This window comes from Marmota flaviventris, chromosome 10, assembly GCF_047511675.1.
Source record: "Marmota flaviventris isolate mMarFla1 chromosome 10, mMarFla1.hap1, whole genome shotgun sequence".
Lineage (NCBI taxonomy): Eukaryota > Metazoa > Chordata > Mammalia > Rodentia > Sciuridae > Marmota > Marmota flaviventris.
This window is the reverse complement of record NC_092507.1, coordinates 110,250,637-110,394,815: the sequence shown is the minus strand read 5'-3', so window position 1 is coordinate 110,394,815 and position 144,179 is coordinate 110,250,637. Positions and strand designations below refer to the sequence as shown.

Here is a 144,179-nt window from a genome sequence, read left to right as displayed (position 1 = left end):
AAGCCCATCACTATCTAGTTGAGAAACTCGCCCTCTGCTGGCTCTCCAGAAAATAACAGGAACCGGCTTTCCCGTGGTTTATTAATTGCCTTCTCCATTTAGACTATTAAATTGTGCAGACTGCTGTAGTTAGGTCTCAGGCACTGGTCCAGAATGCCTTGCAAGAAAGAACAAAATCGTTTAAATTAAGTTCTCCTATCTCTACATTAACTTGATATTCTCTTCATTGCAAAATCTGGATTTCACCAGAAAAATATTATTTTCCTCCATTAAATTCCTAGGTCCTTTAAATTGGTGCAAATGTGTTCTGATTGCAGATCTAGGAAAATATAGGAGTTGCAAAGAAAAACTAATTAGGACTCTGAGATTCTTGGAGTTGAAGTATCGAAAGTACTGTCCTCAGGGGAAAAGGAAGATGGCATCCAGAAGTATGCGACTGCTCCTGCTGCTGAGCTGTGTGCTCAGCCCTGAAGTCCTAGGTGGTGAGTAAGGCCATTGAGTGGGACCTGAGCCCATGGTTGATCCCACAATGTTCATGATACAGTCATGGACTTTCCCTCTCCTGACCCCACCTCCAAAAAATGTCATTTGAGCACTGCAGGAAATACATGTTAAAGGTGCAAATGAACAACAATGTGGTAAAAAGTTCAAGGGCTCTCAAATCAAACTAAAGCCAACCCTAGGTGGTTGTAAGTCAGACTTAAATAGAATACGTTTTGAAAGTTCATTGTGAAGGATATAGAAACTGTTGAAAACACCATACACCTAGCAGACAGCCAATAAATGATAGCTATCTTCAGAACTTTGAAATATTTAGGCACTGTTTTCCTAGAGTTCCACTGAGCAGGAACTCCAGTTTGCAAGAAATCCGCAACCTAATCAGAGAGATGACTCTTCCACACTTATAGGCCAAGAGTCAAGTACAAAGTAGCATGTCAACAAAATGGGAAGCAATGCTACAGAATCTACCAATGGAGAAAGTGGGGGATGGGGAACTGAGTGTGCTAAGAATAAACATCATGGAATATCTGAAATCTTCTATTTCCATAAATGTGGGTTTATGTGATGTATCTATTTTGTTCTATTTATGAGAAAAATGAGGCCCAGAGAAAGGTGGAGACTTGCCCAAGATCACACAACAAGATGATGTTTTCCTCTGGCTCGTTCCTGGCCCTAAGTGTCTGGTGTAATCCCATGTGGCCTTCTGGGAGTTGTATGTAGAAGAGTGAAGAATCCTGACTTGAGCATCACTTCTGTTGAGAAGAAGGGCCTCTAAGGGATCCTTAACTTAGCATTGCTGTCCATAACTTAGCATTGTTCCCACTTACCCTTAGAAGGAAATCTGAAGGAAAGCAGCATTCTTGGGTACCATGTTGGCCCCCACGGTTGAAATCTGTGGACCTTGCTATCTTCTACTCTTTATACATCCTTGTACTATGTGGCTCTCTGTCCTCAACCCCACAACTATTTCTAGCTACTAATTCTTTCAACCATTTATGGGTGTTCAGATTCTGGGAACTCAGTCATCTTTTCTTTCCTTTCTTCTTTTTTTTTTTTTTTTTAGAGAGAGAGAGAGAGAATTCTTTAATATTTATTTTTTTAGTTTTCGGTGGACACAACATCTTTATTTTATTTTTATGTGGTGTTGAGGATCGAACCCAGCGCCCTGCGCATGCCAGGCAAGTGTGTTACTGCTTGAGCCACATCCCCAGCCCTTCCTAATATTTCTTATTGGTGCATTATAATTATACAGAATGGTGGAATTCATTGTTAAATATTTGTATATGCACATGATACATCAGTATAATTTGGCCAATAGCGTTCCTTATTATTTTCCCTTTTCCTCCCCTCTTTCCTCCTCCTAATCCTTTCCCTCTACTCCACTGATATCCCTTTAATTTTCATAAGATTCCCCCACCCCCCACTACCTTTCCTTTCCTTTTTCCTCTGTGGCTTCCACAAGTGACAGAAACATACAACCCTTAACTTTACAAGTTTGGCTTATTTCACTTAACACAATGTTTTCAACTTCCATTCCTTTTCTTGCAAATGGCATAATTCTGTTCTTCTTTATGGTTGAATAAAACTCCATTGTGTACAGATACCACATTTTCTTCGTCCGTTCATCCATTGATGGACATCAGCCACCTTTTCTGAACTGGGCAAGAGTATGCAAGACTGCCCTGAACTCCCCTGCACGGTTACCTTCGTGGCCATTTCTACATAGCCTGGTAGTTTCTTGCTGCTCTGGTGCTGGGTTGACCTCAGGCTGGGGCTGGCATTTGCTTCTGCTCTATCCTGGGGAATAATAAGCAAACCCGTATTTCAGATTTCACCAACCTCTCCAGTTTCCCTCTTTAGGAGCATATGTTGTAAATATGTCATATAGAGAATCTGTATATTCTCTGTGCTATGGCTTACGGGAAAAGTCTGATCTTGCACTTAAAGGAAGTATGGAAAACTTAGAAATGAATTTTCTCTCTCAACAGGACCTATGGTCATGATTGTAACTCTTATTGTTTCTGCAATGATTTCTTTGTTCTGGCCTGTGTCTGTCCTTCACCTTGGAGCAATGCATAAGACTAATTCAATGGTTAGAGAGCCATAGAGCATCATGATTCAGAGACAACAAAAAAAGGCTTCATCTGGTTAATATTTTCAATAATATTATACTGACTATGGTAATAATGATGATTTTAATAGCAATGATTCTATCAGCTAGTATTTATTGAACAATTACAATATACTAGGCTCTGTGCTAATCACCGTATATTCGTTAAACTAATTAATCCTCCCAGGAACTCTCTGAAGAAGATATATATTGTGAACCCCACTCTGCAGACAAGAAAACAAGACCAGAGGAGGTTAAACAGTGTTCCTGACATTGCTCCTCTGGCAAGAGAAGCAGTGCCTCAGCATAACACTTCTGGTAAAGAAGTTGGTCTCTGATGGAGAAAGACGGTCAGAGAAGTACAGACCAGATGTCAACAGCTGAGACTTCTTGTCACTGCATGCATATAATGGGGAGCTCTAGCATCATGAGAGGTGGGATCTAGGGTCTAGGGCTGCTGGAAAAACATTGATCCCTTCCTGAGGGTCCACTACACTCCCCATCTGGTGACCTCAGAGGGTCTTCCGAAAGAGATCTCTTCCTCTAAACAATGAGATACCCATCCCTATGTCTCAGGGAGGGTCTGGTACTTAGGGCATTCTGAAAATAATGTGGTTGGTTTTTAAAACAAATAGCTTCAGAATAGTGACTAAGATGGCAGGAGCTTCTCCTTGGAGTCAGACTCTCTGGGGTGAAATCTTGTCTCTGTCTTTGCTATGTGATCCTAGGACATGACCATTTGATTTTCTCATCTGGATCAAGGGGATGAGTATCTAACTAATAGGGTTATTGTGGGGATGATTAGAATATATGTAAATCCATGAATGTGTGGAGCAGTAGGAGACACAGCAGTGCCTCAGCAGAGCAGCAGTTGGTTGCATTTCCAGGAGCTGAAATGTCTCCACCAGGGGGCACATGGCCAGAGCTGCACTCCTGCGGGGCCGAGCGGAGAGCAGAGGAAGATGGAGAAAGAACAGAAGGCGAACACAGAATTGCAGATAAAGAGAGACATACAAGCCCTTGTCATCAGGAGAAAAAGTAGCTAAGTCATCTTTAAAGAATCTTGCTTTAAAAAAAAAAAAAAAAGAGTGACACACAGATCACAGAGACCAAAGAGAAAGAGAGAGACAGAGAGACATGGAGACAAAGAAAGAGAAACCAACACTTAGAAAGACCTGGAGATGCACAGAGACAGATTGGGGAAAATAACCAAGATGGTCAGAGATGGAGAGAAACCCTCAAAGAAACAGACACAGAGGAAGGAATGAGGGGAGAAGAGATTACTGATTGTCTGACCTGAAATGTAAATTAGGTCTCCTTTTCCCGACCCCCCCTACCCACTCTGGATCCTCTGCCTGTGCCCCTGGGATCTCTGCTGTCACTACCCAGAGTCAGGAGAAGGAAAGGCCACCGCGATGGAGGATCTGTCCTGACGCATTTGCCCACAGAACACCAAGGATTCTGGCATTTCAGGATTAATGAGGAATTCTGATCCAACTGCACCAAGAATATTGGGTGTGAGGTCAGGGCTCTTTGTCCTCAGACTTAGGCTGGAAGACTTGGGCTCTTCTTGACCCTTCTTTCAGAATATCCCCACCAATAGTAAGTCAGAAGCTTTGCTTCTGAATGTATCTTCAGGCTGCCCCTTTCAGACATCGGAGCCAGTTCATCAGCTCTGTCTTTACGGATGATGATCAATGGTCAGCCTCCTTCTTAAGAAGATCAGCTTTAACTTTAAGGGTCAAGGATCTTCTTTGCTTTCTTTCCTCCTGATATCGTAAGTGAGGCATCCCAACCTGCTGATCATTTCTGTTGCTAAACTCCTAATTTCTAATTATTTCATATTTATTGAAGGTTGCGAGAGTTAGTGGCGGGAACATGGAATTTTAAGTCTTAGAACTGAATCTAAAAAGCAGCTTTTCCATGTTACTGTGTGACCTTGAGCAGGTGACCACTCCGCCTGTTTCCTCATCTCCCTAAATTATTCTGATAAAAACATAATATGGATAAGCCCCTTTGCCTAGTACCTGGCACCAAGTAAATGATTCCTATGTAGAATTTGGTGATAGTGGTGACAGCATTAGGAGCAGCAGTGGTATAAATTTTTTCTTTTTCACGTAACATAAAATTTTGTCCAATTTTCTAGAGGTAGTTGAACCCAAGGCATTTAAATAAATGAATTTTTATTTAAATGAGTGTTTACTTAAATGAGTATAGTGACAGCTGCTTGGTCTCAGTGTATTTCTGGTACCCCTCAGCACTTTTCCTTCTTAGCTGGGTGATCATTAGCCATCATTCATAGACACAACAGCACATGGGAAGGATCTAAATCTATAATGAGCATCTTGTTCCAAGCCACAGCTGGGACTGCAGTACAGGAAGATGTGGCTGGATACTAGATTGAGAAAGTCCTTAAATGCTAATGAACAAGAGCTTATGTGAAAGCAGTGGGGAGCACCTGGAGATGAAACAGATCAGAAGGGCAGAGCAAACCAATGACAACAGTGTCAACTGATTGGGAAGAGAAGAATGTTACTATGATAACTAGTCTGTGGACAGCCACTGTGGGAGGAAACACCCTTGTACCCATCCAGGGCGTCAGAGTGTAGCCACATTATCACAAAGCCCAGACTGCTAGCTTGACATTCCCTTTGTCACCTAGCCCCTCTGCACTTCCATCCATATCCCCTTCATAAACTTCCAAATCAAGTGATGTGGCCCATTCACCAGTTGGTGAGCAGAAAGAGTGTGAGTTGCCCTGAATCATGACTTTCTTTGCCTCTTCTGCCCAACCCATCCCCTTTTCTTAACATGTCCCCTCCCCTTGCAACAGAAGCACAGCCCACCTGTGCTCTGCTTCCAGCCAAGTTGCCTTTGAACCTGTTCCATGTATCTCCACCTAACGGATTCTTTCCTCTCACTGATACCTAAACCCACCACTTTACACCCCTCCTCCAGTCCTGTGCTGCCTGAATCATAGTTGTTTGGTCTCAGATGCCAATGTGGTTTTCTGCCAGATGCTGAGTATGTTTACCCAGTTATGCATTTTAGATCTGAGGAAATGGCCACAGTTGCTTAACCACAGTTGGTTAGGGGACCCACTGTGAGACAGACCTGAACCAAAATTCCATTGTTCACCTGACCTCTATAAGCCCCACTCTTGACTGCTAGGCCACAGTATCATTTGGGGTCTCCTAGAATTAGTGTCAGTTCAGAGTCAGTGTCCAGCAGTCCCAGAAAGCTCTGACTATTTTCTTTTCTCCACTGCACAGCTCTTCTAGTAAAAGGCCACAGGTCCCTTTGAGGAAGGCTGAGGGAAAGATTAACAGTGTACATTTTTAGCAATGCAGCAGGGTCCTTCTGAAGAAAGGACTCTTCTATCTTTTCATTCAAAGGGTTCTCAATCTATAAGCTGCATCAAATCTGGGATTGATTGTTTTTGCTGTCATAACTTTTAATTTTTCTTGCTTTTGTTTTTGAACAGATATCCTCATGAGACCCAGCTGTGCTACCGGATGGTTTTACTACAGGTCCAATTGCTATGGATACTTCCGGAAGCTGAGAAACTGGTCTGATGCTGAGGTAAGGGATTTGACCATTTGGCTTCTCTCAAGCAAGGGGCCATCCAGAGCCCCAGGTCTCATTTGATTCAGAATGAAGAGATCCCCCTTGGCATTTTGAGGAGAAGCCACCTGGATGGTGAAATATAGAGAAGAGGGTTGCTGTGTTCAACTCATTCCATATTGTAAGCACTGATAAAGCAGATACGATATACTCAGCCCTGGATGGGCTGCAAGGACACAAGAATGAATAGGAAACAGCCCCTGCCCTCAACATAGAACAAAGGAGAATGAAAAGACCAGAAGCTTGCAGGAAAAATTAGTTGAATTCTTGAGTGAGATTTACCAGAAAGAGAGTAATATGTAGAAAGGCGTGGAACAGAGGCCTCGGAACTGCCTAAAGAAATGGAAGTGATCCCAACAAATGGGAGGTTTCATTGCTCTACACAACCCCAAAATGTACTGATGTTGTTTCATGGAGACTTTGTGTGCAGCATCCCCAAATAGCCAGTCTCAGTAAGTGGAGATTCACTGTTGTCTCTGAATGTGGTTTATCGAAGCGACTGGCTGGGGAGGCCATGGGGGTATGATGTGGCATGATCTGGTCTCAGAGGCCCTGCACATAACTTAAAAGAAATAAAGCAAGGGTGGAGCACCTACCACGTGATAGCTACTGAGGACTCTAAAAATAATCTATGGCTTTAAAAAGTACAGGATGAGTGAGGATTGTGACATTTGAACAGAAAATGCCAACACAGCATGAGCATAGATGACTTTTCGAAGATTATACCAAAAATGACTAATAAGGAAAACCCAGGGAGGTCTGCAGTAATGCAGTGCTTTCCTGAGCTGAGTCCTGAATAACCAGAGAGAGAGAGAGAGAGAGAGAGCGCACGCGCGTGCAATGGAGGGAAGGAGGGAGAGAAAGAGTGTGTGAGAGAGCATTAAGCAAAGGAATTTCCCAAACTGCAATTTTGAGTAAACTGAACCTCAGAGAGGTGAAGTGACTTGTCAAGGTCACAAGTACTAACAAAAGGCAAGACCAGGTCATCAGGCACTTTCTCTGACCCTAAATCTCTTGCCTTCACCTTGTCCTGCCTGTTCCTCACAGACCTGACTCTGTGGCATTGTTTTTTCCCGTGGTGACAGGAGTCTGCTGTGGGATTTAAGTCTTAGTTGCTTGAGGAGTAAGAGGGGGCTATGTGAGTCCCTTCTGCTTGGCACACTAAGGTTCCAAGGAGAGGGCTGTGCTTTGGAACATCAAGGCATCATTAATGGGACCTCTCCTTGTGTGCAGCTTGAGTGTCAGTCTTATGGAAACGGAGCCCACTTGGCATCTATCCTGAATCTAAAGGAAGCCAGCGTCATAGCAGAGTACATAAGTGGCTATCAAAGAACCCAGCCTGTATGGATTGGCCTGCATGATCCACAGAAGGTAACCCCAGACATGGCTCACAAATGCCTTTTGAAAAAGCCAGGAAGATAGCCCCTTTCTGGGAAATGCCTTGTGGCCCACTAATAGGGGCACAGGTAGTAGCTCTTCTGTCAGGTGCCTCTAACAGATAAAAGCCAAGACATCAGGGTCAGGAACCCAGATCTGGCCTACAGTGGAGGATATAATTTAAATAGTACCATTTTACAAACTTCTACCATTTTACAAACTTCTTGAATCTTAGAATGTGAAATTACCAGCTTTCTAGACCCTTTCAAAAAAGAAATTAGGTTGGTGTCAGTATGTGTGTGTCTGTCTGTGTGTTTGTATGTGTGTGCAGGGAGACTTATCATGAAACTCAGATTTATTACATCTTCATTAGATCTTTAATGGAAATTGAAAACTTTTTGCTGATCTTTTTCTCAGATGCTGTTATTTCTTTTCATTATCCTTGAGTTTTTTCCCACTGAACTCTGACTGTACCTTCCATCAATACTTCATTGTAAGGCATGCCATGTGAGGTCTCCGAAAGGTTGCTGAGGTCTGCAGTTTATAGATATTTTGTGGAGCTTTGGTTCTTAACTCATAGGGACACAGGAGAAAACCCCAAAGCTTTGTTTCTTGGTCACACTGCAAGAGATACCACAGACATTCATATCACATCTGTCGTGAACGCATATTTATCCTTTAGAATGTACCATAAATATCTTCCTGTTTTTTTCTCCTCTTGAATAGTATGAGAAAACCAGTAACCTTTGGTCATAGTTGCTACAAATATTTTATGCAGTTACTCATCCTTTAATGATGTTTATTTGATTATCATAAATTTTACATTTTTATCTATTCATAATTGCTGTGAAATAGAATTCTGCTCTTCAGAGATAGGATAAATATTTACATCTATTTCTAGAAGAGCTTTGTAGTTTAATGTTTTATATTTGTGACCAAGAAAAATAAGTGACAAATAAATATTTTAAAAATTGAGTAATGTCTCTTGCAGTCAAATAATGTAAATTAAGATAATATAATTTGACTTGTTAGATTGTCTAATTTTTGCTTTGTCTTGATGAATATTTTTAAGTATATTGAGAAATTGTTCTTATGCCCAGTTTGTAAGCATGTAACTTCTACAACTGAACTATTTTGAAACATACTTTTGGCAATTCATATCAATAATCTCAAAATATTCATACCCTTTAACCCATTAATTCTACTTCTGAAATTCTATCATAAGGAAATATGATAGAATATGAAACAGCTTTATGAACTATTCATAAAGTATTCAGAGCAGTTTTCTTTATAATAATTGTAATTTGGAAATAATATAAATGTCAATAGAAGAAAATAAAGGGAAATTATTGTACATTTTTCCATTAAAAATAATTGGAAAACAAGTTACAAATTGAATATATATTTTAAAGATTACAACATTGGGGAAATACTTCAAAACATTGATATGGGAAAAGTTGTTTGTTTGGTTTTTTTGTTTGTTTGTTTGTTTGATAGGACCCAAAAAGTAAAGGCAAAAATAGAGAAATAATCTCTGAAGAGTAAAGTTCTGTTTAATAGTAATTGTGAATAGATAAGAATACAAAATTTATGATAGTTAAATAATCATCAAACTAAGAAGCTTCCCTGTAGCAAAAGAAACATCAACAGAATGAAGAGACAGCCTGTAGAATGGGAGGACATATTTACAAACTATTCATCTGACAAGGGATTAGTATTCAGAATATAGGAGGAACTCAACAAACTTAACAAAAAAAATCTAATTAAAAAATGGACTAAAAATGTGAATAGGTGTTTTTCAAAGAAAGACATGCAAATGGTCGATGAGTGCTGGAAAATGTTCGACATCACAAATCATCAGGGAAATGCAAATCAAAACCACCTGTCACCTCACCTCGGTGAGAATGGACATTATCAAGTAGAACCAATAATAAAGGCGGTTAGGATCTGGGGGAAGAGGGAACCCTGGCACACTGTTGATGGGAATACAAATTAGTACAGCCATTATGGAAAACAGTATGGGGGTTCCTTTGAAATTAAAAATTGAGTTATGATGGGGCCCAGAAATCCCACTATTGGGTATTTAGCCAAAGGAAAAGAAACTATTATGTCAAGGAGATACCTGTACTCTCAAGTTTATTGCAGCACTATTCATAGTAGTCAAGTTATGGAATCAACCTAAGGATCAATAGATAAGGAAAACGTGGCCTTGTATACAATGGAATTTTATTTATTCATAAAAAAATAAAATCCTCCTGTGTGCAGCAACATAGTTAGAACTGGAGATTGCTAGGTTAAGTGAAATAAGCCAGACACAGAAAAATGCCACATCTTCTCACTCCTCTGTAGAAACTGTGAAGAATGGAGTGGAACAGTGGTCACTAGAGACAGGAAAAAGCAAGTCTTCCTGCCCTCCAGGAGAGGGAAATGATTGAAAATTGGGCGCCAAAACACAGATTAGAGGAATTTTTTTCTGTCTTTCCATAGTACAATTGGGTGACTCTTGTCTACAGCAATCCCTGATATATTTCAAAATAACTTGAAGATTATGAACATTCTGAACACATAGAGATGATTAATATTTGAAGAGATGGAAGTGCCTTTACTCTAACCGATTATTACCCATTATATATGTATGTATTTGATTATCACATTATAAGTATATACAAATATTATTTCTTTATGAGTAAACAGAGAAATGTAATGATCCATGAAAATATTCACTTCAGAAGTAAGTTTGCTGAAATAGCAGCAATTTTCTCCTCTCAGTGTTTGAGGGTAGTAACTTTTCTGTTTTTCATCCTGTACATATTCCTGTACTTCCCAGTTTTTACAGTGAAAACTACTTTAAAAATGCCTACAGGGGTTCGGGCTTGGGAAGGTAGGCTGTCTAACTTCTGTCTCCTATCATTGCAGAAGCAGCAGTGGCAGTGGATTGATGGGGCCTCATACCTGTACAGACCCTGGAGCAGCAGGTCCCTGGGTGGGAACAAGCACTGCACCGAGATGGGCTACAGGAACAGTAAGTGTACCTGCATTCTGTACCTCTTCCCAAAGCACGGCTCCTTCCCTTGATCTGTTGAGAGCAAAGATGGACATTGTCACATTTTCCCTGTCACACCAACAATTTTCTCCTACAGGACAATGGCATTGCCAAAGCAAATGCTTACCAAACTTCAGTCGTCTGTGACCACTGAATAATCTTTGCCATGCCAATATACAAGCTGTTCAACAATTTACTCTGTATTTTCTTTAGATCAATTCTTACATATTTTCTTAAATATATTTATTTTAAAATCATACTGTATACCCTGAAGGGGACACATTTCCCCCTTTGGTAAATCCAGGCTGAATCTCAGCTGCAAACTGCATGCACTCAGTCACTTGGGGTTCAGGCTTACCTTTGCTTGCTTTCATTCTTCTCTCTTTATGATACTAAGTTATATTTTCCAACCTTGATACCAAGGACCAATGATGTGGAATGGAAATTCATTGTGGGCAGGGGGGCGGGGGGGGGGCGGGTTATCCTGTATAATCTAGGAAGTTTAGCAGCATCCCTGGTCTCTCTAGTCCATAGATCCCATAAGCACCACTCTCCTTCCCAGGATGTGCCTACCAAAAAATCTCTCCAGATATTGCTAACTGTCCTCCCTGGGGTCAGATTCACTGGGCATTGAGAACCACAGCCAGTAAGTGAATGGAAGTTTTCAGTGGCAAAATAAGAACACAGAGTTTTAAAGGTGAAAGAATATGTATATTTGAGAACATCTTTGTGAGTCTAAAAGACCACCATAAGTGACACCAGACCCCGCTCTTAGCCAAAAAGTGGACTGGTGCAGGGACTGGGTCAAGTACTCAGGAACTGGGTCTAGGATAGAAAAGGGACCAGGTGCTTTGGCTTACTACTAACCGAGGGATAAAGCCCATAAGAACAACAACAAAAAAGAGTGAGGGAACTTTCTAACAACAAAGGGGGGAGGGTGAACATGAGGAGACAGACTTGAGGAAGACTCTCAGAGACAGAAAGCTGGAGAGGGGATTTTTCACTGACCATCAGAGTCCATACTACTGTACAAGGCATCTGTCAGCTCAGCTGAAAGAAACACAGTCAGGACCCATCAGCAGAAGCTACCAAAATGTGGATGCCTACCCAAATGAAGGAGGAAGCTGAGCTTTCGGCACCATCCAAACACACCACAGGCTCGCCCAGGAAGTTGTGATAAACCCATTGCTAGAGCCAACTAAGCAAAAGGTGGACATCATAGTTTTCATTGTAGTTGAAACATTCAGAGTGTTTGACGAGAAGCTCAATGACACACAAAAGATCCACTGAGGAGCATGTTAAATTATAAATTCCAGGTATTCATTTCAGATCTACAACATAAGATTCTCTGAAGCTGGAAGATGGACCAGCTTTGGGAAAGTGGTATACCAGATGCCTCCCAGAGTCCCTCGAAGACTCAGGTTTCTGAGGTTTCCACTGGTCAAAGTTCTGAAACAAAAAAGTCTTTTCCCTGTCAGCTCTTGATCAGATGAGCCAAAAAAAAAATTCCATAGTGATGTCACCTGTGTGGTAATGCTGGGAACCAAGAACCTCAGGTTCTCGGGAACATCTGGTCTGTTGCATCTCCTTCTTTCACTGTATTTACTTACCTCAACTTGACTCTTAGAGAACAGGCTCCCAGAAAGAAACCACAAGCAAGGAACCAAGGCTGAGTGAAAACCAGGTGGAAGGTAGAATTGGAAAGGACATGGTCTTCAACCCCATCAGTGTCATTTCCTATGTGGAAAATGGATTTTTGCCCCCAGATTCCCTTTCTACTTTTTAATTTTAAAATTTAAAGTGTGTAATATTAATTCCCCAACTCATAGTGACGTACATATTCTCCTCTCTCAGTGACAAGGCTCATTCCTTTTCTGATTTCTATTTAGAAAAAAAAACAACAACAGAAAAAAAAAATAGGATATTTTATTCTGTGTGTCCTTTGGTCACCCTCTGGGACCTTCTGCTTTATTCCACAGTGTAACTGTTTTGTGACTCCCTGGTGGTGTTGTGTTTCCTGACTTATCTTTGGTTCACTTTGAGACATTTAATAATGGTAACTACATTTTGCAGTTTATAAAGAAATTTCACATTCAATCTGGTTTGTGGTCAAGAGCAGGGGTTCTGTATTCTGAGTGCCCAGGTAGAATTCCAGCCTTCCCATTCCTTTGTGCCTCAGATGCCTAAAGGAAACAACAGTACCAACCATGTGAAGTGCTTCCACTGCAGTGCAGGCTGGGCTCATGACTCCTGTGCCCCAAAGTGAAGGAGTTTTATGTTTACTCCCCCTTCCCTACACTTTCCCTCCCATGATGGAGAAGGGAAGAAGAAAGAGAAAACAAATATCTCTCTAGGTGGGTGCCTGGGGTGAGCTGGCTACTCTTGGTTGCTTGAAGCTTCAGTTACAGTTTATTTATGGAATCTGTGGGTATCAACTCAAAAGCACACAGTAAGAACATCCCCCAGCTTAAGCAGCACCCAAAGCATTTATGCTCCAAACCAGACTCAACCAGACCAGACCCCCTTGTAAATTCCATGCTAGTGATCTCATGGCACCATCTTTTTGCCCTGCACTGTGAAAATGCCCAATAAGCCTGCCATCCCCATTGCATTTACACTGTGTGTCTCCAACTTTGGGTTCCATGGATGTGAACGTGGGCAGTCCCTTCTCTGTGCTTCCTGAGATCTTGGAATGGGAGAGGGAATGGAGCAACATCCCTCCCTCCTAGGCTTTCTCACACCCATGAAACACACTGCCAACAAGATCATGTCTGCTGGCCACAGCCCAAGCAGACACCAAATTGAGGAAAGATGCATCACTCTGTAGCAGAACACCCTGGGATGACAGGGGACTCTGAAGAACTTGATTTGGGGGGAGTGAAATAGTTGAGCCTCTCTTCAAAAACATCTCAAGTCCTTCAAAAGGCTACCCACTCCTGGCTCCATTCATCTTTATAAATGGGTAGCCTGGTGGGATGTGACTGGCTTCATCAACTTCCAGTCCTTTGAGAAGAAGCTTCTTACAGATCAACTATGGACTTTAAGAAGGAGCACCCCCAAGTCCTCACTGTACCCTTTGTCAAATATGAGACATTTTCAGTAGATTAATGTCAAGCCTTGCCTTCCTCCAAAAGGGAGCTTTTGCAAGTGCGTGTAACCTTTAAATGGTTCTTCTTTCCGTTAGTATTTGCATTAGTAAGGGATCTCCAGAGAAACACAAATAAAAGGATGTATGTATATAGAGAGATTTATTTAAAGGAAGTGGCACATGCAATTGTGAGGACTGGTCAGTCTGAAGCATGCAGGGCAGGTTGGCAGACTGAAAATTCCTGCAAGAGTCAACGCTTCATTCTCAAGCCTAATGACAGTCCAGAGGCAGAATTCCTTTTGCTTTAGGGGACCTTAGTCTTTCTTCTTAAAACCTTCAACTTATTAGACAAGGTTCACCTACATTATGGAGGGTAACTTGCTTTACTCAAAGTCTACTAATTTAAATGTCCATTGTAACTAAAAAAAAAAATACTGTCACCACAGCATCTAGACTGCTAGACAACTAGCAAACTGCTAGACATCTGGACCAAAAAACTGGACCTCATAGCCCGGCCAAGTTGATACATAAAATAGACATAATTAACCAGGTGCAGTGGCATATGCCTATAATCCCAGTGGCTTGGGGGACTGAGGCAGGAAGATCACAAGTTCAAAGCCAGTCTCAACAACTTAATGAAACCCTGTCTATAAATAAAATGCAAAAAGGGGGGGGGGGGGGGCTTGGGAATGAGGCTGTTTGGTTAAGTGCTCTGGTACCAAAAATACAAAAACAGAAAAATAGCCATCACTGAGCTTTCCCCATGACTAAAAGCAAAACAACAAGACAACATGGGTAAGCTCAGTACTGAACTGGATTGATGATTGATTTAAATGCCTGTTTATTCTCTTACAGACTTTGTAACTTGGAACAAAAATGAATGCAGCAAGCGCCAACACTTCTTGTGCAAGTACCGACCATAGAGCAAGAATCAAGATTCTGCGAGCCCTTGCACAAACTTCTTGCTCTTCCTTCTCTGCCCTGCTGTCGAAATCTGATCATTGTCTCAGACAGTAGACATAGCCACTAAGGTGGATAAGGTCTCTAGTGCACGGATTTTATTACGCCTAGAGACAGAGATCTCAGGATTGGTATGCTAGTGGCTTCTAGCACTAAATGCTCACCCCACAATCTCTTTCCATTGTACTCTTTTTTCCTCCTCCCCTCTCTCTGATTGTCTCAAGCAGGCTAGGGGTGTGCATCCCCAACTGAGGAAACAGCTAGGTCTTTGGCTGTAAGTGTAAAGATTCAAAGACAGCAGAAAGACAAGAAGGAGCTTCTACCCAATTCAGCTTCTCCACCCTCTCCATAGCTCATGCCCACTCCATCAGCCACTCGCATTTTCTTCCTTTTACCGTGGAAACATTCATCACTAGAGTCCCTGGTAGACTGAGCTGGGCTATGAATTCTTTTAATAAATAGTTATATATATAGGAGGATTCTGTGTTCCAATCCAGTGAGTGGAAAGGTAATATTAGACTCAGAAATACTCCTAAGCATTTCTTCATTTTCCTCCTTTGAGTCTCTGCCTCTCACCTGCTCAGCAGTAGCCCTGGCTGGAATAGGGGAGAAAAGGAGGTGACATGCCTGCCAACCGCAGAACAGGGATGAGTGGTTGGGGGGGGTCGTTGGATTATGCGTACTTCAGATCTGGGAGCTGGGAAGACAATCACAGATAGTGCAGCCTAGTGGGCCGAGGAGTCACCTACATGACCTTTCTCAATTCTCTTTTGCTTTGACAGTTGAAATTGTTGTGTGGTTACTTCAATTATGAGGAAATAATTGTACCCTCAAACAGACTACGTCCCCTAGATCATAAATCTGCATAGCAATCTAAGAAGAAATAAAAAGGACTTGATTATAGAAAGTTTTTCTTTGGCAGGATCACATTCCTATTTCTTAGAGGCAAAAGCAATGGGAAGGTCTTGGAGCCCCACCTTGCAGTCAGGCTGGGAGAAGGCAGCTGCTTCTTCCACTGGCACAGCAGCCAGTAAACATGCAGACTCTGCTACCCTAATTTGAAAACACTCCTTATCACCTCAGCAGTCCAAGACCACCCGCTGAGTGCTGGCTGAAAGAAGGGTTCAGGGAAGAAAGGACCATACTCTTCCTTGTCAAAGAAGAAAACATCAAAAGCAATGAATTATTCCTCTGAAGCATTAGAAAGGATTGTCCATATAAAAGATAAATCTGTTAATAGTGAGATTTCAGATGAGATGATAGGCAAGTGGCAAAGGGTCATCTTTTGGAAGAATAGAGTTAGTTTTGGCAAAATAGCACTACCAGTTCCTAAAAGGTCCCGAGTAGGTTGCCGCTGGGGAAAGAAAAGTACCAGATTCTTGGATAAAGAAAATAGATAAATCAGATTGCCAGACTGATGTGAGCCAGAGAAGGCTGCTGAGTTAAATGCCAAATATGTCAAGGATACATGGATGAAAATATCCCCTCAAAGTGGGTCTCATTTTTTTTTCTAAGACAAATACCAAGAGATAAAAGAAAATATGGCCCACCTTCCCTTCTTAATTCATTTACATTTCCAGGAGGAATAATGCTTCATGATAGTAAAAGTAAGGATGAGCAACATGAAAAGCCAAAAAATAATAGACAGTAGATACATCAAAATAAAGTAAAATCTGTCATTCTGTAAATATACTAAAAATATTTAAAATACATTTTACACCAATGAAAACTCAAAACCCAAGAAAGCTAATAAAATAAAATTGAAAAAGAAATATTTTAAAGTAATTCCAATTGAAAAGCATGGCCACCTTAACAGTCTTGGTGATGTAATAATAATACAGCACTCTTCTGGAATTGCTGAAATGCCAAAGATCTGCATGTACACATTGGGATCCTCATGACATTGCTAAGAATTGACAAGTAGTCACCTTTCTTACTACAAGGAGGCTTGGGCTGGAGGTATAGCTCAGTGGTAGAACATTTGCCTAGAATATGTGAGGCCCTGGGTTCAATCCCTAGTACCACAAAAAAAGAAAAAGAGAAAGAGCACTAGGCTAGTCCATGGTTAACTCTAGAACTGTGATGATTTTCACGTATGCATTTGAATTTCAGTTATCCTTAGTGATTCACTGAGTAATTACATCATTCAGCAAAACTTTATTTAATACAAATTGTGTACAAGAACTTGTTTTCGGGGCTGAGAATCCAGCACTGAACAAACATCACTGAACAAACAAAACATGGAGCATGCATTTCAGCAGGAGTGGGGAGTAGAAGCAGACAAGTACTAAACTAAATAAAAAATACAGTATGAGAAGATGGAAGGTTCTGTAGTGAAAATATAAGGCCAAGAAGGGTGCAGGAAATAGAAATGTGTTGGGGTGTGTATGGAATAGCTTATGACAACCAAATGAGAAGAGAATTTATTTGTTTATGCTATTTCACATTCTATAAATAGATGGGAGATTCAGGTATAACTTGACCAATGGCTCAATAGAATCACCAGGATAGGTTTTCTTTTTTGTTTTTCAAAGAAAGTAAAATTTTGGGTGGGGGGGCTAATTAGGATTGTAAATGGAAAAAAACAGATTCAAGTAGTTTGAAAATGTGCTGAGGTTTCATAAAATAGCAGATGTATATATAGCTTTAAACCACAGGAGCATTGGAAATTACATCTCTTAAATGTTTTTTTTTTTTCCTGGTGCATTATAATTATACATAATAGTGGGATGCATTGTGACATATTTTACATGCACATAACATAATTTGGCCAATTCCATTCCCCAGTACCTCTCCTTTCCTTCACCTCCTCCCTTCCCTGGTCTGTTTCCTCTATTCAACTAGTTTTCCTTCTGTTTTCAAAAGATTCCTTCATACCCTCTTCCCTCTTTGTTCTCCCTAGCTTCCACATAATGAGAAAAAACATACAACACCCAACTTTCTGAGTCTGGTTACTTTTTAAAAATTTTATTTTTATTTACTTATATGTTTTTTATTCAAATTTGTTATACATGACAGCAGAATGCATTACAATTCATATTAATATAGACAGCACAAATTTTCATATCTCTGGTTGTGTACAAAGTATATTCACACCATTTGTGTCTTCATACATGTGCTTAGAGTAATGCTGTCCATCTCATTCTACCATCTTTTTTACTCCCATGCCTCCTTCCTTCCCCTCCCACCCCTCTGCCCTATCTAGAGTTCGTCTGGCTACTTTTTCTTAACATAATGCTGTTGTTCAAGGTTAAGGTTTTCTCTGTTCATTTTTTGGTCATTTTTGCTGGGAATTAGCTTCATTATCAGGCTCCATCTAGTTGCAAGATGGCTATAGCAGCTCCAGCACTCATCCCTACCAGAAGAGAGGTCCTCATCCCTCACACAAAAGCCTCCAAATGAAGTCTCATTAGCCAGGAATAGCCTGACCTGAGTTATATATCATTCCCCCAAACCAATCACCACAGCCAGGAGGATAGAATGTGATGATTAAGTTGGCCAAGTTATACCACATGTAACTCCTCTACAGCTCAGGAATTTACTCCGCTTTCCTGGAAAGAGAGGACCACTCCTAGCCCACATGATGACTTGGTAGAAATTGAAAAGGGATCACTCCTTATTTTAATGGGAAAAAACAAACCCATGGGCTCATAGGACCAAAGCAGACTGGATTTTAGCCACCATTTGCCCTCTTAGCTGTGTATCCTTGTATTGTGCACAAACTCCACAGCCCTATTCTGGGACTTTGCTGACATACATGGGCTGAGAGTGGGTCGAAGTGATTCTTTACCCAAATAGCCAAGAGTCTTTTGAGAAATTCTATCCTAGGTTTCCACTACAAGACCTGAGAGACTTGGGAGTCTAAACTAAAACTGGAGAAGCACCTGATGTGAGAAAGAGAAAATTCAGGTAGGTGTTATTTCATGAGATGGGTCCAGTTACGTAAGATTCCCATCTCAACCCATGGCAATGAATTACAGTAAGAACAGAGGATCTGTCTGGATCTGTCTGACATTCCCAAACTGGTTGTGTGACATAGAGCTTCATTTCTCAATATTTGTCTTCTTTTCTCAGGGATTTGTGCATTAAATTAGTTAAGATATGAGAAGAGTTTGGAATGAGGACAAACATTATTGTCCTCTATGGAAGTCACAGGAGCAGTCATAATTAGCTGCTAGACCACAGTAGCTGCCAAACTATAATCTAGCCCCCTCTACTGGAGTATGGGAGGACTGCAACAGGAAAACTGTGGGTTCCCTCAGGTTCTGTGGACGGAGGGGGCAGTATAGACACAAGATGGCCAAGAAAGGGCAGACTGAGCATTATCTCAAAAGTACAATGAGCACTTCCACCAGATTTATTTATGTGAAGTCTTTGTAGCCATTGAATCAATAAGTACAAAGTAACCTGATCACATCAAGACAGTCACAAACCATTGATTTTTAGATTAAAAATGGGTGAAAATTTGTGTGTGAACTCAGGTGACATTTCTTAGGACACAAAAAACACAAGGCATAAAAGAAAAAAAAAACATTGATAAATTTGGCTTCGAAATGTAAATCTTTGCTCTTAAAATACACTGTAAAAAATCTGAAAGACAAGCTGGAGAATGGGTGGAAACAGTTGTACCACACATGTCTGGTAAAGGAATGTGACCAACAAGGGAAAACAAAAACAAAAACAAAAAAAACTTCAGTTTTAAATCTATCTATTGACAAAAGCCCACCCTGATTATGTTGCGTACCTCTCATCCTCATCCCTTGTCAGAATAATTGTTTTGTTTTTATTAGTGCATTACAGTTACACATAATTTGGGGGATTGTTTTGGCACAATCATATCTGCATGGGATAAAATTTGTTCTACATCAATCCTCAGGACTTCCCTCATCAGAACTCATTATTTTCCATCCAAGCCCTGCCCTCCTGTGTACACTCTAGATAGGAGTTACTTCCTGAGAAGAGCCCGCTTAGGTAAGACAGGTAAGCCAGGTAAGCCAGGTAGGCTTAGGTAAGCCAGGGCCTACTGCAGTTTATTACAGTAGGAGGAGCAAAGGGTTTGGAGTTAAGCTGTTCTGGATCTGACAGCCCCAGACTAGCTGAGTGACCCTGTACCTACTTTCTTAACCAAAATACCAAGGCACTTAACCCTGGCAACTTCTCAAAGAGCCCCCGTGAAGTGAAGTGAGAAACCCGTGGATTAATCACTCTTCCTCCTTTAAAACACATCATGACTTATAGCGGAAATCCCCAGAACTCCTCCAACTGCTATTGGCGATGAAGTGTCCCTCCACCTCTAGGCACCTATCCTGCTTCTGCTAGCCTCTTTCTCCTAGCTGCTAGAGCACACGGCCTCTGCCTATTTAATTGCCTTTTCTGATATATGACTCTTTCCCAAACCTCAGTTTCATTATCTGTAAAATGAGGTCCTTGATCTAAACTCCAGCACTTACAGGGTCTTAGGTGTGAATAAGTGCAGTGCTCTGGTGTCAGGTAATTAGGATTGGGAAGCTAGCATTAAAATTTATTTCTTTCAACTAGGTGTGATCCAAACAAAGTGGGTGTGTAGCACTTTGCCCCGAGGGTAAGTTGATAACCCTGGAATGAACAATCCCTCCATCTCCAATGCTCTCTTGTTCATTTGTATCATGAACATGTCATAGTATTCCCTATCCAGGATCAGTCTCTGAAGTCATCGGGAACTTTTATAAAAGTAACCGTGACCATAAAATAAAAGAACATACACCTTAATGAAGGATTGATATGTTTTATTAAAGTCAGTCAATCCGGGCTATGTTGCAAACAACACAGCACAGGTGAACAGATTATGAAAGTAGAAGTTTATGACCAGGCTTAAGGCCCTACCCTGCAGCCTGAGGGCCCCATGCAGGCAATTGGAAAGGAAGATTTAGGGATAAAGTTCAGGCAAAGAGGAAGCTGAGGTGGAAGCCTAGATTTGAGAGTATTGCTTTGAATTTAAGGCTGTTTAAGATTCTAGAATATAGTGCTACACCACAGTAAATACATAGTAAATACCTGATTGATTGCATCTAATTAAAACCATTATTGCTTCAAAAATTTCTGAGGATCACACTTAGACAAGGGACAGGTCTAGAATCTAATAACCTAGAATGGTATGTTATAGGCAATGCATAGATTTTCTTTGAAACACAATTTTTTTCTACATTAATAATTAAAATGAAATCATCACAACACCTATGAGTAATTATTGCAAAAGAAAAGAGGAAGGCTGGGGATATAATTCAGTTGATAGAGTGTTTGTCCTGCATGCACAAAGCCCTGGATTCAATCCCCAGCACCACAAAAAAAAAAAAAAAAAAAAAAGTGAAGAAGAGATTATTAACCTAGAAGATAAAAAAAAAAAAAAAAAAATCTATCCCAAGAGGAATTGCTTAAGGAGGAAACAAGGAGAAATCAGAAAAATAATTCCACATTTATTCAAATAAATTACAGATAATATGGTAAGCACTCCATGACTAACTCTCCAAAAGAAATGGAAAGAGAAATACAAGAGAATTCTAGGAAAAAAAGAAAGAAAGAAAGTGCTATAGTTTGGTCCTTAAATGTTCCCCAAAGGCTCATGTGTTTGGAAGCTTGATCCTTAGTGTGATCCTTTTTGGAAGATGATATAACATTTAAAAGGTGAGGCCTAGTGGGAAATCTTCAGTTTATTGAGGGTATGCCTTCCAAGGGGATTATGGGTCCTCAGTCTCTTCTTCTTTCTCTTTTCTTTTTGCTACCCAACCATGAGGTAAACAGTTTTACCCTGCCTTATGCTCCTACCATGATATGCCACCAAAGGCTCAAAGCTTTGGGGGTTCAATCAATCATGCACTAAAACCTCTAAAACTGTGAATCAAAGTAAACCTTTTCTCTTTGTAAATTTTTTTTCTTAAATATTTGTTATAGTAATGGAAAGTTGACTCACACAGAATGAATGCAGCACTAAGATGAGAGCTAGAATAGCAACGATTAAAAGGAGAAAAATATTTCTAAGAAAATGACGTAGCATGGTGACTTGGCTGGAGGAAATCACATAAAGAAAAGAAAAATATCCTCACATATTTAAGTGTTAGAGAAAAGGTGACAGGTATGGAAAACATAAAAGAATAAATGTGTGATTTTTTTGTTCCTAAAGAAGAGACCAGAACATACAGAACAGAAAAAAAAATTTCAAAGATAAAGTATAAGAAAATCTGAACTCCAGAATAGAATCTGCTCACTGAAAAGACACAAATGTTCCCTTGAAAAGATGATCCAATTTTTACTTCTCAGATCTGAGGATTAAAAAAAAAATCCCAGTGGATATGCAGGCAAAAATAAAGTCAAATGTATAAAATATATTGCTAATCTCCAACTTCTTGACAGCAATGCTCAATGTCAAAATTCAGTGAAGTAAAAATAATGTCCAGACATTCAGGAGGCGAAGTCAGCAGGATCACTTGAGCCCAGGAGTTGGAGTCCAGTCTGGGCAAGGTAGTGAGACCCTATATCAAAAAAATCAGTGAAGTAACACTTAAAAACTTGTGAAGGACAGAAATATAGCCAATAGTTGTATACACAAAGTAAAAAGGTACTAAACACTGAAGCATGCAAGATCTCAGGAGATCCAGACCCTATGAGCCTCTTTCCTGGAAAGAATATCCAGTGATGAAATATAAACAATCAAAAGAGAAAACAAAATAAAGAGCTCAGCAATGGAAAAAACATAATTCAAAATAACAGTGGTGATTAATTAAAATCAAGATTGTCACTCTTGATACTCGTTGACTCCATAAAACTAGGACTGAGCAACTATGTGAATTATGGTAATGGAATGGTATGCAAGTGTTTTTAACCTCAACAACATGAAAAACATTAATATAATATTAGAAATATGAAGGGGAAGAAATGAAGTACAAATGTATGAATTATCTCATTTTTTTTTTAGTAAGGAGCTAATAGGTACTCTCTAGAATTGAAATGTGCATTTCTTACAATAAAAGTTGTTAGGGTTCTCAAGATTGTTTTTAAATGATTCTTCAGATAGTAATATTTTCTATCAGAAAGAACATTTATTCAAACTTGAATTCCTTTAATTTCACTGCGCAGTTATTTCTTTTCTATAAAATCCAAACTTGACACTTTTGTTTAAAATGTTGTATCTGGTATAATCTCATATCTGTAAAATTATTTCCCTCCCCTTCCATTTGCATGTATGTAGAGAGATATTTAAAACCATGCTCATCATTAGCAATGTTTATTTTTGCAGTAGTGGGATTGAAGTACACTTTTAAAAATTTACTTTCTTTGTATTTTTTTTAGAATTCATTTTTATGACATGCTCATCTTTTTTTCCTAAAAAGGTAAAGCTTTTGGACTTTTATTTTAAAACATTTTAAAACTTGAATTATGTTCAGATTTTATAGAGAGAAAGAATTTTGTAGATCTCCAGTATATGAGAAAATCATCTTCTTATGTTAAAAATAGACAATCATGAAACTAAGAAATATATCCTTGAAGCTTGTGGCTCTTATAAAACCAAAAAATGACATAGTAAGTAGAAATAAACTACATTTCTAGTAAATTTCAAACTCACATCAATTTGACTTAGAGGATGTGAGTTTGCTGTAACTAAACTTGGCTTATGAAAGGAGCCTGGAATGTCTTGCTGTGGTTCAGGTTCTCTTGGAGTTCAACAATCACTCTGGCTCAAACATCAGTTTATTTTTCTCTATCCAGACCACGTGGGGTTTTCATTCTCCATGACCTCTACATCACGACACTTGGGAAGTGAGCTCATAATTCAAGTAGGTACATCACTTGGCGCCAGGGAATCTTATCATAAATGCAAAACAGCATGAAAATCTCTGGAAATTACTCAGAAAGTAATCAAAGTAACCAAAGTAATCTAGAAATTTCCTTTGTTTTCCCCCACACATTATCAGCAAAATGAAAATAGACTTAAAAAAGGGCAGAGGGGGCACATTGGGAGACAATGCACAACTTTGTTACATTGAGTAGCATGATGGTTTTCTTTAAACACATCAAGTTGTACATATAAAAAATATATAGTATTTTATGTCAATAATACCTCAAGCACTTTTTAAGTATAATTTTTAAAGATTATTTTTCCCCAGAAAATTGGCAGCAAACACAAAATATTCCTACAGAACACAAGGTTTTGCAAAACACCATTTGGTGTTTTAGGTTCGGAAGACAAGTCTCCATAATTCTCTTCTTTCATGTCCATAGACAAGGAAAAAGAATGAATTTTGTAGTCAAACATACTTGGGTCCCAATCTCAGCTTTACCAACTCATGTCTGTGTGACTTTAAACAATCTTTCCTATCTGGAAAATGCAAAAATATATGACTTTGTAAGGGGTCATCAAATAGATTTAATGAAATTGTTTGTCAAGGCAGGTATTCAATGGGAACACGGTGACACCAACTGTGCCAGTTCAAGAGAACAAATCTGAAGGCTGTCCTCAATGGTATGCTGCTCCAGGCAGTCTTTGTTCTAGGATAAGAATTTAACAGAAAGTTCTGAGACTTGATTAAAATTCCTGAGTCTCATTATGAAAAGTTGTTGCAGGAAAGAAGTGACTCTGCATCAGCAGCTCCAGTGCAGGGATAGTAGCTGTGCTCCAGAGAGTGGAGAATGGCCTCAGCCCAGCTTGTGACTGAGTCAGCCAGCTCCAGGAAAGTCGCTCTCTCAACACAGTGGTTGGGCTTTGGGTTCCTGGTAGAGCATGAGTAGGGAACCTGAGAGAGTGGTGAGCTTAGAGCCCACCCACGAGCCACCCTTGGCCAAGTCGCCTTCCCCAGAGGTGAACCCAATACGTCAACTGAATATGCCTAGCCATCCTCTTATAGGCTGAACAATAGTGAGACCAAGAGCAATGGCAGCAATCATCCAGAATTTAGCAGAGAGCTGCCCTGGGAAGGATTCACATGCAGGGGTGATGTGGAGGCTCAGAACTACTGCACATCTGGGAAAAAAACCTGTGGACTGTGATGAGATGGAGTTTAAAGGAACCTACTGGGAGACCATTTTAAAGTGGGACAAATATAAAATGGTTTGCAAAATCATTCACAGAAAAGGCTACTAAAACTTTATTAGGATATTTGTTTATTTATTTATTTTGATTTCTGGTGTGGTAATAGAGGTGAAAAATAACTAGAAGATGACTTTTTAAGATCCTAACTTCATCCATTTTTTTTTTAAAGATGGATCCTCTTCTTGGGACATGAATACATATAATTGTGGCCTGAGTTGCAAAAGCATGCCTTTTGCCCAAACTGGGGACAACCAACAGACATGGGAGCTGGCAGGTGGACAGACAGGATAAAAATTCACTCAGCTGAATGGAAATGCTGAGATGATAAGAAGAATGACCCCATCATCCCACCAACCCCCAGGAAAGAAATCCTTGCAACTTGACTGGAAAGAGCGCTGAAATGTTAGAGAAAGCAGATATCAGGGAGAAGTAGAAGAGACAAACACAGTTCAGCCTCCGCAGCTGGAGGGCAGTTTTTGGAAACCCATCATGCAGAGCTGCCAAATAATTCTGTTAAACTTCTCATAGCTGAGATGAGAACCTCTCTGCCTTACAGTATTTTGGAGGATTGCCTGAATTCATGATATAAATCTTTGACATACATGTTCAGTAAGGAAAGAAATTCATGTCCTCTATTCCAACACAGCTGACTTTTGCAGTGAGAACCTGGAACCAGATCTTGTGAACCTTGACCTGGTCATGTCAATGGGAAAATCGGGCTCTGCTGGATCAAGCCCTCCAGAAGGAATTTATGGAGGCATTATCGAAGAAACTTGCCTTCACCAGAGAATTGTTGGGCCATCTGAATATTCACTTTTAGTGAAAACAATTCAAGAGGAATAAGAAAGCACAGCAGTATTGGCTGTCCTCAGATGATAAAAATCAGACTAAAGTGGAACTGGAGATGCCTTTGATGCCAGATCCTTGCCAGCAAGGTCCTAGGGAGTAAGGAGAAATAAGTCCTCATCTCTGGTCCAAAGGTTGCATGGAGAATTATATCGTTGTTAACAAATTACCACCAATTTATAGTGATTTCATTAGCTTCACATTTATTAATCTCAGGATTTCTGTGGGTCCAGAACCCACAGAAATGGCTTGCCTGGGTCCTCTTGCTCGAGGTCTCATGAGGCTGCAACCATGGTGTTAGCAGGGCTGCGTTCTCATCTGGAGCTTTGACACAAAAAGAATCCACTTCCAGAATTACTCTGGTTGTTGCCAGAATTTCTTTCCTTGTGGTTGCAGGCTTGAGGTCCCTGTTTTCTTGCTGGAGATCAGACCCAACTTCTAGAGGACAACGGCAGTTTTGTCCTATGATCTTCTCAGGTGTCTCAAACATGGCAGTCTGCTTCTTTCCAAGCAGCAGTAGTCTTTCCCTGGTCTACTATATGGAACGTAATCCTAGGAGTGACCAGCTTATCAATTCTGCCATATTCAATTGGATAGAAGGAAGTCACAAGTTCCATACATACATACATACTCAGGGGAGGATTTATGCAAAGGCCATGACTCCTTGGGAGTCACCTCAGGGGATATCTGTCACACACTAATATACTTTATTGTATGTGTGTGTGTGTGTGTGTGTGCACATTGGCATGTGTGTGTTATAGGTGAGGTAGTTCACCACTTTTGTTTCTAGTTCCCAGATTTGATTCGGACTCTGTAACAGAGAGGTTCAAGGGGAGCAGTTCTATTTGGGAGATGATCTAGGAGACATCTTCAAGGGATATAGGGGGTTGGAGAATTGAGATCGGGAAAGAAGGGCAACCCATAAAGGATTTCAACAAATTACAAATGATGGGCAACTTGAGCTTGAATTCCTCTGGGGAGCTCAGGAGCCCACATAATACAAGTTCCCTAGAGTATTATCCAAGGGCAAAGGAGCGGAGGTATTCACTGGCTTTTTGACTTTTTATTGAGGCAGGACTGAGAGGATCCAAAGCCCAGACAGATACTTCACACTCATGTCATAGATGTTATCACTAGACATGCACCCTTCATGCACCCTTTGGACTTAATGTCTAACTTCCCTGAGAGAAGGAAAGGAGGGAGCAGGAGGAAGTTTGGACTATAAATTAGTGGAATCTTGTCTAATCCATACCCTGAGGAGAGGATTCGTGAATCCAAATTATGAATGTTTGCAAACGTGCTTTTCAGGTGAGGATGTGATGAGATGAAGAACATTTTGTTCATGAAAACTATGAAAAAGCATAGGACAGAAGGTCAGGCAAGGTTGTTGTCTAAGAGACAATCAGAAGACCAGCCCCCTCTGGGGAGCTACACAGGACAGGGCTGGTGGTGTGTGTGTAGCAGGAGCAGAGAAGCCAGAGAAGGCTTCTGAGTACAAGGTAGGAGAGATGCTCAGGGAGCTCGGGAGGGACTTTAGGAAGGGCAATAATGTCTGATAAAGTTTCTTTGATTTTTTTTTTGTGTGTGTGTGTGGGGGGAGGGTTACACTGGGCACTTGACCACTGAGCCACATCCCCAGCCCTAGTTTGTATTTTATTTAGAGACAGTGTCTCACTGAGTTGCTTAGCGCCTCCCTTTTGTCCAGGCTGGCTTTCAACTCACCATCCTCCTGCCTCAGCCTCCTGAGCCTCTTGGTATTACAGGCATGTGCCACCACGCCTGGCTTTTTGACTTTTTATTGAGGTATATAATATACAAACAAAAGTGCAATTGTACAAAAAAATTCACCCCTGGTACATTTTCACCAATAGAACACACCCATAGAATTAGAGCCCTAGAAGCTGTCCTCTTGTCCTCTTGCACTCAGGACCCCTCCCATAGGGTAACCAGCATTGTGGCTTAGAACAACATGGGTTAGTTTTGCCTGTTCTGTATTCCACGTAGAACCATAGAGTAGGTGTTTGTTTTTGCCCAACTTCTTTGACTCAGTGTTGTTTGTGAGATCACCCATGCTGTTGTGCAATTGTACATCACTCACTCTCAGGCTGTGTAGCAATTCCATTCTGCACTTACACTTATTTTGCTTGTTCATTTTACAGATGATGGGTATTGGGGTCATTTCTTAGCGGTATTTTAGTTTGTTTACTATGGGCATGCAATAGTTTTCTTCTCTGTCTCAGTGCAGCATCTTTCTTTAAAGATGTGATATGTGAGGGAGTTCTGCAAGGGAATGTGAAGCAGTGTCAAGTCCAGTCCTGGGTTGGTGTGGGACAGAAGAGAAGCCATGTGAAAACCAGCCACATCAGGTTGAAATTTTTTGTTCTAATGTTTTTAAGTTACTTATTAGATGGCTTTCAACAAAAGTGCATTGAATCTTAGGATGACAGGAAGTGGGCAGATCTGGAGAAAGTCTGGTGGATGTCTTGTGGTTTTTCTTCTTTGTTTCTCTTTTTGAGAAACTCTGCACAGTCTGTAGCTGCTGATTATAAAATCTCACTTATTTCTCAATAGAATGGACATTTTTTCTTTTTTAACAGATCCTGCCTCTGGATTTATTTGTACAAAAGCACAGGAGGACACCAGTCCTATGTAGACAGGGGCCCAGGGGTCACACCAGTCCTTCTGTCCTCACATTCACAGACAGAGGCTTTTATCATGGAGCCTTTCAGGGACCTGGGCACCCTTGGGGGCCTGGGAACCTTTGGAGCTGGAGCCAGAGCTGATACTGGAGCTGGAGTTACAGCCTGAGGCTTGGCTTGGACTTGGGCTTGGGCTTTGGCCTTTAGCCGGCAGAGTCTATAACCCCTGGCCATGTGGGCACAAGCACACTTCCCAAGCTTAAGGTGGGCAAGGAAGGCAAGGCGATGGAGCTTTCTGCTGGTACCCTTTGTTATCTTGGGCTTAATCTCCTTGGGCTTTACCAGGGTATGTGCACGCATCACCTTGGTTTGCCTGCATCTTTTTCAGGGCTTTCTTGTTATGCTTCTTAGCAAAACGTATATTTCTCAGGAACTTGGGGTCTACCCCCTTAGGAGCGGTGGTACACACCTGTAATCCCAACAGCTTGTGGCGGAGGGGAGGGTGCAGGGGGACTTAGGCAGGAGTGCAAAACCAGCCTCAGCAACAGTGAGGCACTAAGCAGCTCAGTGAGAAATTGTCTCTAAATAAAATATAAACTAGGGCTGGGGAGGTGGCTCAGTGGTCGAGTGCCCCTAAATTCAATCCCCAATACTCTCCCTCCCCAAAATTTTATATCTTTGTGATCAGGGTTTCTTGATGCCATTTCTGTGCCATTTGGGGACTGGTTGTGTGTGGTGTGGTTCTTGGACTTGGCCATGTCTGCACCGGAAGCTGCTTCCTTCCCAGGGATTTGAATATTTAGAATCAAAATGTGTTTGGAACTGTGTTACCTAATGTGCACCCTAAACAGATGGTTCTTGAACCCTGTTTCTACAATTCCCTTTGGGTCCCTGGCTCCTACCCTTCCTAAGTCATGAACAGCCCTTTCTTCTAGTCTGCTTAGAGTTTAATTTGCCACCAAAGACCTGAATGGTTAAAGCATCTCTGACCAAAAACCTCCCCCACCACACCCAGCCTGAAACCTTTTGAAATTCCCATATTAGTGATTCCTTAAGGAAGTGACACAGTGAAAATCAATGAAATATGAAAAATCAGCTGTCATATGCAAGCACTGAGAAAGGGAACTCTGTTAAGCTAAAATCAATTACTAAGTCATGAGTTGTCAAAGCTTTATCATCTTTCATTTAGGGCCATGGAGGAATAGAGAGTGGAAGGAGATGCAGAAGACAAACACCCTTAACATCACAGCTTGCCTTAGTTCTCTGTAACTCCTGGCAGGTGGTCATGAGTGTGATCTCCTATCCAGAATAAATGGCTCAGGAAGAGCATTTTCTGGCTTTGCTCGATTCTGGTGGATGCTCATGTGCAGCAGGTTTGGAATCCAAAGAGTTAACATGACTTCTTATAATAACATTGGGTGGGATATTGCTCTGTGCTTTCTATTGCTCATTTTATGTAACAGTTTTCCTGAATTTTTGGAAGGTGGTATGATTTAAAGTAGCTGTTGGAAGTTTTGCAGAGCAGAGCTCCTTCTTCTTTTTGTTTTTGTAGAGTATTCAAAATACAGTGGATGGTTCTCTGTGATTTCCTGGCTCTGTTCCATCCCTCTGAGATTTCCTGGCTCTGGCCCATTTCTTTTTCCTTCTCTGTTTCATTCCCCAATAAGTAGAAAAGAAGGTTGAGATTCCTTTCCTTTGTTGCGGTTGTCCTTATTCTGCTTTTTCGTCCTTCACTCTCCGTGGTTTCTGTGGCCAGTCATGGAAGAAAGCCCTGGTTCTTTCCATTGTTCACAGTGGGCTCCCACTTTACAAGAATCGATTGTATACAGCTCTTTCCAACTTTATGTTCATGTTGATAGCTGGCAGTTTACTATGATGACAGTGTTTACTCCATAGAAATCAGCCAATGCTACCAATCAGACTATTAAACAATAACCCGCACACCAGGTGGTGGTGCTGTTCCAGTCTGCAGGGCGTGGAGCGTCATTAGCACTGGGTGGGTCAGATCACTCCTGTTGGGGCTGCAGCTCCTCAGTGTGTCTCTCCAGTGGGCTCTCATGGGCTCTTGAGAGGTTCTCCAGTTCTCAGATGCCTCAGACATACCATAGTGTCCTGTGCTTTCTCCCTCACAGATGCCACCGCAGCTTTCGTGGCTGTTGGTTTATGCTCACCCACTTGCATTTGGGGGATCATGGGGATATGCTGTCAATCACATTATTGCAAACATTTTTGAAATTCTGACATTCCTCTATTTATTTCTAAATGGGGATTCAAAGATTCAAAAAATGATGCTGCGGTCATCTTCCCAGAATCTATTAGTTGGATAACTTCTCAGATTCATTCCAGTTCTGAAATCAACTGGGTTCAGATCACTGAAATCTCTTTTGTCAAATAGTGACTTGGACTTAGAGCTATCATTGGCCTCCCCTGTGGCCCCTGCAGGCCTCCCGGGGGCAAGGACTAAAGTACTACTGGCCTGTTAGAGGAAAGGTCTTCTGTTAAACATTTTTTTTTAAGTGGGGGCGGGAGGGGAGAGGACCGGCGGGTTCTAGGGATTCAACTCAAGGGCACTCAACCACTGAGCCACATCCCCAGCCCTATTTTGTACTTTATTTCGAGACAGGGTCTTACTGAGTTGCTTAGTGCCTTGCCATTGCTGAGGCTGGTTTTGAACTCTCAATCCTCCTGTCTCAGCCTCCCGAGCTAAGTGGGATTACAGGCATGCACCACCGCACCCACCGGGTTAAACTTTTATAGAATGTACTTCCGCTTTTCTACCAGCTGTTGGGGTCTGGAGCTTTCTCCTTTGAACTTGTCAAACTTTTGCCTACTCCATACAGCCTCTGATTTCCCCCTGACTTTCTGGTCACTGTTTAACTCATCAGATACCAAAGCAATTATAATAAAAATTTAAAAACAGGGTGTGAAGCCATCACCTCCAAATAAATAGCCACTTTTCTGGAAATGTTCCCCCACTGTTGTAGGGACAAACGAGGCAAGGCACCGAGATAGCAGGAAACAGTTTTATTTGACTGCAGCCAGGTCCAGAGGGCACAGCTCTTGCTGTAATCAATCAATCCCCTGAACCCCGAGTTCAGGGAGTTTCAGAGTTTTATACCCAGTGTGTAAGGGGAGGGGCTCAGAAGTTCACAGTCTGCAGAAATTCACGTAAAGCATATTTTTCTTTCACTGTTATGGGCAAGTTAACCCTTCAAGGACAACACCTGAGAAGGGGAGAGCTTCTTCTCCCCTTTCTTTCCTCCCCTGCCAGCTGTTACCATGGAGCCCATTTGTAACTTATCTTAAAAATGTAGACATCTCTGTGAAGCCCCAGCTCAAGGCCAGAGGCTTTGTTTGCACATTTCTACAAAGTACTATACTGGATACGTTTGTGAAAAACTAGTAAGGAGGTGTCCAGCACCTGGAGTGCTGGTATCTTCTCGGCCAGTGGCCAAGTAAACAGGGTGACAGGAAAATAGGAAGTTTATCTACATTGGACTCTTTTGCTGACAGTCCTAAAATCAGCCATGGTGAAGAGGGCTTTTCTGTGGAGAAAGCAGGTGCCACTTCACCACCAGAAAAAAATAAAGGTTCTAGGACTGAGGTTTCAGGAGATTTCTGTTAGAAGACTTAATGTCAGTTTCTTACTTTGCAAATAAAATAATTTTCCACAGGACTGAATGAGACAGGGAGTGAAGATATCTTGAATACAACAGAAAGGCATCAAGATATAATTTTTAAATAATGATATAAATTACTGTACTAGTCAGGGCTTTCCAGAGAAACAAAACCAACAGGGCGTGTGTGTGTGTGTAGTTTTATTTTAAGGAACTGGCTTACACAATTATTGAGATTCACAAGCCAAAAGGTCTGCAAATAGCAAACTGGAGACTCGGGGGAGATAGTACTATAGTTCTGGTTGGCATCTGAAGGCCTGAGAACCAGGGGAGCTGTTAAGATGGCTCTAGTCCAAAGGTAGTAAGCTTGAAACCTAGAAAGAGATTACTTCTCTGTTTGAGTTCAAAAGCAAGGAAAGGCTGATGTTCCAGCATGACGGTTGTCAGGTAGGAGGAGTTCCCTCTCACTCAATAGAACTTTTAGTTCTGCTCAAATCTTCAATTGATTGGATGAGGCTCACCATGTTAAATAGGTCAATCTGCGTTATTTATCTATTGATTAAAATGTTAAACATGCTGGATTCTGTGATACATCCTGTTAATCCCAGTGACTCAGGAGACTGAGCCAAGACGACTGCAAGCTGGAGACCAACCTGGGCGACTTAGCAAGACCCCGTCTCAAAATGAAAAATAAAAAGCACTGGAAATGTGGCTCAGTGATGGAGTGCTTGCTCAGCAGGCACAGGCCTTGGGTTCAGTTTCTAATACTGAAAAAAAGTTAAACTCATCCAAAAAAATATCCTCACAGAAATATTCATAATACTATTTGGTCATATGTTTGGGAACCTCATAGTCCAGTGCACATAAAATTAACCATCACAGTTAACCAGTACTTGTTGAATATTTTTCAACTATGTTACTTTTAAATTAACTCATTTAACCCTCACAACAAATTTAAAGATTTTAATTTTATTATTCCAGTTTTATAGATGAGGAAGTTAAAGCTTGGGAGGTTAAATAAATCAACTGAGATGGTACAGCCTCAGCAATTTAGCGAGACCCTAAACAATTTAGTGAGACCCTGTGTCAGAAAGGGGCGGGGAAACAGGGGATCTGGGGATGTAGCTCAGTGGTTAAGTGTCCCTGGGTTCAATGCCTGGTACCCAAACAAAAACAAAACAAAACCCCAAAACAGCAGCAACAAAACACCCTGTACTGCAAAGAGGGGTATCTGATATCTGATATAAATTCTGCAGCCCCCTATCAGCTTCAAATTTTCTGCATTGATGTTACATTTTTTTCAACTTTAATATATCTGTTCAGGAACCATCCATAAACACATGAAAGTGTTAATCACATCCTTATAGAATCATGGTATGTTTTTTGTTTGCTTGTTTGCGTTTTGCTGAAATGAGTGTTTTGTCTTTTTTTATATGGAGAAGAGAACAACTGAGGAAACTGACTTTGGGGGGAAATATTACATTTGTTCATGTTTTTATTAGGAAATACAAGTATTTAATCATAATTTGCAGGCTGCAGAGTTTTCGCAGGAGTAGGAGTCCAAAGTCCAGGCAACACCACTGCCCCAGCAGTGAACACATGAGCAAAGCATTTGTTTTCTGAGTATTCTGTCCAAAGGCTTTAACACTGACATTTCCTCTACATCCTGCCCACCCCCATACCCAAACACGGACTGATTTCAAAAGGAAGGAGGGAAAATGAATTCAAGTTTTAAAAGTTTTTCTGTAGAAGTCTTGCACAGATCTTGGTCAAACTAATGTCTCGATGCTTTACATTTTGTTTCCATCGTTCATTCACGTTCATCTTATTTCCTAATCGGTGAATGCTCACACAGGGAAACCCAATTGACATTGTCTCTGGCAAGTCTGATGAATCATCTTTCCCTTTTTTGCTCTTACATATTGATGTTTTTTGTTATCACTCCTCAAAAATATTCCTACTCACGAATGATTTTTAGTTCTGTCCATCCTATAATATTCCTCATCTAGCATATATTTTATTTCAACATTATGCCTAATTAGTTACATACATAATTCTTAGTTATGATTTCTTTTTTCGGTTGAAAAAAAGTTTTGAAAGTTTGAAAGTTTTCTTTGTCTTCTAAAGTACACCTAGAATGATTTTCCTGAATTCCTGTTTTGTCTGTTTCAAGACTTCTGTTTCAGAGGGTACACGCTCTCTCACTCCTCTAGTCCTCAGGCATTGTTATTTTGGCATGAGAGTTTGTGTTTGGGGCCAGGAGTAACGGCTCTTCTCCCCAGTGCTGTGTTGGGGAAGCATTGGAGTCCTGCCGGGTCTGTGTTCCTCAGGGTGTATTTACACGGGGGGCGGTGGGAGTGGGTGGGGAAGGGGGTGGGGATAAGCACTTCCCTGGTGATGAGCTCCAGACCCTGCAGAACCATGTGGACAATCGGTTTGCTGCTACCTCACCAGGAGATGCCCAGGTTTAGCATTTAAGGTGCTAGGAAGCAACAGTACTGGGAGAAGATACCAGCGTGAGGATTTAGAAATGAAAGTGACATTTTTGGAGTAGATTAGTGGATCTGTAGCTCTTTTTATCCACTGGGCACCACAATGGGGTTTTTATGATGTTTCCTCTCCTACACCCCTCCCCAGCCATCCTCCACCCCAAGCTCCAGCTATTTCCCCTCCCCAGCCCTGCCTCTGCCCTGATATATTTATACTGGGCATCCTGCAGATGCTTCAAGAATTGTTTAAGAAATTTTTTTTTTTTTCTTTTAGTATGGGGTATTGAACTCAGGAGCACTTAACCACTGAGCCACATCCCCAGCCCTTTTTTGTATTTTGTTTAGAGACAGGGTCTCATTGAGTTGTGTAGGCCCTCACTAATTGCTGAGTCTGTCTTTGAACTCATGATCCTCCTGCGTCAGCTTGCCGAGCTGCTGAGATTACAGGCATGTGCCACTGTGCCCAGCTCATGAATTTTTAAAGTTACCTTTTCTTCAAATTTATACTTTCCCCCTGTTCAGGTGCTTTTCAGGTAGATTTAGGAAGAAGCATTCAACACCCTATGGCAATTACCATATTGCCAGGCAGTAAGTTTGACATGATCAAATCTATGCAAATGTCAGTTGTGATGATAACTAGAACAAATACTGCTAATTATCTATGAATAAAACTCCAAAAACTTTAAAGAGAGAGAGAAAGAAAGAAAAGGGGAAAGGAAGAAAAAGAAATTACTCTTGCCAATTGGGTATTTTTGTGATTTATGTTTTGTTATTGACATAAAATGGTTGTGAAAACAGAAAAACATTTTTTTTTTTCAAACTGTTTAAAGGTATGTGGAGGTGAATGCTTGACAATAGATGCTGGAGAAAAGATGACACAGGACACCCTTACTGATGATCACGGGCAACTTCACCACCTCTAACTAGGTTCCCCCCACCCCATGCAGATGCCAAGTCACTCCCACTTGAGACCCCATATCATCTTGCTAGGTCTGTCCCCTGGAGGGTGTATTACATACACAAGGACACACCTGGCACAGAGAAGCAGATCCAGACACTAGCACTCCTTGTGATTCTGAGAAACTTCCTCCCAGCCCATGCCCTTTCCCCTACTTTTCTCGGCAACTCTGACTCAATGAGATAGGAATCTAAGCACACTACCCACAGGGCTCAACACTCCTTCCTCACCAAACTCTGCAGGGTTTGGAATCAAAGGTCTGTATTTCACCCCAGGCGTCATAAAAAGTAAGACGTGGCAAATAAGAGATTGGCCTAACAAGCAGCAAAATCACAAATATTGTTGGCTTTCTCCTTTCCACAACAGAACCCATATGTGGGTAAAAATAAAAGAGCCCTAGATTTGCAGCTGTGGCAGTTTAGATCCATTTTCAGCCACTGTCACTCTTCACACATCCCATAGACAGGTTATTTAATCTCTCAAAGTCTCAATGTTTGTGTCTCCTGAAAGGGACATTTGTAATTCAGGTCAACTTCACAGAACTGTTGTAAGTACAGACCATGTGCATTTGGAAACTGAAAGAGCACCAGGTATACTTGCTCTGGATTAGTATCATTATGAAATAAACAATTAATATCCAAAAATATAACATTAAAATATAACACCAAACATATAACATCTCCCTAGGTCTACACTTGCTATAGATATAGCTTTTGTACCCACTTTCTGATACCTAGAATTCCAAAAGCTTTTTTTTCCCTTTTGGCTGAAGTTAAAAGTGCCAATCTGCATAGAGGAGATTACTTCGATTGATCAGTCATGGGAACCTAGGGAAAGTGCATTTTCAGTGCCTTTGTTAAAAGGACTATGGCTTTCTGAGGTACAAGAAACACAGAACTTTTGTGGGCAAAAAAAAAAGAAAAATCTAGATGCTTGGGAACTCTGTTTATAATTTTGCTCTCCTAAACCAATTTTCTTAGCAGCATTGCTTAAAAAACAAACACTGGTTTTGCAATATTTTGCCCTAGATGTCTAAACTTTTTAATCCCTATAATCAATTTCTCTGACTCTTAATGTTTATAAAATACCTAACACATATTTTTGATTAATCCTACTTTTCATTAAATAGGAATTGAAGGAGCTCAAAATCTCAAAGCAAAAATGAAAAGTCTTTTCCTTTAAGAAGTATCAAAATAAATGTGGATTCATTTAGGGATTGGAGAGGTGGTGTCTTCTTTAGATGAAACAATTATGATGCGTTCTCTTCAAAAGTGCATATCACAGTGCTTGGTGGCACATGCATGTAAACTCAGCAGCTTGGGAGGCTGAGGCAGGAGGATTGCAGGTTCAAAACTAAGCTTCAGCAACTTAGCAAGATCCTGTCTCAAAATTAAAAGTAAAAAGGGCTGGGGATGTGACTTAGTGGTTGAGTGCCCCTGAGTTCAATCCCTAGTACAACAAAAAAAAAGGGGGGAGGGCCTATCAAAGTGCCTAAATTATAATATACACTAAGTAAAGTTTGTATTAGAGTGGATGATTTTGATCTTCAAATTGACTCATTCTGTGCCCATAATCCTACGTGAATATTTGTGTAAGAGCCTAATGTTTCTAACCAGTTCTATCTATCACCTTAGTGAAAAAAAGAGCATGTGAGTATTACCTGGAAGGCAGCTTCAAGGATCGATCAGTGATTTAGAGGAAGACCATGGAACTGTAAGGTCTTGTGGGCTAAGTGAAAAAAAAAAAAAAAGTGCTTTGAGGCGAAGGGAGCACAGCTTTGCTCCTGAGAGGTGTGAGAAACTGAATGTTCAGGACCAACCATTGGATTTGGTGTAAAGGTAATCATTGTTGACTTTGATAAGAGGTATTTCAATGGAGCACTGGGAAACAAAGTCTAACTGGTTGTTTAAAGACAGGAATGAGAGGTAAGGATATGAAATAAGGACAGATTTTTTTTTTTTTTTTTTTTTTTTGTACTTGGGGCTGAACCCAGAAACACTTTACCACTGAGCTACATCCCCAGTCTTTTTTATTTTTTAATTTGATAGAGAGTCTTGCTAAGTTGCTGAGGATCTCACTAAGTTGCCCAGGCTGGACTGGAACTTGTAATCCTCTGGCCTCAGTCTCCCAAGTTGCTGGGATTACATGCATGTGGCCACCAGCTGAGGACAGACATTTTAATAAATTTTGCTATACAAGGGGACATAAAGTTGGTGGTACACTCAATAAGACATATAGGGCCAAGAGAGTTTTTAAAGATGGGGTGATGTAAGAACAATAAGATAAAAATAACCTAGTAGAAAGGGAAAATTGAACACAAGAAAGAGGGAGGATAACTGTAGGACCGTCCTTATGCAGAAAAGAGGCAAGTAATCACTGTATAAGTGTGACTTTGGCCCTGCACCAAAACGGGGCTGGTTCCTCTCTGTAGGAACAGAGAGAAGGTAGAGTAGGGACTGCAAATAAAGGCAGGTTGCTGAACTTGTTAATGGGAATTGGAGTAGCCCTTTTCTGATTGCTGCTATGTTCTCAATGAAACAAAGGTCAAAGTGATCAGCTGAGAACAAGCAGAGAGGGGATCAAGACAAAAGGAACATTGTTACTAGCCCTCTTGGGATTGAAAAAATGCAGTAGAATGATCAGGCCATGCTAAGGGTCTGTCCACTTGACGAGCATGTTTGTAAATTCAAAGCTTAGCAGTCAATATGACATTGTGTTCTAATTCGCCCGTGTTAGGTGCTCAGCTGCAAGTTTAGAATAGATCAGGAGCTGGGTTTATACACAGAAGAAGGTTTGCTGGGTCAAAGAGAATTAATGGCAAAATGTATCCAAGGAATTATTTATGATATGCACCATGGCTAACCTGAGCTGAGTAAGGAAAGAAAAGATGTCATGAGCTATGATAAAGGGTGCAAAACTAGGAGAATCAATGGTGGTCCCAGGGGAAGCAAAGATGAAGGTATTTTAAAAGTGAGCTGGAAAAAATAGAAGTTGTTAGAAATTGGGATACATGAAAATGAAATTTTGGAGGTGGTATGGGTACTGTAATAATAAGTCAAGCTTATCACCAAGGAGAGAGAAGCTGAAGTCATGGCAGGATAAGAACATGGAAAGGAGAGCTTTACCAAATGGCCAAGGTGGATGAGAGGACTGATGGTGGAGAGGAAGGCTTGATCCATGTGCTTAACTCTTTATGAATGGGGGAAGTAGAGTAAGACTCTTAGTGGACTATAAGAACAAAGGTGCCCTCGGTTGCCAGACTGATGGTGTGTGCTTTAAGTCAGTGGGGATTTTTGAGAACATGGAGAGCAAAAATATTCTGGAGTATCAACAGAGAGCAAAGAGGATACATGCCTTTTTCTAAGCGCTGAAATGCACTGAGTGTTTGTGGCCAGGGTGTGGGGCTTGGGAGGAAACAAAGCACACACCATTTGAAAGAGCTTCAGGTTGACATAGACAAGAAACAATGGGCATTTCAGAGAAGGGATGGGTAATAAAGTAGTTTCTTGATGATAGAACTTTGCAAAAGACTCATTGGAGTGACAGAATGAGGTGGGAGACTGAGTTAGAATAGTAATGAACCAAGATGCATGGAGACAAGAACCTAAAGATGATAGAAGACCTAGGGGTCTCAGACTTTTGGGGACGCCTAGAAGTTCTCTGTTTTCAGGAAACTCTGTCTCCCCAATATAAAAATCACTTTCGATCTTCTGTGTCCTCCCTAGTGTTATATTAGAGAAGAGTGGTTAGCTGAATGAACTAATAAGTGAATACATGACCCTCATAAAAGATAGAGGAAGGGCTGGTGATGTAGCTAAGTGGTAGAACACTTGGTTAGTATGCATAAGACCCTGAGTTTGATTCCCAGTACTGCAAGAGGGGGAGAGGGAGATTGATGCTATGAGAGATTCACTTAGAATATCAGCAGGAAATTTTCTATTGAGAAGTAGAAGAACATGGAAAGACTAGAATCTAAAGTCAAAAGATAAGTTTGGGCCCTACTCTGCAACTCACTAGCTGTAAGTTTTGGGGAGGAAAAAAATCACATCTTTCTACATATTTCTGATATCATTTTCTAAAAATATTTTTATAGTAGATGAACACAATACCTATATTTTATTTTTATGTGGTGCTGAGGATTGAACCCAGTGCCTCACATATGCTAGGCAAGCACTCTAACAACCAGCTATATCATTTTTAAAATAAATCTTTTTCCTTAGGAGAGCTTGAACATCAAATGACAGTAACCTCTTTTGGGAGTTCTATACATCTACTACAGCACTAATCACACCCCAAATGGAAATTGTGTTAGAGCTATACAAACAAAATGATGGCAATAAAGGTAGAAGAAATGTAACTAGTTCAATATAATTTTACACACAGTTCTTTGCCTCTGTGCCAATACCCACTCCCAACTACTTGAAGAACTACTATTTTTTGAGAGAGAGAGAGAGAGAATTTTTTAATATTTATTTTTCAGTTTTCGGTGGACACAACATCTTTATTTTTATTTTATTTTTTTATGTGGTGCTGAGGATCGAACCCAGCACCCCGCGCATGCCAGGTGAGCGTGATACCGCTTGAGCCACATCCCCAGCCCTTGAAGAGCTACTATAAAAAGATTAATTTCCTTTAGTTTTGAAAGATTTTTCTTTTCTTTGTTTTCTTTTTGTTTGTTTGTTTGTTTTTTTGTCTTTGTTTTAGTACTGGAGATTAACTCCAGGGATGCTCTAATATTGAGCTGTGTCCCCAGACCTTTTTTTTTTTTCTTTTTTGAGACAGGAACTCATTAAGTTGTCAAGTTCAGCCTTGAACTTGCAACCCTCCTGTCTCAGTCACCTGAGTTGCTGGGATTGCAAGCTCCATGCCTGAAAAACCTTTTAGTCACTGTACTTTATTTAAAAATTTTCTTATAATGCATAATACATGAAACCAGTAATAACTAACACCACCAAGAGGATTATGGACAATATATATATCTCATCACTCAGATGAGGAGTCAGGGTCCAAGAAAGGCCAGTTGGGGTTTCCATAGATGTGTTAGAAGAAACATCAAAACCTCCCTATTAGGTAGCTGGACAAAAACAAAGCTCCCAGGAGAGACTGAGAAAGGAAGAACCATTCCCACACACACCCAGGAATAGGGCAACTGTGTACATGTTGGACAGATGATGTTTTTCTTTGACTCACCCATGTTCTGAGGGAGACCTTTGGCCCAGTTTTAGAAGCAGGCTGAGCCAAGCTGAGGCGGGGCTTCCTGAGGCAGAAGTTCTAGGGCTCTATAAAGCCCAACCAATCTTTGCTGGGCATCTCTCCCAAGGACTGTGAACTGTTAGCTTGTCTGCTTGCTTCTCTGGAAATGCAGCGGCTGTTGACTCCAGTGAGGCGGGTCTTGCAGGTGGGAAGAGTGATGCAGGAGGCTTCCCTCACACCTGCTCGCCTGCTCCCAGCAGCCCACCAAAGGTGAGTCGCCTTCTCCCCAGGGTCTGAACAGATTACTGTTTGAGAAGTAATCTGTCAAAAGATTACTAGAATCCCAGTCAAAAGTTGGCAAGATTTGTGCACAGCCTTAGAGAAGCAGCTTATCAGCGTCTCAGTTACCTCATCCTTAAACAGACAGGTCCATTTCTACTCTAGAATTGGAGGACCCCAAACCCCTGACACATGCTGTTTGGGGACAATAGCATCGTTTACCCTGCCAGCTGCAACAAACAGCAAAATTATCAGTATCAGGATCCACGTCTCTCTCTCCTCTCCTCTACTCTTTGACTACTACCCCTGTCCTGCTCCTGACAAGCCCCTCAGGATTATGCAACTACCATATTAGTAAGACCACTGAATTTAAGTTGCTTCAGCAAAATGCAAAGTGGACTGAGGATAAGAAGCTGTGCTTCTTGGTGCTCTAATTTTATACAAGGGGGAAATGAAATGTAAAGATAAAGCATGTAACTTGTTTACGTGTGTGCATGCATGTGCTTGGGCAAGAAGAATACACATATTTCTTTTCTTTGTAGATATCTACTCAGTCTCTTCTAAGTGTCTGCAATCTCCCAGTGATGATGGTAACAGCTGTAATTAGTGCCTTGGGCTTCCAGCCAACTGTGTGTTATTATCGAGTCCCCAAATCATCAACTACATCTCAGGACTAGCCCTATCTTTTCTTGAATTTTTACTCAGCACTCCATACATACTGAAGACGTAGAAAAAAGATTTTGTGCTAGTGTCTTCTCTTACCTGACACTGGGAACCTGCATACATGGATATGGTGGGGGGAGAGGCTAATGCTCATTAGCCCCCTTATTTTCCTCATGACTTCATCATCATTTACATCCCTCCTATCCCACCCACCTTTGCCAAACCATTACATACCCCAGCTCAGAATTTAACTTGTCTCTGTATTTGTAGAGAAGCAATTAGCATGGGTTTGCCTATTTAAATAAGCAACAGTTGGCCAGTAACCAAAAGACAAACCTCAGTCCTCAGTGTTCAGATATCTTTGACTCAAACTCTTAGAATCCTCATTTGCATCTAACTCCATTATCTGTGGTCTGAACTAATACCAAGAATGCTCATAATGGGTCACATTTTCTCCAAATATCTAGCTCCTCTAATCCAACCTGTTCAGTTTTAAGTCCAACCCAAGAACTATTCCTGCCTTAGTATCTGCTTCTCTGCTTCTAAAGAAGTTAAGCAAGGTCATGGCCCCAACTGTCTTATGTTTCTCACTATTGTTCCCTCCTCCCCTACCCACCCTCCTCTCCAGGTTCTGTCTGTTCCATCGCCCCTGCTGTGACAACGACCCTTTCATCTCCTTCCAATTCTTCATCAGCAGAAACTTCCCCATCCACCAGGGCTGATCTCAAATGCAGCCTCTCTCATGAAGCCTTTCCTTATCTTCCCACACATGCAAATCTCTGCTTCCTTTGAACTGCAGGATTTTGCCCATATCTTTTTTTGTGGTCCTCACCACATTCCACCTGGTAGTTGGGTTATGCACCTGCTCATCTCATTTCTTGCCGGATAAAGGACATCATCATGAACCTTGTCCTCTTTTTTATACAACCCCTTTACCCCCAGGCCAGCAGAGTGCCTGGCCTGTAATAGTTCATTTTGAAGGAGGCAAGATGGAGTAAAGGAAGAAAGGTTTGGTGCACGTTCTTGAAGGAAGTGAAACCAGAACAAACAGATTTTAAATTAGAGTGATTATTTCGCAGAGAAAATGCAAGATTAGAAGGACACTCTTCACTCCAATGTCCTGATGCTTCCGGAAACCTTGAAATAATCTTTGTTTTCAAGCCTCTGAAATCCATGTCCAGAAATTGTCCTACTAAGACAATTACAAAGATACCAAATGACTGGTTCTTGGAAACTCTCCTTGAGCCACAGATTGCTAGTTGGGAAAAGAGGAAGGAAGTCAGCCTAGGAGAGGCAGAGTGAGAAGGAAGCTGGGGAAAGCCAGCCATGTTGGCAGCTTCAAGGACTGGCTAACCATTAGCTCCTAGGTACTGGGAAGCTCCTCCATAAATATTTGAAAGTACAAATTCCATTTATTTGGGGGGCACCAAATAAATAGGGCAGATAAATGAACTGCAAACCTGTCCTGACAGATATTGATGAGCATGTTATCACTTTGCCTGCTGTCTTGTGATCACAGGATCCAGCTTTGCCTCCCAGCAGTCCCTCAAAGTGACCTTCCTGAATCTGGTGCTTCCAGAGGCACAGAATCCTGAAATGAGGAATAGAACCATTTAATATAAGCTACAGCTCTTATGGCATAGAGATAATGTTATAAGTCAGGAACCCAAGGAAGTGAAGGGATGGAATATTTCTAACACATGAAAAACTATGATGTTCCCCTGAGCACATGATTTCACCAAGGTGTGCCCTGATTTCACCATCTGTACAGTAAAGAGTGTCACTGAAGTGTCCAGTGCTCAAGTGCTTTCCCCACGGGAGCCTGTGGGAAGTGGACTTGGTGAGCTCTACACTTGCAGCTGGGAGGAGAAACTTCAAATTTTTCACCAAGAGAATTGGAGAGTCAGGCTGAAGAGAAATGTATTGGGTCCAGAAAGGAAACAGATTCTCTTCCCTCTTCTACTGACCCCCATTTTTCTCTCTGCCCTCTGTGATCTTGCAGGTGGCTTGCTCCACTATGTGTTGATCTGTGACAATGTCTGCCTCTTCCTGGGCACACAGGATGTCTGGTTCACTATTGTCTGTCAGCCCTGGGTTGAGTGTCCCCAAAAGCAGACAGGATGGAATAAGCAGAAAATGTCCTTAAAGAGCAGGAAAATGGTGATTATGTTCTTGAGTGGGAAAAAGAAAAAAGGAGGAAAGGGGGAAGTAATAAGAGTGACATTTTAAAAACTGAGTGACATTGTTCTCTTTTGGAGTTTTGATAAAATTTAATGGTGAAGCCAAGTATGGCTTTTTTATTTGTTGGGAGACTTTTTACTACTTATTCATCCTTATTACTTGAAACTGGTTTCTTCAGGTTTTCTTTGTCCACATGGTTCAATTTTAGTAGGTTGTATGTGTCCAGAAATTTGTCAGTTTGTTCTAGGTTTTCCAGTTTGTTGACCTGTAGATGTTCATAATAATCCCTAATGATCCTTTGTATTCCTGTGGTGTTCGATGATGTGATATCTTCTTTTCCATCTCTGATTTTATTTATTTGGGTCTTCTCTATTTTTTCTTGGTTAGTCTAGCTAAAGGTTTGTGAATCTTATTTTTCTTTTCAAAAAACCAACTCTATGTTTTATTCATCTTTTGTATTTTTTTAAGTCTTTATTTCACTTATTTCTGCTCTCGATATCTAATTTGGGGTTTGGTTTGTTATTGCCTCCCCAATTTCTTCAGTTGTGTCATTGGATTGTTCATTTGGAATATTTCTGTTGGTTTGATGTAGGCATTTATTGCTGTAAACGTTATCCTTAGTACCACTCTTGCTGTATATTTTCATTTTCATTTGTTTCAAGAAATTTTAAAATTTCCCTTTTGATTTCTCCATTGACCTACTGCTCATTCAAGAGGATGTTGTTTAATTTCCATGTAGTTGTACAATTTCTAAGGAGCCTCCTACTGTTGATTTCTAGTATGATTCCATGTAGTTTTACAATTTCTAAGGAGCCTCCTGCTGTTGATTTCTAGTATTATTCCATGTGGTTAGAGAAGATACGTGCTATGATTTCAAGTTTTTTGAATTCATTAAAACTGATTTTGTTTGCTTATAATAAAGGTCTACCCTGGAGAATGTGCCAGATACTGATGTGAAGAATGTGTATTCTGCAGCCAAAATATCCTATAAATGTCTCTTAAATTTATTTGGGCCATAGTCTAGTTTTAACTGTGTTGTTTCTTTGTTCCCTTTTTTTTTGTCTGGGTCATTTGTCCATGGATGAATGTGGGGAGGTGAAGTTGCCCATTATTGTTGTGTTATAGTCGATTTCTCCTTTTTGATCTAATAGTGTTTGCTTTATACAACTGAGTGCTCCTGAATTGGGTTCATATATATTCAAAATTATCTCCTCTTATTGAATTGATTCCCTTATTGTATAGTGAGCCTCGATAGCACTTTCTACAAATTTTGACTTATAGTCAGTTCCATCTGGTAATTTTGGTTTCCTGATTAGTTTTGGTTTCCATTTACATTGTACATCTTTTTCTATGCTTTCACAGTCAGTTGATTTGTGTATTTCCTGGTGAAGAGAGTTTCTTTTACAGAGCATATCATTGAATTTTGTTTTTGTTAAATCTATTCAGCCCGTCTATATCTTTTAATTTAGAAATTAAATATTTCCATTCAAGGTTACCGTTGATAAGCAAAAGCATTTTGTTAATTTTTTCTGGTCATTTTGTCTATTGTTTGATGTTTTTCCATATTGATAGGGTTTTATTCTCTTTTGTGTATCTGCTCTACTATGAAGTTTTGTACTTCTGGATATTTTCATAGTAGTGGTTATCACTTCACTTCTAGTGTAGGACTCTCTTCAGCATTCTTTATGGGGCTAATCTGGTGGTGATAAATACACTCAAGTTTTGTTGTTGTTTGGAAAGACTTTATTTTTTTTCCCTTTTGAAGGATACCTTTGCTGGTTATAGTACACTTGGTTGGCAATTTATCAGATTTCTCTAGCTCATGTTTCTGCTGAGAAATATGTTTTTGGTCTAATGGAGACTTCCTTATATGTAACTTGACACATTTCTCTTGCTGTTTGTGTGTGTGTGTTTGTCCAATCCACTAGGGGTGCTTTGAGTTTTCTGAATCTGAACATTCACATGTTTTCCAAGATTTTGTCAGTTTCATTTTATAGAATAGATTTCCTGGGTCATTTCTTGTCTCTTATCCTGGAACACCCATAATGCAAAAGTTTGCTGGCATATACATCACATAAGTCTCAAAGGCTTTCTTCATTAATTTTTGTTTCTCTTCCTCCTCCTTCTCCTCCTCCTCATCCTTCTTCTTCCTCTCATCCTCCTCCTCTTCCTCCCCCTCCTTCTTCTTCTCTGTGTTATTTTAAAAGACCTGTATTTTCAGGTTCAGAAATTATTACATTATTTCTTCTCACTATTATGCTGTTGAGGCTCTCAATTATATTTTTATATTTTTAGCTCCAATATTCTCCTTTGGGTTTTTTAAAACGATCTTACCTCTTTGTTGGATTTCTCATTTATGTCATGAATTATCTCTCTAATTTCATTGAATTGTCTATATTCTTTTGTATCTCATAAAGTTTCCTTAAAAATCATTGTTTTTTATTCTTTTTCAGGCAATTCATTATTTTCCTTTTCTTTGGGGTTTGTTTCCAGAGTTATTTTGTTCCTTTACACATGTCACATTACCTTGGTTTTCATGCTTCCAGTGTCCCTACATTGGTATTTGTGCATCTGGTGGATCAAGAAACTGTGACTTTCATGGTAAAAGACTTATCTCCTCATTGTGTGTCACATGGTATTGGTTAGATATGCTGAACTGGGTTGGTTCTAGGTGGGCACTTTAATGTAGTGACTATTGTAGCTTCATCAGCTGTAATTAATGTCAGTGATATCATTGGGCTATAGCAGTTACAGGATCATATCATTAGATGGTAAGGAGCAGTTCTAGGTTTGGTGCTCTGTGTGTGTGTGGTGGTGTGGGGGGCTTCTGTTAGTTTCCACAGATGATGTGGGGACAAGTTCACTCTGCAGGGCCGAGGCATGTGTGGCACTGCATGTTCAGAAGTGAGGTGGGTTGCTTGCCAATATCTGATGACTACACAAGACCTGAGCAGTACCAGTGAGCCCAGACAGGGCACCTGTAAGGGCTAAAGGCTATGGATGTCATTATGTGATCTCCAGTCTGCTTATCTGCTTCTCAGGGTTTTAGTGAGCTCAGCTGAACTTCTCAACTATTTCTTGAGGGCTTCAGGAAGATAGGTAGGGCCACCTGGCTGCTTCCCAGGGCCTTTGTGAGATGAGCCACTTAGGGATGACTATTTACCCATCTGCTTCCTAGGGCTGAAAGTGGGTAAACAGGGCCACACAGCTGTTTAACTGGATTGGGCTGGCCAAGCTGATGGGGGCAGTTGCCCAGCAGTTTCATAGAACCTGAATTGGGCAGGATCTCAAGGTAACACTATGCAGCAGGAGCATGGGTGAGGGAAGGCACTGTGTGAATGGGGCTCTTTCTTTGGGGCAGTATAGGAGTGTAATAAACCAGCAATGCTATACACTTGGCTAAGAGTCTGCAAGGGCTACAGACTTTTCCAATAGCAAATATCATAAGATAAGTTAGGATTTCTGGTTGCCTCCTGCTTACCCTTTCCCCACTGAGTAAAAGCCCTCTTTGTTCAGGGTGGATAGAAAGATAGGTGCTATTGTTTAGTTCCCCTCTTCATAAGGTTATCATGTATCTCCATGCTCTGCAATGTCTTTGCCACATTCCCATTTCACACTAGCATTCTTCTATCTAAAATATGCCCATAAAATTGCTAGTTTTTCCTTGTAGAGGGAAGCACCCATGTACTCCTAGTCAACCATCTTGATGATGTCACCTCCCTAGTAGAAGTATTAATTCAACAGAAAATACTAAACTTTTACTTATTTGATAACATAGCTTCAAAACATACTAAAACATGAATTTAATGGTTGCTATAATACTGTTTCTTGAGGAAATTGGCTGCAGACTATTAGAGGAATTATGATTGCTGTCTTCACCACAGGTTTTCCAGTCTCTCTGCCGTCCCCCTGGCCAAAACAGATACTTGGCCAAAAGATGTGGGCATCCTTGCCATGGAGGTCTACTTCCCAGCCCAATACGTGGACCAGACTGACTTGGAGAAGTACAACAATGTGGAGGCAGGGAAGTACACAGTGGGCTTGGGCCAAACTCATATGGGCTTTTGCTCAGTCCAGGAGGACATCAACTCCCTCTGTCTGACAGTGGTACAACGGCTGATGGAGCGCACACAGCTCCCATGGGATGCTGTGGGCCGGCTGGAAGTGGGCACGGAGACCATCATTGACAAGTCCAAGGCTGTCAAGACAGTGCTCATGGAACTCTTCCAGGATTCTGGCAACACTGACATTGAGGGCATAGATACCACCAATGCATGCTATGGTGGCACTGCCTCCCTCTTCAATGCTGCCAACTGGATGGAGTCCAGCTACTGGGATGGTAAGTGCCTTCCAGGGGCATTATGTAAGAAAGGAGCTTGGGTTGGAGGCTGAATCTGATTTGTTCTTAATTCCTCAGGGGGCTTCATCTCAGGAGGGAAAGATAACTCATTCACATAGCTGCTGTTATCATCCAACAGCCACAGTGTAAATAACCACTTAGACGTGGATAGCTTTATACAGTTAGTCAGGTAGCGAGTTCACATAGCTGTTCATTTACTCCTTACAGCAGAGGAGGATGTGGGTGTTACATCTCAGACAATAAAATGAAAGATCTGATAGCTAACCTGCAGGGAGAGCAGAGGCAAGACACAAATCCAATCCAATATATTTCTCCCTTTACTGTACCTATTTCTCTTAAATATTTCCTAAGTCTCTGAGAGATTGGTGATGGTGAAAGGTTCATACAAATTTATATAGTAGAGAAAAAAATTCTATGGCAGAGAATCACAGGAAAAACTGTTAGCATAATATTTTGCTCTTTCTCTCTTGCTTGACTCCTAGGATATTGATTTTGCTTAATTTATTAACAATACCTTGTGTCTTATTTATATCTTCCCTCAAAGCTAAACTGGAGGAATACCACCAGTTGTGATAGGACAAAAATCACAAAGGGAAACAGTACAAGATGAAAGCTGGAAACCCTAGCTCTCTCAGTAATTGCTGACAAATCCCTTCACCTCTTGGAACCTCAGGGTTCTTATTTGCCTATCTGCCTTGCAGGGCTGGTAAGAAACTTTGAATAAAATAATCCACATGTATATGAAACACAGTAACTTGCCCATCAAGGTACTCTGTTTGCTGAGCTTAAAACTAGGACTAAAAACCTTGAGAACCATTGTCAACGTTAATTATTATAAGAATAATCATAAAATTTTGATGTTGATGGGAGTTTAGAAGTTTCTTTCTTTTTTGAAGCGGGGGTGGGGGGGGCGGTTACTGGGGACTAAACTCAGGGGCACTGGACCACTGAGCCACATCCCCAGCCCTATTTTGTATTTTATTTAGAGACAGGGTCTCACTGAGTTGCTTAGTGCCTCACTGTTGCTGAGGCTGGCTTTGAACTCGCCATCCTCCTGCCTCAGCCTCACAAGCTGCTGGGATTACAGGCATACACCACTGTGCCTGGCTGCATCATTTTTAAAAAAGCTACATAGTATATTCTATTGATGGATATGGCAAACTTTATTTAATTCATTTTATACTGATGGCTATTTAGATTTTTATAATTAAAGTTTTATAATTAAAGTTTTTTTAACACTTTACAATAGCTTTACATGCAGAAGTATGGTATAAAAATAGAATTCCAAAAGTTGAATTGTGGGATATATCTATTTAAAGATTTGTTTAAAATGTACCAAATTGATCTACAAAATATTGGGTTAAACTGCATTTCTACAATACATGTTTTCAAGCCTTTTCAACTTTGTCAATTTAATAATTAAAATCATAGTGATTTCTATTTGCTTTTCTTGTATTATAAGATACCTTGAATATTTTTTACAGTATTACAGGCCATTGTTATAAGACCTTTATAAATGAAGGAAAATAGGTATTGTTGTTTGTAAATCTTGTAAATATTTTACAAGTTATTTTCTTTTTACTTTGTTTCTGATAGAAGTATTGCTTTTTAGGTAGTCAGATTCTAGTGTTTTTCTGAATTGTTTCTAAGATTTTTCCTATAGTTTCTCAATTTTGCATAATGTATGTGGAAATATATATATATACATGAATACATATGTGTGTGTAAACACATATACACACACATGTACACACACCACTCGGGGGAAAAAGCAAAACTTTTTGTTGGGATTGTTTTGATTCTTAAGAGAAGGTCCTTGGACTTCACGAATGTGGGTAGGTATCCTCACTCTGAATCTTTATCTTACCATTTAGCTATGTGGTTTTGGACAAGTGACTGAAGTTCTTAGGGCCTCAGTTTCTTCACCTATAAAGAGGAGTTTATTATATCTGCTATATAGGATTATCGTGAGGTTTAAATTATATGAAAATCTTGTTTCCAACACAGGATTGGGGTGAATGTTGGGGGCTTACTCATGGGTTAGATAGAACACTAAAATCCCTAACATGTCTGTCCTATAGTTTTGATATTTTTTTTTTTTTTTTTGTGGTGCTGGGGATTGAACCCACAGCTTTGTGCATGCAAGGCAAGCACTCTTATCAACTGAGCTATATTCCCAGCCCTAGATTTGACTTTTGATGACAGTACTTCTATTGGATAAGAGTGGAATGAATAATATTCTGTCACAGAGTTAGGTACTGTGAATCATTTGCAGGAATTGTGGTTATTCAACATAAACTCTTCAGGGTACATGGTTTTAGGATCCAGTCAGAACTTGGTTTGACTCTTGAATTCTATATATGTCGACCTGAGACAAATTACTTAATGTTTTTGGAGGGCAACATCTTCATCCATGAGTGTAGATATTAACCGCCTCATTAGGCATTTTGAAGAACTGTTTAAAGGTAACTTTTGTCTAGCTGGTATTTTAAATGTTAGTTTCCCTCCCTATTTCTTGGCCTTCCTTCTATGATTTGGGAGATAGTTCAGGATTGTGGAGGGTTATAAGGTGATTGATATGAATGTAAGTTGTCTCCACAAGTGCCAGTAAATAATTTTTTTATTAAATTCAGGAGCAGAATTCTGAATAAATGAGCATTCAGCAGCTAGAATGCAAGGCCACTGAGTTTTGACTTTGCATTTCAAATCCATCATGAGTTTTGCTACAGTATAAACTTCATAGGATTGGGAATTTTTTGTTTTGTTTTGTTTTGTTTCCTCTATTTCCAGTTCCTAAATTTGTGCCTGGCACATGGTAGGCACTCAGTCTATTCTAGATTTGTCAGTGATAAAATGACTTCTTGCCTGTCTTTGCAGGTCGCTATGCACTAGTGGTCTGTGGAGACATCGCCGTCTATCCCAATGGTAATGCTCGCCCCACAGGTGGGGCTGGAGCTGTGGCAATGCTGATTGGGCCCAAGGCCCCGCTAGCCCTGGAGCAAGGTTTGTAGTAATCTGTAACCAAGAGATTGTGCATGGCATAGCCAAACCCATAGATCCTAATCCCAAATTGCTACTCAGGGAAGTGGTATGGGTTTGAGGATGGTGTCGCCTGCCTCCAAAATTCTGTTCTTGGGAGCAGAAGGTGGGGAGGAAGAGAAAAGGGGAATCAGAGAGGTTTCTTCTTCTACATCATCGTGCGTTAGGATAATGATGCATGCAATGAGTGGTGCAGATGCTGATGAAGAAAACCTAGGGAACTAAACTGGGTATTGGCAAGAAAGAAGAGAACTGGATACGAAGTAAATCTTCCTTTGAGAATTCTGACTTCTATTCCAGGTTTTCATAAGCCCACATAGATGGAGTGAGGGAACTGTAAACCTCATTTATGTAAAGACAACCGTCTTTCAGCTCCTTTGGAATATGTAAGAGATTTGAGTAGGCATGGTCTTGGCAGGGGAGACGAATAAAACACAGGGAGATCCTTTCACACGGTTCTCCCATCCTTTCTGTGTAAGGTGACCTGCACTGTGTGGTCTCTGAAGCCCTCTGTGTGCCTTTACAGGGCTTAGGGGAACCCATATGGAGAATGCATATGACTTCTACAAGCCGAATTTGGCCTCAGAGTACCCGATGGTGGACGGGAAACTGTCCATCCAGTGCTACTTGAGGGCCTTGGATCGATGTTACACATCATACCGCCAGAAAATCCAAAAACAGTGGAAGCAAGGTAAGGGATTCAGAGAGCAGAAAGCGAGGGGCTCTATTTCCATGAGCCAAGAGTGTGTAAAAAGCTTAAGATTAGGTTTCTTTTCTCCTTCCCTGAAAATGATGTCAAGAAAAATATTTTAAATCCCCTTCTAGACTCTTCCTGGGTCTGTGCAAAAATCCATTTGAAGGTCATTCAAATTCAAGTACAAAATTGCCTATAACTTAAGGTTAAAAAAATTAATAAAATAAGCAATCCAGGGCTAAAGCCACAAATATGAAACCAGTGCGTCCCCTATCTGGGAAGATACTCGTAAGAAAGAGTGGCCACATCCTTCTGGGATTGGGATTTATTTCTGTTTAAGTCAGGTGTGATTTGATTCTTGGTTTGTAGTTTTCTGTTTGTTTGCTGAACCCAGAGGTACTTAACCACTGAGCCACATACCCAGAACATTTTATTTTTTTATTTTGGGATATTTAGCCCATCCAGTGTAAAATTGCTGCTGACTAATTGCTCTCACCTCTTTTAAGTTGCTCAGGGCCTTACTAAGTTGCTGAGGCTGGCTTTGAATTTATAATCCTCCTGCCTCAGCCTCCTGAGCTGCTGGGATTATAGACGTGCGCCACTGTGCCTGGTTTGGTTTCTAGTTTGTAGTTTGATTGATGTTGAAAAGTCTTACTTACATTTTAAAAATATTAAGTGTTACCAGTGATTTTTCTCTGGAGGATGACATTACAGGTTGATTTTTTTTATATTCACCTGAATACTTTCTGAATTTTCCTGTTAAAAATATGCACTTGCTTTGATACTCAGAAGATGAGTATTTTTTTAAATGCAGAAAAATCCACTTTTTGGAAAAGTATTATTACCAGTTTAGTTATAGCTAAATGGGCGTTGGTAAAAACAGGTTTAAGGTGAGAGAAGACATGAACTTAAGCATCAGAGTGCAACTTCTTTTTTGCTCCTTTCCACTGACCTGGATGGGTACTGCCTACCACAGGTGATACCCATGGGTAAGGAGTTGACTCGTCTTTACCTTTGCCCATCCACTATAAAATTGCTGTTGACTAATTGCTCTCATCTCTTTTAGATTCTTATGGCATTTTAATTTTGCTCCTTGTTCTTATAAGAAGTTTGAATGGATGCTGCTTTGAATCATAGCACTGAACTTTAAACTTCCTTAAGGGCAGAAGTTGCATTATCCTCCTATTTAGAATAAGAGGGACAGACTGTAGTATACAAGCTGAGATACCTGAGCCAGAATTCAAAACCAACCTTTTTCCAGTGGAATGGCCCTGGACATATCACTTAATAACTTAGAGATTGTTTCTCTGGAAAATGATACAACACAATGTTGATTTAGTGACAGCATCTGCCATAGAGGTTAGCAATGGTAGACACAAAGACCTTTCTTTCCCTTCTTTCACATAATAATACATGTAAGATAAGCGAATAGCTGAATGCAGTGGTGCACACCTATAATCCCAGTGACTCAGGGGCTGAGGCAAGAAGATTGCAAGTTTGAGGCCAGCCTAAGCAATTTAGAGAGACCCTGTTTCAAAAATAAAAAAATAAAAAGGGCTGGGGATGTGGCTGAGTGGTAAAGCAGCCCTGGTTTCAATCCCTGGTAACAAAATAATAATAATAATAATAATAATAATAATAATAATAATAATAATAATAATAATAGAACAAGCTTCATGTGCATATGCTGGAGGTAGGAGCTAGTTCCCTGGGAGGCTTAGAGTCCTTTGGACAGTTAGAGCTCAGAGAGTAGATCTATGTGGTGCATCATCATGTCACCTCCTTGCTGTCACACTTACTTTTCCAGCTGGCATCGACCGGCCTTTCACCCTGGATGATTTACAGTATATGATCTTTCACACACCCTTTTGCAAGATGGTCCAGAAATCTCTGGCTCGCCTGATGTTCAATGACTTCCGATCATCCAGTGGTGACACCCAGGCTTTATATCAGGGGCTGGAGGCCTTTAGGTAAGCCCTTTATGGGGAGCCAGGAGGCTGGCAAGGGGTGAGCCAAGGGGAGGACTCCCCACTCCCTGAGTCTGGACTACAGGCATTATTGTGGGGGAGCAAATGGCAATCCTACAGTGCAACAGAGAGGCTGTCAGGCTCTGACGTGGAGAGAGAGGTGGGCTAAATCTGCATGGGGCCCTCCTTGGGTTATCTGAGGGGAGCATGCAGGGTTTACCTGCACCTCTGCATCTAGTGACTAAAAGAAGCCAAAGAGAATAAGAAAAGGGGATGGGGAAACGGAGTGTGGCCATTTATTCAATTGATAGATATTTTCTGAACATGTGATATGTGCTAGACATTGTACTTACTGTGACTCCATGATGCTTTCCTAGGAGGGATCTCATAGTCTACATAGACACAGATGCACAGAAGCAAATAATCATAGAACAGGATGGTAACCCAGGTGTAAGGTCCCATTCTCACTTGTCTTAATGTCTTGCTTGTGCCTCAATTTCTCATCTACAAAATGAACATAATTCAGCTCACCCCCTAGATGTCAAAAAGCAAGAAAAATGCTATTTATCGGCACTCTACTCTATGGTATTTAGAAAAGACGTATCTGTGGTATGAGAATTCTCACTGAGGAGGGAATCTTTCTCTTCTTGGTGTCTGTTTATGTCAAGTTTTGAAATACCCACATCTTCCTCGATTGCTTACTACTACAAAACCTGACACTAAAACATCAGAATTAGCACAAGCACAGCTTCTGAGACCAGTCCTATCAAAACAAAGTGTCACATATACAAAAGAGAATGGCTTAATATCTTTAATATATAAAGATCTCATCAATAATAATGAACAAAAGATATGAACAAAACATTTCCTCAAAGAAGAAATGCATATCATCATATTTTAAAATGTCTATGCTTAATAGTAAAAAAAAATGTAAGCAGGTTACCATGGTCTTTAAAAAATCTGAATACCTAGAACTGATGAGGCTATGGGAAAACGAATAACAGTGAATTGAAAGCTGATACAATATTTTGAGGAGTAATGGAGAACATGGAGCAAAAAGTCTTATAGATGTGCATAGTTGTTGTCTTATTAATTCCATATGTTAAAAGAGCATGTAGCTATCACTGTAATATTTTAACTAGTGAGGAACAGGAGTAGGGAGATTGGTTAAAGTAGGATATACCTTGTCATGGACCCTGCAATGCTTAAAAATAATGTTATAGGACTGGAGGTATAGTTCAGTGTGCTTAGCATATGCAAGGCCCTTTGTTCAATCTCCAGCTCCAAATAATAGCAACAAGAATAATAATGATAATGTTATAGAAGGTGATTTAATGCCATGGAGATACACACACACACACACACACGCACACACATATAAATAAATTAAATCTATCTATATCTCTCTATATATATCAATCCATACCTGTCTATATGTATATATCTATATTATAAATATCTAAATCTATATAACAATTTCCTCCCCTGGAAAATGATACAACACAGATTGATTTAGAGAATGCATCTGTCATAGAGGTTGGCCATAGTATATATAAAGATGTTCTTTCCCTTCTTTCCCTGTATATGAAGATACTTAGTAAATGTACAAAAATGAATGGACAAAGCTTATGATTGTTTGCTAACTATATATCCTGAGTTAAGAAGGCTTGCTAAACAGAATGTGTCATATGATTTTATTCCTGATTTTCTAATAGACTTTTATGAAAGGAGAAATTGATTCCACAAGAAAAATAAGCCATAAATTCTATGAATAGTAGAACTGTTAGTGCTGTGTTTTCTTTGAGATTTTCTGTATGTCTGAGTATTGCAATAAAAATACGTACCCCAAAGCCTCCTTTCCAGGCGCTGTTTCTTTCCCCCTTGTACCCTCTCCCCTCCTGTGACCTCTGAACTGCTACCTCTGCTCCCTCCAGGGAGCTAAAGCTGGAAGACACCTACACCAACAAGGACCTGGACAAAGCACTTCTAAAGGCCTCTCTGGACACGTTCAACAAAAAAACCAAGGCCTCCCTTTACCTTTCCACACACAACGGGAACATGTACACCTCGTCCCTATACGGGTGCCTGGCCTCACTTCTGTCCCAGTGAGTACTTCTTCTGGCCCACCTCACACTCTCCTATCCCCTGGTCTGAGGAGACAACCAAATCCGGTTCCTCTTCTGGTTCAGACTTAAAAGGAAGGAAGGGAGAGAAGTGGGAGGAAAGGAAGAAGGAAAGAAGATGAAAGAAACTTGCTTTGAAGGAGTCTGTATAGGCAGACTTACTATTTGTGTTAAATAGTGATCTCCAAAGTGTATTGCAAGGGATTGCTATATAAGATCACCTTGGGCATAGCACAAAAATAGAAGTTGGGTACATATTTTCATTTCATTTACTTATATACTCTATATTTAGGAGAAATTATGGGTTAATAGGCTCTAGCTTTAGAGCCCACAACCTGGATTCAAATCTAGAAACTTCGACCTTGAAAACAATACTTAACCTGGGTCAGGCATGGTGACTTATTCCTATAGTTCCAGCTACTTGCAATACTGAGGCAGGAGGATTGCTTGAGCCCAGGAGTTCAAGGTCAGGGGACCTGGGCAACGTAGAGACCTTGTTTCAAAAAAAGCAGCAAAAACAACCAAAAAAGTAATACTGTATGTGTCTCACTTTCCATACCTGTGAAATATGTATAACAATACCTGCTTTTAAAGTTTGAATGAGAATAAAAACTACATTTTGGGGGGCGTCTAAAAACAAAACTACAATTCTCAGCAGACTCAAATGTTAGCTGTTTTTCTTTTCTATTTTATGAGGTTTATAGGAAAACATTGCATATGACATAGAAAAAAATATTTATGGGGGAGCTTGATTAAATTTTTACTGATGGGGGTGATCAAAAATCTGAGTCCATTACCAGTCAACTGGGAGCCTTAAGGGTGAGTCCAGGGGCCTGCTTCCACCTGGATGCACCTTCACTGAATCCTGCTTGTCATCATGAGAGGGGAGTAGTTCCTTTTACACCTGAAATTCTGTTGTGCTCCTTGTGCCTTATATGTTTTGGATTTTGCTGGCTCTCCTTTTGGCAAGGTTTCCTACATCTGGGCCTGTCCCCAGGATCTACCAAAAGGCCCTCTTTGTGTGCAGCTCTAGGAGAGCATTTCTAGTTGCATGAGGTACACGGGGACAAGATTGGGCTGATAGGCAGATCGTTTTTTTTATTTGAAGTGTCAAATATAATGCTGGCGTGTCATTTGTTTTAATTTCTTTCCCCTGCAGTCACTCTGCTCAGGACTTGGCTGGCTCCAGGATTGGTGCCTTCTCCTATGGCTCTGGCTTAGCAGCAAGTTTTTTTTCATTTCGAGTGTCCCAAGATGCTTCTCCAGGTGAGTCTTCCATCTTCATCAGCCACTCCTGACAAGATTCATCTCGTGAAAGAAGCCATCTTCTGCCTCACCCCTGCTGGAGGCTGTTATGTTTTGATTAAAACCAAATAAAAGACCATTGAAGATATTTAAGCAAGGGAGTAAGTTTGTGTTATTTATGTATTTACAGCACTTCCCTAGCTACTATTTAGAGACTAGGTGAGAAAGAATAAAGGTGAGTATAGGGAGACCAGTTAGAGTATTCCTGTGTGATAGTCTAGGCGAGAGTTAATAGTGGTTTAGTTGCAACTAGCTAGAGACAAGTTGCTGGATTTGAGATTTCCAGTAAGTGTTTGTTGATTACTTTATGATTGGTATAATCCAGGACGCACATCCAAGCACATCTAAGATCTAACCTAAACTAAGTGAGTTTGTCTGCCTGTGTGTTGTTTATCATTTCCTGATAGTCAAAGGGACACTAAGACACTTCCCCCAGGGTGCAAGCTACCACAGAACCTAGCACTGTTCTAGCGTATGATGACAGTAAAGAAGGCCTAACAATCTTTCTTTGGCTCCCCAGGTTCCCCACTAGACACACTGGTGAATAGCATATCAGACCTGCCAAAACGCCTTGCCTCTCGGAAACGCATGTCTCCCGAGGAATTCACAGAAATTATGAACCAAAGAGAGCAATTCTTCCACAAGGGTAAGGAAGAGGGCAGAAGAGAGGAGGAGGAGGAGAGGCAAGTCCTCTCGTGTTCCAGGCCAGTAGCTTGGGATCCAGGATTCACCAGAAATCTAGCTTATTCCTGGGCCACAGTCCAGACTTTTGTGACATATGATTAGGACAAAATATGTTGTTAAAAGGAGTAAAAACTCCCACCCAGGGGAAGCAGAAGACAGAGTTGGAAAGAAGAAGGAGGCAGCATGGTGCTTCTCAGCACGGATTATAGCTATGCACACTTCACATACCAGACAATATTTTCCCAGGAAAGCTATGATAGTCTTTGAAAATGTTCCTGTTTAAATGTTGCAAGATCCCAGACTTTAAAGCAAGATATCTAAATCTAAACTTGAGCTGTGTCATTTACTATCTCTTTGTCTTTGGGGAAAAATTATTGAACTTTTCTCAGATGTCACATTTCTAAAATCACACTAACTGCAGGATTTTCAAAGAGATTCAATAAATTAATGGACTTAAATAAATTATCAACAAATATCAACAAATATTATTATCTCCTCCCAATGGACCCCTTTCTCCATCAAACATAAAAACCAAAAAAAAAAAAAAAAAGCTCCCCAAAAGCAATAGATGAAAAGGAACAAAAAAAACTGGAGAGATTAGATGGATATTTTCAAACAATGGTAACTAGATATTATCAAGCAAAACTTGAAGCATATGATTTTCAGAGTGGTCTAAAAAGGAGAAAGAATATATGGAACTGGGAATGTTCCAAAGACCTTGACCCAGTGATCATTGATCTCATCTGGAACAGGGACATACTAGAGTGAAGAAAAACAATAAAAATAAAAATTGGCCCCTCTGAGATGCCCATTAATGGAAAAAGCACTAAAGCACTATAATGAACCAGAGCCAGAGATCTTACAACCAGGAAGGTAGTATTTATTAGGGAATAGGATGTTCTGAGATACACATCAACCTACATCCCACTGGCAAAGGGATGGATATGTGAAGATTTTAGTGGATTAAGGGCATGTTTATTGTGGCAAAATGTTAAACTCATATGATGAAATTGTGAATAGCTGGGTAGCCTGAAGTACCTGATCCAAGATGACGCTTCTTTGGTTCTGTGTTCTTTTCTTTTTTGGTACTAGGGATTGAACCCAGAAGGGCTTTATGGCTAAGCTACATCTCCAGGCCTTTTTATTTTTTATTTTGAGATAAGAGTCTTACTAACTTGCTGAGGGTCTTGCTACATCTCTGAGGCTTGCCTTGAATTTGTGATCCTCCTTTCTCAGCCTCCCAAGACCTTGGGATTACAAGAGTGACCACCTTGCCAGGCTGGTCCAGTGTTCTATTTGCTGTATTGAAGGTGACCCTGAGTCGGGATCACTTAATTGTGAACCTGTAGACATTCCTATTAATATTCCTATTAATATTTTCTCTTCCTCTTTGTGAGTCTTGTCCCTTTTCTTCATTCCACAGTAAATTTCTCACCACCTGGAGATACAAACAACCTTTTCCCAGGTACTTGGTACCTAGAGCGAGTGGATGAAATGCATCGCCGAAAGTATGCCCGGCGTCCCATCTAAAGGTGATGAGTGAGAGCTTGCAGGGTTGGTGGTGATGCCTTCCTCTGGTGACATATGAAGTTCTGTTACCAGGAGAGAGAAGATTCATAGCTTCTGATATTATGGGTGGGGGGGGTGGGTTGTACTAGTTGGGAAAATGAAAACTCTAGGAGCTCTTTGCCTTGGAAAGGCAAAAGAGAGGGACATGTTCTGAAATCTTGAATATGAGGAAAAACATCAGACTTGTTTAACTAAAAAAAGAGCCTGAGATAGAGCCTCCTCTAGAGCCTTGATAGAAACAAACTTAGCATCTGTAAGAGGAAGTTGGCAGTGACACTGAACCTAAGGAACTCATTGCTCCAAGGAGACGAAATCAGGGACAAAGATGATGGCTTCAGAAAGGCAATCCATTAATGTGTTGGGGACAGTCACTAAGGAGCTGGGGGATTGTGAGGTTCTCTAGAGCCAGAAGCCTTGGTGGGAGGGAGCTTTAGATTAAAACTATGTGACAATTCTTGGGTTTTACAAGATTCTTTCTGGAGAGAATAAATGAGGCTTGGGACATTAGTGGGATGAGTGTAGGGAGAGAAGAGAGTTTAATAGAAGAGGACTGAGGTGAGAGGAAAAGTGAAAGAATTATTTATTTATGGCATTCAAGTACTCAAAATTGCAATCCTGTAATCCATGTACCCAGTGTATCTGCTTCGGTGTATCTATCAAATAGATACACAGAATGAAAGAACAAGAAGCAATTTCTTTTACAACCCCAAATCTCAATGAATATAATCGCCATACCCAAGTTTTAAAATTATTTTTTTCTGTTCCTTTGGTAAATGAAGTGGGAAGAATAAGAAGTTATGTCAAGGGCAGAGCAGGGAGCAGGAGGAGGAAAGGAAGAAGTCGGTGGATAAGGGAGAGGCACAGATAAGCTTCATGAGAAGAGGCAAGAAAAGTGCAGGACAAGGTCCCGTCAGTTTGACCCTAACCACTGGAGCATTCTCTTGCTTAACCTCCTTAGCTAGGCTGCTGAGGTTCTGTAGCTCAGATGTTAGGGACTGGGCAAAGTGGACAGGGGGACTGACAGGCCAGGGCTGCAGGATGAGGCTGAGAATCAGCTCAGAAGACTTCGGTATAACCAGAGAGTTTGAAATAGAGTTCTTTGGGGACAAATCAATCAGTGGCACAGAGGCAGCTATTAAATGTGTTTAACTAGTTCAGTAGCCAAGAGACAAGAGACAGAGAGAAATTGCTCGTCCCTCTTCCTTTCTGCTTATCTATTGGGATTTTCAAAGGAGAATTTCTTTTTTTTTTTAATTTGTTCTTATTAGTTTAACATGACAGTAGAATGCATGATATATACATGTACATACATCATACATAAATGAAGTGCAACTTCTCCTTTTTCAGATTGTACATGATGTAGATTCACAAAGGGTTGTGTAGTCCCATATGCACATAGGGTAATAATGTCTGATTCATTCTACTGTCATTTCTACCCCCATACCCCCTCCCCTTTCTTCTCTCCCCTCTGCCTAATGCAAAGTACCTCCAAGGAGAATTTCTAAATCAGGCTCCTTACTTCACATGTGTCTAGATGGCCTTGTGCCTATAAAGAGAAAACTGGGGCTCTTGTACTTTTCTCCTGCTGATTATTCACATGAGCAATGAACTCACTGTAATGAGATTTTAGCTAAAATGAAGGTCTTACGTCAGTGTGGAGCTCTGTGGATTTTTTCCTGCACTGTTCCAGCCTGCCTAGGCTGTTCTCCTATCACAAGCAGAGCTTATAAGGGGGACCCCCCCCCTCCAGACTTGGCTATGGATGCTAGGTCCCTCAGGCATTTAGGATTGAAGCTAAACTGGCAGTTAGAGCACCCTAGAACTCAGGATACTGTTAGGGGAGCACCTTTGCACAGCTGTGCCTCAGCCAAGGCATAGGTTCAGGGAGTCAGGGTGCTTAGGATGAGACTCACAATTGAATCATTTTTTTGTTTCTACAGAATCATGGACTGGTTCCTGGGGAAAGTATGCTGGCAGCGCTTCTGCCCACGAATCATATATTTCAAATTCCACCCTTAGCTGGTAAATAAATCAGAAACGACACAGTAGCCCCCATAAGCATTGACCCTGTAGTGAGGGACCATCCTTGGCAGGTTCTTCTACCTTGACTTCCTGCTGCAGTCACTATCACAGGTTCATGGTGCTATGGACCTGGGCCCCTTTTTGAAAGAGGGAGATGGAGGAAAGGGGAGGAGGCCTCTTCCTGAATCCCCGGTCTCCAGAAATGTGGCAGATCAGTTGTCTCCTTCAAGATCCAGATCAAGCTCATTTGTTACAGCTTTGTTATTATTATTATTATTAAACCTCTGTGCTGTTATATTTTTGCTCATTTCTTAAGGTTTCCCATGAATTTCTCAATTTTGTATCTTGTTCTGAGCTAATATATGGCAAATAAAAAAAGTAAGAAGGAGGAAGTGATTCTTGTGTTTTCTGGAACCTAAAACACAAAACACAAACAAGCCAATAGGTACGTCAGCCCACCGGAATAGTCTCGTCCCCTCTATTTCCTTTCCAATGTCCATTTAATTCTGTCATGTGTTGAGTACCATGGAAAATACAAGGTAGATAAATATGGTGACACATAGCTTCCCCCAATTCTCTGCTCTACAATCGTCATCCAGGCAGGGGCCCGCTGGAGCTGTGGATCAGACCTCCATGCCACACCTGGCCAGTGTTAGCTACCATGATCAAAAAAAGAAAATGAAAAAATTTTTATAGGTTTGATGCTTAGCAGGAAAATTTCTATTAAAACAATTTTCCCCTCTTGGATGAGGACACTCCTTTTTCTAGGGTCTTCATAACAAAGGTTCAGGGAGGCGGGGGTTGAACTGAGTAGGGGAAAGAGAGGGACAGGAAGGGGGAGAACAGGGGTTGCAGCCTTTTTTTAAAAAAAAAAAAAAAAAAAAGGCTGTGGAAGAGACAGGTTCTGTTGGTGCAAAGTCAGCTGTCTAGGGAGTCCAAGGGGTACACATGGAAATGAGATGCTGGGCCTTTGCTGTTTTGCTCAAGACTGGTCATGTCACAGTCACCGGCAAATCCATGATAGACATGTTTGAGCAGCTAATCCAGCCTCAACTGTTACTGCCCAGGCCTTGTCAGGTGTTGTTGGAAGACTCCTTAACCAGCTCAGCTGATTAACAGCAGCTCCTCATACTCCCTACTGCCTGTATCCCCTCAGAAAGTTGCTCAGGGGCCCTCAATCCTTGGGCCATCTCTGGCAGAACAATTACCGCCCTTCCTAAGATCTCTGAAGTAGTGTCTGTCTTCAAGGGAGAAAAGTCCATGTTACCCGAGTTCTGAGATGGACAAAATTTAGCCTGACCTTCCATCCAGGCTGGGGCTCTCTGTAAGTTGTTGGTGTTTGGAAAGGCCTCCCTAGTTCTTAGCAACAGGACTTCCCCATTACTCAGTGCGAGGGCCAGGCCTGCCTCCCCTAGGGATCATTTGAACACAACCAAAAATGATCTTAAGAATATTTAGGAACCAGAATATCAGGGCACTGGCCCATCAGGGCACAGAATATCAGTGGACACTGCCTTGGTACACCAGATGAATATCAGCCTTAGATCACATGCAGAGCACTCAGGATGGCCTTGGTCATCACTGTTGGTCACCACCATTGTACCACACATATCTTTGGTCCCCCTCCACTCACCTTTCTAACCATCTTTTATACTGAGCCCTAAGTCTTCCTCCAACAATTCTAGGATCCATTTCATTAAAACTGGCACCTGCCGGGTGTGGTGGCATACACTTGTAATCCCAGCTACTCCAGAAACTCAGGAAAGAGGATCACAAGTTCAAGGTCAGCCTGTCTAAAAATAAGATAAAAATATGTCTGAGTTTTATTTCATGAGTTTCCGATTGTCCTGTCACCATGTGCACCCAAAGATCTGCTGATACCAGGCAGACAAAAGAACTTGCCTGTGTGGGCAAAGCATCACTCAGGAGTGACCTACAGTGAGATGTACAAGAGGATGGAGTATTAGACTAGAATGCTCACCTCAAATGAAAATGCTCAAATGTTATATGTAGACAGATGTGAAGACTGGGCCCAATCCAGTGTCCATGAGGCAACTTCAGGTCTCTAAGGGGACGCACTGTGCACACACATAGCTATTTCTGAATCTCAGAGCCTCAGGAGTCAGTTATTTTGAAACCAGTTCCCTTGTGTCCTTCCAGCATTTGCTCTACCTCCATTATTGAACTTCTGGAAACTTCTGCTTTCCAGCCAACATATACAAGAGTGAAACTCCACTCTAAAGTTAGGTGGTACAGAGATGCCACAAGCCAGAGTAACACAAAAGAGTTAATGGCATCCTCCATGTAGCACCAGCTGCATTTCAAAATTAATCCTGGTGCTTGGCATAGGGCTCCACAATAGGGTGTTTGCCCAACATGCATAAGACCCTGGGTTTCATTCTAGCATGGTGGACAGGGGGGATAAACCAATGTCTTTTAAATGTAGGAGAGGTTATGTGAACAGCCAGGTGATGCAATGAAATTGCCCATGCACTCTTGTGTGAATCATGTCCCAGAAGACATTTTGAGATGCTTAAGTCATTTGGATTTCTAGAATTGTCCTGACCACCTTAGTGTGCACTGTGGTTTTATCTAGGGATTTTCAGCAAGGAGACTAAGGGGTTGAAAATTTAGCTCAATTTAACTGAATGATGATCTTGACCATCTTAGCCTGTTTTTCCAGTTATCAGTGAGAGTGTGTGGCCTTGACAGATGCCATGTGAAGCACAGATATTTTTCCAATAGGAGGAAATGGTTTGACTGATGTTAGGACACCCATTGTCTAAGATGTGGCCAGATGCCATCACCATGAGGGCCTATGGAAGGCTCTTTGGTCTTTGGGGTTCCATGTAAGATTGAGACCTGCTTGTCTACTGTCAGGAAGGCATAGGAATGAAGATACCAATGTTTACCATGTGTCCCAGGCACCCACATACCACTTCTTAACCCATCAATCTGTCACTGCAGCTTTGAAAGCCTTGTTATGCCTCCGACAGATAAAGAAAGAGGCTTGGGAGAATTAACACTGTGTTCCAGGTCAAGGAGCTGCACAGAGTTGACCTTCTGTTCTTGTGTGGGCCCATCACTTCAAGGTTTGCTGCATTAAGGCCACAGTGTACACTCCAAGCTCACTGAAGATGCCGGCAGCGCCTTTGTGGTTGGTATTCAACCCTGTGGAACTAAGGAGGCTAAAGTGGTGAATTTGCTTCCTTTGAACCCAGGCAGGTGCCCAGTGCCAGGCCTTCTCAGCAGGCAGCCTGGGAATGAACGACTGGGGCAGAAAAGCTCTCAAGAGGAAAATTTTTGCATCAAGAAGCCCGTACTTTCCGTGAACAACACTTTAAGTTTGCTTTTTTGTGAGCTTGCCAAATATCCACATGCCCCCAAACCTTTACACACGCTTTGTTCCCCTTGTGGAATTCTTCCAAACACCTGCCCTGAGACACCAACAGCCTCCAAAGTGCTTTCTTCTTGGGACTCAAGGTCATCTCCCACACAACTGCATGGGTCCAGTGAACGGCAGGCTGTGCCCCTCCCACCAGAAGATTTCTATGGGGGACTTGATTTCTCTTAAAGCAAAGCTGGGTTAGGAACTAATCCAGTTCCTAGCACATAGTGCGACATTTGTTTGATGAATTTTATTTATTAATGTGCACAGATATTTCCAGAAGGAAGGGATCTGAAATACCATAGGAATCTGAAATATCCTGAGCTTTGTTTCTGTGGAAACACCTTTGAATAACCTTAAATAGGAGAGGGATACATTCAGAATACCACAGTAATGCATTTGTCCACTGCAAACTTCTTCCACACCCGCTCCTCTTTGGCAGCCCAAACCAAGCCCTATGGCTAGCCACGGATGCCCTCTGGTGGCTCTTAAGAATAACAACACCAAAAAGAGACATGGAGAACTTGGGGAAGGCTCTTTATTAGATGCTACATTGCAGGGGTCAGAGGATTGCAGCAATGTCAGCCCTAGGAATGTGGATCTCCCTTCCTAATGGTTCACAGTGGGTAGTTTTCTTCAGAGAAGCCTCAGAGGCCAGAACCAGGGAGCCCCAGGGTTAGAAGTAGAACTGGAAAGCCTCAGACACATGCTGCTTCCACGGTTCCAGGCTGGGCAGCAGGGAGGAGATGCCCATGACGTGCCAGGTCTCCCCATCAGATACCATCGAGGTCTGGTAGGACAGCAGCTGCACACCTGCCTCCGCCAGGAGGCCTAGAAGTAAAAGAAACCCTTGTTGGCATAGAGCGTTGGGGAAAGTGAGGAACTGGGAGCAGTCAGAAGTCAGGCTTCTATGATCAGAGTTGCAATGGGAGGATGCTGGTCTCAGTACTGAGGAGCCTAGATGGAAGGAGCAACAGAACATCTGCCCAGCCTCCCTTGATTATTTCGGAGATTCTTCAGGCACACTCTGACCACCAGGCATATCAGCAAAGAACTATATAGCTCCTGACTTGCTGTTTGCCAGGCCAACAGCAAGGGAGAAAAACAGGGAAAGTTCCTCTGGGCAGTTGGCAAGAATGATGAAATTAGGAACCCCTGGACATGCTCAAAACCCCAGGAGTATAGGCCCCAGGAGACTGGGGTAGGTCTAAGATGCCCCAAGTATAGGACGGGATGTCCAGATAGGTTTTGCTGTGGCTAGGCTGGCCACCAGGGCTTACAGGCAAGAAGGAAATCTCTACTCAATGGCCCTGAACTCATGGGACATGGCTCTGCAGGCAGGTGCAAGCAGGGTGCTTAATATGGCAATCTTGGGACTCATGGCCAGGATGGTGATGGACATTCTGGTCCCAACCCTGCCACACTGCTCTGAGGCTTAGATAAAGCATTTTTTCTCTCTGAACTTGGTATCTGCCCTAACTGTTCTATAAATTGGCAAGACAGATCCTCTGTATGGTAGAGAGCCAGACATTCCCTAATGCATGGAGAAGGATCAAAGGAAGAAGATCTGCAGGGCCTAATCACAGGGCAGACCTCACCTCTGCCTTAAGAACCCTGGCCAACCCCACCACCCAAATCCCTCCTCACCAATCATGGTAGGCAGCATTGCAGGGTTGGAGGGCTGAGCCCGGAACATGAGCAGGGGCAGGCCCCGGCGGAGAGGCACTTCTGGTTTAAAGACTGCGCCATTGAGCACCTGCAGCACAGGTGTGGTGCCCTGGACGGAGCCCACAGCCTGATACGGAGCACCAGCCAGGGTTACGGTCAGGAGGCATTCTCCGCTGCCCTGCTCCCCAGGTGCAGCTGGGCTGTGGGAGGTGGTGACCTGCAGAGAGAATGCAAGGAGGCACAATTACTTTTCCTGATTGCATCATGCCCAACATTTCTCTTTCAATCTAATCACCCATTTGCAGGGCTCCAGCCTGGCCAAAAGGCTCAGCAATTTAGGGATAGGGGCAAATAGGGGTAAAGCTTGTGCCCCTGAGCATTAGCTTCCTAGAACAGTTAATGACCACTCCAAAGGAAGGGCAAAGAGATTTACCAGGTGCAGGATTATAGTAGAGGAATGGGAATTGGGGAGAGGGAGGAAGGCAGGGCTGTGAGGACCCAGCTGACCCAGGATGACTCTCCTGCTCTGACTCCTTCATTCCTGGGGTATAGAAGTGGAGGGAAGGAGCCAGGTGGGATCATGGGAGCTCTACTCCCTGCCAGCTCCCACCAGCTGAGAAACAGACTTTGATCTGAAAAGAGAAGCAGAGAGGAAGATGCCAAAGAGAAGTTGTGAGAGGCAGCAAACGATGCCTGCTCCAAGAATTTGCAAGCTAATCAAGAAATGGGTGCTATCCAATAACTCAAAACAAACCTATGAGTAAATCTAACCAAGAAGACAAAAGACCTCTATGATAAAAAAAAAATATAGAACACTGAAGAAGAAAAAAGGTAAAGACCTCAAAAGATGGAAAGACTTCCCATGTTCATGGATAGGCAGAATGAATATAAAAAAAATGGCCATGCTACGGAAAGCAATATACAGATTCACTGCAATCACCAATAACATTCTTTATAGAACTAGCAGGGAAAAAAAAGTCTTAAAAAGTCATTTGGAAGAATAAAAGACCCCCAGAATAGTCAAAGCAATTCTAAGCCAAAAAAGCAATGCTGTAGGCATCATAATACCTGACTTCAAATTATACTACAGAGCTATATTAACAGAAACTGCATGGGATTGGCATAAAACAGACACCTAGATCAATGGTACAGAATAAAAGACCCAGAGACAAACCCACACATCTAGTTATCTGATGTTTAACAAAGGTACCAAAAGCATACACTGAAGAAAAGACAGCCTTTTCAACAAATTGTGTTAGGACACCTGGTTATCTATATGTAGAAAAACGAAACTAGACCCTTATCTCTCACCCTGCACAAAAATCAACTCTAAGTGGATCAAAGACCTCAGTATTAGACCAGAAACTACGCAACTCCTAGAAGAGAATATAGGGTCAATACTCTAGCTTTTAAGCACAAGCAATGACATTCTCAATAGGACCCCTAAAGCTCAGAAAATAATGCCAAGAACTAATAAATGGGATGGCATCAAATTAAAAAGCTTCTGCACAGCCAAGAAAATAAGTAGGGATGTGAAGAGAGAATCTACAGATAGGAGAAAATATTTGCTAGCTACTCTTCTGACAGAGGATTAGTATGTAAAGAACTCAAACAACTTTAAACTCAAAAAAAAAAAAAAAAATCAAAAAACCTAATTAATAAATGAGCAAACAAATTAAACAGACACTTCTCAAAAGAAAAACAAATGGCCAAAAAATATATGAAAAAAAATATTCATCATTAGTAATCGAGGAAATGCAAATCAAAACTACACGAGATTTCATCTCATACCAGTAAGAATGGTAGTCATCAAGAATACAAATAATAAATGCTGAAGAAGATGTGAAGAAAAAGGAATACTTTTACACAGCTGGTTGGATTATAAATTAGTGCAATCATTACGGAAATCAGTATGCAGGTTCCTCAAAAGACTAGGCATGGAACCACCATATGACCCAGCTATATACCACTCCTTGGTATTTATCCTAAAGAATTAAAGTCATCTAACTACAGTGATACATGCATGCCCATGTTAATAGCATAATTCACAACAGCCAAACTGTAGAGCCAGCCTAGGTGTCCAACAATGGATAAATGGATTAAAAAAACATGGCATGTATACACAGGGGAGTTTTATTCAGCCACAAACAAAAATATAATTACGTCATTAGCAGGAAAATGAATGGAACTAGAGACCATTATGTTAAGCAAAGTAAGTCAAACTCAGAAGGTCAAGGGGCATGTTTTCTTTCATATGCAGAAGCTAGAGGAGAAAAAGGAAAAGATATCATGAACATCAGGGAGATCAGTAAAGGAAAGGGACCAGGGTTGGGAGGGATGACAAGAGGAGGTTAGTGCTGGGGAATGATATTGGTCAAATTATATTGTTCTACTGTGTGCATTCACAAATATGTAACAACAAATCCATTATACACAACTGTACTGCACCAATACAAAAAAAAAAAAATGTGGGAGAAAAAAAAACAATGGGTTCTATGGTATAAGGTGCACCGGATGGAATCTGAGTTGGAGCTCACTGGACCATCTTTAAGCCTCCATTCAGATTCAGCCCAGCTCCTCATTTTCCTGAGCTGTGAAATAGGGGTAGCAAACTTTCTCCAATTCACAGAGCGCTTATATATTGATCCTGAGTCTCAGCTCCTTCAGCAATACTTAGAGGCAGATGGTAGCTCCTCCTAAGAGGCAGATAAAGGAATCATGGCCACCTCTCACAGGTAAGGGTGAAGGCAGCACTTCCACCCCATGAGTTCAGTTGTGAGTAAGTTCTAGAAAGGTGGGGTCGAAGAGCAGTGCTGGCAGGGAATGTGGGGAGAGGGGGACGCACATTGAGGCCGGCCTCTTTCACCAGCAGCTTGGCGTTCACCAAGTTCACATCCGCCTGCTTGGAAGCTTCTTTCAGGAGGCCAACAATGACTGCAGGGCTTAGGCAGTTCCCAGCATTCTTCAGAGATGTTCCTAGGGACAGAGAAAAGCGTCGCTAAGTCCTTGTTCGATAAGCATCACAGGAGGGAGCAGGAGGCCACAACAGGATCCTCATTGCCCTGAGGACCCCAAATGCAGCCTGCACTAGATAGTTCTGCCTCTCCTGCAGAGATCACTTAGAGCCGGCAAGGGAGACATACCTGGGTCCGAGCCAGGAAAGCAGGACTTTGGCCAGTCTGAGAAACTCCTCTCCAAAATACAGCCCAACTCCACGGGCCACCCTGGCCTGCCTATGGGTCTCCCAGAAGACTTGGAAAATTCCCGACTCCTACATAATTTGGCACTCAGACCCTCACAAGCCTCAAGAAATGAGCAGAAAGGGGCAACTACTTTGTTTCCTCTGGGGTCTGGGTGGAGATCCCCTGGCTCTCTTTCCCTGGTGTTTTTGCCAATGCTCTGGGTCTAACTCCCCCCACTCCACAATTTCTCCTTAAGTGTCAGGTGCCCAACAGTTAGTGAGGGAAAACAACCCTTTGCAGCGTCAAGGGAATTGGAGCCCTTCCTGGCCACTCAACCATATCTGTACAGCAGTGGAGCTGCTGGAAAGTCAGCCGGAGCCCGGGGGTGGGCAGACTGACAGCAGTGTTCTCATTCCCTCTCCACAGCTAAGCAAACACCCCGCCCAGGACTCTCAGACTGCACAAGAGCCCACCTTGGTAAGTCACAGCACACAAAATATCCCCATCGCCTCACGAGGCACAACCACCTGGACTCCCATTTGACTGTGGAAAAAAATCAAGGCTCAAAGGAAGGAGTCACCCAGCAGATAAGCAAAAGGTCAAAACCAGAACCAAATGGTACTGTTGCTTAATCTGGGACTCCTTGTACCAGGTCCCATATTTTCTCTTGCATTAAATCATCTCTGTGGAGGTCTCTCTTGTACCCAAAACATTTTCTGTCCTAAAATTACTACATAAACTTAAGTTATCAAAATTAAATGTATTTTCCCAATGAATTTTGGTACTGCCCACCCTTCTCCCCTACCCTTTATACTAAGTGACCTGTACTGAGAGGAGGGCCCAAGTCACCTGAGTCTCCCATCACCTCTGAGGCTAGCGGCAGATATACCCAATAGGGATGGGTCTGTGCCACTCCGTACCCATGCTTCTCCAGTGTCCCCAGATCCTGACTCACCCTGTGTTACCACCTGAATGGTCCCTTTGGGGGAGCCAGCCCAGGCTCGCATCAGTGTCCCTAGAGCTTCTGCCAGACCAATCCAAGGCTTTGTGTGCGGAGAGAAGGCACTGGTAAGAGCCTGTGCATTTATCTGCAGAGAAAGGGGGTACAGGGGAAGTCAGGAAGAGGCGGGTTAGGCACTTCTACCCGACTCCGATACAAAATCGAGATTTTGTTGACTAGAGCCAGCTCTGCAGGGAGAAGAGGCATAGGGTCATCCATGTTTGGATGGCTGGTGGGTGACAACTTCCATCAGCCACCAACTAGAAGACAATGACTTAACCCTATAGGTGAGGAGAGCTGTAGAACTAGAAATGGAAACAAAAGGCTAAGACCCCACACAATGGACAGATCAGGAAAAGAGGCCCCTCTGCCTTCACCGAGTAGTTGGCCCTGTCCCTCTCCAGGGGAGACTTGTTTGTCCTATTCTGGGGAAGGATCTGGGCAGCACAATAAAGGTGGATTTTTGACATAAAACATATGGAATGGGCTGGGATTGTGGCTCAGTGGCAGAGCGGTTGCCTTGCACGTCTGAGGCCCTGGGTTCAATCCTCAGCACCACATAAAAATAAATAAATAAAATAAAGGTATTGTGTCCAACTACACCTAAAAAATTATTAAACAAAATATATGGAGTCACAGATGACTTGAAAGTAGAATGGTGGTTCTCTCTGGAATGGCATTTCTAATTTGTCTTCCATTTAAAATTTTTCTGTCTTGATTTTTCTTTAAAATGTCTATTTTTGTCACTAAATACCATGATAAATTATACCAATTTATAAAGCTAGATTCATATTGTTGTGAGATCCTATCATGCTTTGAAAATTAGTGTGTGTCAAGCGCATACTGCACAGTTGCGGGAGCCAGCCACAGAGTTCCAAATTGAGGGTCAGCCAGGTTGGGTCCCCAGCAGGGGCCTGATAACAAAGCCAGTTTGTCCTTGGAAGAAATTTCTATTCCATTTAGTGGTTCAAGGTGCTGAAGTTAGGAGTTAGATAATTGCCACTTTTATGGAGGCAACCTGTGAAGAGAACCATCTGAGAAGGATTTTATGAGAAACGTGGAGTTTGATGCAAATTGAATAGGCAGCTACAAGATGTGAAGAGATGAAAACATCATAAAGATGTCACTGAAAGAGTAGCCAAGCACAGTGGTGCACACCTGCAATCCCAGTGACTCAGGATGCTGAAGCAGGAGGATGGCAAGTTCAAGGTCAGTCTTGGCAACTTAGTGAGACCTATTGGGGTAGCTCAATGGTAGAGTGATTCTGGGTCCCATTCCTAGTACACATGCACACACACATGCACACGATATATCATTAGAAGAGTGTGACAGTCTCAGGTTTGAATGTGACACTGGAGACCCATCTGGGTGGGAGGCAACCTGGTATGAGGGCTCCCTGCTACAGGACTTTTCTTTATCTTCTCTGCAGAGACACAGGAAGAGCAATGGGTGAGAAAGTGGAACCAGAGACTGAGCAGCTCCTGAAGAGGGCCAGAAAACTATGCAACAGTCAAGCTAGGAGCTCATGGCTGGAACAGGAACTGGATGCCGCCAAGAAGCCCCCCAAAACAGACACCATGCCTCATTCCTCTGTTCTCTATGTGGGGCCCACACAGCCCAGCCCTGGGAAGGTGCTCATTGCAGATCTATGAAATAACAGGACAGTCCTCAATCTCTAGAGAACGAGCAGGACACCAGGGAAGAGACAGGTGTCTCTGGACACCAACCTGACCCTAGCATTCATCTCTGCTAAGATGAGGGCAGAATTGAACTGGAGATGACACAGTGAAGAATTAGGGAGAAAATATCTCCTATGCAACAAAAATGTCTCTTTCCAAATGCCTAAATTGCTGAGGCTGGATTTGAACTTGTGATCCTCCTGTCTAAGTCTCCTGAGCTAAGCCACTACGCCTGGCTACAAATGCCTTCTTAAAACTAATCAGCCACTTTGGGTGGATAGTTAAATGTGCTGATGTTTAACTAGGTTTTAACTGCTAGGATAAGATGGAGACATCGTGTGGTTCCATTTGGTGGAGTTAAGGGAGTCCCAGGGAGGAAAAGCCATGGAATGTCCCCACTACACTGATAAGGTAAGTATTTCACATGGGCTGCAACAGGGAGGGCAGACAACTGCTTTATGAAAGATCTAAGAGGGTCAGGCCTCACCCAGATTGCCTGGCAAGGGACATGGGCCCATGCCTCAGCCTGTGTCCCAATCAGGGTCACCTGGGAAAAATGAACCTGCTCAGAAGCCTAGTAGGTAGGTAAGAAGGTGGGTAAGTGTGCTCCAGCCCGAGGAGCCAATACAATATGGGAGGAGACGGAACACGGGCAGGTCTAGTGTCTTAGTTGACCCCCATGCTGTGTCCACCACAGGCTTTCCAGCCTCCGCCATCACATCTGTGATAACTGGCCTAAGAATCCCTCCTGATTTCCACAGAACAAATGGGCAGGAGGTTTGCCAGATGGCAGAAGGTACCCTAATTCTCTCAGGACATAGAGGGCTGGGTGGCTTAGCGAGCCGGGCTACCTAGAAAAGAGGGTGCCCTTCCTACAGTCCTCACCAGCAAACATCACCAGGCTGAGGGTCAACCAGGAAGGCCAGGAACCCCTCACTCCCACCCACCCATACTAAGTCTCATCCACTGCCTTTTTCCAAGTTTTGTTATATGCTCTGGGCCCACCTATATAAGCTGCAGAGAAACTTAAGTCAGGTTTTTTTGGTCCTCAGGGAACTTCAAATTTATTAAAAGTAAAGATACAAGCTGGATGCCGTGGTGCATGCCTGTAATCCAGTGATTCGGGAGGCTAAGGAGGAGGATCACATGTTCACGGTCAGATTCAGCAACTTAGTGACATCCTCAGCAATTTAGAAAGACCCTGTCCCAAAATAAAAAAATAAAAGAGACTGGGGACGTTGCTCAGTGGTCAAGCACCCCTGGGTTCAATCCCCAGTATCCGCCCCACCAAAAATTAATTAACAAACAAACATAAACCCACAAATATATAAATTTGTGAAGCTTTAGAACAAAAGAGAATGTAATTAATGAAAGAATTGAGGTGGTGCTGGAAAGGCCAAGCAGGTTTGGGCGAAGGAGAGGTGAGCCCCTTGAAGGAGCTATGCTTTCCTCATTCAAGCGAGTCCTCCAAGGGCTATGGCAGTAGTTGGTACTCACCAGAACTGAAGGAATATCCAGACACACTTGCTATGAGCCAGGAGAGGCTTGGAGGAGAAATGTATGCCAGGAAAGGCCCGACTGAGCAAAAAAGTGGGGATGTTGTGCCACTATTTGGGGAAATCAAGGGACCAGCTGGCAGGGAGGGTTCCTACTGGTAGCTGAGGACAGCAATTGTCACAGCAGGGTGAGACTCTGGTCCTGGACACGATGCAGAGTGCTCTGGGGAGTTTACAGGGTGCCAGCTCCCTACAGGGACTTTCTGGGCAGGCTCCCCACCCCATCTCTCACCACCCACTGCGTACAGCTGTGTTACCCTAACAACACTGGTGTTCCCAAGGCATGTGGAGAACAAAGGCTCTTTCTCTGGAGGCTGAGCCCTGGGAAGGGCCACAATCTCTGCAGCAGGGCTACAATATAACAGAACTAACTAAGCTCCCTGCTCCAAGGTCTCAACTCTCAAGGTTGCAGATAGGCAGCTCCTGCCCACCCTGTCCCGATGAGAGCAGACTCAAGCGAATTCCCTCCTCTGCAGCCCCCAGGGACGAATCTGTTCACCCCCACCCCAACCCTGCTGTCACCCCCACCATGACTCTCTCCGGGTCTCCTCCCTCTGCCTCCAGGCCCCAGCCCCACACAGTGATACTTACAACCCCTGTGAGAGACTTCCCCTTCACCATGTCCACAAACTGGACAGCGATCTCCTCCCCACAGCGGCTCTGGGCCTCCTTGGTGCTGGCACCCAGGTGGGGGCAGCTGATGACGTTCTCATGGTCCACCAAGGCTCGGTCCCGTGGTGGCTCCTGCTCAGAAAGAGATGCCTCTAGATTGGCCACAATGGACTGACCCTACCCCTTGGGGCTGCTCCTGGGCACAAGGGAAGCCGTAGGAGAGGAAGGCAGGGGCTGTACCACCTTCTACTTGTTTTGCCAGTGGCCCCTGGAGTCTTTACCAGCTTCCTCATGAATGTTACATCATAGCAGAGTGGGCAGAGCAGAAACTGTGGGTTCCAATCTCACTTCCACCACTTCCCACCCAGGGGCCTTGGGGGAAAATCCTCCATCTCTTTACGCCTCAGTTTCCTTATCCATGAAATGGTTGAACACTCTCTAGATCACATTGTTGTGGGGACTGAACACTAGAGGTCCTGATATTGCCAACCAGTGGAAGCAATCATTACTATTGTTGCTGGGTTTTTCCCTGTAACTCACCCCTACCTGGCATCCTTATGGCATTTAACCATCTGTGTGTTTTGTAGGGCTCTTAGCACAATGTCCTGCTCTTCACAGGCACCTTACACACGTAAGAGCATTGGTACTCACCAGGACAGGCTGCCCACTGGTACCATCCCAACCACTCACTCCTGTGCCCCTTCCACCCTTTCTAGTCATTGAGCAGAATACTGCCCTTGGGAAAGTGACTTAGGGTTCTTCTTTTCTGGGCACTCTCCCCAGGGATCTGTTGTTTCCAGCCACCTAATAGCAGGTGGGACAAAGACATTGAAGACATCAGAGGTACTACATTAAAGAGGATGGCCATACAAAGAAGGCCGCCTCCTCCATGGAGCTCACAAAAGAGAGATGGATGGCCAGGAGTACAAATCCAAATGCACTGTGCACTCAAGGGTAGGAATAGACAGTGAGTGCTACAGGGATTCAGAGAGGGTCAGCAATTTGCCAAAGCCACACTGCTAGTAACCTGTACACCACAAATGCCTAATCCAAAGTACATGCTCTCTCTTGAGTCATAGTTAGGAGCCATGATACTATGGAAATGCACTCTTCTGCATCCGACCTGCTGAGGTTGAGCTTCTGCTTCTGGTGGGAGAGCAACCCATCACAGGCACCCTGAGGGAATACTGCCACTGTCCTTGGGCTTCTGTCCCTCTCTGGGAAAGAGGAAAGGAAGAGGAATGCTAATGGATACAGGGTGGACTGTTTTCTTGGCCACAGGACTGCACTTAAATCAGGGACCTGTAACAATATATTAAGCTGTTCTCTCCCTTCCCCAAATCCTCAACCTCACTGATTTGACATGGTCTTTCCTCCTAGTTATCAACATGGCAGCAGTCAAAGAAGTCTGAGACCAGGACTTGGGTCCTATTTAAAACAAGAGTTTTTGCTGGGTGGCACACGCCTGTAATCAAGTTTGAGGCCAGCCTCAGAAACTTAGAGAAACCCTAATTCAAAAATAAGAAATGAAAGGGCTGGAAACGTAGTTCAGTGGTAGAGTGACACGGGGTTCAGTACCTAGTACCAAAACAAAATAAAATCGAACAACAAAAAAACTAACACTGTGTTCTGCAGAAGACAGAATGGCTGCTCCTTAGCAAGTTCCTCAAACCAGACAGGTGTATTCTCTGGTGAAACAGTTTTTCTCATTTACCATTAATGCCAGACACTCTGTGCTAGACTTCCTGAAAAATGCTGGGCTCTCTCTGGCCCTGGCCTCTCGACTCCTTGTCTCGCTTCCTCCCGTGAGACCTGGGTTGCAAGCACTTACTTCTGTAAACACGTCCAGTGCGGCTCCCGCACACTGACCAGACTGCAGGGCCCGGAGCAGGGCACCTTCATCCACAATCCCTCCTCGAGCACAGTTCACCACACGCACACCCTTCTTGCACTGGGCGAAGGTACTGTCATTCAGCAAGCCTGGAAGAAAGAGAGGACCCTGCCTGCTGTGACGATGTTGGGTCTCATGTGAGGCACAACTCCAGAGGCCTTGGCTCCCCTGAACCAGCTCTTTCCCCAGAGGCCTCTCTTCCTTCTGGAAAGCTCCCTCTGTCTTCTCACCTCTTCCTAGACATAGAATCCCTGTCCTGGACCCAGTTTAGAAATATCCTAGGAGTTCTTGAGCTATTGGTGCTTCTAGTGTGTGTAAGAATCAGAATGGCCTGCAGGGGCCTTATCAGAAATCCACACGGGTCACTAGTTGCACATACAATCAGCTCACCCAGACACCTGTATACTTCCAGCTAGCTCACCCCTCCTTCATCTCATCAGGAGCAGCTGACAAATGCTCTGCATAACCATGTTCTGCAGGACCTGGTGGGCCCCTTCCCAAACCAGCTCAGCAGCATCTGCAGAAGGCCCAGACCAAAGGTCCACTCTATCTGGTGTGTGGCTTCTGTGGCCAACCCATAAGATAGAGGCATGCTACCTGTCGTGGAGGGTAGGAGAGGTGTGTGAACAGTGATGAAATCGCAGAGAGGCCAGATCTCCTCCAGGGGCAGCTGCTGGACACCGAAGGAGGCTGAGACTTCTGGAGAAATGATGGGATCGTACCCTATAGTCTGATCAGAAGTGAGAGAGATGAAGAAAGCGTCATTATCAACTCTGGATACTCACATTATTAATAATAGCTACCATTTATTGAGCATTTGCTACATACAAAACATCCTCCAGTTTAATTCTGATAACGAGCCTGGTGCTACTTTAGCACCGTGGGAAGCAGGACTGTGCAACCAGGAGGGGACACAGCCAGAGAAAAGCTCCAACTACAAGCAGTTACAAGAGCATTCCAGGTGTGGCTGGGCAAGGTGGAGCTTGGAAACCCTGAAACAGGAACCCTAAGTGAGGGACCACAATCATGTGGGGAGCAATAAGGTCATCACAGGGTAGACCAGGCAAGGAAAGGGCGGCTGCAGATGGAAGGCATACAGGTCCAGGAAACAGACAGGTGCACTAAAGATTCAGACAGTGAGGAAGAAGTGAGGGAGGAGGGCATCACTGGTGCAGACAGGATCAGGAATGACACCAAGATGTGTCACTGGGGACATGGTTGAAATATCAGAGCCGACAGCAGCAGAGAAAAAACAGTACATTTCTTTGAAATTTCTTTTAGTAGGGCTTTATGGCACAATTTGTATCACTTGGCATCTAAGACAACACGGAGGTATAAATGACTAATGGCAAGTTCTTTAACAGGGCTGGTTTGATTGGGATGGGGAGCAAGGACATCTGGGAGAAGAAAGTTTGAGACATAAAAGCACCAGGGATAGGGAAGCCTGAGACAACCTTGGTCTAGGCTGGCCAGGGAAGATGTGGAGCCCCCCAAAGAGGATCCTACCTGGGGCCACTGAAACGGAAGGTGGACTCCCAGGAAGTAGGGGCAGATAGGAAACTCAGGTGTAAACTACAGCAGCCTCATGAAATTGGGACCAGGTCATAAGATGTCAGTGGTGACACAACGGAAAGCTCAGATAGGAAAAAGGGCACATGCTCCTGGCGAATAAACACAAATATTTTTATTAAGCTCTCACTGGGGTTTTTACCTACCTCATTCCTGATGGGCTAGGGCCTATTATTTCCCATTTTACAAGGGAGAAAATGAGGCAGAGAGGTGACAGCTGACGCAGAACACGAGCCAGGCATTCTGACTCCAGAAGCCTGCCCTCCTCGTGTAAGTGGCTGGAAGCTGGGCAAACAGAAGAGGTGGGCAAAGGGCACAGGTCAACACGAGGACTTGGGAGTGGTGACAGGAGCCCAGTGTCTGTCATGGGAGACAGCAGCAAGGTTCCCATCAGCACAGGGAACCCAGAGAAGGCACTCTCCCTGAATCTGAGCCATCAGAGGGCTATAACCCTGGGTGAGAAAGCAAAGGTGACGCCAGATGAAAACGTGTCTCCTGCATCAGACAATCTTGGGTGCCCAACATGCCAGTCTCAGCAAGGGTCATGCTTTCAAGGTTACCAAGCCAGTGCAAGAAGCCAGGCAGAGCCAGCAACCAGGTATCAAGTTCTACCTCTTACAACAGCAAAGATCTATCCACTTTCTGCTTGGTCTACCCAAGAGGCCTTTCCAGGGCTCCCTCCAGGAGCTCAGGCCCTGTCTGCAATACCAACTGGGGGAAAAGAGGTAGAGGAGCCATAAGAGTCTGAAAGGCATCCACATCCAAGAAGGCAGGGAGACGACGTGCCAGGGTAGGCCTGCGGCACCCCAGGGATGTACTTGTAATCCAGAGCCCTGCCTCAGAGGCACCAACCACATATCAAAGCAAGTGTCAGGCCCCTCTGGACCCAGGTCCTCAATCCCAAATAAGAATGGGTGAATGACTTCAGCCACCCCCTGCTTTAATACCCAATCCTTTAAAGTTTCTTGTAAAAAAAAAAAAAAAAATCCCCCTTAACACCGAGAGGAGAATGTTCAGAGCTAATCTAGCAGGAAAAACCAAAACAAAACAAAAAACAGCATAATACTTGAGCTGCAGATCTCCCTGGGTGGAGGAATTAGGTCCCTCCTTTGCTCTTTTGAGTTCTCAACTATATGGGTTTGTAGATTCCTTTTGGAATTAGGGGAACATAAAAATTATTTTACAATACAGTGGAAAAGAAGACTTTGGTTTCCAATGCAGAACAGCAGGGGAAGAAAATAAAAATGCTTATGCATACGTCAAAGCCTTTGGATTCCATATTTCATTATTTGCCTTGTGGAATGAGCCGAGCAAAGCCACGCAGCCCCAACCCAACCACTGCTGTCCATTTGAGGCTGCTTCCTGGGGCCTACCAGGACCATAGCCACAGGGCACCAAGGGCTTACAAGTTCTGGACCCCCAATCAGATACTGCCATTCCCTTTTATATGAAACCTACTCATTTCTGGTGTGGAGAAGGAAGTGTCCAGGGGAGGAGGGAGGATCCCTGTCTTCACCCTGACAAGTCTTCTTTGTCTGCTGACACTGAACAATATCCCCATTCATCTCTAATCCAGATGTATTTTTTTCTTCATGTGGAGCCAGGAGAAGAAAAGCACAGCCTCAAGGAAGGAGCTCACAGCACCCTATTGGCCTGTTCTGTTCTCAGGAGCCAAGACTGGGAGGAGGAAGGATCCCGCAGTCCTGGCCTGGCCCAGTGCCTCTGCTAAGCCAGCAGGTGCCTGAGGCTGCTGGGAGCAGCCTGGGAGAGGAGCAGACAAGCATCTTCCTAGTGGTTGGCAAGGCACCCACTCAGTTTCTTTCTCACAGAGACAATATCTCATTTATTTGCAGATAAATAACTACGGGGAACAAATTTGGCTGAAAAAAGCCTTGTTCTCATTTTCACATGAGATAACTAGAACAGAAAGTAGCTGAACTCAGTTAGGGTTCCTACACAGGAGAGAATAGCCTAGCATATGTTTGGGGAGTTGAAAAAATGACATCAGGTCCAGAAGTCATGTGCTTGCCCAGTGTCCTATCTATCCTGGAAAAGATCAGATGTCCTACAGGATGCAGAAGTTGGAGCACTTTCAAGTACATGCCTTTCAAAGATTATTCCCAGAGAGGGTCCTTGGGGAGAAATAAGAAGGATTCCCCCACCTCAGTACCAGCCCCAGCCCCAGCCCCAGCCCCAGCATAGACTCTTAATGTTGGAGCAACAGAGGAGAAAACCACCTTTTCTAAGCAGTTCTCCAGGGGTATTTCAGGACACCCTGGGAGGCTCTTCTTCTAGTTCTAGGGTGCTGCTGGCTCAGCACAGGATGGAGGAAAGAAAAAGCCTTCAAATTCAAGGGGCTCTAATGGAGAACTACAATGGTCACACTCCCTTCTATCCCACAGCCAAGTTCTTTAGCTTATCACTGGAACTCAGTGCTCACTTTGGCAGCACATATACTAAAATTGGAACAATACAAAGCAGGTTAGTATGGCCCCTGCACAAAGATGATATGCAAATTCATGAAACATTCCATGGTTTTGGAATCCTTATATAGCATTCATGAGGTTATAAATTAGTACATCTGCTATGGAGTAGTTATCTCAGAAGACTAGGAATGGAACTACCATATGACCCAGCTATACCACTCCTTGGCATTTATTCAAAAGAATTAAAGTCAATGTTCTATAGTGATACACACATACCCATGTTTATAGCAGTGCAATTCACAAGAGTCAAATTATGGAACCAGCCTAGGTATCTGTTAATGGATGAATGGATGAAGAAAATGAGATATATATGGAATATATATATACATATATATGGAATATATATATACATATATATGGAATATATATATACATATATATATATATATATATGGAATTTTATTCAGCCATAAAGAAGAACAATTGTGTCATAAGCAGGAAAATGAGGGAATTTGAGAGTACAATGTTAACTAAAATAAGCCAAACTCGGAAAGTTAAGGATTGTATGTTTTTTCTAATGTGGAAGGTAGAGAGAAAAAAAAAAAAAAAGGGAAGAAAGGGGGGAGGGTAGAATCTCAGGAAAATAGAAGGGAGACCATTTCAGTAGAGGAAGGAAACCAGGGGGTGGGAAAAGAGAAGTACTGGAGAATAAAATTGATCAAATTATGTTATGTGCATGTATGAGCCTACTATGGGCAATTATACTACACCAATTAAAAAAAAAAAAAAAAGATCTTAAAGGAAAAAATAACTAATAAAGCCAGGCACAGTGGTGCACACCTGTAATCCCTGCCACTTGGAGGCTGAGTCAGGAGGACCACAAATTTGAGGTCAGTCTCAACCACTGAATGCAATCCTGTCTCAAAATAAAAAATCAGAATGGCTAAGGATGTCACTGAGAGGTAGAGCATCCCAGTTCAATAACCAGTGCTGAGAAAAACAAAACAAACAACAACAAAAAAAATCAGATCAGTTCAAAGCTGCTGAGGTAAAGACCCAAAGTCCAATACCTACTGTCTCCTGGAGCTTCCTCTCTGCTCCTACCTGTGTCCCTAGGACATCCTTCCAGAACCTGAGGATGTGGGAAGTTCTAAAAGCACTGCTTTAAGGCAGTAAGAATTCCAGGTACCAAGCTGAGACGAGAGCTGCCTATCCCACAGAGTATCTGTCCTCTGAACAGCTGAGCACAGTGACATGGTACAGGAGCTACATTAAACTAGTATAGATCACCAATGAAGCCAGTGGTGGTCCTGGGCAAAGAGCACACGCAGAGTGAAGGAAACTGCCCCTCTGTCTAGTCCTATTACCTGGAGCTTATCAGATGACCTTGCTGGGACTCAGTTTTCTTATCTGTAAACATGGGGTAATATGTTCAGTTGGTAAGCAGGGTGGTTGTGAGCAGAGTGACCGACACGGCAGACATCAGTAAATATTAGCTGAGTCTGATGGATCAGTAACAACTGGTGGCTCAGGTTCAAGGTCCATCCTTCTGGGCTAAAGTCAGATTCATCCCAACCCTGGCCACAAAGAAACTGTTAAGGGATGCTGATCCCTCCCTCTGGAAAACTTGGATAAGAAAGTACAAGGCTTAGTTCCAAACTGGCTTGGGTCTGTTAACACATTCTAGGGGACAGACTGGCACAAACTAGCTGAGTCTTTATTCAGCAACACTATTGAGAAAAATGTCTAAGGAAGAGGAGAATTAAGTATAAGACCTTATGGCTCACACCACCAGCAGGCTGCAGGCTGATTAGTACAGAGTGTGTGGAATTACACCTCCCTTGCTCTGGAATCTGTACTTCTTTTAATGCTGCCAAAAGTCATATTATCTTTTTTATCACGTTAATCACACTGCTCTTTTGTCAACCAAAGCCATCCTCTCCCAAGGAAAGGTTTTCACAAATGCTTCTCCGTGCAAAACTTGTCTAGTTGGGCCGGGGTTGTGGCTCAGCAGTAGAGTGCTCCCCTAACATGTGCGAAGTACTGGGTTCAATCCTCAACACCACACAAAAATAAATAAATAAAATAAAGGTATTGTGTCCAACTACAACTAAAAAATAAATATTTAAAAAAAAAAAAAAAACCTTGTCTAGTTGTTTTTCAGACACACAAAAAAGGAAATGATTCTAGCTAAATTTCCTGGTAGGATGCCTAATTACGTGAGCTTTCTTATGTCTTTTAGGACCTGATTCTGCATTAAATTCTGATTCTGTATTAAATTCCTTTCCTTGCTTCCTGTCATCCACAAATGACACATGGTCCAGGCTTTTAGGAGACAAAGTAGACCCCTATTCATGAACAATCTTCCTCCAGATGGACAATGTCAGTTCTTCAACCTGTTACTAATCACTTTAACAGTGGAAGCACCACCAAGCTCAGGGGCTGTATCTTAGCCCCAAGAGATCATGAAAGAGACCTAAAGTCTACATTTGCAAACAATCTATCATCGAAGGTATGGCAAAAAGAAAAAAAAAAAAGGCAATTTATCCATACAATGGAATTCCACACGAAAGTTTTAAAATGTGGTAAATCTAGCCAGTCTAAAACCTATAGTTTTATCACCTTCTTTCCATACTGGGAATTGAACCCAGGCACAATCCACCATTAAGCCACATCCCCAGTCCTATTTATTTTTTATTTTGAGACAGGGTTTCACTAAGTTGTCCAGGTTGGCCTTAAACTTGTGATCTTCAATCTCCCAAATTGCTTGGGATTACAGAAATGCATCACTTCACCAGGCAATATTTTTATTTTAATACTGCACACAATATTGTGTTCTCTACTGGCACAGATCCATAAAACTGTATGCATTTTATGTCAATGCACAGAAAAAAAAATGTGTGCATTTGGGTAATACATGCCAAACGGACTAGGTTTGGGAAACTAAATAAGGCTTTTTTTTTTTTTAATCTATATCCTAATTTTCCTGAGAATGAATTCATTTATTATATGACTAAAATATATTACTTTCACCCATTATACCCCATCATTCTATATATGGGATATCCATAAAAAACCCAAACTGAACAATAAATGTAGTACTTATAGTTGCTTTGAACTAAATATTGTCTTTAAGTTCTGCTCCTGTGAGAATACATTTAAAAATAGATGTATATTTCTAGATGTATCTATGAAAATTTGTGTGTGTACATAGATAGATAGATATGCAAAGGCTATATATGCTCTAGATTATGATTTCCAACATATTTTAATGCACCTGTGTAGATTTCATCGAAATATCTGCAGAATTTAAAACTTTGGACTTACTGGTTTAAACAGTCCAGATAAATAATATTTTCCATGCTCTACCAGTTCAATAATAGTTTCCAAAGAGAACAAGGCTAGTTTGAAACAGCCAGTGTTTAATAAAAATCAATCATTGTTTCCTCTCTGGACACTTAGATAAACTATCTTTTTCTTAATTTGTTAGAGAATCTTCCTTCCTTTAAAAAGGAGTCTTGCTCTCCATGACTGCTAGACAATGGGTAGAAGTTTGGATGATGAGATTGGGCTCTCTCTGCCCTGAAACAAAACTCATCAGGACACAGAAGTGTATTATTAGAGAACATGGCCAAGTTGAGCAGCCAAGAAAGAGAGGCCCATTTGGACCACTCACAAATGACCAGGGCCAGGCAGCTCTGGAGGAGCCGAGGTGGGAGGGGGACATTCCAGAGGTTTACAAAGAATGTATTTCAAAATCAAGACAGCTGTGAGTGACCTTCCAGATACTCTCAGACAGAGGATTTCCCAGGGGAAGCATGTGCACTCTCAAGGCCGTGGTGGGAATAAAACATTTGAGAAAATATGTTGTGGGTGATCTGCTGGAAACATAGGAAACGAAATCCGCAGGCTCCAGACATCTCTCTGAATAAACACGTGCCTGAGAGGTATCAATCATTTCCTGACGTTGATACTGAAGGTTCCACATTCCCATGCACCTCAAAAGCAGCTAGGGGCAGTTGGTAAGCAGACGAACAAGCTTCACTGCCATTGCCACTACTCAGGAAATGAAGTGGGGTTTACCGGCTGGACTCGGTCACCGTCATGATCTCCTTGAGGACGAATGCTCCTGAGCTAGAAGAGTCTGGTGGGTGGTGGTACACCAGGAAGGAGCGAGGGAATTAGGGACTGGCTGCTGGCATCTGTCTCCAAGTCACTGTATCATCAATGAAACACTCATCTGGTTGGCTTCATGTGCTCTTAGTGCTATTTAACCCCTGATGTTATGGTTTGGATATACGGTCCCCCAACAAAAAGCTCATATTAAATAATGGAGCAATGTTCAGAGGTGAGAAGATTATATTATGAAGCTGTAAGTTAATCAGTGTACTAATCCATTTGATGGATCAATGATTTGGAAGGACTACTGCACTGGGTGATAACTATTGGCAGGTGGGGCATGGCTGGAGGAAGTAGGTCACAAGAGGCATGTCTTTAGGGTTCATGTTTGGTCCCTGAAGCGTCAATCTTTCTGATTCCTGACTGTCATCATCAGAGCAGCCTTCTTCCACCATGATGTTCTGCCTCACTTGGGCCCACAGCAATGGGATCTAACCATGAACTGAGCCCCTGAAACTAGGAGCACAACATCAACTTCTCCTCCTCTGAGTTGTTCTTGTCAGGTATCTTGGTCACCGTGATGAAAATCCGACTACCATACCTGATCTTAGGTTTTAGAAGATCAGAATTCTCCATGGGCTATAGGTTGACCTTGATTCTCACAAAACATAAAGGAGGAGAAAGTGTTCTTGATGGCTCATGGCATCCCTCTACCCCTACACACAGAGCAAGGATGTGGTTTGTTTTCATGATCAAAAGAGCCTGCTGGGCCATGTCCACCTTTCTCGGGGATCTAGAAAAATCTCTCTCCTTCCCATTGCTGAGAATTATGAAAGAAATCTGACTTAAATAAATAGGGTGAAGAATGGAGGCAGGAAGCAGAGGAAGATATTCAATGTGGTATAATGGGATGCCCATACGGGTTCTAGGCTGCCATCCATTTCTGAGTTCTTAGGCAATGACTTACAAATCTGGAAATCAATATTGAGTTAAGGGTTGACCTATAACATCCCTTCTAGCTCTATGAAGGTACGAGGATAGAGATGAAGAGAAAGAGCAAGGGAGAACGGGAAAGTTCCAAAGCAGCTCTATGTAAACATGTTCTAGACATATGATAGTCTGATTATTGTTAAGACAATTTTCCTTAATGTTTAACTAAAGGCTTCCTGGCTGCAGTTTGACCCATAACCCCTGTAACTCCTTCAACAACCATGGTGAACTCGGGGATGTCTGCTGGCCCTCTTAGCCACCTCCATCTCTCCAGCCTGTCTGGGCAACACTGCAGGACCCTTCTCTCAATTGACTGGTCTCCCTGTTGGCAGGGTCTGTTGGATTAGCCTGAGGGGATGTCACTACAGTTGATCACAGTTTTCCCTTGACCAGAAGCCTCTGAGCTCCCAGAGTAGGAAAAGGTATGGGCCAGGCAGGATTTCTGAGACATCTTCTGGCCACTATGGGCTCTATAATTCTACCACAGTGTGCATACAAGCACCTTTAAATCTGCTTTTTTTTTTTTTTGTACTGGAGATTGAACCCAGAGGTGCTTTACCATTGAGTTTATTTTGAGAGAGGGTCTTGCTAAGTTGCTGAGGGTAGCCTCAAACTTGGGATTCTCCTGCTTCAATGTCCAGAGTTGCTGGGATTACAGGTATGTGCTATTACACCCCACACACTTTTTAATCTTTTCTGGAATAGGAAGAGAAACAAAAAGTACAGGACAACTGTAGTACTAAAAGTATTTGATGCTGTTTTATAAAGTATTGCAGGAGAGCAGAGACAGCAAACCAGGAGTCCTCACAGCCAGACAGGACAGGATGGACAGAGAGCTAAAACCCTCTCCAGCTCACTGGGACTCAGGGCTATTGACTCACTGGAGAGCTGACGGTCCTTTATCAAGTATTCCCAGCTTTTGAGTTCAAATGTCCTGGATAGCATGTCAGTGTTCCCTCCATCCCTGGCTTTAATGTGTAGTCAGGAGCTCTAAGGACCCATTTAAGACAAAGGCTCTGGCTTCTCCCAAGCTAAACTGTATCTTCCAAAATGTACAGAAAGCCCCATGTCCAAGGGGTCTGGCAACCTCTCACCTTCATCCCAAAGGACTGCATCCGGGTGGCCACCTCTCTCCCAATCCTGCCCAAGCCAAGAATTCCCAAGGTCTTTCCATTCAGCTCGATCCCCATGAACTGCAATGGGCAAAAGGCAGAGAAGTTGATTCAATACTGAGTGTGGAGCTCAGGCACTGAGCCCCGGTCAGATGCGGCCAGGCCACTGCTCACCTTCTTCCGCTCCCACTTCCCATTCTTCATGGAGGCTGTCGCCTGGGGAATCTGCCTGCAAGGACAGAAACAGTTTCAGCAGGCCCACCAAGGCTCCCACCAACCCAGGAAGGAAGTACCAAGACAGAGCTGCACAGCTTCCACCCTCCGACGGTCATTCTACTAGAAATAAGGGGACCCTTGGCAATTCCTGACTTAGGAAACCTGGACCAGGATCTCACAGAGTTTCCCAGGCTGGCCTTGAACTTGTGATCCTTCTGCCTCAACCTCCCCAAGTAACTGGGGTTATAGGAATATTCCATCATCTCTGGATGGGAAAAGGGTAAATCTTGGATCCCAGCAGGTTTCAAGCGTGAGTAAAGAGACCTGGCTACCTGGACCCCTGGTTTAAGGATCCAAGAATCTTCAAAGGAACCTAGAACAGCTTCCTGTCTTGTTTATTGAGAGCTTTTTCCTTCCTGTTGATCACAGAAATTCATGAAATGCCTATTCAACAGAAGTGCATCATTTCTGCCAAATGACTACCAAACACAATGGACACAATGGGACTCATGCACATTATGTGCCACATCCAATCCGATCACTGGACTGTCCCCTCTACTCAAGTGGTTCACACCCTCCAGGACCCCTTGCTGGAAGAGTAAGAGATTTGAGCACTTGGGTTTGGTTTTGTTATGAATCCACAGGTGGGCACAGGAATCTGGAGCAGGTGTGGATTCCATGCTATTACACTACATATTTATAAGTGACAGGTAAGCCCTGAGGGCTATGAGAATTAGCCAGGGCCCAGGTAGGGAAATCAAAGGGAGCTTCGTGAATGAATTATGACACTTGAGATAAATTTTAAAATCTTGAGTTCAAATAAGCTAAAAAATAAGAAGCAGTACCTAGACAAAGATGTTCCAGGAAAACATGCAAGGGTTGGAGGCTAGAGAGTCACAGCCCATGCAGGTACAGAGAGAGAGGAGAATGAGCTCTGTATCCACCCCTTCCCCATGTGTACTCATTAGCACCCTGAGCAGCCATAACCTCTGTGTGCTGGGAACAGGGGTACTGAGTAGAGGACTGATAGCCTCAAAGGTTCTCGGCAGTCTACAGGTTGCCAGGTTGAAAAGTCATCTTAAGTTTCTCTCCATCAGTTTGCTTGACAAGTCACAATAACTGATATACCAGAGGGTTTGTCTCTGCTGAGAAGCCAAATGCTTACCTGGCCAGGCACATGATCATCCCACACGTGAGCTCTGCAGCACTGAGGCTGTTTCCATTGGGGGTGCTAAAACCCAAAGAAAAGAGGGGACATTAGTAGGCCCAGAATCCACATTCCTCTGTCCCAACCCCAGACCCCTGTCCTGGATTCTCCAATGTACTCCTGCCCCAGGCCCACGACTGGCAGGAAGCTGCCTTGTCCTGGCCTACTGTTCCTATCCAGAGGGACCTTCAGAGAAACACTTGGCCCTTCTACCCCATACCTCACTTCTCCCAGGGCAGAGAAGGACTCCACGTGATTAGGAGATGTGTAAGCGGCTCAGCCCTTTCATATCTACCTGCCTATAGAAAGCACAAATCCCCTGCTACTCCATGCGGTCAATCTTACCAAGGCTGTGTCGGTGATGGCTGAGCCAGTCTACTGAATTCACATGTCAGGCCATTGTCCAGAGACCTTCTTTAGGTTACACAACCTGGTTTTTATTAGCATTCTGGTTTGGATATGAGGTGTCCCCCAAAAGCTCCTGTGTCAATGCTAAAGGTAAGATGATTAGATCATAGGAACCATAATCTAATCAGTGGATTAATTTGTTTCATGAGTTAGTAACTTAAATGGATTGTTGGATGGTAACTATAGGTAGATGGGGCACAGCTGGAGGAAGTGGGTATCTTGAGACTTGCCTTGGGGATTATATTTTTTGTCTCTGACTCTTCCCTGGCTCCTCTCTGCCTCTCTCTCTCTGTCTGTCTCTCTCTCTCTCTCTCTCTCTCTCTCTCTCTCTCTCTGATTCCTGGCTGCCATGAGCTAACATCTTATATCCTCTGCCATGATGTTCTGCCTCACTTAAGTCCCAGAGCAAGAGCCGACTGACAACAGACTGAAATCTCTGAAACCATGAGGCAAAACAGACTTTTCCTCCTCTAGGTTGTTCTTGTTGGGTATTTTGGTCACAAAATAAGCTGACAAACACAATTAATCACAAAGCTTTTTATTTTCTCTTCACTTGTTTGGCAAGAATGCCTCCTCCACAGGGGACACTGCTGACTTTGACCATTTTACAGAAAGGAGACTAGAGGAGGAAACTTACAGAACTATTTTTCTTTTTTTAAAAGTCTTTTTATGTTTTTTGAAAGAATTCAACACACATGGTTCACCCTCCTTCTTCCCCTACTGTTTGGATCCTTTCATCTCTAGAAATAAAGGAGGAAAAGTCAAGAGATCCTGAAAAAGATAAAGGAACTCCCAGAGTCTGTCTTCTACAAAACTACCCACTACCCATTCTCCTCCAACGAACAGGCTGTCCAGGGAGGGGAAAGAGGTGAGGGTTGGCGCTGGCCACCTCTGGGTCTAGGGCCAGTGTGAGTTAGCATTTAACATTTCTACCCGTGGATATTGACCTCAGTCAATCCTTGGGTAAATTGACCCCTACCCTCCAGGGGGAGGGGGAGGGCAGTGGAAGGGAAAGGTCTAAAGGACAATGGATCCCTGAGGGATCAAAAAGGGCCTAAGGTCAGGGAAGAGGACTGGGGGTGGCCCTGTACACTATCTAAAGTGCCTGAATAGATGTGGTGCAGCACTGACATGCTGACAATGACCTTTGCCCACAGCTTTCTGCAAACACCACCATAAAGGAGACTCTTCTCCTCTTGGGCCTAAGAAACTGGGGTCTAATTTCCAGAAGGGAAGGAAGAGAAAGGATGAAGTTATTCTGTAATGCCAGATTCATGGGACCTCAATAGACCTCCAGGAGCTGAATCCGATGCAATCACACAAGAGTCTTTATTGCAAGCTCGAGCCTGTCTCACAACCGTTCCCCGTTCCCGATGCAGTGGTCCCAGGGAGTGAATCCTGGTCCTTTGTTCAGTGAGATTTTATAGGTTTTGGGGAATACTCTGTGCGTCACAACATCACACAGCAAATCATTCCACACCACAGGAAAGTCAAACAACAACTCTTAAAATTGATTAGCACATTCACTGGCGGGAACAAGTTGGGTAGGGGTGATTGGTTAGTACAAAAGGGGGATTCCTTTGAACTGATTGGTTTAAGCCACGAGGGGAGTACGTGCTAAACTACATGGTTTCCCAACATGTTATCAACCACCATAAACTACTGGGGGGGGTCATCTGGCATCCCAGGTATTTTCCCTGTCTCATGCTGATTGGTGATTGCTAGGGTGTTGCTATGGGTCCTCACCAAGCCTGACTGAGTCAGGGACACCTGGTGCCGCAGATCTCTCCTGTTATTTGTAGACAAACAACTCAGCAGGGTATGTGCTTAGGAGTGCTCTGCGGGTTTTTCAAAGGACAAGGGTCATACCCCCTTCCTTGAACAGGCTTTGCTCTGAGTTAGAGGCTGGTTTCTCAAGGAGTTACATCAGTTTCTCAATTCCACTAGGAAAGTTTGTGGACTGTATGAGGTTAAGTATGGCAGAGCTAACAAAAACCAGCCCTGACAACAAAGCAAGCCGGTAGACCAGTAGTACAGAATAGAGGACACAGAGACTAACCCACAAAACTACAATTATCTTATATTAGACAAAGGTTCCAAAAACATGCACTGGAGAAAAGATAGCATCTTCAACAAATGGTGCTGGGAAAACTGGAAATCCATATGCAACAAAATGAAATTAAGGCCCTATCTCTCACTGTGCACAAAACTCAACACAAAATGGATCAAGGACCTACGAATTAAACCAGAGACTCTAAGTCTAGTAGAAGAAAAAGTAGGCCCTAATCTTCATCATGTGGGATTAGACCCCAACTTCCTTAATAAGACTCCTATAGTGTAAGAATTAAAACCAAGAATCAATAAATGGGATGGAAACGAACTAAAAAGTTTCTTCTCAGCAAAAGAAACAATCTGTGAGGTGAACAGAGAGCCTACATCCTGGGAGCAAATCTTTACCCCTCACACATCAGATAGAGCACTAATCTCTAGGGTATATAAAGAACTCAAAAAGCTAAGCACTTAAAAACAAATAACCCAATCAACAAATGGGCCAAGGACTTTAACAGACAATTCTCAGAAGATGATAAACAATGAATCAACAAATATATGAAAAAATGTTCAACATCTCTAGCAATTAGAGAAATGCAAATCAAAACTACTCTTAGATATCATCTCACTACAGTCAGAATGGCAGCTATTATGAAGACAAACGACAAGTGTTGGCGAGGATGTGGGGGAAAAGGTACACTCATACATTGCTGGTGGGACTGAAAATTGGTGCAGCCAATATGGAAAGCAGTATGGAAATTCCTTGGAAAACTGGGAATGGAACCACCATTTGCCCCAGCTATCCCTCTTCTCTGTTTATACCCAAAAGACTTAAAAACAGCATACTACAGGAACACAGCCACATCAATGTTTATAGCAGCACAATTCACAATAGCTTAACTGTGGAGCCAACCTAGATGTCCTTCAGTGGATGAACGGATTAAAAAAAAAATGTGGCATACATACACAATGGAATTTTATTCAGCAATAAGAGAATAAAATCATGGCATTTGCAAGTAAATGGATGGCATTGGAGAAGATAATGCTAATAATACGACTCCTATAGCATAAGAATTAAAGTTAGCCAATCCCAAAAAAACAAATGCTGAATGTTTTCTCTGATATAAAGAGGCTGACTCAGTGGGGTAGGGAGGGGAAGCATGGGAGGAATTGGTGAATTCTAGATAGAGCAGAGAAGTGAGAGGGAAAGGGAGAGGGCAGGGGATTAGTAAGGATGGTGGAATGTGATAGACATCATCATCCAAAGTACATGTATGAGACACAAATTGGTGTCAACATACTTTATTTACAACCAGAGATATGAAAAATTGTACTGTACACATGTACTAAGAATTGTAATGCATTCCAAATCAATAAAACATAAAAATAAAATAATAATAATAATGAAAACAGCCCTGAATAGAACAATGGAAGGGGATGGGCCAAGCAGATAAACTCACTAATATTCTTATTTCCAAGCCAGGCTACAAATGTGCATGCACTACACATAGGTGGGTATGTGAAACACTGAGATTACAGAGAGCCTCAACCTCACACACCTCGGAAAGGCTATACTATAGGTTGTTGATGGTCCATAGGGACTCAGGTCCTGGACCAGGCATCCCTCTGGAAGCCCTTCTAACTCTGACAGGGTCTTGATAAGTTGCTAAGAGTCTCACTAAATTGCTGGGATTATAGGAGTGCACATCATACCTGGTCTCTAAGCAGAATTTCCCCCATCCCTCCGTCAGTCTCCACACCCACCCCTCAGCCTCCATGACTTACTTCATGACAAGGATGCCCTTTCTTGTTGCAGCCTCCAGATCCACATTATCCACACCTGTGCCAGCCCTGCCAACCACCTGGAGCTTCTCAGCTGCATTGATGACATCAGCAGTGACCTTAGTGGCTGAGCGAACGATAAGGCCTTCACAGTCCTACGGAGAAGAAGAAAAAATTGGGGACACCAAGTCGTTCTATAAGACCTCCTGAGGTTTCAGAGTAAGAGATGTGTTCCCAAAGCCACACAATTGGCAATGTGTGTCCACTTATAGGCAACTTAGATATCCTCACTGAAAACTACAGGGAGATATGGACCAGAAAGCAGTAATTTTCAATTATAGTTAAGGAGAACTAGGCACAGTGGTGCATGCCTATAATCATAGCAACTCAGGAGGCTGAGGCAAGAGGATCACAAGTTCGAGACCAGCCTCAGCAACTTAGTGAGACCCTGCCTCAAAATAAAAAATAACAAGAACTGGAGATGTTGCTCAGTTGGAAAGCACCCTTGGGTTCAATCCCCAGTACTGCAAAATCAAATAAATAAATAAATTTTAAAATTAAACCCCTATCTTTCACCCAGACACATCCCCTGACTCCTCACCCCTAGCATCCATCTATAAATTGAAAGGGTTTGATCCATTTTCCCCACAAGAGGTCTCAGCTGAATTCCATGAAACCTCCTCTAGAAAAGCCTTGAGAATCTGGATCCCAGCTGGGTGGTGGTGGCACATGCCGGTAACCCCAGCTACCTGGGAGGTGGTAGCAGCAGGATTAGAAATTCCAGGCCAATCAGGAACATCTTAGTCAAACAACTTAGTGAGACCCTGCCTCAAAATAAAAAATAAAATGGGCTGGTGGAGCACACCTGACTGAGTTCAATCCCCACTACTACAAAACCACATTATTAGGCACAAGCCTAGAGTTTAGGAACACACTTGGACAGAGTAGTTAACTGCAGAGAGAGAGATTTATCTTCCCTGAGGAGAGAAAAGGAATGAAGCTTATGCTGTAGCATAGAATATTTAGATCTGGAGGGCTTCTAAGCACTGTACTTGTATACTCATACAAGAGTGGTGGTAGAACTTTCTGTCTAGAGGTGGTTGCACTTACACATCCTCACTGGCTGGGGCTGTGCCTGCCAGCAGAGAGCCCCATGCAGGCAGCTTGAAAGGCACTCCAACCCCTTTTGTGTTTGTGGTTCTGCAATAGAACCTCAAAGCAGGAGATTCCAAGAAACATTCATGAACATCTGGCCCAAGCTCATTTTGCAGATAAGAAACTGAAGCCCTAGACAGGATTTTGTATTAACACACTTTCTGTATCTGTATTCTGTATCTCCACAGTACCAGTCTCACCAGGCTTGGGGCTGTGCTGGTAAACTATCGACTGAGCATCTACTGAGTGTAGGCATTACACCAGGTGCTTTGCATTATCCCTATCACAACTCCAAAGAGAAGGGGCATAATTGTCCTCAATTTTCAGGTGAAAAACAGGGTTTGAGAGGTAAGCTGCCCGAAGTCACTCTTACAGACTGAAAACCAGCCCTAAAAATGGAAAGTCGTTGCTGTTGGCAAGCTCAGACTATATAAAAGCTTCTCAAGATGTCCAAACGATAAGGTCAGAGTCAGGGTCATGGCCAGTTAGGTGTGAAATCTAAACTGTAAAATCCCTTGGAGGGATTTACTAGTAGTAAAAGCTAACATTTTTTGAGCATGTCCCTTACATCAGGCACTGTGCTTCACAGTAATACTGACACAGATAGTATAATGATCCCCATATTTCAGACAAGTTCACTGACACTTAAAGAATTTAGGTAACTTCTTGAAATCACCCAGCTAGGATATAGCAGAAGCTGGAATCAAGCCCATTTTTTTTTAACCCAGGGGCACTTTACCACTGAACCACATCCTCAGTACTTTTTATTTTCTTTTGAGACAGGATCTCTTTAAGTTGCTGAGGCTGGCTTTGAACTTGTGATCCTCCTGCCTAAATCACTGGGATTAGAGGCATGCACCACTGTGCCAGACTAAGTCCAAGTTGTTTGAGGGTCTAAGTCTAAGACCTTACAAATATAGGATTTAAAAACACCTGAACCAAGAGAGACACTGGCAGAAATATGTGGCTCCTATGAGATGGCCTCTAGGATCCCCAATAAATGTCCCAGATCTTCTGGCTACCTACTCCTTCCAGTCAGCCTACCCATGGGGAGCCACAGACAGCCTTGAATAGCTCTAACTACAAGAGCAAATTGAATCTGGGTTGCAGGCTGGAACATATTAATAACCATATTAAACACCCCCAGTGAATGAATGAGCTCAGTGATTTGAGGCCCACAGAAACCCACACCTACTGCCTTCCCCCAATTAAACACCAGAAACCCCCCTCCCTTGACTGTGATAACAAGGCATGTCATCCACCTGTGACAGTGCTTAAGGATTTTCAGGAATTTTTTTGAAAAGGGAGAACAAGTTGAAAGAGAACACAAGAAACATATTTAGAAATTGATCAAGAGAACCAAATAGGCACTAGACAAACAGACCTATGAATACGTGGGAATTTAGAAAATAAAGTCAGACAATGTATAGCATTAGGAAAATTCAAGAGGAAAAATATTTAAATTACCAGCTCACTTCAAATTTTTAAAACTTCAAATGAATCAAAATTTTTTTTTTTTTTTTTTTAAAAAGCATTTGGAAAAAAAAAAAAAAAAAACATGCATAAGCAGGAGGGTCATGAATTTGAGGCCAGCCTTGGAAATTTAGCATGACTCTTATCTCAAAACAGAAAAAGAAAAAAAGAGAAATGTAAATTTCAAATATATTTTCAGCCATCATACTGGCAAAATGAAAATTGATAAAATTCTGTGTTGGCAGACATGTAGGGAAATGGGAGTGTGTCTTGTATAGTCTTTTTGGAGGGCAACTGGAACAATATGAGTAAAAACAGGGTTTGCTCATTTTTAATGTGTTCCTTCGAGGCCAGTAATTACCCCTTAGGTAAATGGTTACACACTGAGGAATTAAACCGCCTTTGGAAACGGTCAACCCAGGACCCAAGGTCAAAGTTCCACTGACAAGGTGGGAGATGGAAGATATGAAGTAGGGCTGTATCCTTTGTATCAGTTCCAGGCCTACATCCTTCCCTGAGAACTGTTCCGGATATTCTACTCAGTCATTCCCTTGGGCCTCCTTCAGTGCTTCCTCCAAAGCTGTCATCACACTCCCCAAGCTCTGAAAATCTGCTGCCCACAAGAAAAACCAACAGTAAAGGATGCAGATTCCCCAAGAATCCACCTGTTCTTGCATCACCCAAGAACAAGCAGAGAAACAGCACAATTTTTCCTTTAAAAAGCACCTCTTTGGATGGATCTCTTTATGGAGATTTACCCTGCAATCTCTCTATCTTTTCCCAAGCCAGCCTTCTTTGACACCAATGAGCCAGAAGCACCCTCAATCTGATGGGTACTAGTGTGCATTTGGTGCTGGCCTGTCCCAAGGACCAGTTGGCCTTTGGAGACTATTCAGGAGACCTTGGTTCCATATTAGAATGGCACTGGTCAAAGTTATCTAGCTTCCAAGACCTCCCACAACCTCACCAGCCACCTTTTCCCAATTCATTCCATCAGTACAATTCACTGAGAGCCTGACAGCCAACCTACTTTCAAGGGAACTCTCAAAGTAACACTCCTTCCCTCCAAGATTGCTCCGGGTTGCTCACTCCTTTCTTCTACTTGTGCAAACTATGGACCCATCCAAAGATCCAAAAGAGCTTTCTTCTCAACACACCAGCCCTCCCTCCTTTTTAACACCCCTCCCTACCATCTTGGGAATCAAGCATCTCAATGCAAATACACTCTGCTGTTTACTGCTCTTGCTGTGGTTTCTGTATCAGAGCTGCAACTGGAACAGGCACACCCAGAGCTTCCCTGCACATTGCCACTCCCCCTCTCCTTAGGTGGAAAACAGCAGGCCACAGATCAGTTTGATTCATGAATGTTCCAGACAAACTATGCTAAGTCAGCAGTGGAAACCAAGTCCCAGTCCTCAAGTTTACACATGCTTCCTTTCCCAGGAGGGCTGACTTGATCTTGCAGGTAGTTCAGGGTTGCTCTTGCCTCTGACTTAAATCATAGGGCAAATCAATGAAGCTCTCCTGGTCTTGATCCCCAGCAATAGGGAATACAGGTATACTCTATTTTGCACTCTATGTATGATCCTGATTAACTAGGTGGTTATTTAACACATGCAAACCAAATCCCAGTGTAATGTTTATTTTTAAAAAGCTTTTGAAATGGTGGATTCTTGCATAGAAAAGTTTATTCCTTCTTAATCTTTCTGAAAATTCTGAGATAAAATAAAATGTGCTTCAGTAGATTAGATGCATTACCAGTGTTCAATTTAGTGGTACTGACCAGCATTGCTATTTAATGAATAGAAGAAAATATCAGAATGCATCTTATGTAGTATTATTTCATAAACTTATATATGTCTAGGTGCACACATGCGGATGAGAGTATTGAGTTAGGATGTAATGTGGCACATGGTCATAGTTTGAAAGTTCCTGAAACATGATAAGATTATTTAAACATTCTCCTGCATGTTTGGTTTATTTAAGACATGAGTTGCATAGATGCTTTATTTTTCTAATTTAATGTTTTCTAAATTAGTTTTTTTGTTTGTTCATTTGCAGTGTTGGGGATTGAACCCTGGGCTTCACATAGGCTAGGCCAGAAATCTACTCCAGAGCTACATCCCTAACCCTTTCCAAACTTTTTCTTTTTTTTTAACTGAGAAACACAATTTTAAGTTGTGATTTCATACTAAGGCACCACACCTACACATATAACTGAAACAAAGTGAATGAAATAATATTCTTGCTATCTGCATTGCTCTCTGATTACCTATTTTGTTTTTTAAAATGCTGACCCATTAAACTAACTTCATTACCCACTAATGAGCTATGATTCTGTTCAAGTCTAAAATGCACTACTAGGAGAGAGAGGGGATGATTACACTTTTTTTTTTATTGGTTATTCAAAACATTACAAAGCTCATGACATATCATCTTTCATACATTTGATTCAAGTGAGTTATGAATTCCCATTTTTACCCCAAATACAAATTGCAGAATCACATCAGTTACACATTCACAATTTTTACATAATGCCATATTAGTGACTGTTGTATTTTGCTGCCTTTCCTATCCCCTACTATCCCCCCTCCCCTCCCCTCTCATCTTCCCTCTCTACCTCATCTGCTGTTGTTTAAGTCTCTCCCTTGTTTCCCCCCCCCTTTCCCCTCACAACCTCTTATATGTAATTTTGTGTAACATTGAGGGTCTTGCTAAGCGAAGCTAGCCAATCCTTAAAAAACAAATGCCAAATGTCTTCTTTGATATAAAGAGAGCAACTAAGAACAGAACAGGGAGGAAGAGCATGAGGAAAAGATTAACATTAAACAGAGACGAGTGGGGGGAGAGAAAGGGAGAGAGAAGGGAAAGCATATGGAAATGGTAGGAGACCCTCAATGATTCCACTTCTTGATCAGGGATGAGAGAGTACAAATAGCATCTGCTCAGAATACAAAGCAGTGAAGCTAAAGTAGGAAGACCAGTTCTGTCATTGGTGCTAAGGCTTGCTCCAGCATTGAAAAGATTTAAATGGCAGAGGGCAGGAGACACTCTGCCAGACCCGTCTCCTTGCAGAATAAAATGAGTGTGGAAAGGAGGGCCCTTCAGTGGCTGCCCAAGAGATTAATTGGCATTCCGAACTATTTTACCAAGACAGACATGAAGGCTGAGCACTCAAACAACCCAACAATGCCCACAGTCAAGTGAGCCAACAAACACCCCTCTCTTCCTGCCAAGAATTCTCAGAGCCTTGAAAGTGTTCTCGGCTTCAGCACAGACTCCCACCCCCACCATGCAACTTCCGGACTTCATGGAAGCCCTCCCTGCTTCCTGAAGAGGCTTTCCCTTCTCAATCCTGCTTCATTAGGGTATAAGATTTCTCACTTCCACTGCAAAGTTGTCAAGCCTCCAGTTGCAGCCACTGGTGCTCTGGTAGAGGTGAAGGTGAGACGCTGGTCATCTCCCAGAGCCAAGGCCACTGATACCATTTATACAAAAAAGGAGGTGAAAAGTGTGAGGAGCCTACCATCCAACCAAGCACCCGTGCTTCAAGGCAAGGGGCGGGTCCTGAGCCCTTGCCCAACAGTTCAATCTGTGATGATCACCCTCTCTCTGCACTCTTCCTGTGGGAAAGTGAGCATCAGCTAGGCTAGGCTGCTGGGCATTCTAACTTGAAATTTGAGCACCAAGCACCATGTCACCAGATCAATTGTCTCCTGTGTGTCCTCTGTGCTCCCTAACTAGCCTACAAGCTTCTCTGCGAGTGTAGGGGATAGGGAAAACAGCTCGATGGGGTAAGGCAGATAGACACTGGGCGGCTGGGTGGAATGTAGAGGCAGGAAACGCAGCAACTGGAGGGGAAAAAAAGTCCCCAAACTTGACAGGACTTTTTCAAAGAAGGTAGATAAAGATTTGGAGTCGGTTTCATTAATTATATATAACAATCGGAAGATCTGATAAGAATAAAATTACCACGGGCGATTGGAATCAGATTCTAGTCTAGTCCGGTCACCCTTAATCAGGGATGAGGCCAAAGGTGGAGATCAACCCGCGACCGCTGCGGCGGCGACCGCGTGGGCGGCCCGAGGATCTCGCCGCGCCCCCAGCCCGCCCCATTTCCTCAGGCGCTCTCAGGAGGCGGAGGAGCGGTGAAAGCTCGCGGAGGTCTTGCATCAGACGAAAGGCGGTTCGCAGCCGCAGCTCCAGGAGGGCCTTCCCCAGATGCTTCCCCAGCAACCACGCGACTGGCTGGGACTCGCCAGCGCCCCCCAGCGAAGGCCGAACGCAACCGGGAGGGCCAGCACCTAGATGGGGAAGGCCAGTAGCTGGGCTCCACTCAGGGAGGCCACTTTGGCGCCCCTCCCCTCGATGCTCCGGTGAGAAGGAGTGGAACGGGGAGGTGGCGCCTGGCAGCCAGAGCCACTAGGCACTAAAGTGCAGGAGCCGCGCTGGCATCTCGCGGGCCGCCGGCAGGACCAGTTGGAGCAGCCTGCGCTTTGCAGTGCTCGCGGGAGGCAAGCCGACGCGAACACGCGGCTGCAAAATTGGACGGATAGTTTGCACCCTACAGCTCATAGTTCCTCCCGCTTCTCCCTCTCCCCGCTAGTTGCCAATCTCAGGAGGCCGAGAATCTGATATGCGGGGCCAGGAAGGGGGCGCGCAGGCCTGGGCGCAGCCAGCCTATTTCAGCGAAGGATGCCCCAGAGACCTCGCTTTTCTCCGATTCACCTTACCTGCAGCTCGGCTATCAGCTCCTCTTTGCTCAGGTTCTGCTTCTCCACCACCATTAACCCTCCATCTTCCAGGATCTTCCTGCAGCAAGGGTCCAGACTGTCACTGATGAGCACTTTCCGCAGATTTGCGAAGGCCATTGTGGAGCAGGCCAAAGAATCCTACACTCTCGGTGGGCAGAAGCACTTAAGCCAAGAAGCTGCAGCTCGCACTGGCTGGCTCCTGTAACTGGGCAGGATTCTTGATCTCCCGCTCCCCCTTAATCTCCCCCTCCTCCTCCTACCGTCTCATTTTGATTGGACAGAAATGCTCAAACTTTCTGTGACTCCACCTCCTCAAGGTTCTGAGCCATCTATGTCTCCGCCCACTTTATTATTCTGCCGGTGATGAATTTCTCAAGCTCAGCGGAAGATTTTGCCTACACCTGGTGAACATTAAAAGCACGATTTTCGCTGACTAGCTGATTCATATCTGAAATACACATGGAAATACACATTCTCACGGAGAAATTTTTTATCTTAACTTCTTTCTTCCTAAAAACTCATTTATTAATTCCTTAACTATTATTATTATTTTTTTAAGGTGTAAAGTGCAAGGGGCTGTGTTAGACTTGTAGGGAGCTAAAACATCAAAAAGTTCCCTTCCTCTGGGGGGGGCCTAACACACAAGAGTACAAACACAGACATGGAAAGTTAAATAATTAAAAGACATCTAAAACTATTTCTGAGATATCACAAAGCTATGATTAGTTCGAAATGAATGATACAATGAGAAATACTAGTTTAAAAGAGAGCGAGGACCTGGTGCATTTAGACTAGCAAGACTTTTTGTTCAAGTTCTATATTCTCCTCTTCCTCCCCTACTCCTCTGATTCTGAAAAAGAAAAATGAAGTCAGTCTGGTCTAATTTATATATTGACCAAGGAGGCACTTACCACCTCTAATTCCTTTATATTTAAACCCCATGGAAAGCAGCTGTTTCAGGAAAAGTTTTATTTTGGACACTCAGTTTCAGAGATTTCAGTCCATAGAAAGCCAACTCCATTCCTTTAGGCTCCAGGTGAGATTGAACAACGTGGTGGAAGAGTGTGGCAGAGGGAAGCAGCTCACATGATGATCAGTAAGTAGAGAGAGACTCAGCTCACCAGATACAAAATATATACCCTAAAGGCACAGCCTCAGTGCCCACCTCCTCCAGTCACACTCTACCTACCTTCAGTTACTACTTAATTAGTCCCCATTAGGGGATAAATTCACTGATTGGGTTAAGGCTCTCATAACCTAATAATTTCACCTCTGAATGTTCTTGCCTTGTCTCATGCATGAGCTTTTGGGGAATGCATCACATCCAAACCATGACACATGCCCTTTCATGCCCTATTTGGATTGTTTAGAGTCATCCAGGATCAAAATCAGAATCAAGGATGCTCATTATCAAATTGGAATTCAGCTTTATAAACATACCCACTCTGGCTAAGCCAGAGTGGGTATGTTTATATGTTTACCATTGAACATTGTGTGCCTTTGTTCTGAGCTAGCCACAGAATTCAAGTGCCAAGTCCTCCTGCAGAACTATCAATCCTATAAAGTAAGGAACTTTTATACTAATGATTCCTAGGTACACATCAGATTTTAGGCACAATATTCTCATTGGAAAGAAGATAATTTGTCAGCCCTGTTTACTTATTTGGATGATTTGGAGTTTCTGAATTCTAGCACCCATGAGTATTCCATTTCTCTGCCTCTCAAGGGGTTCCCATCATCTCCAGGAGTCTTGCAGATGAACAGTAGATGTATTCCAGGAAGTTAATGGAGGGACTTGGGAAGCACCAGTTGCCTTAAATTCCTGCTGGGCTCACCGTCTTCTTCCTTTCAGTGTAGATTTAAACCCTGGTATTAATCCCACCCCTTAACACCAAATCAAGGCAACCTTGCTTGGAGACCTTTCTGCACCCCAGTGGTGGTGATTTCTCCTTGCCCTCAAAGCACTCCAATATACCAGTTTGTAATTTTTTTTTCTTTCAGTGCTGGAGATATTGAACACAGGGCCTCACGTGCACTAAGCAAAAGCTCTACTACTATGCTACACCCAAACCCTGTTTATAATCCTTAAGCTACACTTTAAATGTTTTTCTTTCTGAGGGAAGAGGCTGTGACTATGCATTACCAATATCCCCAGTGTTAAGTCACCATACCTAGCACACAGTAGGTTCTCAATAAATTGAATTTTCAATGAAATCTCTTCCGAATGTCTACAATAAGAAAGCACTCTCAGCACAATTGGGGTGGAGATATAAAAACATGTCTCTGGTCTTTATGAGATGAGAGCCCAGAAAGAAACAAGACATGAAATGTTAGCATACATATTATACAAGGCTATGAGAGGTAACTTGAAAACAATTAATTGCATTGAAATTTAAAAGAGGGAGGAAGGAACATTTCTGACTAATTTGTGGTTGTGATTATTATATACTGTCCTTTTGACCTGGACATTAATTATTACCTGTTAATTATTTTCTTAATGAATTTAGAACTGTCTTTTACTGTGTGGCTTGAGTCTGTTTGTTTATTTATTTATTTTTCTTTTGAAACAGGGTCTCATTAAGTTGCTGAGGCTGGCCTCAAACTTGTAATCCTCCCAAGTCTCTAGGATTATAGGTGTGTGCCACCACACCCAACTGGAGTCTTAAAGTCAGTGGGGCATAGAAAAGAGAGAAAATAAAGGTCAGGTGATCAGGTATGGAAGCCCTCTGGGCTGTGAATTCACAGTGTCCAGGAAAGTTGATTTTTGAAATCCATTCAAGGAAGTCACTCTCTGCAACCCAAGGACACAAGGATGTATAAAACAATCCGACTTCAAGCTTCTCGTGGCTAACTCCCTAATCCTGAGGGTTGCCCAGGAAGTAGCCAGGTAGAAAAGAAATGACACAAAGACTGGGAGATATGAGAAACTGCAAAACGCTCAGTTTCTCCACCATAGCTGTGGAGACCAGGAGATGAGGCTGCAGAGGACCTGGAGCTGTTCGTGAATAGCCTTTACCTGAAAAGGAGTTGAAATTTGGCTGTAAAGCTAGTGTAGGCCTGGAGTGGTGGTGCACATCTGTAGTCCCAGATCCTTGGGAGGCCTAGGCAGGAGTTTGAGGTCAACCATTTTTTTTTTTAAATGGGGCAACATAGTAATGCCCCATTTCAAAAAAAGATGCACATATTTTATGGCTTGCTGGGATCTTGATAGCATCTGAAGTTATTCTAATAATTTAAGTATACTTTAAGTACATAAATAGTGTTACATACTTAATGTACATAAATAGTGATATAAAGGCATTGAGTCTTCTTTTTTAGGTCTAAATCACAAAGGGTCTTACCTTTCATGTTACCATGTTTAATGTTTTTTTTTTTCTTTTAACTATATTTTTCCTTAATTTTTTTTCTTTACCTAGAAATCAGTGGCATTCAGGAAAAATACTTGGCATACAGAGATTTCAGTTGAGTAGCTATAATGGTCAAAGCCCCCAGACTAAGCCTCCTTTCCTAGTGTTCTGTATGATTTTAAACTTAACCTCAATTAAACTGAGTGCCTCAGTTTCCACAGCTGTTGATACAGTGACACAAACTAGTCAGGGCTTTTGATGATTAGCACTATGGAAATCCCGTGGGATTCCATTATGTGTGTTGAAGGGGCATGTGACTGGCTACACAACAGGTTAGTTGTCTTAAATTTGGTCTTTATGCTGGAGCTACAAAGCCCAGAGCATTATTTGAACCATGAACTGTTCACATATGTTTACGAGCTAGTATAATAGGTTAATAGGCGGAAAGAAGCTCTTTAACTGCTACTTAACTTGAGCATAATTTGAGATTAATGAGAATGAAGTGAAGTGAAAGTGAGCAATAAATTAAAAATCTTAGTTTCTCCAGTATCTGTGCATATCAGAAAATATCTTTCAAGAATAAAACTCAATTATTTATTCTTCAAATATAAATGAATAATATAGGAATACAGAATAATTTTTAGAAGTGATTTGATTAGATTTATGGGTTTAATTGAGCCCTGATATTGTTAATATAGATAATATCTTCTACTGCTCCATTCCACAGTCTACAATATCAGAAGAAATTTGATTTGCGTGCAATGGTACATGCCTGTAATCCCAGAGGCTCAGGAGGTTGAGGCAGGAGGATTATCAATTCGAAGCTAGTCTCAAATTAGTGAGGCCTTAAGCAACTTATAGGGACCCTATCTCAAAAATAAAAAAAATAAAAGGGCTGGGGATATAGCTCAGTGGTAAAGAGCCTGTGGGTTCAATCTTCAGTACCAAAAAAAAAAAAAAAAATGGGGAGAGGGTGAGGAGTTAAGTGTACCTCTTTATAATTCAATGCTAGAGATTGGGAAATTTCTCCCTCTGTTACTGTCTCCACCCATAAGACAGGAACTTTGGCCTCCATGGAAGTATTATGAAATTAAATAGTTCTGCCCTTCTCTCTAGACCCCTCATTCCCTCCCTCCCTCCCCTGGCCCCATTCCCTTGGGAAGAGAGACTCTTCTGATTAGTGAAGTTTGGGGAAAAGGTTCTAGTGCATACCCAGGCCAGCCCCTTCTTGGCTATCTGCTTTGGACCTGGAAGCCTACCGATAATGTGCACTTTCCTGCTTTCTTGTGTAGTGAACCCTTCAGATCAGGCCCTATCCCATGTCCCTGGGGTTTCAGGGGCTGCAGCTAGCCAGCTTCTCTGACGGTGGCTCTGAGGATAAGACCAACAGGGTTAGTGGGGGTGAAGACAGGAGCAGGAAACTCATTTTTCTACTTGGAATTCAGTTGTGATCTCCAGACTTGCATTACAAAAAATAAAGCAGATATTTTGAGGAATAGAAAGTATGTGGAACGTCTGGATTTGAATTCTAATTTCTCAAATTACTATCAAACATGACTTTGGGTAAATTGCTTCTCTAAGAGTTTTCTTCTCTAAAATGAAATTAATAGTATGATAAAGTGAATTAATAATATGATAGTTGTTTATTTCATAAGGTTATTGTAAAGATTAGATAAAGTAAAGCATACAAAAGATTATATTTCTGAACGGGCAAGGTGGCACATGTCTGTAATCCCAGGGACTCAGGAGGCTGAGACAGGAGGATCTCACGTTTGAGGACAGGCTCAGCAACTTAAAGACACTGAACAGCTGGGCACGGTGGCTCACAGGGTCTTGTACGGTGGAGGCACATAAGGATTGCAAGTTCAAAGCCAGCCTCAGCTTAACAAGGCCTTAAGCAATTTAGCAAGACCCTGTTTCAAAAAATAAAAAGGGATGAGAATGTGGTTCAGTGGTTAAGCGACCCTGGGTTTGAGCCCTGGTACCTCCCACCCCCAGCCAAAAAAAGAAAAGGAAGAAAGAAAGAAAGGCCCTAAGCAACTTAGAACCTGTCTCAAATAAAAACAAACAAACAAACAAAAGGGCTATGGGTGTAGCTCAGTGGTGAAGTGCCCCTGAGTTAAATTTCCAGTGTGGGGGGGCACAATTAGAATCTGTACTGCTTGATTTTCACTCACTCATTCATTCAGTCAATCAATCAGTGTCTATTACTGACACCCTCTCATGAGCCAGGCACTCCTAAAGGTGCTGAAAATGAAATTCTGACTGAGAAAATCTCTGTTCTTAAGGAGCTTGTATTCTGATGGGACAAAAAAAAAAAATTGAACATGATAATCTCAGGACATGATAAATAAGAAGAAGAATATAAAACAGGACAATGTGCTAGATTCCAGTGGAACCCACCCATAATCCTAGCAATTTGGGAGGCTGAGACCAGCTGGGGTAACTCAGCAAGACCCTGTCTCAAGCCTGGTCACAACGCTATTCAGGCCTTGGTTTAGTTCAGTGTACAGTATGGTTTTTAGCATGTGCAAGGACCTATGTTTGGTCCCCGGCACCATAAAATATATATATTTAATAAAATAGTTCAAAGAAAAAAAGGAATTTATTGACTCAGATGTCTGAGGAGATCAAGTGTGGACTGAAGTATCCTCTGGTGTCCCTGGTAATCTGTGTCACTATTTTCCTGGGGGGTTGATTCATTTCCATAAAGGCAAAATGAGGAAAGAATGTTGCACGTTAGCAACGAATATAAGAGTCAGCTGTATATACTAGCAGTTTAGCAATCCTAGAAGTTTGCATTAGATTTCTTTTCTTTCTTTCTTTTTCTTCTTTTTAATGGTACTGGGAATTGAACTCTGGGTCTCCTGCCTGCTAGGTAAGTGTGGTTAGTTTTAAGAAGGGGACTAGTATTATCCCCTTTCTTAAAAAGAGTTTCAGCCTGGGTGTAGTGGTGCATGCCTGTAATTCCAGCAACTCAGGAGGCTTAGGCCACAAGTTCAAAGGCCAGATTCAACCTTAGAAAGATCTTGTCTCAAAATGAAAAATCCAAAGAACTAGGGATGTAGCTTATGTGTACAGTAGCTTAGTGGTAGAGGACCCTGGATTCAATCACAAGAACCAAGGGTTGGTGAAAAAAGGATGACTCTATTAACATGCACACACACAAAACTCCTCTTTACAGAGTTGTTTTTATTATCCTTATGGTGATGATGATGACAATAATGATAGCAATTAGCAGGGAGGTGGATTCTTCTGGTTGACATAGGAAGTGACTTAGTAATGAAAAGGCAACTGTGACAGAAAACCTAGAACCAATCAATGAATAATGAATGAACTACCTGAGAAAGTCATCACCCCGAGAGAAAGTGAATATCTGAAAAGAGAGTTTTGGGAAATACCAATTGAAATTAAGGTAAGACGAATACTGTTTCATCAAAATGCAACTGATTGTTAAAAAAGAAAAAAAGTGGGCTGGGTACGTAGCTCAGTGGTGAAGTACTGTCAAACATGTGTGGGGCCCTGGGTTCAATCCCCAGCACTCCAAAAAAAGAAAAAAAAATCCTGTAACATAATCAATCATATTATTTCTTTTCTGCAGAAAGAATTCATGAATAGAAAGAGCTTGTCTGCATGTTCAAAAAGATGAGCTAAGGTAGATCTTGCTTTTACACAGTAATACTCCAAGAGAAAGAGGGGAAGACTGTACATGTGACAGGAATGATATGGGCATTAGTGAGGTTGCTTTGATATGGTACAGGGACAATTCATTACATTTTATCATAGTCCATATACAAACATCTCTTCTAATTGTATACCTGGATTTCTTTACCATTGTTCTGAGTAAGTAATTTATTCTCCAGATACCCTGATGCCTGTAAGAAGCTACCAAGTGGTCCTGTTTTCTATAGGTTGACAGCCCTGTCAATCATGCTCAGGCACCTCCATCAGGAAAATGAATAAGGAAAACAGGTATTTTATTTCATTGATTTACTTATTTTGGTGCTGGAGATTGAACACAGGAGCACCCAACCACTGAGCCACAACCCCAGCCCTAGTTTGTATTTTATTTAGAGACAGGGTTTCACTGAGTTGCTCAGTGCCTCACTTTTGCTGAGGCTGGTTTTGAACTCTAAATCTTCCTGCTTCAGCCTCCCGAGCTGCTGCGATTACAGGCATGTACCACCGCACCCGGTGGAACAAGTATTTTAGTTACTAGACAAACAATCCCTGGCATTCTGGTTTGCTCACTGATTTTTTTTGATTAATTAGGATCTTGATGGTCCCTGAAACTCTGATTAATAGTAGGGCTCTTATAAAATCACATGTTTTTCTTGGGAGCCTCCTCCCCAACCTCTTGAGTAGCTGGAATTACAGGTGTATGCCTCCAGGCCTGTTTATAGCTTCTTTAAGGGTCTAGTTAAATTTCTAATAGTGCTGTCTTTTGAGACTTCCAAAATGAAATCTAAGGTCCTCCAATTTATTTTATTGTTATTATTAGTTTATTTTTGCAGTACTGGAGATTGAACCCAGGAATGCCCTACCACTGAGCTACATCCCCAGCTCTTAACTTTCTTTCTTTCTTTTTTTTCAGGCCAGGATGGCCTTGAAGTTATGATCCTCCAGAGATGCTGGGATTACAGGAGTACACCATCATACTTGGTTTAAAATTATTTATTTATGTATGTGTGTATTTATTTATCTATCTATCTATCTGCCTATTTGGGTCTGGAGATTGAACCCAGGGCCTTGTGCAAGCTAAACAAATGTTCTACCGCTGGGCTACAACCCTAACTATTAACAATCACATTTTAAATGTATTGACTAGAGGTTAGAGCCAGAGGTTTTTTGCTACCTTGCAAGTTTACTAATCAGAGAACTTCCCTCAGGTGTCTCAAGTCTTTAATTTCAACTACCTGTGTTTTGAAACCCTATAAGAACCTGAAAAGCTACAAGCTCTCTCACCTTCTAAGCTTGCACGTAATTTAAATGATTCATGCACCTCCTGATGCCAATTCATGACCCTTTTAGGATCCCATGAACCTTTTTATGAAAACCTGTATTTTACATGGATTAGGCATGGTGATAAAATACAAACTAGCTATAATAACAATACAAATATTTGCTAATCAATTTTAAGTGCTAGGTGAGTATAACTCAACAGATCTTTACAATAGTTCTATGGGATAAGTAGCATAATTGTTCTCATTTCATTGATGGTAAATCTGAGATGCATTGTTGTATTTATTCCTACTTTGTAATGTAGAGAAGTAAAATGATTTACTGAAGGTTATATGGCAATAAGTGGATGAATTTGAGTTCATAGCCCCTTTTGTTTCTTTCTCTTTCTCTGTGCTGGGGGTGTCAGGGGAGGGGATTGTAACCTGGGCCTTAGCACATGGTAAGCAAGTGCTCTGCCACTGAGCTACATACATCCCCAGCACTTTTTACCTTATCTTGAGACAGGATCTTGCTGAGGTTTCCAGGATGGCCTTGAACTGAGACAGCTCCTGAACGTTGTCCTGCTAAGAAAAAAATTACCCCCTTGCCTGCATGGTACCAAGAAAGCTGAAACTGACATGTCCTCTGGCCCGCATAGCCTAAGTAAATCTACATATTTTTATTACCTGGCTTTTGTTTCTGGAAATTGTAACCACTTCTGTAGGATTAGCAGAGAAGTAATGTAGCTGCTTCTCCCCAGTTTGGCCAAACTGCATGAAATTCATTTTCCCTTTTAATGTTGTTTACTTATTTCCAATGTGGATGGACAGCTGAATTTAACCAGCTGGGATCCAAACAGGATCCTTGACTTGACTGGAGTAACAGAATTTGTAATCCTCGTGCCTCCACCTCGTAAATAGCTGGGATTACATGTGTGTGCCTCCAGGCCTGGTTTATGGATTCTTTAAATGTCTAATTAAACTTCTAATGTGCTGTCTTTTGTACTTTTCAAAATGAAAGTGAAATTTAAGGTCCTCCAATTTATTTTCTTCTCATTTTTATTTTATCTATCTATCTATCTATCTATCTATCTATTTATTTTTGCAGTACTGGAGATTGAACCCAGGTGTGTGCTCTGTCCTATAGCCTCAGCTCTTTTTATTGTTTATTTATTTTGAGTGATGGGGAGATTGAACCTAGAGATGCTCTACTACTGAGCTACACCCCTAGTTCTTTTTATTTTTTATTTTGAGACAGGGTCTCCCGAAATTTCGTAGGCTGGCCTTGAACTTGTAATCCTCCTGCCTCAGTCTCCTGAGTCTCTGGGATTATAGGCATGTGCCACCATGAGAAGTTTAAGGTCCTTCAATTCCTTAACTCATTATATTCAATTCAGAAACAATGCAAAAGGCTTGGGTGTTACAATAACTATTAGGGATGATAAAGGAATTTGGGGCTGCAGAGAAATAAAAACATATAAGTCTCAAAAGAAAAGCACCCATAAACCATTGGGATACAGGAAATACCCATGAACCCTTGGAATGCAAAACAAGCAATCTCTAAGCAACCCAGCCTGCACCCTGGGGCCCCTTTAGGCCCCCAAAAAGTAACACCATAAGAGTGATTAATTTGTACAGCAGCAATAGGAAACTAATATACTTGGAAACCAGGAAAAATTAAAAGAACCAATTTCATCAAGGAGAGAGAGATTAAGTAGCAGTGAAATAAAAAGCAAGTTTAGATGATAGGTAGGCTAGAGGGAGCATTAATGGACCCCTTCCCTATTGCTTCTAATTAACCAGGAAATTTACTTTAAAAACACCAACAGGGCTGGGTTGTAGCTCAGTGGAAGAGCATATGCTAGAATAATCCTGGATTTGATCCTAGGCACCGGAAAAATAGCAATAACAAAAACCAGTAGTCCCCACAAACCCTGAAGGTGAGATAGGCTGAATGGGACCTAGAGAACTTGGGGACCTCTGGTCCCCAATCCTCAAGCATCTGTTTCCTGCAGTGAGTGATTAAGGATATCTGGGGCCAGAGAGAAGGACACAGGAAGTGCTGTCCATCCCCCAAACAGTCCAAAGGGCTGGATTTTGAGTCTGTGGAATGTGGCACTGTAGGCAAAATCTGGAGGAGGTATTTAAGGGAGGTGACCCTAGGTCACAGGGAATGCCACTTTAGGGCCCCTGGGTGGCAGAGGGAGAAAGGAGAGGGGATGCACTCATTCATTTCCCACTCCTCATTCAGTCTTTCCCCAAACCTGACATAACTGATACTGAAACAAGTTGGGGGTGGTACTGAGGTCCTTGCATTCATGGAGTTTACTTCTAGTGGAGGTAACAAGCATCAAGTAATCCCACAAATGAGGGAATAATTATAACCTAGCATAAGCAGACTGTAGAACTGGTTCTTTGAGAGTCTTTAACAAAAGAACTTAATTAAGACTTGTGGGGCGAGGAGGAAGGGCAGTAGGAAGGTTTCTTTGAGAGAGAGAAGCTCTATATGAAACCTCAAGATGGCATAGAGGTTAACTTGGCCCTTTGATCCTTTCAGGGGAAGAGAGAAAAAGAGGAAAGAATGTTCCAAGCAGAGGAAGCAGTGAGTGCAGATCCTTTGCTGTGGAGATGGGGAGTGAGCATGTTCATGAAACTTGAATCAGTCCAGAGATCAGGGCATGCTTAGAACATCATTCTAGAGCCCCCAGGCTGCATCATGGCAGAGATTATTGAACCATCACAAGAGCACCCATACAACATCAGAAGAGAGGCTAAGTCTCACAGCAAGTGGGTCAAGAACCAGCGTCCATTCCCTCTCTGCCATGATGCTCTGCCTTACCACAGGCCCATAGCAATGAAGTCAGCTGACTCTGGACTGAAACTTCCAAAACCATGAACCAAAGTAAATCTTTCCTCCTTCTACATTGTTTTTCTCAGGCATTTGTCACAATGACAAAAAGCTAACACAACCAGCAAATTTAGATGTGCACCATTAAGGTCATGTGAGAACCTGGAAGTGCACCCAAATGAAAAGATCTTCTGTGGTTTGAGGTGTGGTTCTCTGTCACATATTGATGATTCAGCCCGTGTCACAATGCCTAGAGAAGGCATAGTCCGATCACTTCATGCCACTGGGGTCTTGGGCTGCAATGGATTGGAAGAGGACCCTGGCACTGCCACTTCCTTCATGATTGCTGTATACATACAAAGTGGAATTTAAAACAAAAGAGCATCTCTAGGAAGACACAAGACAGAAAGTTTCTTCCCATTTTATTTACAGTCATTTCTTAAAATGAAGTTATCTGTGGAGAACAGAGTTACTTTCCTGCAAAAGCCTTAAAAATTAGCATTCCCCTCCCCAACCTACAAACCATGGCTCTAAAGATCAGGCTTCCTCAACAAATGTCAAGCCCAAAAGTCCATACTACCAGTGGATTTCAGAGTACAAATGTACAGAACTGAGATGAATCTCATTTTACTCAATTTGCATTCACTACACTGGAGACATTCATCTTTCGTCTTTCCATGTTCTTCCAACTTTATTTAGACAGCAAAACCCTATCCATATTCCTAACCCTGGAATCACTGTTCTGTTTTTTCTTAGTTTATCTTCTCATACTTTTAGGCCCGGGTTGCCCTCTGTTCAAGCCCTCCTGTCCTCCAAGAGGCAATATATCCTTTTCTACCTGGACGTCAGGTATTATTTCCTGACTTCTGATAGAAACATTGCATTTTAGGGTGATCTGAAATAATTGCTTGAGCTCAGGTTTATACTCCAACCTGGAATATCCAAAACAAGGGACAAAGCACATATAACAATGGATTTCAAGACACTAATCATCAGGTAACAAAAGAGTGATCTCTGAGAGACAACACCAGATAGAACAAGGTACATGGAAGCAGTTTGCCAGCAATAGTGCCCAGTGAGTGCCGCCATTATTATTATTATTTTTGCATTTGTTTTGTGTCTGGCTCATAAGCAGCGTTTCCAATCCACTTGGATCATCAAAGTATTACAGATAAATCTGTCCATACTATGTAGTCAAGCAGGAAATTCAACTGTGAGAGCAGAAACGCTGGTCTGTGAACAGCTCTAGAACAGAATGCTGTGAATAGTCATGAGACTGGTGTAGAGCAAATGCAGAGAGCCACATGGAAAATTTGCAAATTGGAATGTTACCCAAACCCCGGAGGGTCAACAGGAGTCTACCAATCATTACCAGAGAGTGGAAAAACTGGCTTGTTGAAATTTGGGGACATTAATAATGCTCTGTTTCCCCAGTGATCCTTTCCCTTGGGGGAACTAGGAGAGCTTGGCAAGCAGCCTCATCACTCACAACCGTGCTTCTGCTGGGGTTGACAAGATTTGGAGGCATCGTTAAACACACCATCATACGGCAGCAGCAATCAAAGGTGTGGACAGTCTTCCCAAGGCCACCTTAAAAATAGGGTCCATTTAATAGTTAAGAAATGTATATAGAGTCTCTGTATCCCTGGCTCATAGCAAATGCTCCATAAATTCTGGCCTCAGCTATTATAGCCCAGGGTCTGATTATAGTTAGTACATCATGATTTTTTATAGTGGAAGGGATTTAGAAATAGATCTATCATGTCCCTGGGTTAGGCTTTCTACAATTATATGTTCCTTTGAGGCTCCCACAGCAGATTCTGCTAGCTCATCATCAATCCTGTTCTTTTCCAGGGCACTCTGCTCTGCCTTTCCCAGGCTTCTTTGAAGTTGGATGCTGTCACATGACTGAATTCCAGCCAACACACTGTAAGCAGAATTGATGAGAGCCGATTCTAGCTCTGAATCTTAAAATCTCCTTCACAGTTTCCATCTTCCATAATGATACAGTGAGATCCTATAGGACCAACTCTATCAACTATTAAATCTGGACACAGGACTGGGGATGTAGTTCAGTGGTGGAGTGCTTGCCTTCCAAGCACAAGGACCCTAGTACTAAACAAAAAGCTGGACATAATACAAAAAAGCAGCAACTTAAATGTATTGGAAAACACTGGATAGTAAGGAGTATCCTCTTTGCTTGTATCCACAATATGTAAAAAAAAAAATAAAGAACTCTTACAAATAAAATATGACAAACAACCACATTTTAAAAAATGGGCAAATGGTTTGAACAAGCACTTCATAACACACACACACACACACACACACACACACATACACACACATATATAAACCAATAAACACAAAAGAAGTTCACCAGTCACTGTGATCATGCAAGTGAAAAAGAAGAATTTACTATGTATCCACTAAAATGGCTAAATTTTTTGCATGATTATACAATTTTATTGAGAGTTTTCTAGGTGCCAAATATTTACTTTTTAAGGTCTTAAAATATAAAGTCTTTTTTTTTTTGGGGGGGGGGCGGGTATTGGGGATTGAGTGCTTTAACCACGAGATACATCCCCAGCTACCTCCCTTTTTTGTGACAGGGTCTCACTAAGTTGCCCAGGCTGGCCTTGAACTTGTGATCCTCCTGCCTCAGCTTCCCAAGTTCAGAGATTACAGGTGTGCCACCATGCTCAGCATTACAAGGGCAATTCTTATCCATGTTTTACAGCTAAGGAAACTGGGACATAAATGTGACACAGCTGGTTCCATATTGGGTGTTTTTGTTAAGAACAGTGCAATAAGTAAATGATAATGATCAACACAAGATATTTTAAATATTTCAGAGAAGAGATAGATAATCCCGCCCAGGAATGAAGGGGAAGATGAAATGATTCCTTAATTGGGTCACAGAGAACAGGCAGAGGAATTAGCCAGATAAACAAACAAGGAAAAAAATTCTAGGAATAGGGGAGGATGCAAATAACATAGGAATGGGAAACATTATGGATGTTCAGGAATCTGCAAGCATTTGGTATTTTTACAGTATACAGTATGATACAAGTTGTGGGGATTTTTAGGCAAGTTTCAGATTTAATTTTAAACATGTAGAGATGTAAATATTCAATCAATATTTGTTGGGTTTTTTTGCGTGTGTGTGTGCACGCGCGTGTGTGCGCGTGCACGTGCACACCTGCATGCCAGGGATTAAACCCAGAGGGGCTTAATCACTAAGCCACATCCCTAGCCATTTTTTTTTTTTAAGACAAGGTCTTGCTATGTTGCTGAGGCTGGCCTCAAATTTGTAATCCTCTAGCTTCAGACTCCTGGGATTACAGGCATGCACCACCATGCCTGGCTCTTCAACCAATATTTGCTAAGTGCCCAGTATGTATTTACCAGAAAGAAACTCAAGAAGAATAAGACATGGCTTCATGCTGGGTGAGGTGGCACATGCTTGTAATCCTAGCTACTTGGGAGACTGAGGCAGGAGGATTGCAAGTTCAAGGCCATCCTGGGCAACTTAGTGAAACTGTGTCTCAAAATAAAAATAAGAAAATGGCTGGGGGTGTAGCTTAGTGATAGAACACTAATGGGTTCAGTCGCCAGTACTACAGAAAACAAAAAGACAAAACATGACTCCATCGCAGAAATCTAGTCAATCAATATATACAGACCCTAGAAATATCTGTTTTTATAAAACAATATAAAATGGTGAAGATTAACAGCATGGACAATCCCATGGATTAGTGAGGATGTAGCATGACCGGAACTCTCAGATATTGCTGGTAACAATGCCAGATACAGTATAGCAGTTTTGGTAAACAATATGGCAATATCTTATCAAGGTAACATCCACTTGCCATGTGACATTGTGACCCTTCTTCTAGATATTTACACAGGAGAAATTAAAGTATAAGCACATAAATTCTATCAGTATTATTCATAACATCTAAAACCATTGGTGAATGGGTTAACAAATTGTAGTGTAGCCATACAATGGTTACTGTATACAATAAATACTGCACAGCAATAAAAAGCAATGGATGGTGCAAATACTATATTACTACTACTACTACTACAATTATCACATGAATTTTGCTAAGTAAAGGAGGCATCACAAAAATAATATATATTATATACCATTTGTATGAAATTTGAGAACTAACAAACTTACCTATATCCACAGAAAGTTGTCAGGAGGTAGGAGTTGCAAAAGGGGATCAGACATAAAAAGGCATTAGGAATTTTTTAGGATGTTGGAAAGTCTATATTTTGATTTTCATGGTGGTTATACAACTATACACACTTATAAATAGATCATCAAATTGCACCATTAAAATGGGTCATTTTTATTTTAAGAAACTCTCACATGAACTTCTCTTTCCTACTTATCTGCCAGCTGATGATGGTGTCCAGAGAGACCTTGGAAACCATGCAGTGAGATGGTGAAAGCCCTATCACTAGGGTCTCTTATGAATATGTGAGGCAGAGCTCTCTCTCCCTGACATTGCTGACAAAGAATCTCATACTGGACTGTTAAATGACTGAGAAATAAATAGTTTTAATGTGATGCCCCTGAAATTTGAAAAATCATAGAACAAGGATTTCCTTAACTAATATAAACATCTCCCAAGTAAAACACACAATTATGACCATTTAAATTGTCTCTACTCAATTCATCTCATTTAACTATAGAAAGATCACTGATGGTCAGGTATAGCAGTTCATGCCCGTAATCCTAGCAACTTGGGAGGCTAAGGCAGAAAGATTGCAAGTTCGAGGCCAGCTTCAGCAAATGAGCAAGGCCCTTGCCACTTAGCAAGACCCTGTCTCAAAATAAAAAATAAAAATGAAATAAAAATAAAAAGGACTGGGAATATAGATCAGTGGTAAAGTGCTCCTGGGATCAAGTCCCAGTACCAAGAAAAAAAGAAAAAGAAAAATTATTGAGGGGCTGGGGCTGTGGCTCAGTGGAAGAGCGCTTGCCTGGCATGTGTGAGGAACTGGTTTGATCCTCAGCACCACATAAAAAATAAATTAATAAATAAAGATATTGTGTGGCCCTCTACAACTAAAAAATATTAAAAAAAAGAAAAATCATTGATAACCTAAATTTCCAAATAAGAGAACAATTAGATAAATTATAGCAAATCCATTATATATAATATTTGTAATATAACCTCTTACATAATAATTATGAGAACCAGATAGTAAGCTGGAAATATACACAAAGTAACTCTATAATGAGAAAGATGAAACCAAGAATTCTATCTATGCTATTGTATTAGGAGGCCAGTCACCTTAAATTGTGTTTGTTCAAGGCTTTTTGCATATTTAGGTCTGGCATATGTTTGTTTGCATTTGGGACCGAGGAACTTATTGAATAAAACTTCATTACAAAGAGAAGAGAATAAAATATATAAGCACAGTTCAGGAACTGTCAGCAAATAAGAAAAAATGTGATCCTAAGAAGACTGTTGAGCTTTTAGTTTTCCTTTTCCCAAACTATGGACTCAGAGATGCTCAAGAGACTATGGATTGCAATAAAGAGCCAGTAAAACTCACAAGGAAAGTTTCACTAAAATCCTCAGATTTTCACTGCCTGATAACCAGTGTCCCTGAATCTAGCTCAGTGGATTTGTAGATGGAGTACAAAAAAGAAACCAAGGAGCTGGCCCAACCTTCTCAAGCTGATGGAAGAGAATGGAACAGGGCATTGCACTAGGAGGAGGAGTTGGACAGTTTCTGATGCATCTGAAGCTTCTTAGGAAGCACCAATAATAGCAGACATTTGAAGGGAGATGCTAAAGAGGAGAGGAAAACTGAAGGTGACACATGATAGCCAGAGGATTCGTTCCTGAGAATTCAAGAACTAGTTAAGAGGGACTTGAAGAGGACTAGAATTTTGGCAGAACTACTAGAGGTAGAAGTACAGAAATATTGCCTGGTAACTGTAGCATAACCTGATGACCACCTTGTCTGGTCTTGCCCTTAGACACCTAAGATTTGTTTCTGTGAGTTTGGGGAAAAATGGAAAAACATTTGAATGAAATGTAAAAGGAACATATAAAAATTAAAACATGTAAGATGGCAGAATTGTAGATGATTATTTTCTTTTGATTTCTGTATGCCATTGTTGTTTTTATAGACCCTAATACGATACACTATTTAATCCATCAATTATCTGTCCTAAATTTTCTGAACATTTTGTTCTTTCTATTCTTTTAGCATAGGCATTACAATAAGATATTTTGTTCTCTCTTGACCAGGGGAAATCTAGGATAAAGGATATCTGGGGATTTAAAAAAAAAACTTTTATTTTCTCAAATTTTTCATTTTATGCATCCTCCTATATATTATCTCAATGGTAAGTTCATCATTTTTCATGCATTTGACCATGACCCTTGGTATAAAAGGAAATCTGAGGCAGCAGATAAAGGGAACTCTCTGTGGGCCTCCAGTGACATTGTGAGTCAGCAGAGCTTAGAATCATCACCTTGCATTTCAGCCTGCCGTGAAGCCTGGCTTACCAGTGACTTTCCTTGAGGAAATCCCTGCAAAAAGCCCCATGACAGGGCAATGTGAACTATGAAAATTAGAGCTGAATACCTCCGAATATTAGAGATGCCAGGAACGTGGAATGCCTGTTTCAGACAACAAGCAGGGTCAGCCCAAGAGAGAGGCCAGGTGGGCTGCAGCTTGCAAGGGAATAGGAGTGGGGTTGTCCAAGTCCATTGGAGCTCATGTCACAGCACCCATGCCAGGGATGCCAGACATGGAGCTGTGCTATTTAAAATTTGCCTTGCTGGATTTCAGTTTTGCTTTGGTTTAATTCTTCCTTTCTATACCTGTATCCCTCCCTTTTGAATGGGGATGTTTACCCTGGGCCATTGCATCTTGGAAGTGGGTAACTTGGTTTTTAAATCTTTATAGGGACTCGCAGCTAAAAGTTTGAACTGAGTCTCAGAGAAGACTTTGGACTTGGGTTATCTGTTTTGTTTTGTTTTCAGTGCTGGTATTCAAACCTGGGGCTTCACATGTGCTAGGCAAGAGCTCTACCACTGAGTCCCAGCCCCGTGACTTGGATTTTTCAGCCACACTAAAGCAGTTTAGACTTTGGGGACTCCTAGAGATGCATTCTGCTTTATGAGATGGACATGAGCTTTGGTTTAATTCTTCCTTTCTATACCTGTATCCCTCCCTTTTGAATGGGGATGTTGAGGGTGCTGAGGGCAAGTGCTATGGATTGAAAGTATTCCCTACAAACCCATAGGTTAAAGGCTTGGCTGACAGCCTCTAGTGCTATTCGGAGGTCATGGAACCCTTAGTAGGTGGAGCCTAGTGGAAGGTCATTTGGGATATGCCCTTGAAGAAGATACTGGGACTTTCTCCCCTTCTTCTCTCTCTCTTTTGTTGCTTTCTGGCCACCATGAGGCGAGCAGCTTCATTCCACTAAGCAATCCTCATCATGATGTTCTTCCTTGCCACAGTCTTTAAAATGATTATCAAGTGATCACTGACCAAAACCATGAGCCAAAATATAAACCTTTCCTTATTTGAATTTCAAGTTGATTATCTCAACTTGATTACCTTAATGTAAGATGGCAAAATTGTAGATGGTGGGTAGTCTTGGTGGGTTCTGTTTTGTTTTGTTTGTACTGGGGGATTGAGTCTAGGAGTGCTATACTACTGAGTTACATCCCCAGTCCTTTTTCTTTTTTATTTTGAGACAGGGTCTCACTAATTTTCTGAGGGTCTCACTAAATTGCTGGACCTGTTCTCAAATTTTCAATCCTCCTGCCTCAGTTTCCCAAGTCTCTGGGATCACATGTGTGCACCACATCACCCAGCTCTCTCAGGTATTTTGTCATTGTGATGGAGAACTAACGTTCATATTTCAACACATATAGTATTTATTGTCTGCCAGGCATTGTAAGCATTGTTATATATTTCGTTCCTTCATTACAACTCTATGAGGTGGATTCTATTGTCTTTCATAAAACAATAGAGATTAAGTTAACCTCTACATGAGGAATTTAAAAATCTGCCAGTGTCATGCAACTAATGACATGACATTAGACGCAATGATACTGGCAGAGACAAGATTTGAATCCAGGTTGTCTGGCTCCAAATTTATACTTATAACTACAACATGATATTGTCTCTTTACTGGATTTATGGAAAACAAACAAATAAATAAAACCAAGAAAATTTGCCTAGTCTATCTGTTTTTGGCCAAGGATATGTTCAGAACTGATAATTCTATACTGATTTTTTAAAAAAATACTACCAAGAAAAGGGATGCCAGAGACATTCCTATTGGTTCCTTCCTGGCTTTCTGCCCCTCAAAACCTTTAAGGTTGAGGCAGGAGGATGACAAGTTTGATCCAGGATGTAGTTCAGTGGTAGAGTGCCCCTGGATTCAATTCCCAGAACCACCACCACCACCACCAAAAAAAAAAAAAGTAATCATGAATAGATGTGAGCAGAGGTCAAAGTCACAGTTCATAAGAAGAATTCAAAAGGACTTAAAGACTCTTTGACGGCTCATTAAATATTGGCTCCAAACACAAATATTTTTGGGCCCATGGAGTCTTTCAAAAATAATTAGAGCCAACAATGGAAAAATTAAGGAATTTCACATAATAGTCAAGATTTTCACTTTGAAAAGTCTGCAAACATTGCCTCGCTGGCCTCTAACAACCACAAGACTTCACTAAGAGGCAGCTGTCCCTGTCAGATGGCAAAATGCTCGCAAGTTCTCTGGGGCCCACTCTTTGGAATCTGGGAACTGTGTTATTAGGGAACTAAGAGGCAGAGAGTGGTATCTTACTGGGGAAGCAGGCCTAAGTCTCATTTTTCTTAATGAGAAATTTACTGGGTTCCAAGACAAGTCTGTCAGGCTCTGGGTTCTCCAGGAGCCTGTTTGGGATCTTACATGTTCTTAGGCCTAGAGTTGGTTTTGCTTCTAGGTCCAGGCATGAACTCTCGGGTAGCAACAGGACAGCCTATTCCTGTTTTTTACTGCCCCCACCAGGCCCTGAGATAGGAGTCTGAATACCTGATTTTGGTATTCATCCCAAGCTTATATTGGATCCGTTTACTCTTTATACAAAATTGATGGTTGTCTGTAATGTGTCAACATCACATAGTAATGAGGAATTGTAGATATATACTACGGGAGAAGAACTTGAACTGCAGACAGTGGTATAACAGCTAAAATGTTCGGAAGGTGACCATCAAACTGGGAATTGGAAATCTATCCACCAGATGGCGCCCAAGAGATTCCAGTGTAGCAACAACTCTACAAAAATGAAAAAGGGAGATTTACAATGTGGAAAAATAAATAGCACCATGACTTCTAGTTCACATGTAGTTTTATGTTCTATTGAGCACCTGACATTTCCATCCCTCAGCCTCTGGTCTCTGGGTGTGATGTTCGGACAGGGAAGAAGACAACCTTCCACATCCCAACCCCTGCCCTTTGAATATTAATGTGCTGAATTACAGGCAGCACATTTCAGGGTGAGTCTAGGAAGGAGCAGACAATCAGTGAGATGTATTCTCAGGAGGAAATTCCTCCATGTGCACAGAAGGCAGAGTCTTACCTGAGTTCATTATTCATCTTGGCATCCCTTGGAAACAGACGTCTTTCCTCTCCTAGCTGCACTTGCCCTGTGCTCTTTCTGTCTGCCCAAAAACTGTGTAATTTGATCAAATATATTGATTTTTGTTTTATGTGTGTGATCTTCACACTATTTCAAAATTACACAAAAAACTTCTTTTATATATATGTATATATAAATATTATATACAACATTTTTAGTTGTAGATGGACACAATACCTTTATTTTATTTATCTTTATGTGGTGCTGAGGATGGAACCCAGGGCCTCACATAGGCGAGATGAGCACTCTACTACTGAGGCACAACACCAGCCCCTCAAAGCCTTCTTATTACAATATGCTCATTAAAAGAAATGCAAACTGAGAGATTAATGATTTAGAAAGAGTATACTTCCTTCATGATTGAACTCTTGGAGATGTCCACTGTTCAGAGAAATTCTAGAACAAGGTTAATTTTTAGAAATGGTTTTTATTGTTGCATTATAGCTGTATGCAGTGGTGGGATTTGTTGTATCCATTCATATGTGCACATAATATAACAATATAATTTGACCAATATCATTCTGCACTACTTCCCATTTCACTTCCCTCCTCTCTCTTCCTGTTCCATTTCCACTACTCTACTGGTCTTCCTTCAGTTTCACAAGACATCCTGACCTTTCTTTTCCTTTTTCTTCTGTAGCTTCTGCAGGGAAAACATAAAATGCTTGACCTTCTGAATTTGACTTACTTCACTTAACACAATTAGAACAGATTTTCCTAATCTTGATACTGTTGGCATGGTGGGTCAGAAAATGCTTTGCTTGGAGGGTTGCCCTGTTCATTGTAGGATGTTTAGCAGCATCCCAGGTCTCTATGCACTATATGTCATTAGTGGTCCCCTACCACTACCACTCAGATGTGACAACCAAAAGTATATCCAGACATTGCCAAATGCCAAATGGCTTCATACTATAAATGCTTTCAGGAAACTTGCTATTTTTTTTTGTACCAATGATTGAACCCAGAGGCACTTGACCACTGAGCCATATCTGCAGCCCTTTTTTATATTTTATATAGAGACAGGGTCTCACTGAGTTGTTTAGGGCCTTGCTAAGTTGCTGAGATGGCTTTGAACTTGTGATACTCCTGCCTCAGCCTGTGGAGCCTCTGGGATTACAGGTGTGCACCATTGTGCCCACCAGGCAGCTGGCTTTTAAAATTTAACTTTTTAAATTTTAATAACAGAGTTTGATCATCTTCATATTTCAGAACACCTGGATCTATTACATTTTGGAAATTACTGTATTTTATTTGTTTAACCTGGTATCTTCTATCGGTGATCGAGTGTATTGTTTTAAAATTTATTACTTTAACAAGTATAGCTGAGTGAAAAAATACTATTCACAGCAAAAGGAAAATAAGCATCTTTACTGTTTCCTCTTTACTTATAAATCTTAGTGGGTATAAGAGAAAAGGAAATAAAAATGCGGAAATCTATTTTCTGTATTGCTAAAGCTTGAGACCAAGGTAATTGTCTTTTGAGTAGTTGAGCATATTATTGATGTTTCAGAAATGCAGAGATTGTTCCAGGACTTGGGCAGGAAGGGAAAGCAGAATTTCTCTGCTAACCAAAGTGAGGCATTTGCTTATACTTTCATCCATGGGAAAGCAAGTCCTGAAATACACAGAACTGATAATATGTGAGGAAATTCCTGATATGGGAAAAGAACATAAAGTGACAATCAGAGCCAGGGACAACCGTAGCCAGGGAGAACATTTTCATGAGAAAGAGGCCAAAGAACTTTTATGTAGGAGAATGTCTAATTAATTTTTGAATAAGCCAATATATGTAGTTTCAAAAATCCCATTTGTCATCTCAGATCTGTAAAAGTTGTGACATATTCAAATGTCGTAGGTGTTCTTGTTGTTTTTCCTCATCAAGTTTTGTTTTAATAAGATGGGAAAACAAAGGAAGGGAACTGAATATTACATACAGTAAAGTTGGTTCAGATCCAAAAGATGGGACAGCATAGTGGGTATAGCTCAGAGGTAGAGTGTTTACCTAGCCTGACTAGGCTCTGGGTTAAATCCCCAGCAGCACAAAAATAAAGTGGACTAAAGTAATATCTAATAAAAAATTTTAAAAGATGGAACACATTGTAAGAGGTGGGATTCAGACAAATCCGTGATTCTGAGCAAGGCAGAAATAACCATGAGAAAATAAAACAGTCCAAACTCAGAATAAGGAGGACAATGAGATTCCAGGGTTAGGGAATCTCAAGACAACTTATTTTATTTATTTTGTTTTGTTTTTAGAAGTGGGGGCCTCACTATGTCCCGAAGCTGGTCTCCAACTCCTAGGCTTAAGTCTACACTCTCTTAGTTAAATTGTTGGGTCCAAAGACATGATAATTTAAAAATTCTGAGAGGCATTTTGAAATATTCTTTCCTATCCACAGATTAGACATTATTTTCCAGGCTTTGTTTATATTTGCTAATGGTTTAACATCATCCTTCATATTTAAATCTTAACTACCAAAAGTACTTACTAATGTGTTATGTTAATCTCGAAGCTGATTTTACCCCCAACTGTTCAACTACTTTTTTGAAACCACAATTTATTCAGTAGTTCAACTCTCCACCATTGGTTTTTATTGCTTCCTGTATGATATTTTAATTTCTTCTGCTATAGAATCTATTTCTGAGTTATTTTTTTTTCTATTTCATTGTTTTTGTTATCTTTTCTTATGCCAGAACTACATCTATTGTTTTGATTATTATAGCTTTAGGAATAATTTAATGGCCGATAAGGCAAGTACTTCCTTTTTACTCCCTGTTTTTCTTTTAAAACATCGTAGTGATTCTTGGCAATTTCTAGTGGTTCTCCCAATGGAAACTAAGAATCATTTTATTAAGTTCAAAATAAAAATTAAATCTTGGGAAATTTAACATCCTTGAAACGGTCAATCTTCCCATCATGGTGTGTCTGTCCAGATGTGTGAAGGGTCTGCGCGTTTACCCTACTTGCAAGATGAAAAGTTACCCAGCCGTAGTTCCATACTGGCAGAAGTCTGAGATTCCAGGCCAGAGACAAAAGTCCTTGTTCCTCACACCATTAGCAGTAGCCAGACAGACAGTTCCCTGAGCTCCGGTTCTCACAGGGCAGCAGGAGAAAGTCAAGAGCTGCCTGCATTTACACATGTGCAGTGAGTGCATTACCTAAGACAAACTGCACTCTTTATATTTTAAAAATATTTCATAAAGAGGCTTCTTCTTGAAGTGAGACATTATTATACTGGACAATAAACAAACCTGTCCTTTACTCTGGATGGAGATGCTATTTCTAGCTTCTCAGGGTATTCACTATACAAACTGCCTGGAAAAGAGTCAGGATCAAAGGCTTCCAGTGCCTCTGCTCATAAGATACGTAGAAATGAGAGCGGTCAGGAAAAATCCAGCCCAACGCCTCAGCATATAATAATGTCAATAAGGATGATAATAATAACAGCTGTAATAATAAAAAATGAAGAATGAAGTTAATTGCTTGTAGATTTGCTTCATACTTGCTTTGTGGCAAGTTAATTTGTATCCCTAAGCCCCAATTTCTTCTTTCATTAAATAGAGATAGTGGTCATGTATATCTTTATGAGTTGTTTCAAGGATTTATTAATCAATGACTAGAGGTTTTTAAGATTAAATCAGATGGTGCCTGTAAAGCACTTGATACAGTGTCTACCACAACACAAGAACTTATGTAAAATGAGTTTATTATTATCAATGAAAGAAACTGTTGAATTATATTTACCTTGGGTACAGCCATTGTACTTTCTGTTTTTATTAAAATTAACTTTTTTCCAGTTTATTTATTTATTTTCTAAGGGATATTGTCAGTAATAAATAGTAATTATTTGTGTTCACCTTTCTAAATGTCCCCTTTTTATTTCTGCATCATATTTTAATGCATCAGCTGGAACTTCTCAAATGACAATAATAATAATAATAAAGATGGTGGTACAATAAGATGTCTTTCAAAGATGCACCATTAAATGTATATATGTTTTGCAGTGCTGGGGATTAAACTCATGGCTATGTGAATGCCAGACAAGTGCTCTACCTCTTAGTTACACCCTCAGCTCCATAATTTTATTTTCGATTGGCACATAGTGATTGTACATATTTACACAGTGTGAAATTTCAATATAGGTATACAATGTGTAATATAGCCAGATCAGAGTAATGGGCACATATATTATTTCTTTGGGAACATACAAAATTCTTTCTACTAGTTATTTTGAAATATTCAATTAATAGTTGTCAGCCATAATTATTCTAATGTGCTACAGAACATTAGAAGTTATTCCTCTTGTTTAACTGCACCCTGTACCTGTTAATCATCCTTTCTCCATCTCTGCCTCCCCTACATCCTGTCCAGGCTCTGGTAAGCACTGTTCTACTTTTTTACTCTTTGGGATCAACTCTTTGGTTTCTGCATATTAAGTGAGACCATGCAGTATTTGTCTTTCTGTTTGAAATATATATATCCTTTATCATTTTAGAAGAAGCATTTGTATATGAGTAGTTTTTAAAAAGCATTATCAGAAAGATTACTCTATCAAGTCGTGGATAGTGGTGCACATCTGTAATATCAGTGATTTGGGAGGATCAGAAGTTCAAGGTTAGCCTCAGCAACTTAGCAAGACCTGGCCTCAAAAATGAAAGAGCTTGGGATGTAGCTCAGTGGTAGAGCACCTGTGGGTTCAATTCCTAATATCAAAAAAGAAAAAAAAGTTTAAAAGTAGCTTTTAAATGTTTTCATCATTAAGAAATTATGCTTATAAGATTATAAATATGTTAATTAGCCTGAGTTAATCCCTCCACAATGCACACACATAGCATAACATTTTTTACCCCACAAATGTTCACAACTATTACTTGTGGGAAATGATGGGTAGAAATAAAATAAAACCAAAGAATGAGATTTTTGTCCTTGCATTCCTAAAATAAACGTACTCTGTTGTTATAAGTTTTCTGTCACATTTGATTCACGGTATTTTGGGTCGAGATTTTCATGTGGATTAGACTGAAAATTGCTATTGCAATCTGTCTTGTGAGATCATGAAGAGTATTCATGAGAGCTTTTCAAACACTGCGAGTCTTTCTCCCTCAAAAGTCAGTCACAGGCTCTGACTTCTTATTTTAAAAAATCTGTTTCTGACAAACAATAGTTTGTCCTTTTGGGGTCTCAGGATGATACCCTCTCAGCTTTTCTCATCATTCTGGCAAAACATTTTAAATTATGATTAAACACCAATTATTCACAAATTCTTCCCCCCAAAAGTTGAGGGAATATCTCCTAATTATTTCTATAGTCTTGATACTGAAGTCAGACATTGGTAAAACACCTACACACACATACACAAATATACTTCAGACCAATATTTTTTATGATTATAGATACAAAAGTTCTCAACAAAATACTAAAAAACTGAATTGAACAATATAAAAATAGCTACATGACTAAATGGGATTTACCCCAGAATGCACAGTTTAACATCCAAAATCTCATTCATGTCTTATACTACATCAATAGACTGAAGTTCAACAGTCACAGGATCACTTAAATAGTTGCAGGGGGAGCTTTTGATGGAATGCAACACTCATGACAGAAACACTCAACAACAGGAATAGTAAGGAATGTCCTCAGCCTGATAAAGAGCATCTGTGAAAACCCTTAGCTAACACCAGACATAAGAGTGAAAGAGTGAATGCTTTCCTTTTAAGATCAAGATCCAAAACATCTATTCTTGCCACTTATGTTCAGCCTTGTACTGGAAGTTCTACTCAGAGCAATTAGGCAAGAAAATGAAATAAAGTTCATTCAGAATGGAAAGGAAGCAATAAAACTATCCCTATGACATGACCTTGCATATAGGAAAAAATGGATTGTTAAGACAATCCAGTGTGAAAAAGAATAATCTTTTCAATAATTGATGCTGGGACTACTAGATATCTACATGTAAAAGGACGAATTGGATTCTTCCTCACATATCATTCATAGAATGAAAATGAACCGTAGATCTAAATTTAAGAGCTGAAACTATAAAACTGTTAGGAGTCAACATAGGAGGAAATCTTTGTGAGTATGGTTTGGGCTAAAGCCTTCTTACATACAAAATTCAAAATATAAGAATTAAGAAAAAATAGATAAGTTAAATTTCTTTAAATAAAAGATTTTGTGTTTCAAAGAATACCATTAAGAAAGTAAAAAGAGCTCATATAATGGGAGAAAATATCTGTAAATCATAATAATATAATTGTATGATTATCAAGTTGCAAACAATAAAAGGATTAATAACGCAATTTTTAAAACAGACAAAGGAATTAAGTAGACATTTCTCCAAGGCAGATAAACAAAGAGCCAATATGTTAATCACCAGGGGAAAGTGCAAATCCAAATTTCATTGAGATGCCACTGCACACTTCCTAGAATGGCTTCAACATGAAATAGAGGTAATAACCTGGATATGGAGAAATTGGAAACTTTATACCTTAATGATGAGATGTAAAGGATTTATTTTAGAAAAGAATTTATCAGTCCTCAAAAAGTAAAGAGTTACCGTATGACTCAGAAATTTGACTCTTATTTATATAGCCAAGAGAAATGAAAACATATCCACATAAAAATGTGTACACAAATGTTTATAACATCATTATTCAGAATAGGCAATAAATGGAAATAACTGAAATTGTTCATCAACTGATGAAAGGGTAATGTGTGTCATAACCATATAATAGAACATAATTTGGCTCAAAAAATATATGCTACAATGTGGATGAGCCCTAAAACACAAAAGAAGCCTGGCACAAAGTCACATATTGTGTGATTTCATTTACATAAAATGTTCAGTATAGGTAAGTCTATAAAAGACCAGAAGTAGGCTAGTATTTTATGGAGGTGGGAATAGAAAGAGAAAATAAAAGGGGTATGGGAAGTGAAGGGGTGGAATGGGAGGTGACTGTTAAAGGGTATAAGGTTTCTCTCTCTTTTTTTAGAATTTTATTTTATTTTATTTGTTCTAATTAGTTACACATGACAGTAGAATGCATTTTGACACATTGTATACAAATGGAGCACAACTTCTCATTCTTCTGGCTGTACATGTGCATTCATCTCCCCCACACCCCCACCATGGATCAGCAACTGCTTATCAGAGAAAACATTAGGCCTTTGGTTTTGGGGGATTGGCTTATTTCACTTAACATGATATTCTCTAGTTCTATCCATTTATCTGCAAATGCCATAATTTTATTCTTCTTTAAGGATTAGTAATATTCCATTGTATATATGTACCACATTTTCTTTACCCATTCATCTATTGAAGGGCATCTAGGTTGGTTCCATAGTTTAGCTATTGTGCATTGAGCTGCGATGAACATTGATGTGGCTATGTCACTGCAGTATGCTGATTTTAAGTCCTTTGGGTATAAACAAAGGAGTGGGATAACTGGGTCAAATGGTGGTTCCATTCCCAGTTTTCTGAGGAATCTCCATACTGCTTTCCATAGTGATTGCACCAATTTGCAGTCCCACCAGCCATGTCTGAGTGTACCTTTTTCCCACATCCATGCCAACACTTATTATTGCTTGTATTCTTGATGATTGCCATTCTGACTAGAGTGAGATGAAATCTTAGAGTAATTTTGACTTGTATTTCTTCGAGGTTTTTTTTAAAAAGTAATGTTCTAAAATAAATAGTGGTGATATTTACATGGGGTGCTGGGGACCAAATGCAGGGCCTTGCATATACTAAACAAATTTTCTTTCCCTTAGCCACACCCAGCCTTCAGGAAATGCAATCCTAATATGTGTATGGACAACAGAAGACTAGAAACATTGGCACAATGACATTACTAACCATCATCCAATTAACTCCAGAAGCTACAGAACCACAGCTGTGTCCTGGATATTAGACTTAAATACTTATGGGCAGCCTCTGGTCTTTTCTTCTGCTCAATGCTGCCAGCTGTCTGGCCAGCAAAGCAGAATGGCCCATGGAGGAGGTCGAGGGCTGCTACAGGAACAAAGATCTAATGTCACTCTATCTAATGTTTACTCATGGAAAAAATGACACCTGGGCCTTGGTGCCCCACCATATCTCATACTCACATCTACTGAGGCATCCATAGCATTTCCTCATATGTATTTGTTCACGTGCCTGTGTTTTTCCTTTTTTAGCACCCTAATGACCACTAACATATTGTGTCCTAGGCACCCAGCACAGCCCGACACTAATCAGAAGCCTAATAACTATTTGTGGAGTGAAAGCACATTTGACCCTCTGTATCTGTGGATTCTATATCCATGGATTCAACCAATCATGAATCAAAAGTATTCCAAAAAAAATTCCATCTGTAACTGGACACGTATTGACTTCTTGTCTTGTTATTATTCCCTAAACAGTAAAGTACAACTATTTATATATAATTTATATTGTGGCACTCCCAGAGGCACTCCTAGAGGTGATGATGATTATGATGATGTTATTATTGTTTGTGGTACTGGGAATTGAACCCAGGGGTGCTCTACCACTGAGCTACACCCCTAGACCTTTTTATTTTTTAATTTAACACAGGGTCTTAATAAGTTGTTGAGGCTGGCCTCAAAGTTACAATCTTCCTTTCTCAGCTTCCTGAATAGCTGGAATTATAAGTGTGGGATTATAATCCTATGATATAGGATTATATGATTTTATATATCATGCCATTTTATATAAGGGTCTTGAAAATATGCAGATTTGGGCCTCTGTAGGGTTATGGAACTAATCTTTCACAGATACCAAGGGAAAAATATATTCATGAATGAAGTGATACGGCCCCCAAAAGAGCTAGATGAGCAACCTGGAAGACTCCAGAACCTTGCAGAGCATGGTGGCACACACCTGTAATCCCAGTGGCTCGGAGGCTGAGGCAGGAGGATCACAAATTCAAGGCCAGTCTCAGCAATTTTGAAAGACCCTCAGCAACTGAGTGTGACTTTGTCCCAAAAGAAAAAAATACAAAGTACTGGGACGGGACTCAGTAGTAAAGTGCTCCTAGGTTCAATCCCCAGTACAAAAAAAAAAAAAAAAGAAAGAAAAAAAAGATTCTAGAACTTTAAGTGGACGTACCGATAGAATAGGGCTGTTAGAAGCAGGGTGGTAGATTAGCTTCATAGGCTGGAAGGTCTGTTTGGTAGAGCATGCGTACCAGAGAGCAACAGGTGATGGTCCAGGTATAGGTGGCATCATAAGGGCTCAGGAAAAGTTCGAGTGTCTCTCGAGGAGGAGAGCGTAGTTCCAGGAGTCTGAGAGCAGACACCAGTGAGGGGTTCAACAGGTGGCTGGCATAGAAATGTCTGATGGCAGAAGTGTCGTTTTACCCTCCCCAGCAGCTAGCCGGGGCTTCATTTTTGTTTTTTAATCAATACCTGGTCCCTGTGCTGGAGAAGATGATAGTCTGGTTGGGGAACAAAGCCAGGGTACCTAACCCCTGAAATTAGAAAAAAGTCACTTATGTAAGAACTGGGTAATGATGTCCCCATTTCTCTCCTTGTAGCCAAACCAAAAGTTTTATGATACTAAGGGATTTTGAGGAAATTACCAATCATAACATCATTCATAAAATTTTTCATGTCACTTCCTTCCTGTTTCACTTCATGTCCTTTCTCATTTGCATGATTATGTTTTTTAAAATTTGTGGTTTCTTAACTGTCCTTGTTATCAGCACTGGGAAGAATGAAGCCCAGTTTGCAAAAAGACACAAATATGGTTTCAGTTTATTATTTTTTCAAAAGTTATTTTCAGGCCATGTGGTGGACTACTTTCTTTCAAGTTAGCTGTGACCAAAAAGCCTGTAGAAAAAAAAAAAAGAGGAACATTCTAACAGAATATGAGAATTCCTCATTTCCTTTCAATCTTTTCAGTGCTCTAGGACACAATTTAAGTACGTAATACTTTGGGGACAGCTAAGTCAATGATTCATGTAAGGGCAAAAATTATTTTTGCAGAATTCAAAATCCCTAGACCAAGGGAAATAATAAAAAAAGAAAACCAATCATGCACATTTTATATACTGATCTCTAGAGCTGAAATCCACAAAATCCCATGGCACTCCCAGAGTTGTTTTATTGTCTGTGATTTGGTCACCACAGATTCTTTCCACTTAAATTAACACAATTTCCCCTAGAGAAATAGCCTAGGAGAAAAGAGTCTTTGCTTTCAGGATCAATTACAAGAAAAGCTTTGCAGTTCTCCCACTAATACGGATGGCAGATCTCCAGCTATAATCTTCTGTGCTCTGGGTCCACATATTATGCTATTATAGCTGACATCTGAAGAGAGATCATGCAATCTAGTAGAAGGATTTTAGCATCAAGACTTACAGAAGAATTAAAGAACAGGAGGAATAGGAAATCTTCTTGCATGGCCACCCTTCATCCATCTTTCGACTTTTTGGTTTTTGTTCTTTCATTTAGAACATATAAGTTCCTAAAACCTTGTAAGCAAGGAAATTCATTTTTGAATAAGGCAAATCTCTTACAAATACATTTCACTTCCTCAGAAAAAGAATCCATTTGAATCTTTTTATTGAGAACTCCATTTGGCCATAAATTTTAAATGAGTTAGGGAATCTCCCAGACTTGAAAATAAAATTTAAAAAGACTTTTTTAAAAAATTATTTTGTACTGGGGATTGGAACCAGGGATGCTTTACAACTTAGCTTCATTCCCAGTCTTTCCTATTTTATTTTGAGAGGGGATCTCACTAAATTGTTCAGTGTCTTGCTAAGTTGATGAAGCTGTCCTTGAGCTGTCCTTGATCTTTCTGCTTCAGCCTCCAGTTGCTGGGAATACAGGTATGTGCAACTGTGCCTGGCAATAAAACTTAAAGTTGTATGTATACTCCATACTTACCAGAATGACCAAAGGAAAGAATGACATAAGCAACTGGAATGCTCCAATATTGGAGGAAGCAAGATCGTCTGATTTTTCTGGAAAACTGCTTGGCAGTATCTTCCAAAGCATAGCATACATATGCCCTATGCCCTATGCCCTATGCCCTATGCCCTAGCTATTCTACTCTTCTGTCTATATCCAGCAGAAATGCACCAAAGTATTTACCAAAATACATGTAGTAGAAAGTCCATGTAGCATTACTCATAAGAACTCCAAACTGAAACAACACAAATAGGGTGTAGGATGGGTAAATAAAGAGTGGGGTATTTCTAGTGGAATTCCACACGGCAGTGCCAATAAATAAACTAGAACTTCATGTAACTGCAGGGGTGAATGTCATAAACATAATGTTGCATGAGACAAGGCAAACTGACAAGTTATGTATGTTCAAAAACAGACAAAACAGATGTCTGTCACTCAGTATAATGTTTACCCTTGGGAGGGGGCACAGGCTGGGAGGAGGCATGAGGTGCGCCTCTAGGTTGATGTTAATATTCTGTTTCTTAATCTGGATTTGGGGTAGGTAGGTGTGTTCTCCTTGGGAAAATTCATTGAGCTGTATACCTGTGATTAGTGTGTTTTTCTGTAAGTACTTAATAACAAGTTCATTTTTAAAGTAGTTTAATTATATTCTGCATGTCCCAAACTTTAATAGGCAGTATTATATAATAGTAACTCAGGGTTATATTGATAATAAAAAAATTGCACTCTCCATCCTTCATGCTCATAACCATGGGCTAATAGGCTTTTATTTTCCTAATTCTCTAGCTATTTCTGAGAATTCCCAGATATATGTAGCTTGGGTGGAACCACCAGTTTTTGATGTTCTTGTTCTCTGAGATTTATAGAAGTTAGGCCAGGACCTCAAGGATTATCAGAGCTGCTCTTGACCTTGTCCACTGTTGTCCACTGTCACTTTCATCATCTCTGTTTGCAGGTCTTGCTTCTGGACATCTGTCTCTGTCCTCAGTCCCCTGGGTTCTATTCTCTCTGGCCAGGACATCTACACGTTCAGATCCTTGAAGAAAGATGCCCTCAGCTGTACTATGTGAGCCCTTAGATACAGGCTCATTTGAGCATTTCTACCATAGTTTTTCTCTCTCAGGGCTCACAGGTACCCTGGGAATAATGGGAAACTGCACAGAGGCACAGAAATAACCACTGGAAATTACGCCTGAAACTCCTGCTCCTCCTAATTCCAGAACTGACTAATCAGTTGACCCTACTCTAGACATTATTCTTTATTCCTCATCATTTGCTCTTAAGGGACCAGTAGAGAGTCCCAATAGTTCTGCCTCCCTCAGGGTTATTTAGCTCATTAGGTAGATTTGCATACTTCTGTTAATAACCTTGATTATAGATAGACAAGGTTCTAGTTTTTTCCAATCTGTAAAGTGACCAACTCACTCTGGTTTGCCCAGGACATTATTACCTGTTTTAGCACAAAAAGTTCCACATTTGTAGTGCACCCTCTGTCCTATACAAATTGGGATAGTTGGTTGCCCTGCTAACCTGGCTTCTGAGATAGCTGGGCATTAATTCAGTTTCCCCTAAAGCCTCAGCGACTGTTGGAGGACATCATATCCAGAGCACACGCAGGCCCTTCTGGGGGAAATGTTGCCTATGTCCAGATGGAAGCCTATTGGCCTGGAGAGATAAGAACTTGGAAAACTTGAGAACTAAAAGCAAACAAATGAATTTGGAACCATAGTTAGTTAAAGAGTCTGACCTAAGTCTGGCAGACCTAATTCTTCCTGGCCAAAATGTTGAACATATCCAGCCAATTCTCATCCACTAGCTTTTCAGATTACCTCCCTTGCATAAAGGCCAGACCCACAGGGAAATCAGCCATATGCTAAGGATTATTATAGGCCACTACTGAAGTAGGTAACTGAACATCCAATACAGGTTGCCTGAATATCTTGTTGATGCATCAGGTGAGATTCTAAGACCAGGTGCAAGGCTCAGTTCTTTAGAATGAGGTCAACCAAGGCATGAAAATTCTTCTTTCTCTTCCTCCCGCTCCTCTTCCTCTCTTTTCCTCCTCCTCCCTCCTCTTCTTCTCTTCCTCCTCTCCCCTCCTCTTCTTCTCTTTCTCCTCTCTCTCTCTCCCCTCCCCCTCCTCCTCCCCACCACCCCCTCTTCCTTCTTCTTCTCCCCCTTCCCCTCACCCTCCTCCTCCTCCTCCCTCTTCCTCCTCCCCCTCCTCCTGCTCCTCCCTCCTCCTCCTCCCTTCTTCTCCTCTTCCCTCCTCCTCCTCCTCCTCCCTCCTCTTCTTTCTCCTTCCTCTTCTTCCTTCTACTCTTCCTCCTCCTCTTTTTTCTTCTTCCTCTTGGGGATCGAACTCAGGGGTGTTCTAACACTGTAGCTACAATCCCAGTCCTTCTTAATTTTTTTAAATTTTGAGATAGGGTCTTGTTAAATTGCCCAGGCTAGCCTCCAATTGAAGTCCTCCTGCATCAGCTTTGTGAATCCCTGGGATTATAGGTGTGTGCCACTATGCCTAGTGAAAATTCTTATTCTAATGGCCCAGAGAGAGGCGTAAATAAGAAGTACAATTGCCCAAACACATTCATTTGGTTGTCTTGTCAATGTACAAAGCTAAAGAGTAATGAAATATTCTTAGATCATGATTCTCCTACAACATACTGTGAATAGTGTTAATTTTAGGTTCAGGTGAAGAATAGTTTGAAATGAAAGTGCTTTTCACCAAAAATGGAATTATAATGTAATTCAGAATGTTCACCAAAGAAGCCAGGCAAGGTGACACATGCCTATAATCACAGTGACTTAGTAGGCTGAGGCAGGAGGATCTCAAGTTCAAGCGAGTCTCAGCAACTTGGTGAGATAGGGTCTTACTAAAAATAAAATAAAATAAAAATCAAAAAAGGTCTGGGAATGTACCTCAGTTACCACTAGTGCTCCTAGTTTCAATCCCCAGTACCCAAAAAAGAAAAAAAAATCCACTTGCTAAAGGACTACTTTAATGCTGACAACTAGACTTTATTTATTTACTTTTTTTTTTTTTTTTTTTGAGATAGGGTCTTACTTAGACACCAAAGCTGGCCTTGAACTTGAGATCCTCCTGCCTCAGTCTCCCAAGTAGCTGGGATAACAGGCATGCACCACCACAACTGGATGAAGCTAGATTTTAGCATAAGCAAAAGGAAAACAGCTACAGATAAAATTGAGAAAAAATTTCCCAGTAATTTAAATTTTTTTTCCCTGGGAGCATTATCACTGTTCTACTCAAATTTAGCTCAAAAAGCATTCCTATTTATGGAATAAGTAGGAACTGAGTTTGAGATTCACTCCTCTAAGGAACAAGTATGACTCATTAGGTTTGTACTATATATAATTTTTTATCTTTTGGCAGTGCTGGGGATTGAACCCAGGACCTGAGCTATAGCCCCAGCCCTATTTTCTTAAGCTACACATTTCCTACCATAATCTTTGCTTTGCTTTTAATTAACCTTGCAAACTCTGTTATTTTTATAGTTCAGATGGGCATCAGAAACAAGATCTGGTTTCTCCTTCTTAACATGGTCTGGCTAATTTTCTACCATTTTGCTTTCAGACTCCCAAGAGTGACTACCAAAGGGGTTCCAGGAGGATTATAGGTACTCTCTGTAATGCAGAGTCCATGGATTTGGACCCACCTGTTACCAACAAACCTGACTCAGTAATTAAGGAAGTGGTTTATTGGTGAGGAGGAAGGAAAGAACCAGTTGGAAATTGGTGCACCCTTTACCAAAGGGCATCTTTGGTAAAGAACTATCAAGTCATCCCTGGGGACTAGCTTGGTTTATGACTGCTTTGCTTACAGCATGTCAAGCACAATTTGAACTCTTTTGCAGCGGGAGAGGTTTCACTGAGATGGACTGATGAGTTCTTATCGAAGTTGTTTGTTATGTTGTTGGCAACAGGTCCTACATAAAATTGCGGAGATGGCAAAGTCTCCCACCATTTGCCCTGATAAGACTATTCCACCCAGCCTTCTCCCAAAACCTATCTTGTGCTCTTTCTCTATTGCTTCATCTCACGGAAGGCACCCTTGATTCAATCCTTAGCCACTCCTTTTTTAATTTTCTCAAAAGCAAAAATCATCTCACAAGACAGTTTTTGATCAAACTGCCTGCGGGGTTATATTCATTTTGTATAATCCTAGCTGGAGTAGTGAAACAGAATTCAATTGCGTTCTGCAAGGCTCCATTAGGGGGCGCCTTTTCATTCCAAATTTCCTACTCAGCGGAGTTCTATAGTGCTTTGCTCTTGGCACTAATTACAACAAAAGGGAGGGTGCTGCTTTGTGCCCTCTCATCCTAGAAAATGAACCTGGTTCTCATGATTATGTTCAGGAAGAGTCCCTTTTCTTTATACTGTTAGCAAATTTTCCCTTAAGGACCTCCAGGGCAGCCAGGTTACAGTATTTCATGCCTATAATCCCAGTGTCTCTAGAGGCTAAGACAGGATTTTAAATTTGAGGCCAGTCTTAGCAGTTTAGTGATACTCTCAGTAACATAAGGAGAGCTTGTCTCAAAATAAAAAATAAAAAAAGGATTGGGGATATAGCACAGTGATCAAATGGGTTCTGGGTTCAATACCCAGTACCAAACAACAACAAAAATAAACCTGTGAAAACTGGTGGGTTTGGAGTCCTTTTTATGGGACTATATTATGGCCATCAGAACAGAAAAGCAAGTGATAGAGAATATATGCATAAGTATAAACTACAACAGAATGTCGTAATGGAGGTTCAAGCCAGTTTTTTTGGGGAAAAGGAGTTGATAAACGTTGGAACGGCTCTTTAAATTCTATTTTGTAGCCAAGTTTGGTGGCACATGCCTGAAACTCCAATGAATCAAGAGGCTGAGGCAAGAGAATTACAAGTTTGAGTCCAGCCTGGGTAAACTAAGAAGACCCTGTCTCAAAGTAAATAATAAAAAGGGCTGGGTAGTTGCTCAGTGGTATAGCACTCCTGGGTTCAGTTCCCGGTATGGAGAAAAAAACTATTTTGTACAACATGTTTTATATATATATATATATATATATATATATATATATATATATATATATAATTTTATTATTTCTTCTATAACTGATTGGCAAACCATATTCTAAAGGCCAAATTTGGCTTGCTGACTGCTTTATTAATAAAATTTTATTGGGACACAGTCTTGTTCAATTGTTTGTATATGTCTTTGTGCATTCTCCCTACAATAGCTCATGAGAAATAAAATATTTATAATCTGGCTCATTAAAGAAAAGGTTTGCTTACTCTGCTCCAAAACCATGTGAGATGGGAATTATTCACACTTTACTAATTTAACTGAAACACAGAGAAATGAATTAAGTAGCCCCAAGTCACGGTGCTAGTAAATGGCAGAGCTAGAATCTGACCCAAGATGGACTTTCTTTCCAAAGCCCTTGCTCTTTTTTTTTTCCTAGTGTTGCATAACAGCTTATGTAGGCCTAGTGTTTTACATTGGAAATTTCATTTATTGTAATGAGTTCAGACAACTGTCTATGCATTATTTTCAAGGCTCTGCACAATCCAATTTCAGCTTGCCTTTCCTGCCTCATCTGATACCTCTCCCCTACTAAGCCTAGTAAAGTTGGCCTGTGTCTTCACTGTTCCTAAAACACCTTCCACTTCCTTGCTCCATCTATGATTCCTCTACCCCCCAATAAATGCTCTTCTTCAGTCTTCAGAACCTGTCTTTTCCTCCAGGAACCCCACTTTGACCACTGTGTCCTCTCCTTCCTCCAATGTGGAGCAGACGTGTTTTTTACTTATCTTATGCTGCCTTGGGTTATCGTTTTATATGCATATCTTATCTTGAAAAGGCAGTTGTAAACTTCCTGCCAGTGAGAACTGTATACACCTCACATCACACCCTGATAGATTGTAGCATCCACCTTGGGGCTAATATCAGCAAGTCTATTTGCTTGCTGGGCATTCTTTTTTAGAAATAAACCATTTGAACTCCACACAGCTCCAACATCTGCGCATGCAAAACATGGTAGATTGGGAAAAAGTTGCAAGTAAATAAGCACCTTACCTGTATTTTTGATCTTTTAACCTGTGGGATTAAAAAAAAAAATGTGTAACATTGGGGCTGGGGTTGTAGCTCAGTGGTAGAGTGCTTGCCTCACATGTGTGAGTCACTGGGTTCAATTCTCAGCACTGCATATAAATAAATGAATAAAATAAAGGCCCATCAATACTAAAAAAAAAAAAAAAAGTGTAGCATTATAGCTTTCCCTTCAGCCACATGAGCAAGTGGTACTTTTCCTGGGAGAGTAGCTTGGGATCTGAAGTCAGATCTAGGTATTAAGCCTGTCTCTGCTAATTACAAGCTCTGCCATCTTGGTTATATTACTGAACCTCTGTGGGCTTCAGTGTTCTCATAGTTATATAGAGAAAGTAGTAACTGCCTCTGTGTATTATTGTAAAGAGTAAATTAGGAGATACATTTAAAAATTTTAGCCCAAACTCTGAAACATATTAAGCTCTTCATAGTTAACAATCATTACTTTTCCAAAGTTCTGTTCCTAGATGGACACTAGATTTGAATATTTAAGACTGACTGAATCCTGTCCACCAACTATTGTGCATCAAATATCCTTCCTGACCATGCCATTAAACAACACATCTACAAAGTGACTACTCAATGTAAGCTGAGCAGTTACCAAGAAAGTCCATGAAGAAGCTGGTTTGGTGTCAAATGCCTGTAATCCCAGTGACTCTGGAGACTGAGACAGGAAAATCACAAGTTCAAGATCAGCCTCAGCCACTTAATAAGACCTTATTTCAAAATAAAAAAAAAAAGAAAAGAAAAAGATCTGGGGATATATGTCACTGATAGAATGTCCTTAGGTTCGATCCCTAGTACCAAAAAAAAAAAAAAAAAAAAGTTCATGATGGTGAACTGTAGCACCTACATTTTAATAGAGACATGGAAAGCAGAAAAACAAATATTTTCTCCCCTTCTCTCCAAATACCACTTAAAAGAGACATGTGATTCCGTCCGCTGGAGACACAGTTAAGAAACAGTCATGTGTCCTGGTCTGCTAATGTGATGCCTCAGGGTGTCTTGGGTAACTGCTCTTTGGTAACAATAGATTCCTTCATCTGTCACCTTCCAAAGAATGCAGTACCTGTTTTGCTCCAGCTACCTGGAGGCTGCAAGGCAGCCCTGATCACTTATTCCTTTCTTCCCTAGACTTTCTTAGATGATCATCAGTCTAGTACACACTTGAGTTTTCAGATTTAAAAACTAAGTAGAATGAAGAATTGGGATTGATTTAAGCAACACGGAAAGAGAAGTTACTGGTATTAACCACGGGTGTTGAATCCAGTCTGATTAGCTGAACTCTAGCTTTATAGCTTCTGTCTCTCTTTTACTTGAACATTTCTCAAGATGATCCTTGGAAACTGCATTCTTTGAAGTGATTTGAACTCTTAGAATAGTTACATCTCTAAATTATGTGCCTACAAAGACCCCAGCCTAGGATAAACTCTTGTTTGGATTTTCTAGCCTCTTCACATGAAGAAAATCCCAATATCACAACAGATGCAACTTAAGATATATACCGATTAACCATCCACCTCCTATCAAGCCCTGCGTTCCTATTCCCTCCTCCCTGCAAAAAAAAAAAGAAAAAATCCTGACGTAGATCTAATAACTCTTGCATTCATTTTGAATAAGTATACAGGTTGACCAGTTCCTTTTTCAGTTGACCTTCTGAAGTTGTTAAACTGGTTTCTTTATATCAACAGCTGAAGCAAATGATCATGAACAAAATCTCACAGAAAAAAAAGTAATCTACATACAGTGTGTACTCGGACAATCTAAGTACACAAAGATATAATCATCATCCTGGGACAGGAGTTCCCATATCATGGGCTGGTCTGTGTAATCTCTATAAATAACTGTAAGTGTTAATAATTAAAGTAGCTATTAAAGAACATATTGCTAATGGATAAAGTGCCTCTGGAAGCAACCCCCCCCCCCAAACAAACTCACAGTGAACTCTAGAGTAGAAAAGAAAACAAAGTTTGAGAAATAAAAAAGTTAGTATCATTGAAGTTATGGACAAGAAAGGATTTATGATTGAGAATAGTCAGGAAGTTAATCTGGGAACAGAGAGTAGCTGGAGCGCTAAATACAGGAACACATAAAGGTTACTCTGGGATCTACCCAGCATGGTGGCACACACTTGCAATCCAAGCAACTCCGGAGGTGGAGGCAGAGGAAGATTGCAGTTCAAGGTCAGCCTGGACAATGAATCGAGACTCTTCTGAAAAAACAAACAAACAAACAAACAAAAAAGCCCGCCAATTTAAGACTACTCAATCCACCTCTGAAGTTTCTGCTAGGGGAGAGCCTGTGACTACTGAGTAGTTACATTCCTCCAGGGACTTAAGAACTACTCTGTTGCTGAGCACTTGGGGGATGGGGGCGACAGGCAGAGATAAGAGTAGGGGAAGGTCCTTGTGCTACATGTTCTCATTCACATGTAGAATCCAAAACAGTTCATTTCATAGAAGAAGAGAGTAGGTAGTGGTCAGTAGGGGATGGGAAGGAGAGAATGGGAGGAGAGATCACAGGTAGTAAAATTTGGTTCCATGATGGGGAGTAAGTCCTAGGGTTCTGTAGCACAGAAGGGCCAACTATAGTTTACAGCAATTTATTATAGATTTTATTTAAAAATTGGAAGAGTGGTGTTTTGAAGGCTCCCAACACAAAGAAATAATAAATGTTTAAGGATATTGAAATGCTAATTGCCTTGATTTGATCATTTAGCATTTGTATGCTTGTATTGAATTATCACATTGTAACCCATACATATGTACAACTTTAATGTGTCAACTAAAAACGAATTTTAGGAAAGATTCCTGTGCCAGAGAGCTTCAAGATGAAAATGTGTCATGAACCAATGTCATGAACCAAAAGAAGACATAAATGGGGCTGGGGTTGTGGCTCAGTGGCAGAGTGCTTGCCTGGCAAGTGTGAGGCACTGGGTTCGGTCCTCAGCACCACATATAAATAAATGAATGAAATAAAGATATTGTGTCCATCTACAACTAAAAAAAAAAAAAAGGAAGAAGAGACATAAATGTTTTGTGGGATGGCTTATTAGAACTACAGGCATTCACAGGGTGGAGACATGACAGCAAAGAGGCAAGGGACTTAAAGATTGTGGGGAACCCAACCAAAATCCTTGTAGGAAAAAAGGGTTGAGCCTCAGTCACTGAATAGGAGCCTCAAGAGTCAAATCCAGACCCTGGATAATTTGATGTCTCTCCAAATTATTTATTTATTCATTTATTTATTTTTAAAGAGAGAGAGAATTTTTCAATATTTATTTTTTAGTTCTTGGCAGACACAACATCTTTATTTTATTTTTATGTGGTGCTGAGGATCGAACCCAGCACCCTGTGCATGCCAGGTGAGCGCGCTACCGCTTAAGCCACATCCCCAGCCCTCTCCAAATTTTAATAGAGAAAGTTTGGACTATAGAAGATTATTTCCATGATTAAAAATATCTCTTTCTGTTCAAATAAGGGATCTATTATATGCACTAGCTGTAGTGGAATATTTTACTTATTTGGAATTGTCTTTTGCTTCAAAATTTTTCCAGTTCTCAAAATTGGAAAGCATTAGTCACTAACACTCACCAAGGATAGAGATAACTTACTTGTATGTAGTTACAAAGCCTTGTTCAAGATATGTTTTCTAAAATAAAACAAAGCAACTTTCTTAAATCACTGGGACAGCAGCAAGATTAGTAGTGATATGTGAAGAGTGATTTTTATTCTTAAACCTAAATACGTCTTTGAAATTCTCTCTCTCTTTTTCTTTTTCAGTGCTGTGGATCAAACCCAAGGTCTTGTGCATTCTAGGCAAGGGTTCTACCACTACTCCATACCCCCAGCTATAATTCCTGTAGTAGTAAGAATCTAGTCATATCTCACCTGTGTAATCTATATATGTGAATATATTTTTAAGTTCCCTTTCTCTTAGTCAAGTTTATTGGTTTTCATGCCAATAAAACATTTAACCACACATTTATAGTTTTTATTCTCCATTTTCACTTCAGTTTTCTAACCAGCTAACTTTGTGGTAGGTATACTAAAGGAATTAAGAATCTCTGTGTCTCTCTCTGTGTCTCTCTCTGTGTCTCTCTCTCTGTCTCTCCCTCTCTCTCTTCCTCTCTTTCTCTCTCCCTCTCTCTCTCTCACTACACACATGCACACATACACACACACACACACATATATATATATATATATATATATGCATCATCATGCTTGACTCTTTTATTACCTTTAATATGATTGCATTTTTTTCTTTAAAGGTGAATGGTCAAAATATCTAACTCTATGTAAGTAATAAGATACACATATGTGTGTGTGTGTATATATATATATATATTATTTAGTATTGGGGATTGAACCCAGGGTACTTAACCACTGAGCCACATCCCCAGCCCTCTTTTGTATTTAGATACAGGGTCTCACTGAGTTGCTTAAGGCCTTACTAAGTTGCTAAGGCTGGCCTTGGACTTGGGATCCTCCTGCCTCAGCCTCCCAAGCCTTCTGGGATTACAGGCATGTGGCACGGTGCGTGGTGAGAATCTATATTATGAAACACATTTTATTCCTGTATTATGCCACATGTTGTTCAGCATCAGAATTCAGCTGTTGGCCTTGGGTCTTCATGGGACTGAGTCAAGACTCTAATTAGACCAAGAAATGTGCATGTATGTACCACAGAAAATCTCAATAAAGACAAACTGAAGTTCTAGGAGTCTTTCGACATTACTGTTTAAGCGCACTTCCTTCTTGAGTGACAGTAGAACCAATTAAATTTCATCATTTGTGTTATGAGTGTTGGTAGAAACATGAGATAAATGGGACCAAATCTCTGATTAAGTCCTGTAATGTTTTGGTGCCCAGTGATTGAGGTCTGGGGAAACAGTCTGCCCTGTCTTACTTTGTAACCATGTTTATGTCACTGAAACTCTGAAACTCAGTTTCTTTATCTGTGAAATGGAGTTATTAATACCTAAGGAGTCTTTCTCAGAGCACCACTGGAAGCGTAAATAAGATAATGAATATGAAAATATTTTTGCAAACTGGACAAATTTGGTCATGTGTGGGCTGTTACTTTATGAAACAGGGAGAATATAAGATTGTTAAATAAGTGTGCCAATGAGAATCCTGACCCTGCACTTCTTGATGTCTTGTCAAATGTTTCTTTTGAGCCTGTGGTTCATATTATATTGGGAAACAGGATGTTATTGGAAAGAGCACTGGCCTACAAGTGTGAGATACTAGGTCATGTCCCCAGCATCACACTAAATCAATGTGTATGAATGTGGGTAAATCACTTGACCTCTTTAATTTCTTCATCTGTGAAATTAAATGTTTGGCCATATCCTTAGATATCTTGCAAGTCTTCACACTAAGATACTCAGGATTTGCTGAAATACACATACCACAGGCTCAAGAAGCTTTCTTTCTCACTGAGTTTTTGTCTGGTGTCATATCAACATAAAAGAGGTGCTCCACAAAAATAAATGTTGAATATAACCATGACAGTTCAACCAAAGTGCATATGTGATACTGGGGACTGAGCATGTCAAGCTAGCTCTCTACCACTGAGCTGTATCTCTAGACCTTTATAATTTTAGAGTTTTGCTAAATTACCCAAGGCTGATATTGAATTTGTAATCCTCCAGCATCAGCCTCCTGAATAACTAGATTATTACAGGTGTGTGCCATCATGCTTGGCTCTTTTATTACCTCTAATACATTTGTATTCCTTTCTTCAAAGGTGAACGGTTAAAATGTCTAACTATATAAGTAATAAGAAATACTTTCCTGAGACTTATCTAAATAAATTCACAAGTCTAGAAAGTGATTCTGATCTTAGTTTGAGAAAAAAAAAAGTCATCATTTCTTGAAAGGGCTATACTATTTGAATTCAGAAATTTCTGGAACTTAGCTCCATTGCCTTGTCTGTGTGATTTCTCCTAACACTGAAATGTTAAGATCTAAAACAACCCCCTTTACTTTTTTACTCCTCCCTCCCCGGACTCCCACTGTTTTACTCTGTCCTCATTTTGGCCGTCCAGGATGCTCCAAAGTCCTTGTTTGTGACCAACTGCTTCTAGACTTTAGGTTCTTGCACCCAAGATTCCTTCAACCTAGAATCACTGCTTTGTTCTTCTCACCCTGGTGAAACTCCTCCTGCTTCCAGGTTAAAACTTTCTCAGAGTAGGGCACGGTGGTGTACACCTATAATCCCAGTGGCTCCGGAGGTTGAGACAGGAGGATTGTGAATTCAAAGCCAGCCTCAGCAAAAGCGAGGTGCTAAGCAACTCAGTGAGACCCTGTCTCGAAATAAAATACAAAATAGGGCTGGGGATGTGGCTTAGTGGCGGAGTACCCCGAGTACCAAAACAAAACAAAACAAAAACCAACAAAACTTTCTCAAGAAAATGTTTCCTGACTCTGAAGACTAGCTTAAGGACTAGTCATACCATGATAACTTTTCTAATGCAATGTCTCTGCATTGGGTCATTTATCACATTGGATTATCATTAAGTTATTAAGGTTAAGGAGTTCCGAGCACAGACCCTGAAGCTGTGAATACTGCTGGGGGTTTAAACCAACTAGAAGGTGAACTGGGCAAGGATGATAAATGGTAAGTGCCCCACAGGGTTGTTGAGAGTATTAAATGACTAAAGATTCATGTACAGAAGCATGTAGAACAAGCTTGGCACATGGTA

The 144,179-nt window shown here is 41.4% G+C and overlaps 3 protein-coding genes and 1 non-coding gene across 4 annotated transcripts; 3 read left to right on the top strand and 1 right to left on the bottom strand.

Annotated features, from left to right (window-relative positions):
* The first annotated feature begins 415 nt into the window (after positions 1 to 415).
* Positions 416 to 14,686, top strand: Reg4 (regenerating family member 4). The gene is made up of 5 exons (XM_027940229.2): positions 416 to 482; positions 6,096 to 6,193; positions 7,469 to 7,606; positions 10,529 to 10,634; positions 14,599 to 14,686. The coding sequence occupies exons 1-5, from the start codon at positions 416 to 418 to the stop codon at positions 14,664 to 14,666; spliced, it is 477 nt and encodes a 158-aa protein (XP_027796030.1). The 3' UTR covers positions 14,667 to 14,686.
* A 25,940-nt stretch (positions 14,687 to 40,626) lies between these two features.
* On the top strand, positions 40,627 to 61,709 carry Hmgcs2 (3-hydroxy-3-methylglutaryl-CoA synthase 2). The gene is made up of 10 exons (XM_027940274.2): positions 40,627 to 40,775; positions 47,513 to 47,967; positions 50,866 to 50,991; positions 51,554 to 51,718; positions 53,529 to 53,691; positions 55,623 to 55,793; positions 56,971 to 57,077; positions 57,637 to 57,762; positions 59,224 to 59,332; positions 61,310 to 61,709. Exons 1-9 carry the CDS (start codon positions 40,672 to 40,674, stop codon positions 59,328 to 59,330), a joined length of 1,524 nt encoding a protein of 507 aa, XP_027796075.1. The 5' UTR covers positions 40,627 to 40,671; the 3' UTR covers positions 59,331 to 59,332; positions 61,310 to 61,709.
* A 3,590-nt stretch (positions 61,710 to 65,299) lies between these two features.
* On the bottom strand, positions 65,300 to 99,854 carry Phgdh (phosphoglycerate dehydrogenase). The gene is made up of 12 exons (XM_027940252.3): positions 99,607 to 99,854; positions 92,249 to 92,400; positions 87,965 to 88,030; positions 86,758 to 86,812; positions 86,566 to 86,664; positions 76,965 to 77,097; positions 76,308 to 76,456; positions 74,456 to 74,608; positions 70,585 to 70,717; positions 69,293 to 69,423; positions 66,427 to 66,664; positions 65,300 to 65,610 (listed from the first exon to the last, which is right to left on the bottom strand). The coding sequence occupies exons 1-12, from the start codon at positions 99,742 to 99,744 to the stop codon at positions 65,456 to 65,458; spliced, it is 1,602 nt and encodes a 533-aa protein (XP_027796053.1). The 5' UTR covers positions 99,745 to 99,854; the 3' UTR covers positions 65,300 to 65,455.
* Positions 80,369 to 80,475, top strand: LOC114096785 (U6 spliceosomal RNA). Its single transcript, XR_003583494.2, has one exon. It is a non-coding gene; the product is annotated as a U6 spliceosomal RNA (small nuclear RNA).
* Positions 99,855 to 144,179: the final 44,325 nt, after the last annotated feature.

Bases quoted from the DNA above. Each gene is read 5' to 3' on its own strand.
- Reg4 (XM_027940229.2), top strand. From the start codon at position 416: ATGGCATCCAGAAGTATGCGACTGCTCCTGCTGCTGAGCTGTGTGCTC. The intron at 6,194-7,468 runs GTAAGGGATTTG...CCTTGTGTGCAG, and splicing joins GAAACTGGTCTGATGCTGAG to CTTGAGTGTCAGTCTTATGG. The intron at 7,607-10,528 runs GTAACCCCAGAC...CTATCATTGCAG, and splicing joins GCCTGCATGATCCACAGAAG to AAGCAGCAGTGGCAGTGGAT.
- Hmgcs2 (XM_027940274.2), top strand. From the start codon at position 40,672: ATGCAGCGGCTGTTGACTCCAGTGAGGCGGGTCTTGCAGGTGGGAAGA. The intron at 40,776-47,512 runs GTGAGTCGCCTT...TCTTCACCACAG, and splicing joins CTCCCAGCAGCCCACCAAAG to GTTTTCCAGTCTCTCTGCCG. The intron at 51,719-53,528 runs GTAAGGGATTCA...TTACTTTTCCAG, and splicing joins CCAAAAACAGTGGAAGCAAG to CTGGCATCGACCGGCCTTTC.
- Phgdh (XM_027940252.3), bottom strand. From the start codon at position 99,744: ATGGCCTTCGCAAATCTGCGGAAAGTGCTCATCAGTGACAGTCTGGAC. The intron at 92,401-99,606 runs GTAAGGTGAATC...TCTTCTCCGTAG, and splicing joins AGCTGATAGCCGAGCTGCAG to GACTGTGAAGGCCTTATCGT. The intron at 70,718-74,455 runs GTAAGTATCACT...CTTTCTCTGCAG, and splicing joins GGAAGTCTCTCACAGGGGTT to ATAAATGCACAGGCTCTTAC.